The sequence below is a fragment of the Oryza sativa genome, chromosome 7 (assembly GCF_034140825.1).
Source record: "Oryza sativa Japonica Group chromosome 7, ASM3414082v1".
Lineage (NCBI taxonomy): Eukaryota > Viridiplantae > Streptophyta > Magnoliopsida > Poales > Poaceae > Oryza > Oryza sativa.
In genome coordinates, this window is record NC_089041.1 from 776,158 (window position 1) to 919,300 (window position 143,143).

A 143,143-nucleotide genomic window follows, 5' to 3' on the forward strand; every position below is an offset into this window, starting at 1 on the left:
CAGAAGTCCCCACCCATTAAATGGTGACTGACAGGGGCACCCCCCGTGTCAGGCGGCAAGATTTGACAGGCCTCGTCATCAAGATGACGTGCGCTTGCTTCCCAAGTCAAGAGATAAGACATGCATTTAATGCAAAGATTGTAATCCTTCTCCACTAAGTTGTGTTTTTTGGCCCATGTGGTAACCCCTTAAGATATAAAAGGAGGTCCAGGCCTAGTAGGAGGGGAGGCTGGAGCCCCTGATGATCAACACCTTCTACCCCAACAAGAAGATCTTGTAATTTCTCACAAGATCAGCTAAGCACAGGAGTAGGGTATTACGCTTCTCAGCGGCCCGAACCTGTATAAACTCTTTTTGTCTCATCATCTTGGAGGGGGATAACTCCCTCAAGATGACACAGCTTCACTCACCAAGCCCTCGAATCTCACCCGCTGCCCCCAGCCGAACTCACAAAGGGGGGCCTCACGGTTCCCTGGTGGAGGAGTTCATTCTCCGACATCTGGCGCGCCAGGTAGGGGGCGCGTTCGTGATTTTTGAGGTTGTTTCGAGCGCCGGCGTGACGAGCGTCACGGCGCCAATGCAGGGGAAGGCGCAGCCTCCTCAGGAGTGTCGCGCCACCCTAGGCAGGGGGCTAGGCCCCCCACATCCTCATCGGAAAAGGCCAGCGGCCAGGCTTTTATGGCGAGTCTTCGGAATGTCCGATAGCCCCCAAAGTTCTGGCCTAGCCTCACTGAGAAGTACAACGGCGGTGTCAACCCCTCCGAGTCCCTCTAGATCTGCACGATGATCAGGTCATGGCGAGCTTCTTTCCCATGGCCCTTAGGGGCCAAGCGCGGGGTTGGCTCATGAACCTGCTGCTTGCCTCGGTCTACTCCTAGGAGGACTCTTGCAGTTGAGCTCCGGGTGCCGTCGAAGCCCGGGACCCCCTGTGCTGGCTCTTCCGCAGCGGCTAGCTTTGGTCCCGCCGGCTGGCTACGGTGCCCGGCCTAGCTCAACTAATCATCCTGTCAAGTTTCAAGTATTTTCAATTTTTCAATTCATCAGCTTGAAATCTTATATTTGATTTCCCCCCATTCTACTCTCATGGCCCTGCGACGCTCGCGTGTTGCGCATTTGTTTGCTCCCTCGGTGGTAAGAGCCCAACCCCTCTCCCATCTACATGAACGATTCATCACTAAGTGTAGGGGCTAAGTTTTCTAGCCTTATCCTAGCCTTAAGTTGAGCCCTGGGTGCCGTCGAAGCCAGGGACCCCCTGTGCTGGCTCTTTCGTAGCAGCTGGCTTTGGTCCCACCGGCTGGCCACGGTGCCTGGCCCGGCTCAACTGTGGACGGGGATTGCTGGCTCTGGAGTTTTTCGGCTCTCACACTCGTGCGGAAGTAATCGTCCATGTGGGAGGAAAAGAGATTGGAAGGAGGCCACCGAAAGGAAAGAGCGAACAGAATGTGTAGCGTGGGGACGTAGGCTCATGGGAACCTGACCTCGTTTGCTAAGTGGTCGCAGCGTTTGCTAAGTGGTCGCAAGCTTCCCAAATGGTTAGGAACCCATGGTGGGAGGCCCTCTTCGAGCTAACGGTTTGAAAGGTCACGACATGCAAGCAAGGTTTGTGTTTGCTTCATTCGTACAAGCGATTCTTTGCTATAAGTGTGGGGGGCTACGATTCCTAGCTCCATCCTAGCCCTGCGACGAGCTCTGGGCGCCGTCCACGTCTAGGGCCCCCTATGCTGGCTCTTCCGTAGCGACTGGCTTTGGCCCCGCCGGCTGGCTACAGCGCCTAGCTTGGCTTGATCGTGGGTGAAGATTGTTGGCTATGGAAAATTTAGTCCTCGCACTCGTGCGAAGATAATCATTTGCATAGAATTATTATTGCTTATATTTATCTCTCATCTCTTCCTCGCGGTCCCGCGGTACCCATGTGTCACGCGCTGGCTTGCCTCCCTTGGTAACAAAAAGTTTGTATTCTCTTTATCCATCCAAACGATTTTTTGCTACAAGTGTGGTGGCTACGATTCCTAGCTCTATCCTAGCCCTGCATCGAGCTTTGGGTACCGTCGACGCCTGGGGCCCCTTGTGCTAACTCTTCCGTAGCGGCTGGCTTTGGCCCCGTCAGCTGGCTACGGTGCCCAGCTTAGCTTGATCGCGGGTGAAGATTGCTAGCTATGGAAAGTTCAGTCCTCACACTCACGCTAAAATAATCGGTTGAATAGATGAAGTAGAACACGAACAGAGGTTAACAAGAGGCAGGGGCAAGCGAGGTACGCGACATGAGGTCGCGGGCCCGAGAGAATCTAACAACGTTTGCTGAATATATACAGAAAATAAGTTCACAGCCTAAGGTACGAGCTGGCGAGTCGCCCTCAGGCTGGGGCGAAAAAGGTGCATGGGTCCTAGTGCCAGCAAAGAAAGAAGAAGAGACCGGGCCAACATATCATCACACTAGGAGAGTGGCGTCAACCTTGACCACCTGGGAAAAGTTTTGGTCAGGGCTAACGCCGGGGGCTACTATCGGTGATATGGGCCCGGGGGTATCAGTTCTAGAGGGAGGAGGCCGCCCCTCGATGCCACGTGGCCCTCCCTGGAGGGGAGTCAGGCCCGAGGTGGGGTGGTGGCCACTCCTTCCCAAAGACTAGTCGGAGGAGGCTGCCCCCGGATGCCACGTGGCCCTTCCCGGAGGGGAGTTAGGCCCGAGGTGGGGTGGCGGCCACTCCTTCCCAAAGACTAGTCGGAGAAGGCTGCCCTCCGAGGCCACGTGGCCCTCCCCCGAGGGGGCGAATCAAGCCCGAGGTGGGGTGGCGGCCACTCCTTCCTAGAGACTGGATGGAGGAGGCTGCCCCCCGATGCCACGCGGCCCTCCCCCGAGGGGAGTCAGGCCCGAGGTGGGGCGGCGGCCACTCCCTGGCCGAGACTAGAGGGAGAAGGCTGCCCCAGGCGCCACGTGGCCCTTCCCCGAGGGGGGATCGGGCCCGAGGTCGGGCGGCGGCCGCCCCCTCCCATGACTAGGGGTCGGGCTCCCCCGACATCCTCTCTAGGTCACCATGTACGGTGGGTTAAGTGTCCGCCTCCAGGTGCCCACCTACCCGCATTTATGGCGGCCCGAGTAATCGCGCCACGCCGCATTTAATGCGGTGTGCAATGCACTCAACCGGTCTGTGACCGGTCGAATGACCGATGGGACTGGGGTAGTGCGCCTGTGCACTGCTCGTGTGTCAGGCGACGTGCAGCCTGACATGTCCCATCAAATAATGATGGTGAGAGGTTCTCATCCTCTTATCCTAGCTAAAGTCGGTTCTCCCGCTCTGGTCAAAGAAAGGCTCCCGTTTCCCGGTGTAATAGGAGCCCAGAAGTCCCCACCCATTAAATGGTGACTGACAGGGGCACCCCCCGTGTCAGGCGGCAAGATTTGACAGGCCTCGTCATCAAGATGACGTGCACTTGCTTCCCAAGTCAAGAGACAAGACATGCATTTAATGCAAAGATTGTAATACTTCTCCACTAAGTTATGTTTCTTGGCCCATGTGGTAACCCCTTAAGATATAAAAGGAGGTCCAAACCTAGTAGGAGGGGAGGCTGGAGCCCCTGATGATCAACACCTTCTACCCTAACAAGAAGATCTTGTAATTTCTCACAAGATCAGCTAAGCGCAGGAGTAGGGTATTACGCTCCTCAGCGGCCCGAACCTGTATAAACTCCTTTTGTCTCATCATCTTGGAGGGGGATAACTCCTTCAAGATGACACAGCTTCGCTCACCAAGCCCTCGAATCTCACCCGCTGCCCTCGGCCGAACTCACAAAGGGGGGGCCTCACGGTTCCCTGGTGGAGGAGTTTATTCTCCGACAAATAAGAATAATAGCGTAATATTTCAATAAGCCGAATAATAAAACACGTGTTAAAAAGTTAGCATTGTTACCTACTGAAAACCGGAGGTAGTAATATGCTCCGTCTAGCAGCAGCTTTGTGACTTTGTAGAGTTTAAACGTTAACTAGTGGTAGGTTAATTATTTGGTTAGTTTCCAGAGCTCTGAGACTAATTTACATTTTTACAGAAGTAGATAGGGAAAATAAAGGTGCCATCGTCATATATTTTCATCTGGTGTCCAACTGTCTGCTGTCTAGCCGTACCACACTTTGGCTTTCAGCTAGTGGGGGTAGGTTGCACTCATCCAACTAATCTATTGACTTTTGGTACGATGAAGTAATTAACACAAAGGTTAAAACACACATGGCAGCTAAACACGGAGTCAGTGTCAGTCTCATCTCTTTGTCATCGAGCAACAAACAGTAATATGTAAACCGCTAATTAAGTTGCTTTTGCTGCATCTATTACCAATCAGATGGCAGAGCTCCTTCCCGTTACCTCAAAAAAAAATTACAAGCAGTAGAGCTAGAATTAACCCATGATAACTTTGGAGATTAGTGTACTCCCTCCTTTCGTCTTAAATTAGTTTATGTTTTTAGTTAAACATTTCTAACTTTAATAATCAAATTTTAAAAATTTAATAACATGTGAACTATATATCATAAAAGAATTTCTAATGATGGATGTATAAGCATAATCAGTTAAAAATATATAGATTTTTAGAACATGATGGTTAAGTTAGAATTGTTTAACTTACAAAGGAGTAGTTTGTTGTGTCTCCGAAGTATCGGTTTCAGCCAGATCATTCACTGCAACTGTAATCGTCGCAGCCGTACATGTGTGATGTATATGATCTCGATCATCCGTCTTATATCTGGAGGTTGTATGATTGATGGCCTCCTTAATTAATTAATTAATTAATTACATTCTGCATGCATGCTTGATGTGCTTTCTTTCATGGAGAAAAGAAACTAAGAAAGACAGTTTCGTTGCCATCAAGGCAAGAATAATCCCATCCTTTCGATCAGCTTTGATTCGTGAATATTAGGGAAGAATCTAATATCAAATAATATCAAATGATTAAAAGAGGTGAGGCTTCGAACCCGGATCGTCTAGCCCACCATCTTGTGGAGCTAGCCGAAAACCCCCGGTGTTTTTCTCAATCAGCTTTGAAGAAGGGCATTTCTTTGTCTGAAACATTATCCAGCCTTATTTCACCATAGGCCATAGAGCTAGTTGCATGCAACTTCGTCCATGCATCAACATATGTGCTGCTTTCATAAAGAGCACGATCGATCGATCGATCGACTTTTAGTTTTCATCCGTGATCGAATCGAGAAACGTAATTAACTTACTAATAATAATGCCAAACGAATGATGTGTTCACTGTTCACATGCACATATACACACATGGTCGCTTTCTGGCTTTGAGTTTCACATGCATGAACAATTAATTAATTATTAGTTGGAGAGATTAATATAATTAAGAGAAACATGGATGGAATCGTGCGTATTGCGTGAGCTGCAAGGATCGGTCGATGCATGGCCCGACAAGGTTGCCCGGCAATGCAAGCGAGACTAACACCTTGTAGTGGAAAAGAGAACAGTGACAGAAATTTTGCAAGAAATTCTACAGGCTCAATTATGGTGCATGATGTTTTTTCTCTTAGAAACTATGATAACCCATGTAGACGCTCACAACACGTACACACATACCCCTATAAACACACATACACACTTTATTCTTATAACCACATTCGAAAAATTAGACTGGTATATTTTGAGATTAATAAAATCAACATAGATATCTCGTCATCGACAGATATGATACTTGTGTATGAATATGTTCGAAATAACTAGTTGTGACAGCATTGCACAATCAGCAGAACCTAGCAAGCGAATTCCTACTAGAACAGCTGCAGCACTACGACTGTACAGCCACAATCTAGCTGAACCAAACATGAGAGGCAAAGTAAATTGTGCCCATCCCCCACAAAAAAAATAAAAGAAGAGAAATTCTACGGTCAAAAGAGGCAGGGTGCCAGGGTGGGCCGCAACTGTCCTTAAGATAGAATTTCAAAAGGGCCAATCATCGGCCCACCGATCAATCCGGCCCAATTCTATCCCTACACAAAAGAACCGATCTCCCGTGTGGCCGTGTGTCGTCGCGATCGAGTCGACGTCAAACCCAGCCCAATTCCACCAAAAGGGAAAATCACAAAAGAAACCGATCGATCTCCCGTGTCCCGTCGCGATCGACTCGACGCCGACGCGGCGCTGCCGCGCCCAAAGCTTTGCCGTCGGCGGCCGGCGGAGCAGCCAACTGCCTGTCCCCAACGGTGGCTCCACCGACGCAGGTAGGTTATCCTCGCAAGTCTCTTGGGATAGAGTTTGAATTTTAACTTGAATGTTCGTGGAGTCACATATTAATTTATCTTATTATTTTTTTGAATTTTTTATAACTATTTAATTCACATGCAAGAAATGGATGGAGTGTTTAAAAGAGTTTCCCTAGTCTCCTGTTGGATTTCGGTATCCCTCAGTTGCATATATGATTTGCTTGCCTGATGAATTCGGCGTGGTCGTGTCGTTAACCAAACTCGGTCTCTAAATCAATCTCATCTTCCATTGATCAGTCAGAGGGGAGAAGCAATGCCACTTCAATTGCTCAGCTCATTCGCCATGAAGATCCTGCGTGAAGGAGTAAGCCGCCTTCTCCTATAGTGTCATGTCACCCCCAAATTCCCAATGCAAAGGCACTGATTGATTTTATTGTGCGATTGAAATTTTCATCAGGGCCTTGCTAATCATGATGGAACATCCATCACCAGTTCACCACTAGGCTTCTGAGGTACTCAATCCGTTCCAAAAAATAAAAAAATCTATGTGCTGCAATTTACACTTTGTTTTATAGTAATAGGCTAGGCTTGCTCATTCCAGTTGAGGAGAGAAATCGAAAAACCTGCCTTCCCACGGCACCTAACGATGGTCACCGTCTTTCTTCCCACCCTCATCTCCTCTCAATCTCCCTCTTGCCACCCAAACATCGCCGCCTCCTGCCTTTCGAGGTGCTCCAACACGACAGCGAGGGGGTCGATCCGTTGGAGCAGAGCTCAATGGCCAATCCAATGTACAACTCTTCGATCTGGTGGCGTGCTACCAGAGATCAGAGTTGAGACTTAATCTGGTGCCATGGAGTTCTATCTTCGCTGCGAGGTTCTCGTGGCGGTAGTTGGTCGCTTCTGCCTGGCTAATGGCAGCGAGGGTCGACGGGTTGACTTTGCTAAGGTTATCAGTACCCACCACGTTACTGCTTCCTCCACCTAACGAGGAATGTTCTTTACCTCTCTCTGCATATTTTCTTCGTGTCCCCTCATTCTTTGTGTTCTGCTCTGTATCGTTGATATGCTTTTGCTGTCCGATAGAGCCATACGATGATTTTAAGGAATAGGGATATGGAGCAAGCTTTTTTTTTTGAAGATTCATTCTCATTGAAGGGAAGACGAGTTAGAACATGATTGCTGCTAGATTGACTGGCTAATATTTGTTGTCCAACAAATTTTCTTGTCAACTTCTCTCTCCTTTGTCCCCTGCAATGCCCCCTATTTTGCTATGCACGGTGCATACCATGTGACAACTATTGCTGCTGTGCAGCTTCTTTGTTCACTATTGTTCCTATTATTTTACTTTTGCTGCTTTATTGCCATATTAGTTAATTAACCTTGAGTATTTGGGTGTTGTTTTATAGCTTCAGTTATGGGAGGAAACTGAATGCTTGCCAACCAGATTTATCTTATGTAGAGGATTGCAAACTCATAATGCATATACTCTAGGTTTGTCATGGCCTGTCTTGAGTTTCCAATATTTTTTCTTACATTTTTTTCTTTTGTTGTCTTAACTGATCTCACACCATTTCTTTCCATTGTCTTTATCTAGATCGCCGTTTACATGGTTTTCGTCGTTACCACCTAATTCTATCAGAGGTTGGGTCGATTTGGAAAAGCAGTTTCACAAGTACCCCCCCTCGGGGGGTTAATTTTTTATCATCATATTTGGTTGTGACTGCATTAAATGCTTAAACAAAATTTCTATCAATGAAGCAGCAAGGCACACATGCGATGCATCGTACGAAGCATTTCTGCCATAGCCCCACCTAATATGACGATCAAATATGATTTTTTTTGAAAATATGATGATCAAAAGTGAATAGGGGGAGTATTTCTTTGCTGGAGTCCAGGAGATGAAGCTATCATATTTGACTTCGATCAAGCAAAGATCTGATGAATCAGTGCCAGATTTTATTCATAGATTCAGAGATATAAGGAGTAGATGTTATACTCCGAGTTTAATTGATTCACAGTTGGCTAATTTGAGGAATTGTTGGGGGCCGATTAAAGACAAATTTTCTTCATTTGCTTTTGAAAGCTTGGCTCATTTAGTACAAAAAGTATCGGCTCTTAAACAACGCTTCCAGAAGTCTTTGACAGAAAAATTTACTAAAAAGGCCAACAATGTTAACAATGTATGGAATTAGGCTTCTGACTCAGATCAAGATGAAGATCCAGATATTAGCTTGATAGAATGGGCGAGGATAAAAATGACAGTTGTTGGTCAATGGGTTAAAGATATTGGAAATGAGGAAATATTTGATTTTGACATCAACAAAGCCAATAGGATATTTGATCTTCTATTGCAAGAGAAACAGATCGTGTTGCCTCAGAATCACATGAATCCATCAGTCGAGGAGTTGAAAAGGAGAAAATATTGCAAGTGGCACAATACAGGATCTCATCATACTAATGAGCGCAAAGTCTTCAGACAACAGATACAATCAGCTATAGAACAAAGGAAAGTCAAATTTGATGATAGTAAAAAGTCGATGAAGATCGATGGACATCTTTTTCCATTAAATATGGTTCATCCCTGAAGATCTGAAGGAAAAAATAACAGGGTAATTCATCGGACCAAGGTTAGCTCAACAAGTTTGATCAACAAATATCAGAAGAGGCAAGAAAAGAACTACTATGAAGATGATAGATATTGTTTTGACCCACATTGGGACTGTGAGTTCTTCAGGTTTTGTTGGAATAAGGGGATGAGGTTACCGAAGATTTTTCGGGTTGCAGTGGTGGAGAGATAGCTTATGACCAGGAGAATTCTTCTCGCCGATATGAGATGAAAAGTTCACATCAACTGATTCAAAAGAAGCTTCCAGTTCATTAGCAATTGGATCCGATCCATGAAGATTATTTTGAATATGAAGAGGAAGAACATGAAGAGAAAGGGCAGTAACCTCAATGGTGTCCTAGTGAAACTTCTACTAAAAATCAAAAAAGAAGAGTTCAAAGATTGAGGAATAGGTAGCAGATGCAAGAAGTGGAGGAAGAAATTAGTCATCAACTGAATAGTCCAAGGAAGGAGTGGCGTGTGAAGATTACAATTGTCAAGATTGATAATGCAGGAACTTCGTCCTCTATAAACATGGTTTTTATTTTGCCTGCAGAATATAAAGTTTCCACATCCGATGAGGAGGTTGTTGAAGTATCAATGGCGTAGTTAGTGTTGTCACCTCAACAAGCAATATTTGAGAAGCCTGAAGAAACTAAGCATCAACATCTTAGGCCTTTGTATATTAAGGGCTTTGTCAATGGGAAGCCGTTGTCAAAGATGTTGGTTGATGGAAGAGTTCCAGTAAATTTGATGCCATATACCACTTATCGGAAGCTTGAGAAGACACCAGAAGATTTGAGCAAGACCAACATAGTACTCAAGGATTTTGGTGGGAATTGATCAGATGCCAAGGGAGTATTAAATGTGGAGTTAACAGTGGGGAGCAAGACTATTCCTACAATTTTCTATCATTGATGGAAAGTGATCATATAGCTTGTTGCTTGGAAGGTATTGGATTCATGCTAATTGTTGCATTCCATCAACAATGCATCAAAGTTTGATTCAATGGCAGGGAGACCAAGTAGAAATCGTGCAAGCAAACAGGTCAGTTAATATTACTATTGCCGATTTGTCTATTTGGGAGATGGATGAAGTTGATTGTTTATCATAAAAAACAGTTCCCTCCTGTGATGCAAGAATCACATATTAGCTATATTGCATATAGTAGTACAAGTTCATATAAATGCCCATTTGCATCTGTCTATTGGATTGTCTAGTAGCAAAGGGCATTGAGTTATGCTTGAGTAAATGTTGCATGCATTTTAGATATTATTATTAGTTAAGCTACTAAAGGGTAATACATTAAGGCCGATGGGCCAATTAAGAGGGCTAAAGAAAAAAATATCTCTGTAAATATCTCATCAAAGGTAAAAAAAAAAAGGTAAAAGGCCACCAATCCTAGGGTTGGAAACTCGGATTGTAAACCTATAAATAACCCCCAAGGGGTGCTTTATAGGGGTTCATATTTTTTGGGAAATTAATATATATAATTACCATTTTCATGTTCCACTCACTAAGAGGGTGCTTTCTAGGGGATCATATTTTTTTGAGAAATTAGTATATAATTACCATTTACATGTTCCACTCACTAAGAGAAGTTTGTTGTTCAACAACACAAGATATCAGCATCTCCATAGGAGATATAGATTAGTTAAAAACATACAACATGTTTGATCCACAAATAACTAAGGTCGCAATACTTCTATAAGAATTATAATTTCATTTCATGAAAATCAAGATTAGTTGAAAACTTTACAACATTGAAGTTGTCCATAGAAAAACATGCCATATCACTGTTTGTTTTAGTGTGTTTGTGGATTAATGTGCATAGAAATATGAGAGTTCACTTAGAGTTAAAAATGAAAGTGAGTTCACTTAGAGTTAAAAATGAAAAGTGGAAAGAATTTTGCTTTGCTTCTTTATAAACTAGGCATATATCATTGTGAACAAACCATACATACTACTACTTCTTAATTTAATACTCGTTTTAATATGACAATATTATGTGCACTAAATAACAGTCTTGCCACTAACTTTCTGAATTTGCAGCTACTTGCGGTCTGTTTGCTGTTGTCGGTAGTGTTGAGTCTGTGCACTTCATGTAAACTAGAACATTACAATCTTTGTCTGAATAACAAATATTGGATTGCAATCATTGGGATGGAAATTGTGTATGTGGTGGCAGTGCATGCCAGGTGCTCATGTATATACAGATGAATGGCCTCACTACAACTTTGCGCTATCCATACCGTGCAAAAAATGCTGGTGCAAGTACAAGGCAAAAGTTGCCCGCATATCTGATTTTACTCGCGCAGAGGTAGGGGAGAAGGGGCTAATGTAGTCAATCTTCAACCGGTTGTAGTGTATATTGATGCTAGTGGCTTGGACTTCGTGAGAAATTATGGAGACATAATCAGATATTCCAAAGAACAATTGACAATATTGTGCTACTTATTGGAACGATACAGCTGGAGAGGGAACCAAGTACTGGAGCATTAAGAACTCCTGAGATAAGGGGAGATGGGGGAACTCCTGGATAAGATGAGCAAGATGAGGGATATGAGGATTTGGTTATTTGGAGAGAGGTATCGATGACCCAAAGGGACATGTGGTATTATATAGTGTTCGGCTTATATTCTTGCATGAGTGACCTGCCTGCATCCTAAAGGTAAGCTTTGCTCAGTTTTGAAGTTGGGTTGGATTCCTCATACTATTTTTCTATTTTAATATCATTCAATATTTGAGTAACAGTTATCATATATATAGTAACAATAGAACAATGTATAGGGTTATGGATAACACATACCCAATAATCGACTAAGCTCGGTAGGACCCACTGTATAACAAGTCTTATACGGAATCATACCTCGTATATAAAAAGAGTTCAGGATCCATATTTGTTTTCCAAGTTCTATTTGGACAAGGACAAGAGGATATCTATGGGTATAAATACAAAACCTCCTAGGGGGAGAGAAAAAGACAAGCCAACACAAATTAACACGCTCAGTCAGAATAGGCACCAATACATGCCACCAGACACCGACATCAGAGATAAGCCTAGACAGATCCAATCTGGTGCCATTAGAGGCCAACAAGAGGGATCTAGCGCTATATCTGATCTCGCCGAGTACATATTTGAGGAAGAAGACTACCCCGTCGTCAACTAGGTGTTGGTGTTCCATGCCGCCAAGTTGACGATGACTAGAAAGGTTATCTCAAATATTGTACTTGTGTGATTCTGATGAATAAGAGCAACACCGGCTTCGGCCAATAGGAGTAGGGTTATTACCTTCTGGTGAAGGGGTCCGAACCTGTATAAAAATCCTTGTCTTCGTCTCTTTTATCTCAATCTCGCATATACCCTGGTACCAATGATCTCCATACTATGCAAACACCATAGTCGTGATCTAAAACATCGACAATGGTGCGCCTAGTAGGGGATTTTGATGCTTCAAGGTTTCGACGAGATGGGTTCAAGAAGACGGATTGTCCGACAACAAACAATTTGGCTATAGGGGGATCCGACCCAACCGAAGTGCGTTCTCCGATGGATCGGGATCCTCGTCATCTTAAGCTTCGTCGCCGAGGATTTTTTTCGACGAGGATACTTAAACGACTTTGGCCCTGGGAGATCTGACCCGACCAGAGTACGTCCCTTGACTAGATCAAATCATCGTCGCTAACAATTTGATCTATCGAGATCACCCAAGCTTTAGGGCACGTGGCATACCAGAAGATTTCAAATATATATGATTTCAAACGAGTACGCATCAAGGTAATTGGTAGATAGGTTTTTTAATTAATCTACTAGTTCTGTAGATATATCCGGCATGTATCTACAAGGTACGCAATATTTTGTATGCAATTTACCGTACCTATTTTTTAGTTCTATACGATATTGTCAGATCCATAATTTGTTATGTTTACCTAAAGCATGTTTTTTATACGATGTGTATTGCACGAGTGTTTCCTGTATTAGACTAACTACGGTCTAATACCGGGGGCTCGCTATGTTTCTGTTATATAAGTCATGCTTATTTATGGTTTACATAATACCCGATATTTAATCTGAATCTGCTCGTTATACCTGATAATACTAGAAGACTCATACAGTTTTTTAAGCTCATTAGCGAGGAGACCATGAAAATGAGCTACGATGAGAGGCTCAAGAGCTCTAAGCAGACTGACGAGGAGGCTATAAAGTAAGTGGCCATGAAGGTGAGCCACGAACAGTGGATGGAGTGGAGCAAACATACATAGAAAATTGAAGTGGAGAAGGCTCATCGCTTTGAGATATTCAAGGCCAATGTCGAGTTGATTGAAAAGTACAATGCTGGAGGAATGCTTACCCCTGCTTATTATGATTGAGGATGTTGACATGATTTAGTTTGGTGTATTATCAGTGGTACGAACTTAAGTTAGTTTGAGAGTAATATGATGATCAGTGTGCACTTACTATTTGTTGCACTTTTAAGTTAGTTTCTGTATAAAATTAAGGAATAAACCGGAATCTAGAGGAACCTTTGTAATGTTATGTATGTTGTGTTATGACTTCTGAGTAGCACAAATTAACACTATCAACTGCACTATATGGTAGAAAGTGGAAAACCATCTTCTTATGAATAATAGGTTCAGTTATATATATTTGATCGCTTGCGGAGTGGTTTATCAGATCAATGCATGCTGCAAGTCATAACCTGTTGGCGTTGATGTTTATAACTCGGTCTTTGTATATTTGACTTTCTTTTGCTGAGAAATACACGTGTAATTTGTTGAACTGGTATTTTCAGCATTTCAAGTGATGAACCTGAACTGAAAATACTGAAAGTCTGAAGCTTGTCTGAATTTTCGCCGGGTCGAATATATCTGAATTTCAAAAACAAGCAGCTACAACCAAGATTCAGATTGGAGAGTAGTAGTAGTAGTTCTTTTAATTGTGTCTCAAGTATCTGAGAATAACGCTAGCTGATACCTGATCATGCTCGATCCGCAAAATGTACAGCCATACGTGCATGATGTGTATATATAGAGAGATCGATCTGTATCTGGAGATAACAATAATGATGGATGCATCATATGCATGATGAACTGAACTGTAATTACGTTGTTTATGCTAACTTCAGCTGCATCATCAATCCCTTGGTCCTCCTATGCCTGTTTACTGCATGTTGAGGATTGAGTTCAGTGTTGGTGAAAAGAAAGACACTTGGATTTAAACCTAATGGTTCAGGTTTTTTTTTACACATTGGGTTTTCCTGCTTGAACTGAAGAAATGTAATAATATCCTTTGAGTAACAAATGTGAAATCCCCGCTTGCATCCTGTACTAGCGCGTATACACCTCTTATCTAATCATTTGGGAGCTGCAATGTGTAATCATTTGGGAGTAATAATTGTAGGGTCAAAAGGGCCGTGGTGGGCCGTAAATGTGTTTATCAACCCAGCCCAACCCCCCCCCCCCCCCCCCCCCCCAAAATCCCACAAAAAAAATCACAAAAAGACTCGCGATCGACTCAACGCCGCCGCCACACCCAAAGCTTCGGCGACCGGCGGAGGCGGAAGAGCCAACTGCCTGTTCGTTCTCAGCGCAGAGGATCCTTGCTAGTTTCCTGTTCGATTTTAGCTTGCCTGATGAATTCGACGTGAGAGCCGTGTTGTTAAGGGTATGTTTGGTAGAGCTTAAACTCTTAAATTTAGCTTTAGGAGTTAAGTTTGAAGTAAAGTTGTGAAGCTGCTTCAATGCAGCTCCACTTCTCTAGTTCATTTTATAAGAACGCTCAACCCAGTTCTACTCTCATTTTAGGTATACCTAAAACTGTTAGTCTGAACTCCAACTTCAAAAAAGATAGAGTTAAACTATGACAAACAGATCCTAAGTGTTAACCTAACTCGACATCCTATTTGTAAAAATGTTTAAAAAAAATGTAGTTGTAAGCAACATGACATGGGAAATCCCAAATATTAAATATATTGTTGTTCAAGCGGTGGAGTTGTACAAGCTGTAGACGTCGAGCGGCGTGTTGCTGCAGCTGCTGCTGCTGGAGTCGACGACCCTGCCACGGCGGCGCGCGCGGCGGCCGCCGTCGTCGTCGAGGTCGAGGAAGACGACGACGGCGGTGATGTCGTCGTGGAAGTGGCGCCTCACCCCTCGCTCGATCCGCCGCAGGTCGCCGCGCCTCACCTCCCGCTTCCTCGCCGCCTCCCCGAGCGCTGCCTGCACCAGCCTCGCCGCCACGCCTCTCCTCGTCGAGCTCTTGGACACCAGCTGCACCGCCGCCTCGTCGGAGAGGTGCTCCCATAGGCCGTCGGAGGCGAACACGACGAACAGGTCGACGCCCGCCTTGAGCTTCCGGGCGTGGATGGACGGCTCGGCGGTGACCACCGGCCGCGCCAGCTCGACGGCGGCGGCGGCGCTGCATAGCCGCTGCACCGCCGGGTCGCGCTTGAACTCCGGCGTCTTGAGGTACACGTCGCCGATGGCGCGCGCCACCTGGATGATCCCCTTCACCCTCCACGCGCCGCGGGCGTGGACCACGACCTCGCCGTCGTCGGGGTGGAGCGCGGCGAGCTCCCTCCGGACCTCCTCCGAGGCCACGTTGTGCTCGGTGGAGAGCCGCTCGGCGACGGTCTGGCCGGCCGCCGCGCGGCGGCCGAGGACAGCGCGGGAGTCGCCGGCGTTGGCGACGTAGAGCGTGTCGCCGGAGATGGCGCCCAGGAGGCAGCAGGAGCCCGAGGCGGCCGCGCGGGACATGTTCGGCAGCGACCACCGCAGCAGCTGGAGGTACTCCTCGTCGGCCGCCAGGAACGCCTTCCGGATCACGTCGGCGTCCACCGCGCCGCCGCGCTCCGCCGCGAACTCTGCTCATCAATTTTTGGCGCCAACAAAATCAGCTAAAGATTCTTGCCAACGTATTCAAATCAAACCACAAGATCGAGCTCCGCCGCGCGCCGGCGAGCGCACGCACCATGGATGAGAGGGAATAGGCGGGAGCGGAGGAAGCGGGAGGCGTCGGGGCCGCCATGGCCATCATAGACGCCGACGAGCGTGGCGCCGGGCGACGCCATGACCTGCGCCTGGTCCTCCATCACCGCGTTGGCCTGCGCCGCCGCCATGGAGAACTCCCCCGCCGCGTGCGCCGTCAGCTCCGCCTGCCACGTCAGCTCATCCCGACCACCCCTCGCCGCCGCCGGCCACCCCACGCACCACCTCGCCATCATCCACTCCAAGAAACCAACCAACCAAACAAACCAAGCTCGATTCAAACCAGGAATGGATCGCTCTTGTGCTCGTCGATGGGCAGGTGATCTGATCTGAGTCTAGGTAGGGAGGGGGGGTATATGTTGGCGATGTCTTCTTCTCCGGCGAGGCGACGTGAAGCCCGTGACTGACCTGCTTGGCTTCATATATGTGGCAAAGACTGCAACAGCATGGGGAGGATGAGCTTTGACTTTTGACTTTGTGGACTTGTTGCCAATAATTCCAACACGGTGTTCCTCGGTCTTATCTTAATGGTATCGTTTTTTTTTTCTTTTTGGCCGGATCTATATATATTTTGCTGCATAGCTAGCTCTCGGCTGTTTGCCTTTTTCATCTATTTTATAATATATCATGCTGTAGATTTTTTAAATATAACGTTTGAAGACAGTTTTTATTAATAAATATTTAGCGCAAATATAACAAAATTATAAGTCATGTTTTGAAAATAAAACTTTAATACTAAAATAAGTCATAACAAAGTAAATGATACTTGTATAGTTTTTCAGTAAGTTTGATGTTGAAAATCATGTCTAGAAATCAACAACATAGTTTTTTTTTCTTTATAAAAAATGTAGGTAGTAATTTGGTTATTTTTTTCACACGGAAAAATGTCCAAATCTCTCTGACCATTCTGCTCCAGCTATATGTAGTAGTGACTACTACTAGTAGGGTGAGAAGTCGTCGCTTGTTGGTCTGGTCTGAAGCGAAGAAAAATACCCAAGATTAATTGTTCGTGTTGGCTATACTTGTTTTGGATTCACGGGTTCGGTGGTGATCGTGATTACTTGATGCAATTACGTCAAAAAGCTCTGGACTGCGATTAACGAAGAAAAATCAAGACTTTTGCTACAAGTCCCGATCGATTAATGTTTTTCTTAAGGTGGGCTAGTCCATTTTAGACTGAATATTTGGAGCAATTAATCAATAGCAACTCATAAGCATGATTGTTTCCATGAAGCAGACAGGACTTGTCAAACCATGACATCTAAACAAAGTGAGAAATAAATTAATTTTAACCCCCTCAATCGAGAGCATATGCGCCTGTCCCCTCAATCGAGAGTACCAGTTTATTGTTTATAAGTTATGACAAAATTATGGAGTAATACGAGATTATGGAATATTATATTTTTTTACACAAATTTGAAATATCAAGTTTGATTTACATAAGGGAAAAAATGGAACAAAATTAGACTATAAACAGACACTCATTCGGCTAGATTCGTTTATTTCCAGCTGGCTGTTAAATCGGTTTGACTAAGTATTCATTCGACAGTGTTGTATGAGCTTGACTTATTCTAACACGGGAACAAGACGAGTCCTTAGGGGATGAATCCAGAATAAAAATTATCGGATGTTCTCTACCTACAAATCAATTAGTATTTTATTTGTGAATCTAGAAAAAAATTACTCCGGTAATTTCTGCCTACAAATTTGCTTTATTTACATATGCTAACATGATCTAATTGTAATAAAAAAAATAAAGATTCTCCCGTGTCCATTAACTATTGAAACACATGGAAATTAGATTTATTTAGTTTTTTTTAAAAAAAACCTTCAACATTGATTTTTCTTTTATACACCAAAGATACCGTTCGGCAATTTGGAAAACGTGCTCATAGCAAACTACCGCTTAAGCTGGATTTCACAACATATATACGCACACACCATATAAATCTCAAGCAACACAACGTACTTTCGAGTGTTTAATCACTTTTCGACGAAAAGTGTGTTCGAGTTTCTGACTACTGTTAGTTGTTCGAGGTTAGGTAGTGACTACTGTTAGTTGTTGCTGGTACAATTCGTCGTTTGTAAATCCAGTTCGAAGCAAAGAAAATTGATGTTTTTTGGTTCACTGGATTTGTGATCTTATGTCCAAATTAAAGCTCCGGATATGACGGCGACTCTTGATGCAAGTCTTGATTTATTATGGACCTTTTTTGTGCAGGCTGGGTTAGTTCGTTTCAGACTGATCAAGATTTGGAGCAATACCATCTCATAACTAAGCAAGGTTTCTCCACGAAGTAGACAACATAACTTATCACAAGGTAAAGGCTTGTTCGATTAATCCTCATTAGATAGGGATTAGAAAAGATTAAGAAGGATTAATTTTATACTTTAATAGATGTGTAATTATTTTTATTCAAATCTCCACCAATGCTCTTGCGAGTGGGTTTCCTAGATGATGAGATATATATTATATATGTGTGTAATAACCGGATCCGGATCATCTGCAGTACAACATAGAGTTCCCCTGTGATAACAGTGACCTCCGTATGCTACAGTAACCACCGCACGGTACTGTGCCGAAAATCCTGTAGTAACATTGACTGGGTTTACTGTATCGCTTAGCAGTATGATCTACTCCCTCTGTTTAATATTATAAGACTTTCTAGCATTTCCCATATTTATATAGATGTTAATGAATCTAGACACATAGATATGCCTAGATTCATTAACATTTATATAAATGTGAGGAACGCTAAAAAGTCTTACATTGTAAAACGTAAAACGGATGAAGTAGACTATTAGACCGTGACCGTGTAGTTTGGAATCCCTTCTAAGCAAGGGATCCAAATTCTAATGTGCCCAGCTGTTCATCCTCTTCGTCAGTACCTCGATCCAAATTCATAATAACCCCTAACAATATTCACAAATCACAACGGGGAGAAATAAAACAATTTACACCTTCGAGAACATATATCTCCCTGTTTTTTCTTGTATAAATTATTTAGAAAATCTTTTGAAAATAAGATTACAAATTTATATACACGATACAAATATTCTAAATTTCTGACCGTCCTGCTCCACACTACTAGAAAAAGCATTTTCCTCAACATTGGGGTCTTATTTTCGCAGTCGGACATGACTTTTGGAGCCAAATGACCGCCTACAAAAATATAAATTGGGGTGATGTTTGCTGTTTCGCAGGCAGACTACTTAAGCGGTGCCTGCGAAAAAATGAGGAGCAATATAAATAGACCCATTCTGAGCAGATTTTTTTCTAAGTCACATTCTCTCCCTCACTTATCCTCTCCCTCACCTCTCTCTCTCTCCCTTAGATCCCTCTCCCTCACTGACTCTCCTCTCCTCTCCGGCGGTGCGGTGGGAACGGCGGCGCGGCAGGGACGGCGACTCCATGCAGCGGCGCGGCGGGGACGGCGGCGGCGGCTCCCCTCGCCCCCTCCCTCCCAGATCTGGCCGGAGGAGCGAGGGGGAGGCCAGCGGGGCGACGGCGGCGACGACGGCGCGGGATGGCGGCGGCGGCGGCGACGACGACGCGCGCGGGGCAGCCGGCGGCGGCGACGACGCGCGCGGGGCGGCTGGCGGCGGCTCCCCTCGCCCCCTCCCTCCCATATCTGGCCGGAGGAGGGAGGGGGGAGGCCGGCGGGGGCAACGGCGGTGCGGGGCGGCGCGGGGCGGCCGGCGGTGTCTCCCCTCCCCCTCCCTCCCAGATCTGGCCGGAGGAGGGAGGGGGAGGCCGGTGGCGGGGACGACGGCGTGGAGTGGCGGCGGCGCGACGACGACGACGGCGGCGACGACGACGACGGCAGCGGCGGTGACGACGACGACGACGGCTCCCCTCCCCTCCCCTCTCAGATCTGGCCGGGGAGGGGGGCGACGGCGTGGCGGCGGCATGCGGCGATTTTTTTTTATTCGTTTTTTTGCATTTTCGCAGGCGAGGCTGTTGCCCCGACTGATTTTCACAGTCGTTGTGGCGCAGGCGGACCTCCCTCCCGCCTGTGAAAATTAGGTTTGGCCGCTTGGGAAAATTAGTTTTCTAGTAGTGCCAGCTAGCTGCCTAACCGGCGACCGCTGGTGGCAGGGGCGGATCTACAGTGTAATGGCTGGTGTTAGACGACACCAACAACTTTTGGTAAAACCTAGCTATAGCGAAATTGCTTATCCATATATTATAACATCATGATTTTAGCATAATTAGCATATTATGACATCAATAAATACGTTATAGCACCAACAAATCGATTTTCTGGATCACTGCTAGATGGCGGTGACTTTTACTAGTGCCTGCTTGTTAGTCTGGAGCGAAGAGAAAGATTGTTCATGTTGGCCACGGTGCTATCGTGATTACTGGATGGAATTATGTCAAAAATTAAGCTCTGGAGCTGACGGCGGCTCTTGACTAATTAACTCAATATTAACTACTTGTTTGGTGTCCATGACAGGTCTTGACTATAGGGCATGCAATATCTTGAGCTAATATATATAATGGCGACGACTTTGACAATACTTTGCATTGGAGATCTCTACGACTTATGCTTTTTGTGGTGGTTTATATACATTTTTCGTGAAGAAAAATGACACGAGCTACCATCTAGTTGTCAAATTAGTTGGACTAAGGCTCCCACTGATTGCCCCATATATATAGAATTATCGCTGCCAGAATTTAAATTTTAGAACTTTATTTTTAAAAAAAAATTCAACATAGTTTATTGTTTTATTATTGGTTTTTGAATTACTAAAGAACATATATATAAACATTTCACCTTTCTTTTCTAATATGTCATACGTGTATTATCAGCATGCATATGGAAGAAAAAATAGGGGCTAAAGCCGCCTTCTTTCTACTAGTTAATAGTGGAGTGAATTATTCACATTAACTATTTATATCATGCTTCAAAAGTAGATTTATAATTATTCACATTAATTATAAAAAACTTTCTCCGTCAATATTGCTAATAACATTAAGATATTAGTACTAACATTTTTATGTATAATATATATTTAATTAATCCATGTGTTAATTAAGCATAACTGATTAAACATATCCGTGTTTTGACTAGTTGTGTGGGACTCACGAGTGAGATGTTGACTTGGTTCTTGAGTAGTGCCATGCTATATATGGCGACGACTTTGACAACGCTTAATTGGACATTTATTAAAAAAACACTATTAATTCTTTGGACTGAAGATTTCAGCTCTACGGTTTCCATGAAACCGACAACCGAACTTTAATTTCTTCGAACACGTGCACAATAACACAAAACTACAGTGGTGTATCTAGCATTAGTGTATGGGTGGTCCGACTAAAAAATATGTTTGAGCACCGAAAAACAATAATGCGAATATGTACAATACTAATATAGATAATACAATTGGCCAAAAGTGCAACGATATATTAATAAGTCATCTTATAACCATTTTAAAATTATCAACGAAGTAATAATTTATCTTAAAAGACACATATATGGCTAGATTGCTATAGTATTTCTTGTTGGGTCTAGGCTTTCTAATGCCAATAAAATGTGTCCATTAATCATTATCTATCTTCATATTTCAACCATCTATATTAATACAACAGTCAACAGTACAGTAAGATGTGAGGGATCGAAACTGAAAAATATATAATCAACATTAATTCACCTGCTCTTGCCTTGATTCGTTGCGCGCAGCTTGGATGCTGTTGTTGCCAGTACTGCACATGCACCCCGACGCCGGCCACGCCTACACGCCGCCTGCTGCTACACCCACATGCATCGCCTTTCCTGACGACGATGGCGAGAGGAGTCGTCCAGACATGAGCCGTCCAGGGGTCGCCGCCGCCATCACTATCTCGCGGAGACGCTGCTCGCTGCCTGCCGCTTGCTGGCCTGCGTCCGCGATCTGCGTGAAATCAAATCGGCAACAGCGAGATGGAATTGCCGAATCAAATCGGCTTCCAAGTCTAACGCGCGCGCTGCGGTGCGAGTCAGCCGCGATTTCCTAAACCCTATGCTATGGCTCCGGTGCGTCGCATCGATTTCTTTTTTCCTTTTTTATTTCTCTGAAATTCTATATGCTAGAGGGATCGGTAGCGATTTTTTTTTGTCCGGGGACCGCCGGTGCAAAACTATCTACTCCCTCCGTCTCATCATATAATGGATTTTGACTTTTTCTTACACTGTAATTTATCCATTCATCTTATTAAAATTTTTTTGAAATTATTATTTATTTTATTTGTGACTTACTTTATTATCCAATGTACTTTAAGCATAACTTTTCATTTTTTATATTTACACAATTTTTTTTAATAAAACGAATGGTCAAATAGTGCAAGTAATAAGTCAAAATCTCTTATATTAAGGGATGGAGGGAGTAATGAAGTCTGCAAGTCTTTGTGACACACATACATTGCATGTTGGTACGTGATGGAGTCCTGAAATGAATGGGATGGAAGAGGGGAACAGGGAGCAGCGGCCCGTGGATGGAAGGGATTTAGATCCTCTGTCTTCAAAGACACCATATCTTTGTCACCGACAGGTAGATCTATCTGTTAGTGACAAAGGCACGTATTTTTGAAGAACACTTCTCTATTTCCCATGTTTACAGCGCTATTCCCTAAAACCGAGATTGTCACTACTTCGCATTGTATTTCTCTAAAACACGAGAGCTTTTCCAGATAAAAAAAAACAACCGGGATGTTAGTCGGTTTAAAGACCTATGCGATATATCGTACAAAAATGAGGAGCTTTCTGCAAAACAGCCCAACACGTGTAAATCTCTTAAAGGAACAAAAACAATTGCGAAAACGGAGGCAAGTAGGGGATGGGCTGTTATCAGCTTGCTATGTGCTTTATCACATAGGGCCATCGTCCTGCCAAAGATAAATATATGTTCTGATGAACCAATATACACGTACATATATGAAGCAGGAGCCTATGCACTAGTTGTGTACGTATGGGATTCACGTGTTATATATGAATATACATCTTGACTAGTGAAAGCTAGCTAATGGCTATGACTTTGACAAGGCTTGCACTTGCACACACTGTTGGAGCTTAATTACAGCTACTAGCCTACTATACTACTCCCCCCCTCCCATATTAGAGGGCGTAAATTTTTTCTGCCGTTCTGTGTTAGGCATAAATCACTGCTGGAGAAGTGATCTTTATCGGGTAGGGGAAAAACCACAATTGTCCCGGTTCATCAAAAAACCGGGACTAAAAACAATTTTTAGTCCCAGTTTATAAGTTCAACGGGAAGATTTGATCTTTAGTCCCGGTTGGTACTAAAGATTTAGTCCCGTCTTTAGTCCCGGTTCGCTGGTTGTTAGGGTGTGTCAGGCAACACAAACTGGGACTAAAAGTCCATCCATATAAAGTCTTCTTCTTCCTCCAGCTAGCCCGAGAAGGCTTCATAAATTTGTTGAGTTTAAGGGGAGGTGCTGCCAAAATTTTTGGTGATTTTGTTTTGGTGAAAATATACAATTTGAAGGAGTCTAAAGGTTAGCAACTCCATCCTCCTCTACTTTTCTGCCTCTGGAAATTTGGGAATGGGAGATGATGAGAGAGAAAGTTTGTGTAGGGATGAAATAATATAGAAATTTTGTTTAGGTAGCATTTGGGAAAAAAAACTTGTGATAAAAGAGATGAGAAAGAAAAAGATAGAAAATTATATGAAAAAGATTAGAAAACTTAGTTAATTTAAATTAAATTAAGTAAAACAAATTAAATATTTGTTTACAACTTTAAAATGACGGGGAATGAAAACATGAATAATTTGTGGTATTATTTTATAATCAAATTTGATTATTTAGAATTTGGAAAAAAAACTTGTGATAAAAGAGATGAGAAAGAAAAAGATAGAAAATTATATGAAAAAGATTAGAAAACTTAGTTAATTTAAATTAAATTAAGTAAAACAAATTTAATATTTGTTTACAACTTTAAAATGATGGGGAATGAAAACATGAATAATTTGTGGGGACTAAAGATGGCGGTGGACGACACGTGGCTGCGTCATCTTTAGGGACTAAAGATCACTAGTACAGATCCTTCTATCTGTGATGGGCTCTAATATGTTTAGAAATAGCGGGCTGTCACAAAAAAAGTCATCTCAATCGGGCCGAAAAGTGCCCGATTGAGATATGGTCGCACAGACATGTTAGATGGGCATAAAACTTAAGCCCGTCACGGATGACACCTATCAGTGACGGGCCACAACTTTAGGTCCGATTGAGATAACATTCCATATCTCAAACGGGCCTAAAGTTGTGGCCCATCACAGTTGTGGCCCATCACAGATGACCATCATCTGTGGTCATCTGTGATGGGCCACAACTTTAGGCCCGTTTGAGATAACATTCCATATCTCAAACGGGCCTCAAGTTGTGGCCCGTCACAAATGACCATCATCTGTGACGTGTACCAACTTGAGGCCCATTTGAGATAACAACTAGACCCGTCATAGATGACTCATCAGTGACGGGCTATATACTTAATCTCTATTGGGCATTAACTAAAGCCCATCACCGATGACTATTTTTCCATTTTTCATATGAAATGTTTATATTTGTAAGTTGACTATAGCAAAATAATTTAGTGCAGTATAATAATTCATTTTATGAGTCAAAATAATTTTACGGGTAGTAAATGATTTCAAATAGAAAAATTTCAACAACAAAGTTGTATAACTTATCAATATTTACAACTTTTAGTTTGGTCATTTTTCAATATAACATTTTTTTGAACAGTTTGAATTTGAATTTAAAAATATGACAACTTCAAACAACATTTTCAAATACTAAATGATTTCAATTGAAAAAGTCATCAACAACAAAATTGAATAACTCATCAAGATCTAAAACTTTTATTTTTGTTATTTCTTCATCCGACGAAATGTTAGTAATATTATTCACAAATTTTACATATATGTGTTATAGTTTATAAAACCAGATAAGAGATATGTCACTTTTGTGAACAATGTTACTATCACTTTGTCGTATAAAGAAATGACCAAAATAAAAGTTTTATATCCTGATGAGTTATTCAACTTTGTTGTTGATGACTTTTTCAGTTGATATCATTTAGTATTTGAAAATGATGTTTGAAGTTGTCATATTTTCAAATTCAAATTCAAACGGTTCAAAAAATATTATATAGAAAAATGACCAAAATAAAAGTTATAGATTTTGATGAGTTATACAACTTTGTTGTTGATGACTTTTTCAGTTGAAGTCGTTCACTGATCTAAAATTCTATTTGAACTTTTCAAACTTTGAATTTCAAATTTCGAATTGTTTAAATAGAGTCAGATGGAGAAATGACCAAAATAAAAATTTTGCACCTCGATGAGTTCTACAACTTTGGTTTTGGTGACTTTTCCATTTGAAATCATTTAATAAACCTAATTTGACATCCTGGCCTAGTGCATAATATGATTAATAGAATACTCATACCAACATGTTACAACTACTTTTCCGGAAGCCAATCTCCAAAGAACTTTGACGTTAAGTGTGCTTGGTCTGGAGCAATTTTGGGATAGGTGACCGACCAGGAAGTTTGAACTTTCTGCGTGGGTGCACACGAGTGAGGGCTAACCAAAAATAAAATTTATTTATTTTTGGATGAGTAAATTTCGGGATGGGTGACCGACCGAGAAGTTTGAACTTCCCGCGTGGGTGCACACGAGTGAGGGCTAGCCAAAAAATAAAATTTATTTATTTTTGGATTATACTCATCTGTGACGGGCTATAATTAATGCCCTCATCTGTGACGGGCTATAGTTAATGCCCGTCACAGATAAGGGTCATCTGTGACGGGTGCTAGTTGTGGCCCGATTGAGATAGGTCATCTTTGACGGGCTATAGTTTGACTGGTCGTCTGGGTCAAAACTATTGGTGACGGGCTTTACTTAGGGCCCGATTGAGATAGAATCATCCGTGACGGCCGTTTGACCGATTGAAATAGCTCTTCACATCAGTGACTTCTAGCCTGTGACAGACGCCATGCCCGATTGAGATGAGGGTATCCGTTCTAGAGGATGTTTCTTTTGTCCCGGTTATTTTAACCGGGACTATCTTTAGTCCCGGATTCACCGTCCCGGTTACATAACCGGGACAACAGAGGGTTCCCAACCGACATTAAAGATGGGTTTCCCTGCAGTGATTCTTCCAAATGTGCCCTTCTATGTTAGGTCTTCATACATGCGTGTAACGCTTTGGTATACAGATCCACCCAATTACAGTAATACTTGAGCATGCACATGCAGTCAAAGAAACCACCACCACCACCTACACCCACCCCTTGGTCTTATCATTAAAAAAAAATATACGCCCTCTAATAAGGCCCTGGTTAGTTCCTTAAAAATAGCAAAAGTTTACTGTTTGAAAACACTTTTTGCTAAAATGGATCTAAACACTAGTAGCAAAAGTTAGCAATTTGGCATTTGTCATTTGGGAGTTTAGAGTAGCAAATTTTATCAAAAAGTGTGTTGGGAGTTGTGCTCTCTCTGTCTTTACTAGTAAAATGGCAAAACTTTACCATGCATGTAAACACCAACTGACAAAATTTGGATGCTAAATCTTTTGCCACCGAAACTTTTGTAAAAAAAATTTGCACAGCAAATTAATCTAAACAGGCCTAAGGTACGGAGCGAGTAGTTCATTGTTGTACTACTTAAACGCTATTAATTGTTTGGACTAATATAAGCAGAACGCAACTGAACAGGAAAACACATGCACAATAGACACAAAAGTAAGTGTACGTGGTACTATGAATCTGCAAGTCTTGTGAACTTTTCACAAGTACGTGTTGGCCATGGAGGCTTGAAATGGATAATGAATGCGCTTATCATCACAAATTAAGGGTTGCCATCATGCTAATTATATTAAGTAGGGACTAATTGCTCATCGTTTCGTCTATATATAACTTATTGTAGGGAGTACATGTTATTAATTACAAAAAATAATTTATTGATAAAAAAACTTTTATATACATCTTCTTAGTTACTTGTAAAATCCAATGCTGAAAAAACCATGATGAAGAAACTATAAAATCATCTCTAAAATTAAGTTTTAAGAGTAAATTTTAGCTTGGACTAATAAGCTGAAGAACAAAAGTGGAGCTGCAAGAAAGCAAGCAAGCACATATATACAACTAGCTAGGAAGAAATAGCTACTACTGCCTCCTTTCGCAAATGTTAATTTGACGACCAAGATATAGGGAGTATTCTTTTTTTTTTCATAATTGATGATTAATTATTGCTCTTGTTTTCGTTCGTTCATGGCTACTACCATGGTGCGTTTCTCATTCTCTGAGATGCTATGCTAGCCGAAGGTGGCATCATATTTGACAAAGCCTACTGTATTCATAAAAACTATTCGACAAAGTCCTGTCAAAGTAAAAAAAAATGTTGCATGTAGCCATATCTTGGATTGGTGAGTGCAGATGCAAGAGTAATATATTAATACGTACGTAAATTTTTTTTTAGAATTACACAGTACAATGCAGATACTCACAACGTATACGCACTCACCCTTATGAACACACGTACGTAAACCCTATCCCTATGAGCATTTTCGAAGACTGGGCCGGCAAATTCTAGAGAGATTGACGAAGTCATCACAGGCGTCTCGCTGTTGACGGGTACGTCGCAATACGTACGTAAATTTATTTATTAAACTGTTCCAAGCATTGAGCAATACAACTTCATCGAGTAAAACGGCATCAATAATCAATCATGAGGTTTATTGTTTGGAAGAGGTTACTGTTGTTTAAATTAGCTGACTTCTGATCACGAGCCCAACGGCTATGCAAATTCCTATTTTGGCTGCTGAAAATTTGTTTCACTTGGAGCTCGCAATATGATGATGGATCATTTGTTATATATGCTGTCAAACATGTATGCTATATAGCATAATAGCAATCAAATGGCGTGACAGTTTTGAGCTCAGTGTTTGTTGTGACTTGTGAGGATTGCCAAGAACCGAGTAAGCCAAGATTCTGAGAAGCTAGATAGTGAGAAACTGGAGAAGCTAGGTTTCCCAGCTTCTAACTTCTAGCTTATTTTCTAGATTCTACAACTATAGATTCTCAGAATCTAGTAAAAAGCTGGACAGTTTGGAGGAGCTTCTGGCAGCTGGAGATTCTAGGAGAAACTGCAGTTGCTAGAAGCTTCCTCAAACAAGCCCTAGCAACAGTGCTACACCTTCTAATGGGCCTGAAGGCCCACCCCAGACAAAATTCGTGGCCCACGACAGATTCAGTTTTCTCCATCATGGGCCTAGGCCCAGCTATCAGGGAGAGAGACCTATACTGAATAGGGGGCCTGTTGAAACAATTTGATCCTGGAAAATACACTACTTCCCCATTTAGGAGCAGTAAGTTAGCGGCATATGTGGAAATACTTTTCTTTTTGACGAAAATCATCCCTTCTTTATTAGGATATTTTCTCATTTGTTTTTCTACTTTAACTTGTTTTCTTTATTTTCATTCAAACACTGAAATATCTTAATAACCACGCTTTTCTGGAAATCCTGCTCCATCCGGTTATAAATCGGTGGTGTTTAGGACAACGTCTAGTCAAAATTTTAAAATTCTGACCAAATTTACTGAATCCATCAAAAAATGTAAAACATATTTCTCTTTTTTCCTCGGTTTTTAACTTTTCTGTATGCTTTCTGTTTGCCATTATACGAAAACCGACATTTTAGAAAACCGATAAAACCGAACCGATTTAACAGAAAAAACCGAATGCCCACACCTAGGTTTGACGAGGTATAGTTTCTCCTGGTTGATGGAGTACAGGTGTGTACAGCTAGGTTCGGACAAGATCCAGAAGCTTCTTCTCTCAGCCTAATTTACCATTGGTGGGGTCCATCTGGTAGTAATAAGTGCGCTGATGATTCTGTCAACGTCAACGCCGTTCCGCGTCGGTGCACGCGCTCGATCTGCCTTTAAATGATTCCATGACATTTAAATGATTCCATGAATTTTCGTGATGTTTTAAATGACGATATACTATATTTTAAAATATATCTTTAACTATATTTTCTATAATGATATTTATTTATTTATTAGCACATTTAAACTTAATATTTTTAGAATTATTGATACAGAGTTCTAAATTAAAAAATTTGACCATAGCATTAGTCAAAACATAATAATTATAAGAATCGGAGGAAGTACGGTGCTACACTCCCTCTAATGCCCAAATTCTTAATAATTACTTCTTATTTAAACGTAGTAGTGTGTTCCGTAAAAAGTAAAAAAAAACAATTATAAATTAATAAAATAAAATACTCTTTAGATAATGATGATCACATATGGGTGGTGGGGCCCACCCGGTGGCTGCGTGGGCCATGCCAGCGCATCGTCGTCAATCTCCAGCCACAAGCTGAGATTGCCTCTCTTCACTCCACTTGTGTCAAAGCCGCCTCTCATCTCACCTCACCTCGTCTGCCAACGAACCGTCCTACTACTACATAAGATTATTTTTTGTCCAAAAAGTACGTTAACTATTAAATGTGACTCATATAATACTAGATTATTATATTGTCAATAAAAAAATACATGTATAATCTTAAGGGCATAAACAATATATATTACTCAACTAATTATTATAGGTGGGACGATGAGCATTGGTCCTTAAACTATTTCATTTCTCACAATGGCTAAGGGCACCCGTAATGGTTATCTATAGGCTCTCTACAAGATATCCATGTCAGCATATTTTCCTACTTAGAAGAGATTAAATGAAGAGAGAGAGCAAAGCTATCTACTAACATGGAGATAGTCTATAGAGAAAAACGAGGCAATGCATTAGAGAGCTATAGATACCCATATAGACATACTATTGAGGTGGTTTACTATTAATCTAATCTATTGCTGAGATGTACATGTTTTATAGAGAGCACCTTACTTTACCATTGCAGGTGCTCTAAGTTTAGCTATTTCATTTCATTGGTCCCAAGCACCATATTCTTGTTCAGTTGAAAAGAAATGAATTATTTTTGTACTACAACTAGAATCTTTTTTTTCTTTCGGCAAAGAAAATAAAGACGCCTCAATTCTTCTGTAGCTATAGCTAAGGCTAAAATTTAGTTAGCAATCCCAAGACACCTGTTAATTTAGGGGTTGTTTAGATTGATGTCATATTAAACCGTACCAAATTTTTTTTAGATAAAGTTGTCAAATATATGTATCCATTTAGTTTTTTACCAAACTCTAGTAAAACACATAAGAAATCCTGCTAAATTTTTGTAATATTGTCAAATTATCAAAATTTGATAAGATTTATTTTAGCTACAATCTAAATATACCCTTAATTACTCTTCGCTCCTCCAGCTAAGCTAGAGGCTAGTCAAAGATGGGGGGCACTCGACTCGATCACAATCTTGGCGTTGACATTTTTCTCCGCTGCTGGCCACTCTCCCTGGTTCACTGCCACGGTAACAGAACGTGGATTGTTCCAACGGTTTACCTGATGTGGGTCCCACGTCCCAGTGAGAAAATAAAGAGGGAAGGGTAGTGCTACTTTACACTGTTAATCCTAGGTTAAATATATCCTCTGTATTATACTTAGGGAGTGGAAGCTGGTGGTAGTGACCATTTGAACAATATAAATGAGCAAATTAGCGGCAACGTAGAACGGGATAGCTATAAAAATTAAAAAAATATATTTATTTGAGTTTTTAAGAAATTTCTTCATAGTTTCTTTTTTTTTTGCACGAATCATACAATTGAACTGTTTGAAAAGCATGCTAACGAAAAATGAGCAAGTTGTAATTTGGAGCTGTGGAAAAGAACATAGCCTAGTCAACTTCATTTTTATACTATGCCCGATGATAAGATTATAGGTGCCATAAATGTTAAAGGAGTCATACCTATAAAACCCTATATATAACCATCATATGCGGTGTCGGACCATATAATTACTTTTAACAGTAGATTTCAGCTTAATAAGGCCTTATTTAGTTGGGGAAAATTTTTAGGTTTAGTTGTCACATCGGATATATGGATACGTTTAAAGTATTAAACGTAGTCTAATAACAAAATAAATTACAGATTCCGCCAGAAAACTGCGAGACGAATTTATTAAGCCTAATTAATCCACCATTAGCAAATTTTTACTATAGCACCATATTGTCAAATCATAGCGTAATTAGGTTTAACAGATCCATCTTGCAATTTACACGCAATCCGTGTAATTGGTTTTTCCCCTACATTTAGTACTCTATGCATGTGTCCAAATATTCGATGTGACAGCGTGAAAATTTTTGTTTTGGGAATTAAACATGGCTTAAGTTTTACACGACATTGTAGGATGATTTTTTTTTTACTTTGGTAGGACTAATAATTATCAGGTAAAATTGGTTATATAGCATCGAAAGTTCACTTTTTTTTACAGCACCGAAAGATACATCATTGTGGCGGCATTATTTTATTATTATTATTGGGTTTGCTGGTTTATGACCAATATGGCAAATCCATCAACAACAAACAAAACGTTAGCTTAGCCATGCCCATTACTCCTGTAGTCGAGGGGTTTGCTATTCTGGCTCTCTATTAAGCTCATAAAAAATACTAGTCCACACATAAGCATTATTATCTTTTGTTAAATATGATGGTAGTTTTTACCTGGTAATAATCATGGGATTGGGTATATTGTATTTTTATTTTTGGTATCATTACTTGGTTTTTTTTTGACCAATTTGGCAGTCAACAAAGCAAAGAGTAGTAGGTTAGGCACGCCCATTACTCCTCGTTACAGTAGACGGTTGGCTGGATCGGACCGGCTCTCCCGTGAGGCCCACGGGACGCCCAAAACGGACGGCCCAGATCAGCCCGTGTGGGCCCCACACGCTCGCCGACCTCCTCCTATTAAAACCCGATGATTCCGTGCCTTTGCCTTCGCTTCCCTTCATCACTTCCAAAAAAGAAAAAAAAAACTCGTTTTCTTTTCTTCTCTTCTCTTCTCTTGTTGCGGCGAAGGGGGAGAGGAAGGTCGAGGTCGACGAGATGGGCGGCGGCAATGGGCAGAAGTCGAAGATGGCGAGGGAGAGGAACATGGAGAAGAACAAGGGCGCCAAGGGTATACTAACCTACCCCCTTCTCCTCCCAATCGTCTCGTGCCTCGATTTGGTCTTGATTTGGTCCTTGTTCATGTGTTTCTTGCTTCTTGATCTCATCATCCTCGTGTGTTGTGTGTGCTGTTGATTTTTCGCAGGGAGCCAGCTTGAGGCCAACAAGAAGGCCATGAACATCCAGGTGAGCACCCGATCCATCTCCTCCCCCCTCCCGATTCGCTCCCTCCACCTAACCCTATTCTATTATTCCTCATCTTCTTCTTTCCCCCAATTGCTTGTGTTTTGGGACCACGATTTATGGTGGGATTTAGGGAGGATTTTTTGATTACGCGCGTGTAGACACGCAGGAAATCAATCGGGTTCAATTCCTTCGGCTCTGTTCAGACATATATCGACAGCCTATGTTCTCAAAGTTCTGTTAATTTTGAGCTTTTATAAAGGAAAAAAGAACTGCTGATGTAAAACAATCGTTTATTTTTCACAAGATAGGCTGCTGTTAATGATTCCAGGTTAGCTTTATGCTTGCCTGGATCTAATTCCAGGTTTTGTTAGTTGAGATCCATGTACTCTTATAGTTCTGTATATGTCAGTGTGATGATTTATCTGAACCTTCGGGTAGCAATAGCATCGACAATCCTTGTGAGGTATTATCCTGTTGTGTAATCGTTAGAATATATGTGATGGAAGTTATGTCCTCAACAAATTAATGAACTGATTGTTAAGTATCTTTCATCAGTCCACTAGTTATGTATTAAGCCGAAGTTTGCCGATGGCTTCACTGGTTAAGATATGTAAAGCATGAATTTGTGCTCCTAGCGTTGTTGTTTCTCGAATCTGTAGTCGTATTGATATCTAGTGCATTCTCTTGGTGAATTTTTCCATTGTAGCCATCACGATGTACGATTTTGTGGTAATCTTTTTTCTTAATCTGGTGTACTCAACAACGGTTCCATCTCAATGCAGTGCAAGATATGCATGCAGACTTTCATCTGCACCACCTCTGAGACCAAGTGCAAAGAGCATGCTGAGGCGAAGCATCCGAAGAGCGACCTCACCGCGTGCTTCCCTCACCTCAAGAAATAATGGCGGTGGCATCTCTCTGCTCAATCAGAAGAGAAAAAGAGAAGCTGCCATAATCCACTAGTATCATCTTGTATGCAATGACTGGTTGCCCTATGTATGGGTCTAAACTTTGGTCAGCTGCTGCTGCTTCTTTGGTTGTGTGCCTCATCTAAATATGTAATGCTCTATCAACCTCTTGTGCAACGATATTAATCTTGTGTGGATTTGCTGCCTGTGTTCAGTCAATATGTTATGTTGCAACATCACTCTTCACTAATTTCCGGTGTCTCCTGTGGTACAAGTCATTGCTTCAACCCAGAGTTTCTTTAACAGTTATGCCATCGTGTTTTTTTTTCCATGGAGCACCTTGTTTATACGTAGTAGTAGATATAGTTCTGTGCTTGATCTTCTATGAGCTCCTACTACTGTATATTTGTATGCATCTAACATAAAGAGTATTGGGGGCTCAAGTACATTTGTATGCATCTGAAATACAGGATTGGCCCACAACTTTTACAGTATAGACCCCATTTATCATTTATAAGCCAGGATCGACCTGTAACCTCTGATTTATAGGTGAGAGCAAGCGTAATTTTCTTCAGATTTACTAGGCTAATCATGTTTGAACTTCTGGAATAGGTTAGTTCTGGAATACTTCGCTAGAAACTGTAAACCTAACTTGGGTCAGTTTAGAGGAAAAAGAATCGAATTTGTTCATCAGAATTCAGAACGCCCATTCTAAAGAGGAATTCAGTTCGCATAAATAGCGTTTCAGTTAGCATGGATAGCTGACAACTTTAATATAGGGAATTGAAATGGTTCAGCGATGATGTCCGAAGTCAAGGTGCATAAAACCATTAAGGTACAGCTAATTGATCATTACAATCAGTCTTAAAACGGACCAACTCGCAAATTAAAAAAAAACATTTATACTCAACGAGAACAATGTGTTTCAATCAATCGTCAGAAACAAAGATACAAACAGCACGAGTAAATCACAATCCACGTTTGCGGTTAAGCACACATGAGCTGTTACATGCTCTCCCAGAATCCTCTTGCCAGGTGATTCAACCATTACCGAATCTCAAACTCCCAATACAAGTGACTGGACTAAGTCACTAATACGGTGCAGCTCCATGACTGCTGCTAATCGACAGTCAGCAATAGTCCCGTTCTTTTGTCTATTGTGCACGAGGCCTACTGTTCTCCGCAGCCCTCACTTGGAGAAAGTATGGGTGTGCCTGCAATCATCCAATGTTATATAAGTGCATGGCAATGGTACACCAAATCAAAGGTCAGAGACCAATAATGCCCAGGAACAATCGCAAAAAAAATATCATGATGTTGTACACTAGTAAAACGCATATTTTGCATAGAAAAAAGGAAATCAAAGGAAGTGCAGAACAAGTTACTTACCATAGCTTCACGTGCAGTAAGTCTATCCTGGTGATCATAGCGAAGAAGCTTGTCAAGGAAATCGATGGCCTAACATAGAAAAGAAATCATGTTGAAAACCATTAATACTTTAATGACAGTAGGTACATTTGTGATAACCTCTGAAGAAGGGGCACTGGAAATACCTCTGGGGATACTAGATGTTGGTTGTCAGCATTAATAAACTTTGACCAAGGTTTCCTGCTGTGCCTGCATATGAAAAAAAAATGTCAAAATTTTAATTCATATTAAAACTAGAGGTCTTGCATTGCATCACATATAATTGTAATTCATATACCTTCCAACGAGGGCTTCAAGCTGTGGGTCAAGCTCAATACGGTACTTGTTCAAGTATGAATTCAGGCTGTCTGTCCCAAGTACCTGTGAATGCAGGGAGTCAGGGAAACAACACAAATAACTAAAGATGATTTATCACATATCTAGCTCAAGTTCAATAAGACTTTTACTGAAGCAGTACTCAACAGAAAGGAAGGGTGTCCATAGTTAACGTGCAAGTTTGAATAAAATGTTAGTGACTAAGTTTGACCAGAATAAAGTTCAGCGGAGAAAAATAGTTGTAACTGTTACTTTTTTTTCTCGAACACGCAGGAGAGCGTTACAACTGTTGCTCCTGATTACTATCAGAACTAATCGCATCATAACAACAAATGAAACAATTCCTAACATCAAACATGGATAACTTGAGCTGCAAATGAAATAAGATAAACCATAGTGTACAGTATGAATGATAAGCTAAACATGAAATGCATTTCATTCTTGTATGAACATCATCTTTTAACATAAACAAGCTGAGAAATCACCTTTGCGATCTTAACAAGTTGATCATGGTTGTCATGACCATAGAAAAATGGCTCCTTGCGGAAGATCTGCACTCAACAACACATTATTAGCGAATCAGCACCAGTTAATTCTTTTATAGAAAAAGGCAGTTGCATTACAAAATTGATGAAATGAGAAAAAGTAATGTATAAATGTCATGGTAATACCATTCCAGCAAACATGCAACCAAGACTCCACATGTCCAAAGAGTAGTCATAATCTTGCAAGTCAACAAGAAGCTCAGGTCCCTTGAAGTACCTGAATTCCAGTGAAACAGAACATGTCAACCAAAAAAAAAAAAAGAAAGGGATGCAACAGGGAAAATATGGAATGAGAGTAGTACAGGCACAGCAAACATAGTAGCTACAGAAAACATTCTTTAAACGTGATTATATGCTCATGCTGCTGGCATTTTTCTGTTCTTCATAGTACTTTAAACATCATTAACGCAAACAATCCAATATCCGCAAGAATTAGATTTGCCTATTGCCTCAGTAAATCATCAAAACAATCATCAAATAAACTGCACGCCAGTTTATTCTAACTTAAATAGTTCACCAAACATACTAAGATTAATACATGTTGTTAATTACTCTATAAGAAAATCAAATGATAAACCCATTAACAGAGCAGTATGTGCCCCTACCTTGAAGCAACACGGACATTATATTCCTTGCCAGGGTGGTAGAATTCAGCAAGGCCCCAGTCTATTAATCGGAGTTTTCGAAGCTCGTGATCTATCATAACATTGTGAGGCTTCACATCGCGGTGCATGATGCCTTGTGAATGGCAGTAATCTAAAGCCTGCACCCATCAACAGAAAAGGGTGTTATATCATAATTGGATCAGCCAAAAATTGCTCAAACCAAACGATGTATGACTTGGATTCTCCTATAGAAGAAAAAGAACATGATATCATTGCTTTTATCATGGGCAAAGATTTCTTCATCTCGTTACTAGCATAGAAAAAGCCTTCATGCACACAGAGAAGCCCTCAGGGAAGAAAAATAGTATTAAGCATAAGTTGGAACTAGAAGTTAGATATTATGCATATAGTTGCAAATTTCAAAGATTTCATTTCAACAAGAACGATACTCTGGAAAAGTGCTGAATAAGTAGTTTCTTGTTGGCAATGTTACAGTAACAAAAAATTGAGAAAGAATAAAACCTTCAGTAGCTCGTAGATATAATAACGGATGTCATAATCTGTCAGGGTTGGGTATAGCACTTTGAAATCTGTGTTGTTGACATATTCAAATATCAAGCTTGGTGTTTTTGAGTGCTGATCTCTAACAATATCAAGCAGTTTCACGATATTTGGACCTCCACAAAGATTCTGAAGTATTTTTATCTCTCTTTTGATCTGCATACAAAAGAAAACTATGGTTAAAATAATAAACACTAATGCCATTGACACAAAGCTAGGTGTAAGATGGAAACAGTACCATGTTACCAGTAAAAGAGCATGTTCAGGGGAAAAGGAAAAAAAGGATGGACAACAGGATTCATGAATCATGAACTACCTTCTTTTTCTTCACAGGCTTGAGAATTTTGATAATGCATTTTTCATTGTTGTTGACATTAATACCCTCAAAGACCTCGCTGTATTTTCCTCTCCCAACTTTCCTGACAACTTCATAATCATCCTGCTCACTGCTCAAAGAGATCATAAATTCAGATACTGTTAACAGGATAGGCTGGGAAAATATAAGTGCCCAGTTGGACATTTTTTGTGAGCTCACTCACAGCATGAATTCCTAATTGACTGGAGATATAAGTACACTATTCAAAACAGTAAGTGATGAACACTGGTATATTTGTGGGGAGAAGACATGCGTCATGCTAAAGTAATCATATACAACCAAAGTTATTTTGGGTTGCTTTTAGAGTACATGATCTTCCTGTTCTGTCTTTAGAAAATGAAGAACAAGCAGAAAACACCAGTGCCAGACCAGGCACTTGAGGGTAATGTGCTGTTGAGCTATAACCTCTAGGCATAATGCACTACAATCAATCCTGATATCTATTTTTCAAGCTATACAAAGGCCAAAGAACCAAAGTACTATCAGGTTATTACACTTAATTCATACCATCTTTAATCCATACAAGAATACAGTAGCAATAAAAACACTTCAAGCTAATCACATGATTGCCTTCATTCAGTGATAAAATACATATTGACAAAGGTCCATTGTCATGGTTAATTAAGTAAAATAAGTTTATTATAACATATATAGTCATTTCAATGGACTTGATTAAGAATATTTACTAAAAAAAATAACATGGTTACTCTAATCCTTAGGTTGAACTGTTGAAGAACAATCCTTCAGCACAAGCCTTAATGCTGCACATGGTTGCTGCCCAAAATAGCTGTTTTAAGACCACAGGATCAGTATGACCCGTGGACTCTAAACTTATAGAGCAATTGATGCATGCCTTGGATTCCTATTACAAAGTAAATTAAATTGTAACACCAAATGATGAGCCCAATTCTATCTAAACTAAATCATTCGACAGATTGAAACTAACTAAAAAACATGCCCTCTGCGCAACATCGCTAATCTAACATGCAATCTGAAACAATGGGAATTCAATGAGAACGACAGCAGTTTATGTGTTATTGTTGCCTCCATGTACGTGGTTTAGAGAAATGTATTTACGATGCAAACTTGTAGATGACACCGTAATCGCAAGTCAAAAAATGGGTAATTTAAGTAGCCACTAGTGAACAGAAATTATTAGTAAGTAATCAATTGTCCCAATGATTTCAGGGAGTATATCCATTTTCCCAATATAATATATGCGAATAAAAAAAATCGCACGACTCAATCAAGCTCGCACCCAACAATACCTTCCCTGGATCACCGACGTCTAGAATTCCAACAGCACACACTCCAGATGCAGCATCCAACCCTGAATCTAACTGAATGGATGAATTCACCGCATGCAGATACACAGGCAGCAACAAATGCGGGAGGGCCTGCTGCCCACATGGGTGGGTGGGTGGGCGCGAAGCAATTGCGACGTAGGACACACTCACCCCCATCGGATGGTGAGGGCCTCGTAGTCCCAGGACCTTGTTTGGCCGCTTTTACAGAACATGATCTTCCTGTCGTTTCTTAGGAAGATGAAGAACAAGCAGTAAACACTAGTACCATAACAAACACTTGAGAGGGTAATATACTGTTGCACTCTAGACATACAGCATATTGCATCACAATCAATCAGGATAGCTGTTAGTCATATACTAGACAAAGGCCATGGAGCCCAGCTCATATCAGGTTGTTACACTTAATTATATCATCTTTCACCAATACAAGAATACAGTACCAATAAAACCATTCCAAGCTAATCAGGCGGTTTCCTTGATCCAGTGATAGAATACATATTAGCATAGATCCAATTTATGATTATTTGATGTAGGAGAAGTTTATTATAATCTACACGGTCATTTCATTGACATGGTTTACCAGTGTACACTAAGTCGTATTCTTCAATTTAGCTCTGTATATTGCATAATCCTTGGCTTGTATTGTTGGAGTATAACAAATAATTAATTGAAATCGACTGTAACAATAAATAAGACCGAGTTCTATCTAAACTAAACAATTTGACAGCTCTCCGCACAAGATCACTAATCTAACATGCAACCTGAAACAATGGAACTCCAATAACAACAAGAGCAGCAGTTGATTCACAAACAATTCTATTTACAATCCTAATAACTTGATGATAACACCGGCGATTGCAAAGTCATGAAACGGGTAACTAAAAAGCTTTATCATACGTATCAGCACGCAACATCCGACACTGAATCTAAACTGACCCACGCAGATGCAGAGGCGACAACACAGGGTGGAAGCAAGAGCGAGGTAGCGAGGTAGGAGTGGGAGGCACTCACCCCCATTGGACGGTGAGGGCCTCGTAGTCCCAGTACTCCTTGGGGCGCAGCACGTTGACGTCGGTGTAGACCCTGGCCTTGGACATGGCGCCGATCTGGGACTGGATCCCGCCCGCTGCCCAGGTGGGGGTGGGCGGGCACAGCGGTGAGGCAACGACGACCCGGGAGAGCGAGGCGGAGCGGTCAGGTGGGGGAGCGCATCGGCGAGGCGGGCGTCGCCGGCGGCGAGCCTAGCTAGGGTTTCGACGAGGGAAGGGGACAAGACGAGGAGGAAGAGATGAATCTTTTTTCCTTTTTCTTTCTTTTTTCTGAGAGGGAAAGGGGAAAGAAAAAAAAGAAGAAAAGTTGGGGATATTGGCCAGTGCTAATGACAGGTGGGGCCCTGGATCCGAGCGAGTGGCGTGGCCCACCTGACGGTGACTGTACAAGTAGCAAGGTTGTTGATCTTTTTAGGGGACTCCCCGTCATTTGCCCTCCAGCTTACAAATGGCGGTTATAATTTAAATGAAAGCCCGCACGTTGCTGCAGAATTTATTTTGCATGATAATGGTAGGATTTGTTTTGTACTCTCTCCGGTTTTATAATAATTGACATTTTGGACAAGATTAGGGACAAATTTTTATAACTTTGACCATTAATAACTTTAAAAATATTTAGTTTAAAGAAACTAGAACAATATATATATAGATTTGTCTTTCAAAGCACTATAACAAAAGTAAACATGTATTTATTTAATATATATATTATGATAGAAAAATAAGGTTAAAGATATATTTTGTAGTCCGTGCCATTGTCCAAAACATCAATTAAAATTAAACCGGAGGGAGTAGCTAGACAACATAATTTTATATACTTTATAAAATTTGCATCTTTGATTGATAGTTGAAAAAAGCTATAAGCAATTTAGATGATACGGTTTATGACAATTTAAATTATAGATTGATCAACTAAAAGCAAAACTAAGCAAAACTAAGGTGATGTAACTTTATGAGAGAGGAAAAGGAAGGGAAACAATATAGATGAATCATCTGAAGACAAATTTATGTTGTTTTGGTTTCGTAAGAGAAGAAGAAAGAGGCAGGCAATTTGGACACTAAACGTTGGCACAGGAATTAGAGCGGATTTGATTGAAGCCAAATTTTCTCTTGATTAAACTAAAGAAGTATATTTGTAAAAATAAAAAATAATAATAATAAAGAGAAAGCAATAAGATATCAATAAGATATGACACAAAGAACTTGAAGTTGTATTTGCATGTTGATCCATTAGAGTAAGTCATCAAGATAGCCAAATTACCTGTGAGAGATGGGGAGGATGTATAGAACATTCGTTCACAAAATGCATATATAATTATTGCATTGTGTTGGCAGGCCAAAGTGCATGCAATCCCAGACATGCACGAAGACATCTTTTTTTCTTTTGTTAGGTCAGTTTATTGCACATCACAAACATTATACTGTAGACCCTGTGAACTTATGAATGAAACTATAAAAGCAAGTTTCTTTCAATTGAATCATTTTAAGGAAAAAAAGAAAAAAAATGGCTATTCGGATTATTGAATCAGTGTATGAGCACACAAAACAACTGTAGTGATGAGGTAGATTAGTGTAGTGCCATGCATTTGAACGGACTTAATTAGCGAGGCCATTGATTTGAGAGAAGACAATGCGTCGTCGCTCTAGGCTGCAGCCACAGGCACCTCGAACAAAGAGATGAAGGTTCTCTTGCGCTCTGAGCTCGCAATCAATTGGGCCTAAACTGAGAAATGGGCCTCCAAAGTGCATCTGAAGAGAGATCATGGTGCTTAATATTACGCTTGGCAGTAGCTGATATGAATTGATCCAACGGATTCAATTAGCTGGTGACGTGGAGGCAGGAGATAGCAGTTTTGGGTCTTAACTTTATATAGAAAGAAGGGATTTGAAAACTTAATTTTAAAAGTTAAAGTACGTTTTCCAAATTGTGCTACGTATCTTTATAGTAACACCATGCGGTTTAAATAAAGAAGTTTCACAAACTCTCGTTCCTACGATATGGCTGCACCTCTGCACGTACACGCAGCCACCGGTGGTACATGTATAGTACTCGTAGTTTCAACCAAACAAAACGACGATAAAAGGAAACACCGATACAATTCAGGCGTTGATCGATTGTCCCCTTCTCGAATTTTTGACAATCTAATCATTTTATACAACTTATTTCAAAAATAAATATCAAAAACTGATTATTTTTTTTAAAAAAAATGACATCAAAGTGGGCACTGAGATACAACGTCCGCAATGAAATTGTCACATCACGAGAGCTCGTCCAAAATATTTTATGCAGGCTCCTAAAGTAAACAAAGTGGTGCTAGCAGCCTAGCACGATGGTTCAATGCTTTTTCTATTTTTTTTTTATTTTTAGGTGTTTTCTATTTATCCTCCCTCGACTCTACTCGTTCTATTATTCTTTTTCCAAAATATCACATGGTCTGTTTAAATTTATTTTAGTTTGATCAAACTGGGAACTTAAATTATAAATAATAATAATAATAATAATAATAATAATAATAATAATAATAATAATAATAATAATAATAATAATAAACTATTTAGCCCAGTAACTATAAATTTGTATTTGGTTTTCAACATGGAAGGAACAAATTTGACTACTTAAATTATATAGTAATTGTCTTAATAAAATATGTAGCTATGATATTTGTATTAATAAAATATTTAGCTTAATCTGTCGACGGGGATATACATAGATCATATTCTGAGAGTATTGGGGTACATCGATATAAGTATATAAATGATACGATATTAAATACACCAGAAGACAAACATTAAATTCAGACGACTCGAAACTTCACTGCCTTCGCTCGCACCTTTTTGCGTCGCCACTAGCAGGGCATGAGCTCCAACGCCGCCGTCGCCGGGTGATGGAGCTGTATGCCTGTTATAGTAGGTCCAAACAAAGCCAACCAAACATCCAAGTCACTAGCTATTTCCAACAGTCGAATCGAGTTTAGTTTATCAATGGAGGTGCCGATCCTTTTCATCTACAAGGAAATCAAGTAGAGGTGGAGCCATACAGAGACATATCCCTAGAGCAGCTCCGACATGCTGGTGTGCAGGTTCGGGAGGGACATGGATGTGGAGACGAAGGACTTCTGAGCAGCAGAAGCTTTAGGAAAACCGGAAGGAGGGAGCGTTGTACGGCGCTCGAATTATTATTCCGCACGCAGCGCGTGGATTAGCGCTACCGGGTATTTGAACTTTTTTTTCCTTTTTCATATGTGTTGGAATTGGAATCTCTGGACCGAATTTTTTTTTATCATGCCAGCGACACATCAAGACTAGTTTTGTATTTGGGCCAGCCAGTCCATCTCTCCTTCACTCTTATTAAAAATTGTAGTAAGTCCACTTTGATTCTCTTAACTAGTGGCCAAATCTAATTCGAATCCTGAATTATAATAACGGATATCTTGACCCCCCCAACTATTACAATCAATGCAATTTGATTCCTCGACGGTTTTGGAGGACAGTTTCGCTAACGTGGCCTTTGACTTGGTCAACCTTTTTTTACTGATGTGGCAAGCTAGTCATAAAATACAAGTGAGGCCCATATGTAAGCCAACTCCAAGGAGGCCCTCGCCAATGACGTGCTCCCGAACGACAGGCTTGTTTGCTTCTCCACTTCTTCCTCCAAGCCGTCTTCTCCACCGCCGCCTCACATCCCGGCTCTCAATTGGCCACTCCGTCACCATCGTCGGCCCGAAAGGGCCAGGGTGAGAAAGAGAAGAGAGCCCCGCCGCCGCCGCTCCCCACCGATAAGAAGAAAGGTGGAGAGAGGGTGAGATATGATAGTAAGGGGGACAGAAGGTGGCCCCCACTTGACATGCAAGTGATTAGATTTTTTTTAAAAAGGGGCCCACTTGTCAGCCTCTTTCTCCCCTCTATATTTTTCCCCAAACACTCCACGCTTAGCGGTGTGCTGCGGTGTCGACGGGACTTCTCACCATCCCTCGCGGCGGCGAGCGCAAGGGATGAGAGACCGCAGGAAGGAGAGCCGGAAGCAGGGGGCGACATCCTCCTTACCCGCCGCTCCGTCCCTCTTCGGTCAACGGGAAAAGAGCAGGAGGTGGTGGCAAAGGCATGCGGAGAAGACGTAGGTGGCAGCAGAGCAACATCCCACTCGACGAGGGCTCGCAGCACGTGTCCGGTGCCGCATAATCCTCCGGTGATTGAGATTCTCTACCTTAAGTTAGGTGACTTTTAGAGTCACTGACATGTGGGTTCATAGCAAAGAAAACCCATATGTCAGTGACTCAAAGTCATGTGACTTAAGTTAGAGGATCTCAATCCCATCCTACGGTGGTCGGCACCATCTCTCTCGCTACCTGCCATGTGTGCATCCGTGGCATCCAACGGTAGAGGAAGAATGGTTGAGGGTTGAGGTGGAAGGGTAGAGATGAGATTTCACATGCGCCTCCAGGCCTCATTATTAGGCTGCGTTCGGTTGCAGGGGTTCTCATCCCCTCTCCCTCATTTTCCACACGCACGCTTTTCAAACTGCTAAACAGTGTGTTTTTTTGCAAAAGGTTTCTATACGAAAGTTGCTTAAAATTCATATTGATCTATTTTTTAAAAAAATTAGTTAAAACTTAATTAATTACGTGTTAAGTGCTGCTTTGTTTTACGTGCCGGGAAGCGAGGGTTCCGAACACAGCCTTGAGAGAGAGAGAGGCAGCCGAACGGAACGGAGAACGGGAGCAACACAACGGAACGGAGATGGATGGCGAGAGAGATACTCCCCCACCTCCGCTTCGGCTTCTCCTCCCAAATCCATCACCATCACCAGAGAAAGAGAGAGGCGAGGAAGAAGGAAGGCTAGGGCAAGATGGCTCTCGGGGCTCTCCTCCGCCGCGCCCGCGCCCTTCCCCTCCTGCCCCAAGGCACCGCCGCGCGCTCCTTCTCCGCCCCCAACGTCGGCCACTTCTCCGCCTCCAACACCAAACACGCCATTCAGGTGAGACAACACTTGTGCACCTCTTCCATCTGGAGTAGTTCTTTTTTTTTTTTTGTGGTCAAAGCATCAACAACGTTTACTTGTCAGGTCTTTGATTGTTTCATTTGTTTGAGAAGATGGCAACAAGAACAGCTTGCATTTTGTAGCAAGAGTAATGATTGATGACTTCCCATTTCACTTCTTCTACCCTTTTTTTTTTTCATCCAAGCACGTGCAACACAAATAATTCCAAATGTGAGCACCTACCCAGTGTCCTGAATTCTGTTTCTAGTCAAACTAGTAGGTATACAATAGTACAAAGCAAATGATCCACTAACAGATATCGCTAGTATTACAATTACATCACCCTGACCCTGTTATTTTTTTTCCTCTCCTTGCTGATGCCGCTTTTATGTGAAACAAATCAAGATTGCTACTCCATATTATGATCTTGACGATCCAAGCAGATGGTATACATTTCAACTGGTCGCCGCACTTCCCATTTCTCTAAGTCAAACAATACTTTTTGGTGGATTAGGACAGAGAAAAGGCCGATTTTTTTTCATCTAAACGCATGCAACACTCTAATTCTAGATGTGAGCACACAAATCCAGAAGTTAAATCTGTAGGCATGATGCTCACGTGTGCACTGATTGTTCCATCGAACTCTTAATCCAACAAACTAATATGCACCGGTAAATCGATGTATAGCCCAACTGCCACTGTTAGTCAAACTACCTAGTGATCAAGGATGATAGATGAACCATTACGAGAGTGAGTAAAATAGGTCAACTTGCTGACTGCCATCTTGCTATCAGCCTTGAATTTTCTTCGACCTCCGTTGCTTCTCCCTCTGCTAATTCAGCAAACTATTTTGCTTGAGTTCAGATATTGCTTTTCATTTTGGTATTTGGAACTGCATAGGACATTTAATTAAATAGATAGCCTAGTTATTTTGTTGGGCATCAGGCCATCAGTTCAACCGAAGTACCTGTTCACATGTGCATGCTGCTTAGAAATAGAACTCCTAACCTTACATGCTCACATCTAGAATTAGGGAACTGCATGTGTGATGAAAAAAAAAAAACTCAGGAGAAAAAGCGAATAAAGCTCGAGGCTGACGGCATGACAGCCATGGGCGGACCCTCCCTTGTGGCAAGGTGTGGCAGCTGCCATACCTAGCTTCTGGTGTGAACAGCCCCTGCTAAACAACGATGCTGAATGTTTCGTAGGTTGTCACGGTGGCGAGTGATGACAGAGGCAAGGAGCAAGCGATCGATCAAGCTCTGCTGTAAAATTGTCATTTGACGTAGCTGGCACAGAGCAGTTGCTAGTTCGGGGATCTCCGGATAGCGGGCACGCGGCTAAGATGGTCTGACGATAGATTAGCAGAGCACCAGCGTACAACCAATCAGTTTCTTCATTTTTCTTGGGTTCCTAACTTTATGGTTAAAGTACTAATTTATGTGTACAAGCTAACACCGATTAAGTGACAATTCTATTGATTACGGGTATCTGCTGGATTGTTGTTACTTGTTAAAGGAATTGAGTAGAAATATCATAACTGGTTTCGAGACAGCAAGAAGCGTTTAGAGAATATATTCGAACATTGGATGGTCAAGGTGCTCACTTCAAGCTTAACCTATTATGATTTATCCCAATAATAGCGCTTCTCTAGTTCTGCTAATAAGAAATCATTCATTTCTGCAGTGATAGAGTAACTAACTTTTCTTCTTCATTACATTCAGCGATGTCGGGAAGCACTGCTTGAAGAATTGATCTGGAATGAGGTGTATGCCAAGCACAATGAAGCTAGAGTAAGGCGCCTTATCAATTCGCTTGTGAGGTCGCTCGGTGATGTTCCAAAACAAAAGGGTTTCACTAAGACATTTTCTCAAGAATTTGGGATGGTTGTGAAGGAACTAGAAAAGGATATGAATATGAGTTTTAAATCATTCAAAGTGCCACTACGAAGGCTCATCCTCAGGACTTTGGACAAGGTAGTTCTATTGCCACCTTTGTTTTTTCACTGCAAGAATAAGGATAAATAGATGTAATTTCTCCATCTCCTCATCATCTTATTACATTTGGTCTTCAAGTTTCCTATCAATTGTAACCAATCTAATCTATCTGCTTTGTGCTGCTTATTTATGCCTTCCTGCTCTGCTTGATTCCCTAATTCAACTATGCAGTATCAGCAGCAGGGAAGTGATGCTTTACTGAAGAATTCTCTGGAATCCAAAGTGCACAGCAGCCACTGGGGAGATGCACATGCCAATCCTAATTTCTGGTACTAACTAATTACTATTTACTCCCTGATTCTAATCCCTTCTTCTTCTATCTAGCTGCTGCTAAGTCTTCTAATTAATTTAATTTGGTCACTACTTATTTCAGGACTAGAGCATTCGGACTAAGCCTCCTCCTCAGCTTCTTCAGCTTCGAAGTTGGACAACAATATGAGATTCTCAATGGAGAGGGAGAGCTTCCAAAGTGATGATGTCAATTTAATGCATGCATGTAGGGATCAGACCAGTTGGTGTTTTGTAATACTAATCTATACCTAGAGGCATTGTCACCTTGGTGTCAATGATTTGCCCCCCTTTCATATGAACAATTAGTTAATGATTTAACGTGTCTGACAACTTCCGACAACTATGAATATCCCATCTTTTGTTCTGTGGCTGAGCCGTGCTATATTAGGATAACTGTTCGCATTATGATAATCCGCTCTATATTTGTTTGGGAATGAGTCGATCAGTATGCTATGACTTCTTTTGGTCCTGTCTATGAAAACAGGGAGCAATCTTGGCTGATCAAGTTCATTTTAAGCAAAAGATAGTTTACATCAATTACTTGTTAATTAGTTTTGACATTTTTGTGATCTAGCCTGAATTGTGTGTATCAGTTGCACCTTATATGCTTGACCAAGTCCACTTGGAATTGATATGTTGAATATGGATATGCTTTTCTTTTTCACTGGAACTGCCTATGATGCTTCATGAAAATCTTATTATTCATTATGTTTTATACCAACCTACAGAAATATGCCATGTCTGCCTACTTGACAGCCACAGAATTTTAGCTTTCTGAGCTAATCATGTTTTTCCAACCTTTTTACCGATGTACTTCGTGGGTGAATTTTACTTATAATGCAGAAATTGTCTTAGTTTACAAATTCTCACATATTGCTCCTTTCTGCCGTAGATGGTATTCAGCAGGTATGCAATAGATTTTAGCACCTGTAGACTGATAATCTTTTCTGGCCATATATAGCTGCCAATTCTTTTTTTTCTTTCAATGAGAAAATTCTCTTTCAGATCAAATAAGATTTTTAGAGATACATAAGATTCCTATTAAACAAATAACTAGGATTTTCTTTATGAGCTTTGCTACGGTCCAACAGGTACATGGATTTGAATTTTCTTTATGAGCTTTGCTATGGTCCAACAGGTGGTACCTCTGGCAACTGGTACTTCCAGGTACCAAGTAAAATCCAACCGTCCAATCTAAAAGGTCTAAAAGGGTACGATGGGAACAACGGTTGAGAGGTCCTCCCCCTCCCCGCGAGGCAGAAACCGTGCATCCTCTGCTCATCCACCATGCTCGTCCGGTCGGACCGTCGGAAGAGGGGGTCGCTGGCGAGCTTGGGGTAAGTGCCGCACAGGAGTAAATGCCAATCCAGGCTGGGAATCTCCTTCGCCATGGACATGGACGAGCTCCTAAACTCCTCCGTGAACTAATCTACACCGGATCTCCATCACCATGAACTAGATAGCATCAGCTCCTCCGTTGCCATGGACCATCGTGTAAGAAAAAAATTGGACACAGGAACATCATTGGGTGAGGAAAAGAAAAGCCAAAATTCAGGTGGATCGATCTCCAGCACCATGTATGATGGACCAAAGCTGATGCTCCTCCCTCACCATGGACAAATCAGGCGTCCACCATGTGAATGGGATGGGGGAGTTGAACTAGTGGCCTCTGGATCTAGGACTAGGACGAGAAGGGTGGAGGGGGAGGAGAAGGAGAAGAAGGGGGCGGTGGCAGCGATAGGTGGTAGTGAGGGAGGCTGAGGTCGTTGACTTCTTGGATCCGGCCGGCGATCTTGGAGGAAAGGGATGCGCCGTTCCAAGGAGGGGATCGGGAAAGGAGCGACTCAGCGCAACCGAAAACGATGCGAAAATCCACTTTTGCCCTTTCACTTGCTAACCGCATGCGGGCGGACGGGAGGTACCACCGCATGGATACTCCAGTACCTCACGGTACTGAGGATCATCAGCTGTCAGATCTAGTTACATTGACGTACAGGATTTGGTACCTCCTCTCGTGATGACTATAAAAATCCACTTTTTTTATAGTACATTCGGATAAACATGGGCCGTTCATGGTACTATAAATACAACGGACGACGTGTACTCATGGTTGATTATAGGGATCTCATGGTTGATTGGTATCAATTGCTCGATGTTTCTGTTCGATCCACTTTTTTTTATACCTCAAATGTGTTAAACGTGTCGGTTCCTAAACTGACACCTTTAATTTCTCTCATAAGTGTCACCTGTTGGGTGCTGGTTGGGAAAACTGATATCTATGCGGGGTTCCCAAACGACTCTAATTTGTATTTCTGTAGTAGTGATAATTTGTTATAGGTTGTCCATCGTCATATGTTTGTGTGTTCAATCAACTACTAGTCTTGTTGATGTCCGTCTTGGTGGACGTAGAGGCCTAATACCGTCCACTCCGAGTCGGATTAGAACACATCGCAGATTGATCCTATATATTTTTGGTCAGAAACCCGTTGCGACTCTGATCACCAAACGAGACGAAACCGACGTCGTCGATCGCTCGCTCGCTCGCCGCCATGGCCACTGTTCTCCGATCCCTGACGACCCTGAGTAGTCGCTCGTCGGCAACCACCGCCGGCATCGTCAGCCGCCGCCTCATTTGCAACGCGGCGTCAGATCATCATCAGGTCCGCCTCACTGGATCGATCGATTATTGTAACCAATTAATCTACCTGCTTATATGGTGTATTTATATGTTTATGCCTGATTATATTTCTTCCATTAGAAGCTCGCAAAGAACAGCGGCGGCACGAAGACGGAGGTGGTATCGGCGACTGTGAATTCCGAAGTGCAAATCGTCAGCTGGTGAGATATATATGCTCGTAATCCTACTGCCTATATACTAGCTCTACAACCACCAGTAATTGCTGTTACTGCTACATTAGGGCAAGACGACAAGTTTTACAGCGGATGTGATTACCACATCTAATTTTAGCTATGTCATCTATAAATTTATTAAGATGTAACATGCATATTATGTTACTTTTAGTACACAAATCCTAACATTTTCTTGAATTGGTCCACTCTCACACTATTCCACTTTCTTTTTGCCTCTTGCATGAGAGTTGGGTTATGTTCTCTTTTCACTTCCCTTCGATCTCCACCTCATCATCTAATTTAATGTGACACTTTTAGGGGTAACACATAAGTCCTTACCCTTAAAGTCCCCTATCTAACTACTTTGCTCTTTATTTATTTATTTGTTTGTTTATTTGTTTCAGGGGTAGATTATTCGGTTTAGCCGTTATCACCTTCTTCAGCTGCAAACTTGGAGGAAGATATGCCAACTACCAATACGAGAGGTCCCTTTTCGAGGGCTTCCAAAAATCTAAGCAGGAGATGTCAACACCACAGCTGTAAAGGTGTGCCTAGCTATTAGGTATTTTTACAGTACCTACCATTGGTGGATGTAGTAGTAGTGTAAGGCTGTATGTTTAGTTCAGCGCAAAGTTTGGATTTTGGTTAAAATTAAAAATGATGTGACTGAAAAACTGTGTGTGTATGATATATTGATGTGATGAAAAAAGACTGAAGTTTGGATCTAAACTTTGGATCTAAACACAGCCTAACTAAGAATAAATCCCATCGTTGATTTTGATGGTCATTTAAGTCATTTACTTAATTAAGGTGGAAGGATAATCCAGTAATTATGTTGCAATGATTAGACCAAACAGGCACCGCCAAGCCCAATATCGTTTAATCCTTTGTAGACCAAGAGCACTGTTCACAAGAAAACACGGCGGTCTGTGAGATCTACTTAGCTCCAGTGCAGGTCCAAGGCTTGCCTCGAGGTGCTAAGGGCATGCTAGCTGGTTTGATCCTGTAACCAGCAAGGAAACAAAAGATAGGGTTAGTCAGCCGATAGCCGATAGGCCGATAGCGTATCGTTGGTGGTTCTAGCCAATTGGATAATACCAAACCGGTTACAGACTTGGTAGATAAAAACCCCTAAACATGCCCTACCGGCTCCAATATTGTCTATGGAGATTAACAGAAGGAGCTTAAGACAATACTAAGGAAGATAGCCGATATGATGATATTTGGAGCGATAAAGATAACGTGTTAGCTAATACTCTAGCACAAACCTATAAATGATATTTGGAGCGATAAAGATAACGTGCCAGCTAATACTCTAGCACAAACCTATATAGGCAGACCAATCTATAGCAAGGTATCAAGAATAAGCCGATAAGATGATATTTGGAGCGATAAAGATAACGTGTCAGCTAATACTCTAGCACAAACCTATATAGGCAGACCAATCTATAGCAAGGTATCAAGAATAAGCCGATAATCAATTTTGGTGTCCCAGCCGATACGACATAGGCTTGATGCAATGCTATAAAAAGATCGGTCTATATAAGTGGCAAATTTACATAAAACATATTAAGAAACATGCATATAAGATAAGATCGGCTGAAACTCTGATGCAACCCTTAGTACCAGCCAAAGATAGGCTAGCCTTTACGATTCTAAGCACGATTTTGGATGCAAATGCGGATTCGGATTTATATGTTTTATAAGAATTTTGCTTGATTAAAAGTACATATATAGTTTATATGTATAAAATTTTAATGTATGAATATGTATAAACTTTATACACACGAATATTTCTAGCTAAGCAGCATCATTTTGCTTCTATTAGTAATTTTTTTTCTTCTCTTAATTTTTTCTTTAAAAAAACCATCTATGGGAGCATAACGGAAAAAAAGGGAGTGCCGCCACGACATGGCTTGACCGCGTGTTCGAGCCCACGTACAGTCACTCATGCGGTAGACCTCCCCGCAGCAGCATAACATCAAGGATTCATCGAAAAAATAAGAGGCAATTGTATTCTTACCCGTACTTTGAAGTTTAATTGTGGTTTTACCCTTAGTTTTTAGGGTTTGCGTTTTTACCCCTGTGTTTTTGAAATGAAGAAGAGTTTTGCCCCTAGTCGATGATTAGTTTGACGGTGTTAGTTTGAGCACAAAAGTACATTTATACCCTTACTTGCCATTGCATATATATTTGCCCCTACTTTCGGACATTAGTTGTGTTTTTGCTCCTATTCTGCTTTGAACTGAAAATTTGTGAAATAATTTATATATGATCGAACTATTGCAAAGCTTCACAGATCAAATAATACATCAAGTTGTTGCAAATTAAGCTTCATGTTGCTCGATAACCCAGTGCTTGCTAAGCGGTAAGCGTTAGTGATAACCTAGCTAGAGCGAGGCATGGAGAGCCTGAAAGACATGGCAAATGTCCTTCATCCCCTACTTGGCCACATCCCTGCAGAAGAAATTAATCAAGGTTGTACCAGCACAGCTAGCAGAGCACTGCAGCCGGGTCACACGTGGTGGCTGTTCATGGTGGACAAACGGAGGCATATACTACCTCCGTTTTTTAACAGATGACACTGTTGACTTTTTCTCACGTGTTTGACCATTTGTCTTATTCAAAAAATTTACGTAATTATAATTTATTTTGTTATGAGTTGTTTTATTACTCATAGTACTTTAAGTGTGATTTATATCTTATACATTTACATAAAATTTTTGCTCAATGGGAGTTGAATACCTCGGAGTATATCAATCCGAGCTCGCATTCTCGCTCAATGCGCCAGGACGCTGGATGAGCCCTCACGCCGCGTCAGCTGGCAGGAATGTATCTCATCGGTTTGACGATGGGGAATGGTGGGGAATGGTGAGTGTACTGAAGCCAGATGAAGATTGGTTACTATATAATCCTGGGGGTAGAAAGGTACCATATTTTTGAAATATTTTTTTCTTCTTCATTTCTATTTATTCAACTCAGTTTTATGGGACCTACTTAACTGCCATCCATAATAGGGGCAAACGGTGGCTTCGTTTGAAAAAAGCAGAGGCAAATTCGCAAACCCTAAAAAAGAAGAGTAAAATCACAATTGAGATCGAAAGTGGGGTACAAACGCAATTGTCCTAAAAAAATAATGGCAATATAACGACTAGAGTCGGCGACTAGGCGAGCAGAGTGGTGGCAGCTTAGATCCGGGCTAGGATCCTCGTTGAGTACCTATTCCCTCTACCTCCACATTTCCTAGTTTCTACAACTTTCTAAGCCCCTTGTATTCCTCCATCTTTAACCTCTAAAATATCCCATGTTCACTTGATATTTGTTCCTTTTGAAATTGTTGACATTTACATATTTGCTTCGTTAATAATTTGGCATCTGAGCCCCTTCCTTCCTAGAGAAAATCGTCACCAAATCCTCCACCAAATTCACCATAAGTAGCCACGATAAGAAGATAGACAAGGAGGGAATACATGTAGAGGAGATTAACCGTCTTCATGTAGGACCCAACCTCCTCATCATCACCAAGGTCCTCCCCAAGGTCACGTCCGAGGGAATACATGTAGAGGAGATTAACCGCTTTCATGTAGGACCCAACCTCCTCATCATCACCAAGGTCCTCCCCAAGGTCACGTCCTTTATGTGTTTGATAAAATGCTTAGACCTCGATGACTCCATATGGAAGAAACTCATAATGGATTAATTCCATGTGGTTTTCTTTAACTTGGTGCGCGCGCGCCTACTACCATGGGAGTTGACCATGGTGCCTCTAGTGATCATCATAAATAGGATTTGATTATTTTCTCGAGGTTATTTTTTATCATGTTTTATCATGATAAAACAGGATTTGATTAAAATATACTATTCCGCAGAGAATCGATCGATGATCAAAACAGATAGTAGCATGCATGCCGACATGCACGTACGCATGTCCAGTCAACAGGAGCATATATATATATATATACATATATATATATATACATATATATATATATATATACATATATATATATATATACATATATATAGCATCAACAAATTTAATCCATACATATATGATGGCACGATCGAGCAGGCTAATAATTAATTAAGTATGAAAACTGAATATATATATATATATATATATATATATATATATATATATATATATATATATATATATATATATATATATATATATATATATATATATATATATATATATATATATATATATATATATATATATATATATATATATGCTGTTATGCGTATTCAATCAAGTCGATCAATCTCGTCTGCAAGGGCTAATCATCGTCGTCGTCGTCTGTAAGGGCAATCGAGGATGCCCATAATCCACTGACTAGTCCAACAAAAGGGCACAAAACGGAGAGCGCGGTCATGCCGAACATTGCACGCCTGAAACAAATTAATAAGACCAAATTTAGACATGACGAATTTGATTTTAAGGCATGCAGCAGCTACCACATGTCGAATTACATCACAAGAGATATCGATAGATCCAGGTACTAGCTAGTAGCTAGTAGACAGGAATAAGTGAGAAACAGGGATCAATATATAATATAATCAACTAATCCTATCTTCCTATGTAATTGGTACCCACTAAGATGTATTTACTCCTATAAAGTAAGACATGCAAGAAGTCACATCATCAACAATTTTAAGCCATTAGATCATATTAGTACAAAGATAATACCCGTTGGATCAAGAAGCTACTTATTCATCCAATCCAATCATTCATTAGTTATCCATTCACATCCCTTTGCTCCACCTCACATTCACACAAAACACTGTTATATATTTTGTGCATAACACCATATTTTCCTAATACAACTCAAATTATTTTTTTAATATGTGATTATTGTTTAATATATTTGTTATGTATTATTATACATGATAAGATATCATATAATTATTAGGTACCTTTACCTAAATCTATTTCCAGAAAAAAAAACTTGAGCAAAGTAGAGACATGCAAATTGTCTAACTATAACGATACACATATTGCGCATGAAAATAATATTCATATATTATAACAATATACAATGACGCTTGAAAAAAATAAAGTATGAATTGTATTGTAATAACATAAGGCATATATAAATCCATATTATCATATGTTTTGTATATACATAGAGTTGCACCTAACCATTTAAAACTATAATTTTGTTTGACGATAAAACTACATAACCCACGGCAAAGACGCAGGGTGCCAACTAGTCCTATCTTTCTATAAAGTTCAGGCCCACTACATACTAAAGCTTAACATGCAAAGATGCCACATCATCCACTAACATTTACTACATCTCAAATCTCATACAAGCATGCTAATTTATTAAGTTTTAGAGCTTTAAAATGCAAGCATGTTAATTAAATTATCATCCCACATAATTCACATAATATTTCAATGTATTTCTCCATCACTTTTTATAATATCCTATATGCCTATATAGTTCATTCTTACTTAAATTTTAGAGCTTTAAAAAAATCCAAGCATGTTAAATCATCATTCCACATAATTCTCAAAATATTTTAATATATCTTTCCATCATTTTATATAATATCTATATACCTATACAATTCATTCTCACTTAGTTAATGCTATTTCTTTCTTCTCTCATTAAGCCATATCACCTCAATTGTTTCTAGCCCTCAAATAATTAATCAATGGTTGGAATTATCTCTCTCATTTTCTTCTCTCATAAAACCACATCATATTACTTTTAAATTTGGGTCATCATTCTATATACTATTTAAATTATGATAAACCATATCAACTTATGCAAGCTTCTATCGTCTAGCTATCTTACACATTATTTCTATTTCTTATTATCATACTAAACTCCCGCGGCAACACGCGGTGTTTCACCTAGTTATAATTATGATCTAGAATAATGCCAGATGTACCTTAGACTGCCGTTAAATTCATCAGCATATTCCATAGTCGCCTTGTAGCTGTGCAATTTGGATTCCACGCAACACCTCAGTAGCGCATCCCTTTCCTGCTGCTGCATCAGATTATTTTATAATAGCGAAAATAGATTCGAATCCCTCGAGAAAAATGACCCATTTTAGAGAAGATTCAAAAAAGTTTGACAATATAGAATTATGTGATACAGCAATACACAAACAAGAAAGTTCAGTTTTGATCTCCACAAGTTATAACAAAAATAATAAATTTAATTCTAACCAGTATATGTGTATTGTTCACAATAATTTTTTTTAACTTGTAGAAGTCAAAATAATTTAAGCATGCACTACTTATCATTTTTTTTCTAATTTTTATAACTACTAGAAAAGGTGCTCATGTGTTGCAACGGAAAATATATTAAAATCACGTTAAACTTTAGGTAATTAGGATTTTATATTCATGATTTGAACATTATTCATGCAGATGATTTCTTATCGATCAATAGCACGTATACAAGTATGTACAACAACAACGCCAGTGATAATGTAGCCTAATTTTATCTTAGCTCCTTGGCTGGAGTATAACCGATGGAGCTAATTTTAAAGCAAGGGAGAGACGCAAGGAACATGTGTGGATGCAATGACCTGTGACACGAACGACAGCGGGGGCACCAACGGTAAAAACGGGCACATTTGTAAAGTAATAGGTGTTGGTTGTAGAGAAAAACCGATAAAAAAACAACACCTTTAATTTGGTATAGGTGTAAACCCAAAAAAACCGTGGTATAGGTGCAAACCGACAAAAAACCGACACCTTTAATTTTTTTAATTTGGTACATGTGCCATTAAATGAAAAAACTGATATATGAAACATCAAAAGCCACCGGATTGCAGGAGGAGGAAGGATGAGACGACTCGCGTCTGAACTTGCGGCCTGGGATTTTCATGTGTAGTTCTTTTATTTTGTTTGCGCGTGGACTGAGCTGAAAGCCCATATTTTGTATATATTTTCATATCTTGGGACGGCTGCAGCTCATATGACGCACGGATGAAAAATATTTGTAACGAACGGAAAATTACTAATCTTTAAATTACTTGTCAAGATATATAGTTAAAATAAGATTTGAATGGTACGTAGGTAGCTAGTAAAGGAGCAGTAGATGGACTAGGAGATGGAGAGACTGTGGAATTGGTGGGGGTGAACCTGAGCTGAATACCTGATCGCCTGAGGCGCGGCGGCAGAGGAATCGGCGGCCGGGCGACGCAGCGGCTGCCAAGCGACACCGGAGAGCAGCTGCGGCCATGGCTTTTATGATCGATCGAGTTATTATTAGTTAGTATTCTCGATCTCTCTGGTCTCTAGCTATCTAGGGTTTATTTTGATCGATCGTTCAGGACCAGATCTTTATACTAGGAGAATTGAAGTGTGATTTTTGGTTTAATTTGGGCCGAGCCACGTACGTACGTACCATGGGCCGTACGTATCCCATACGATAAGATATGATATGAAATCAATCAATCAGAAAGAAATTAATTAACCTGCCTGCCTGCCTGCCCTAGCTAACTTAACAGAAATTAAATTAATACCTCCGTCCTAGCTAGCTAGCTCGATCCTTGATCCGATCGATCGGCGCCATGGCTTGGTCGTATTATCTTTGTCTTCTCCGATCCATCCCAGGGAAGATGATGCTAGGGCGGCAATGGAAGCCCGGCTGTTCTTGCTGGTCAGCCATGAGGAAGCTGCAGGGGGCGGAGAAGGAGGAGATGCTCCGGACGATGCGGGAGATGGAGGCCAAACTCGACGACGAGATCGCGGCCAACCTCCACGCCATCAACGCTCACACCTCCTCTCATCAACACGGCTTCTTCAACTGGTATGTCGTACATACTACTCCGTCCTAAAATATAACGGATTTTTAATTCCCATCTCATATGGAGGTAGTACTCTCTCTCCCGATCGACGTCCTTACTTTTCGTCATTATTAAGTATCAAACTAACTATATATCTATGATAAACTATATACTTGTATAGTTCATCCTCACTAAGTTTAGTTAATGTTATTTCTCTCTTCTCTTATTAAGCCACATCACCCTAGCTAATTATTTCTATCCTTTGAATGATAGATCTATAGTTTAAATTGTCTCTTCTATCTTCTCTCATAACGCTATGTGATCTCAATTTTTAGGATCAAAATTTATAAATATTAATTATTTTTATTTTTAATAATCATATTGCATCTTGTTTGTACATACTATGCAACTTAATTTTCCTTTCCGCAGCAACGTGGCGGCGGAGTATTCATCTGGTTTTAATGTCACCCATGTGGTACCACTAATATAATCGTATCTAAAAATATTTTTCATATAACATTAATTTCGTATATGTTAATTATATTTATTATGAAAGTAATTAATTAGATAAATTTTAAATAGATATCAATAGATACCAAAATTTTTATGTGCAAATTTCATAAGAATAGTAAATCACTCAATTAATTAAATTGGAGACGTACTACGTGTCAATAACATATAGACGCATGCCTTGCATTTTTTTATACAGATCGAGGGATATAGTAATTAGCTCATGCATATATGCATCATTGCAATACATAATTAATCCATCACATTCTTCAAATCTACATGTCAATACATGTATGCATATATGCAGTAAGCTGACAGCTATGGGGGTGCCCAAGGGGAAGTTCAGAGAGGAGGTAGTAGGGGAAATCAACATTGCCGCCATGTTCTGTGTCGGCTTCTTGCTTGCCTCCTCCTCTACTGAACGAATCATGGACAAGTACATCACTCCTCAACGCCAATCACCTGCTCAGGAGACCAAGAATTAAGACGAGTCCAGATCGATCGATCGAAAAGCTTCTGAATTTCTCTCTTTAATTAATCTGTGCTATAGATTCACTAAGTCGTCGTTTAATTGGTCTCTCTCCTTCAGTACTGATTGATTATAATATATTGTCATGTAATTCTTTATTACTAACAATGCTGATCAAGATAATAATAACTGTAACTTGACAAATTAAATGGTTATGTGCAGAACTTGTTATATTTTAGGATTGAGGTTTTTTTTTCATAAGACAGTAAACGACAACATTTAAAAAGACGTTGGATATAAAAGAAAGGGCTTTCATATCGATATATATTAAGAGAGTAGTGAGTGCATTCGTTGGGATTTGAACAGAGGCTGTAGGGTGCACCACCGCAGACCCTGCCTAATGCGCTAGGCGCAGTTCTCCAACGACAACATTTTAATATAGGCCTATTATATTATTGGCTATAATTTAAATGCGATCGAACCGATGGACTGGTAGTCCAAGGTTAAATTCGAACGTGTGCTATGTTTCCAAGAGAAATTCATTTAATTTGGAGATTGGTTTTATGTGTGTTGGCAACAACTTCAATTTGAGTGTACAAAATCGATGTATAGTTGCAGGAACTTTCGGGTCAAACTAATCCATATGTAGGATCCCATGGATGAGGACGACGACGGTGCTTCAAGCACTACAACCTCCCTAAAGTAGGTGTCATTATTACATTTTCTGCATTTAATACCGATCCACCGCTCATTCTCGACCACGCGGCAGCGCCCAGTCTGACGCCTGCAGCCGCCTCACACGATCATCCCTCTAAGCTTAGCGATCTCCCCTCTCTCCCCAACCCCCCTTCCCATCATCACTCCAACCCGGGACCCTGAATCGTAACTCGCCGGATCATCACCGGTTGGTGAAGCTGGAGGAGAAAGACCAGGGATCGTCAGAGCATGAATCACGAAGCAAATCCTAATGTTAGAAATTTGCAATATTTTGACCTAATTTTCTGCCAATAGACATTTAAAAATTCTCTTTTTTACCATCATTTAAATTATTTAACATCATCCCGTACGATATAATTTGCAGTTGGTATACCATTGCAACTCATGGGTACATAATAACTAGTTAAAAAAAAAAGCACACGAGTACGAGTTGATCATATGTACGACTGGGCCCCCACTTGCAGGCGTGACAGGGGGGATTTACTATCAATAAATCAATATCCAAACTACACCCTAGACAAATTTAATTATATAGCAAAAATATATGCAGATAGTTAATCCGAGCCGTCGATCCGCGTGTGGAGGGCAGATCGAGAAGAGACGTACGAGAGAGATGATACAGTATATAATTAGCTTCAATATTCTTTTAGCTAGCTAATTAAGCTTTTTGTGCCCTAAATCTAATTCATCTGATCGATCTGATGGCTAATTGCCTGCGGCGATCTCTCGCCTGCGCCCTAATTCGTCGTCGCACCGCGTCAGCGTCGGCGACTCATCCCCTTGCCCTCCGGCAGCACTTCCCCGCCGGCCACCGCGCCTTCTCTTCGTCGTGGGATCCGGTCTCTAAGGTGAGATCGACGCAGCATATACGTACACCCCTTCTATATCTAGCTAGGGCATATATATGTTGCAGAGAAAATCGTTTTTTCTAGTAGTGGATCTTTCCCCCAGAAAAGAGGAAAATGTTTCAAATGTAATTATAGTACAATTAATATATTATAGTGTAACTATGTTGTAACCATATTAGTATAATTATAATATAATTACATTATAGCATTGTTACTTCTATGTAAAATTTCCTTTGTAAGAGTTATAGAAAGTTATGTAAATTATTTACTCTTTTTAATTTATATAGAAAATTATAAAAGTTAAATTTAACTATTGTATAGCTGACAGTGTAATTACACTATAACTCTACTCTACTAGAATTATATTTCAAAGTTTTCCACCTAAAATACTTACATCAGTTTGTTGATAGCCCTTTAATTAATTTTCTCCTTGTTTTTCATAAGTTTAACGGGGGATATTATGGCTGATGACACTGGTGGAGAAACCATCTTTGGTCGGTCGGCCGAAATCCACAATAGTCGCAGTTCCACTACAAACCGGGACTAAAGATCATCTTTAGTCCCGGTTGGTGACTACAGCGGGCATATTTGATCTTTAGTCCCGGTTGGTGTTACCTACCGGGACTAAAGATGCGGTTCTAAATCTGTCAGACCTTGTCAGGCCCTCTGAGATCTTTAGTCCCGGTTGGTAACATCAACCGGGAAGAAAGCGCATGCACCAGTCCACCAGCCCACGCACAAGCGCATGTGCAGCCCCCCTCTCTCTCCATCTCCCATCCTTATCTCTTTTTCTTCTCCTTCCTTATCTCCATCCTTTCCATCCTTCTCCTTCCATCCTCTCCCCTTGCTCTTCTCTCACCCCCTCTCCTCCTCCCCTCCCCCTCTTCCCCTTGCAGAGGCAGCCGGCGGCGGCGCGATGGAGGCCGGGCGCGGGATGGTGGCAGCCGGCCAGCGGCGGCGGGGGGATGGGGGCCGGGCGCGGGCTGGCGGTGGCTTGTCGGCGGCGGCAGGATGGTGGCCGAGCGCGGGCCAGCGGGATGGAGGACGGCCGGCGGCGGCCCGGCGCGGGCCGGCGGGATGGAGGCCGGTCGCCGGCGGCCTCGCCTTCCCCTCCTCCAGATCCAGCCGGAGGGGAGGCGGCGGGATGGAGGACAACCGGCGGTGGCCTGGCATGGGACGGCGGGATGGAGGCCGGTTGCCGGCGGCCTCGCCCTCCCCTCCCCCAGATCCGGTCGGAGGGGAAGCGGCGGGATGGGTGGCCGGCCGGCGGCGGGATGGGAGGCCGGCCGGTGAGTCGATTTTTTTTTTGATTTTTTTTAATTTGTGGTTTGGATGTTTTGATTTGTGAATGAATCTATGAATCGGATTGTGAATGAATCTGTGATGTTGTGAATGAGGGTGTGACTCGATATTGTCAATGAACCTGTGAATCAATATTGTGGATATATTTGTGATGTTGTGAATGAATATGTGAATGGATATTGTGAATGAATTTGTGGTGAATCTGTGAATCGTGCTGTGGAGTTGTGATGTGGATTTGGGGTTTGATTTGACGATATGCATACCACTCGATTCGGGAGAAAATAAAAAAGAAAAAAAAGGATCAGCTGATAGACTGCCGCTACCCTCTCTTTAGTCCCGGTTGATAGGGATCTTTAGTCTCAGTTGGTGTTATCAACCGGGACTAAAGATCGATCTTTAGTCCCGGTTTTTTCACCCAGGACTAAAGATAGCGATCTTTAGTCCCGGATTGGTAGTCCCGGTTTGAAAACCGGGACTACAGGGGGGTTACGAACCGGGACTAAAAAGCACTTCTCCACCAGTGTGACGACTAATATGGCATGACCAACTTTATTCTCTTGGTTGTTTGGCTAAAGTAGGAGAACACTCTCTATAGAGATTTAATTTACCATACGATACTCCAGTACTAGGTACTAAGAGATACTAGTACTATAGTCTCCTACCGTAAAATTCGGTATATATCCTTGTGCGTACTACACCTAAGCTGAGGAAATACTATTTTTTAATTAAAAAAATACCTATCAAGTACCATAAAATCACTCATTTATATTTTATATGAATTTGGATATTTTTCTTTGTAGGTTGATAAGTGTCTCAATGATCTAAAAAGAATAGATGTCGGAAGGCTGGAGGAACATCTTAAGAGGTATCATGTGTGTGTGTATATGCATCCATGAGTACTTGAAACTTTACATATTGTTGCTTTATGTCCTGTAATGTATGTCTTATCTTTTGTATTATTAAATGTCATATATACTAATATTATTTATTTCCATTTGCTCCTAATTGTTCGAATTCGTAGCATCTATGACGCACGTGTGGAGATAGGGCTTGATGGTTTTCGGTGGTCTCGCGACATGTTTTTAGCCATTTCATCGAGCATCTTTATTGGTGCCATGTGGGGTGCATATGGACCGTACCGGAAAGCGTTCTTTCGTTTGGTTGGTATTGGCAACCGCCCAGATGAACAGAGCCCCGGTTCTTCGTCCAAACCAAGATGATCGAACTGATGAGCCCTGACAACGACCAAGACTTCTAGCTAGACAAATTTGAATTTGTTGTATAGGACAGTTTTAATTAATTTACTCCTTTGTTTAGTAGTATATGGAAATTTATAGATCTCTCGCGAGCAATTTTCTGTACTGATTTTGCACAAGCTATTAGTACCTCCGTGTTTGCATTTTTTTTGTGTCATTCTAACTATGTCAAGGGGGAGAAAAGAGAAATATGGTTATCTTTTTGAATGACCAACACCAGACAATACCTACAATACCTACACACATAAAAACTAGAGTAAAAACTAGAAGGCAATTGCCAGAAAAGCAAAAAGAGCCTCATCACGCACCGATAATACTTACACACATAACCCGTAAGGAGGCTAGCAACAAAGAAGCTACAACCAACAAATATGAATTTGAATCACTTCCGATCGTACCCATTCTAATCAAGGATGTTATAATTCCTACAGTATATTAGTTAATTTTGAGCTGTGACCTCTGACTCAATGGTGCTAATTTGTTTTAGGGAACAGTATGACTGATGGATATATAAATATTCATTCATGCATACATTTGTCGATTCGAAAGAAATCAGGACATACACCGGAACCATTCACAAACAATGCAACAGATAATTAATCATAATGTGAACACTATATTATGAGAATTTTTACACTCTAGCAGAGGAGGGCGGTACCAAATATGGGCTAATGAAATAGGATGATCGGACGGCCGTCACATATCAAGTAACTAGCGGTAACGACGCTCACCTCACCCGGTACAAACCCTTCAAAGGGTAAAATCGTAATTTCATATTTATCCTTATCCTTGTCGGAAATGCTTGTGCTCGATCGGCTGAGGCTCCCAGCGCTCGACGCCCCATGCACCCGTGCCCCTTCATCTTCTCTTCTCATAGCTCCATCGCACATTGTATGAGCAAGAATGTCACCACCGGCAGTGAGAAGGAAGGGCTAGCTGGCCATGAGGCAGTGTTGGAGCTAGGGATTGTATCCAGCTGCCCCAAACCTAAGGGGCGCTAGATCTGGTGTCGCCACCCCCAAGGGTGCTAGCTCCAGCGTTCCCCACCTTCCCAACGTTCCTCCACCCACAGCCACCAGGGTTCTCTTCCTCTAGCCAAAGGGAAACTTGGTGCGCATGGAGATCCACGAGGTCGTCCACCAAGCCACGGCCCCCAAACATTTCCTATGGCAGGAGATCGACCTGCCGATGGCATCCTCGCCACAGCCATGCCATCGGCAGTGGTGGTCTGCCACGATTGAAAAGTTCAACTCATCGAAAATGGCAAGTCCTCTTACTTTCTAACACCTGCGTTTTTTTCCTTATTGTCAAGGTCAGTGTGTCATGGTTATGGATACCACATGCCTAATAGTAGTTGACTAAGCTCGGCAGGGCCCACCATATACCAAGTTTTATACGGAATCAGACCTCTTATATAGAAGCAGTTCCAGATAAGGAAGGACAAAAGGAGTTCTATATAGAAACTACAAAGACTACTCGGATTGTATCCATATTGGTCTCCCTAGTTCTACTTGGACAAGGGGACATCTATGTGTATAAATACAAGACCCCCTAGGAGGGGGGGACACATGAACAATCAAGATAGACACAAACCAATACAAGCTAACACGCGCCAAGACATGCCACCGGATATCGACATCAGATATATGCCTAGATAGACTTAATCCGGTGCCTGCGGAGGCCGACAAGAGGAATCTAGCGCTATCTCTGGTCCCGTCGAGTATGGATTCAAGGAGGAAGACTACCCTATTGTCGACTAAGTGATGGTATGGTATTCTAGGCCGCCAACTCGACAACGGTTAGATAGGTTATCCCAAATATTGTATTGAAGTGATTATGATTAATAAGAGCAACACCGGTTTCAGCCAACAGGAGTAGGGCTATTACCTGTCAGATAAGGGGTCCGAACCTGTACAAAAATATTTGTCTCCATCTCTCTTACTTCAATCTCACATATACCCTAGCACCAACAATCCCCATACTATGCAAAATACCGTAGTCGTAATCTCAAATGTCGACACAATGAACTTATCCTAAATCCACAGCACAATTGGATCACAAGGACGTTTCTGTATAGTCACACTTCAAGCTAAAACACACAGGATTTCAAATTAGATTTCACATACTTGAAGCGATATATGGATTGTAGTTCTATATATCATATATATTTACAACTCAAAAGATTTCAAATTAGAGAGTGTTGTCGAAAGACAACTGCTCACGTCGAAGGACGTGGTTCACACAGTAGAAGAGTGGAATAGTAAAGTAATTTATTGAATAATGGAATTTTTCTTGGGATCCCCCTATTACATACCCCTAGGGGGCTATTTATAGTCTTAGTACAAGCTCATGCACCCTAGAGTTAATATATGTACAGGGGAATTTACGTGGCCGGATACTCTTAAGATGGGACATTTATGAGGGTAAATAGTGCCCATTTGGCTCGGGGCCCCCTAAGTGGGCCTCCAAGTTGACCCAATTATGTCGAATGGCATTTTTGGGCCGTGTGGCCCTTTGGGCCTATTGGCGAAGATGTCCAACCACCTGGCGAATCCCTCCTGCTTCGCCCTATAGCTTCATCCTAAGCGAAGACTTCACGGCGAGTCCCTTAGGCATGATGGCGAACCGTCCTGGCTTCGCCCTAGGTGAACGCCTTGGTCGTTGACCGGTGCTTCGTCGGTATAGTGGTTTCGGCAGCTTCGGTCGAAGGCCCGCGTGACATGCCTCCAACAGAGGACTGAAAGTTAGTAAGTTTATTTTGCAAGAAATCAAAGATGTTGTGATGCAAACTATCCATTGGCAAAGTTATATTCGTCAAAATCTGATATCTATGAAATGCCATGTTATAACATGAGTTTTATGGGAACACACATATGCTGTTTTGTCTCATGCTCTATGGGTGTTATATCCTTTTGTATATCTAGCACTATGTCTAAAAAAAACTATTTCGGCCCAATGCTACCTTCCACTTAAAACAAAAACAACAATTAAAATCTGCATTTTACATATCACTATCCTGATAGAGCTCTTCAGGAAAGCAATCTTAGATTCCGTGTTCAACTTAACAATGGTTGCTTCTAGCCAGGCTGCTATATTGGACTACTTTGTAATTCGAACCTTACAAGTGTTGATTTTATTTCAGGTTTTGGTGATTTGGACCAAAATATGTTTGAAGGTGCACTCAATCACTTTGCATTTTGTGGGCTCAAGCCAAGGAGTACGTTACGAGGTTTTTGGCCTATGGGTATATATGTAACATGTGATGTGTACTTGGGAGGCTGTAGGTTATGGATATATGTAACCTGTGTTGTATGTGAAGCTATGTGCCTATGTATGTTTTCAAGTTCTTTGGGGGAGGGGGGGGGGGTTAAATGTGATATTATGTGTATGAATGTTTTGTGATCGAAGTTCTTATAACCCGCTTGTTATGAATGTCCATGAATGTAGGGGAGGTTATGCCAAATTTTTTTCATAAATTTGGGACTTGGTATAAATGGGTGCCAAATTCTGGTACTTGAGGTCATGATGCCAAATTTAGGACTTGTTCTATTTCATTGTAGAGGAGAATAGAAACAATAGTGTTGGCCGGCTAGTAGTTATATGAGGCCTCTTATTTGTCAACAAAGAAACTCCTGAATCTCGATTCCATTGTCACGGGTATAGCAGTTCTTCCACTATATCATTCATTAGACATTCATATAATTCCAGAATAAGTTAATTTAACAGATTTATAGGTACTGCAGCAATGATTTACATGAATAACACATGAAGCAGATAGACAAAAACAATTTCGACCACAGTTGATACGTTCAAATATCTCGATACAAATTCTGCCACCGAGAACTAGGTTCTAGCCATGAGAATCTAGGCTGCATAGACTACGTACAACATAACGTAATGCACAACAGAAATCAGATGCGACAGAACAAAGGCAGGGTGATGTGTCCCTGATGCTGCGGAGCAAGATGCAGGTTGCCGAGCGCCCGAGACACATTGGGGGTGGAGACTGTTGCACCTGCGGTGACACAGTCAGGCGCGTCAAGGGAGATGTAATCAGGAAATTAAGATGGAAGGAGCTCTGCATATTTATTTAGGGAGGAGAGAAAAGCGAGAAATTAAACAGTATTACATTCTTAGTTATAGGCTTTAGACAGACGAGATGGACGCGTATATATCATTCATATACAGTTATATCCAGAAAGACACATCAATTAATTAAGTTGTTGTTGGTATGAACTTTGGCCAGGGGATTGAAGCAAACTAATTTAATTTAGAACTGTTCCTAATTAAGGATTCTTAGCTGCTGCTGCATTCTTACAATCCTTCTTAAAGCGCTTCTGATATCCATCCATAATTAACATAATTGCACAAGAAGCAAACGGCCATGACGATGCAATCCCTCTAAAGGTTGGCGCTACAGAAGACGCACGCTTCTCCTTAGCCAATCTGCATGCAGATGTAATTAATTAATATGAGGCTTAATTAAAAAAAGGAAAGACGGTGAACTAAGAGCAAAAGCAAGTACAATAGCAGACTATAAGCTAACTATATATAAGCATATATCGAGAAGATAAAATAGGAAAGAAAAAAGTAGCGAGCTACATATTTATAGACAGCTGCAGAACGTACGGACTTCAACATATAATGTGCGTATGATTGAGGAATCATTTATTAATAGTGTGGTATATATTTATAGGTAACTATTGTATGAATTGGCTATAGTATTAAATCTACTATGATAATAATTAAGATGAAGCTTTGTTGCTTAGACAGATATGTAGAGACAATTAATTCAAGCACGCATGCGTGCGTATATGTATATTACTCCATAATAGTGTACTACGTACCTCTTAGTCAAGTCACGAAGTAATTGCCTTTTTGCCAAATTTTCGACATTCTTCAAGAGCAATGGATCGACCTGCTGCGTGCATAAAAGAAAAATATAATAAACTTTAAACAGGCATTACGTATTAGTAGAAAGAAAAAAAAGATACGATAAGTTTCATTAATTAGGCCAAAATTAGCGAGTACTGATCAGCTATAGGGACATACTACTATGAAAGACGAAGAGATTGGTTGATCGATCGGTCGAGAGAAATTAAGAGGCAGGCAGTGGTGTGACCTAATTAATTAAGGTAGAAGTACACGTACGGGCGCTGGATTACCTGATGATGATGATGATCTGATGCGTGGCAGAGGAGGCGGCGGCCGGTCGCCGCCGCCGATCGGCGGAGAGCAGCTGCGGCCATGGCGCACGCGGTGGTGCTTCCTTCTCTCTCTAATTATTTCTCTATCTAGGGTTTAATATAATTTGGTCGATATGATATTCTAGCTTAATTATTTTGCTATTTAATTAATTAGGGCCTTGGAGCCCGGCCCTATATATCTCGCCCGCTCGAGCCCATCAGTTGGCCCATCCAACCGACGTAAATAACCACCTGGTAAATTGGAATAGTTGATCCCCCAGTTCCCCACACAACACATTCTTTTTTTTCTTTTTCTTTTTCTTTTTTTTTGAGAACTAGTAACACACAATTAACACATTACACACGGGTTTCAGCTTTTCACGAATAGAACGCTCCATTTGTTTCGGTAAAAACCGAAACCCCAGAAAAGCCAAACCGACTTTAGGTATTTTTCCAAAAAAAAAGATCCTATTAATTAGACGTGCCAGTCATGGGCTCGATTGGTTGGACGAGAGCTATTAGTTATTAGGAATTATTCAGGGTGTAGAATAGATTTATTACTAATTATTATAGTAACTAGAAAAATTACAAGTACGTTGCGGTGCAAAGGAAAAAAAATAAAACTAAGATAAATATTAATCATTTAGGTTCAGTTTTTATATTCTAATCTCTTTAAAAAAGAATCAAATTACTTCAATTGATTTTGTTGAACTTAATTATACTCCATTAGTATGTAATTAACCACTTATAGCAAGAGCAATTAATATATCATGAGCATCTATCATTAAAAAATGACGTCGAAAAGAAACCTATACGAAACTTGAATCATAAAAAATGAACTTGGATCGAATAATAATTATATCTGAATGACATGCATCATGCAAGTAAATAAATGCAGAACGGGGAGAGGGAGCAGGACAAATTAGCAGCGTGAGATCGCGCTAGAGACAACGAGATTAAAGCTTAATTAATTAAGGTTGCGGTTCATTGGCAGCAGATTAGCACATGTACAAATAGATATAGATCGAGAAGAGATAGAGATTAATACTCCATTGAGTGAATTTTAGACATGTACGTACAAATTAATTTAGCGACCAAATTATCAACTTGTTGGAGCTTTACATACCTTTTTTTTTTCTAGATTCAACTTTACCTACATAATAATTTCATCCTTAATCCTTGCAGCAATGAACTAGGTGACCAATTAATGTTGTAGTAAATATTGATAATTTAGTTATTAAATTTGCATTTCTCTAAATTTTACTCTAGTTAATTAATAATTAGTTTTTCTCTTACAACAATCAACAGGGAGATCGAGGCGTGACGGTGGATTTTTTTTTTAAACACAAACAACTTTATTAAGTAAGAACAGATATTAGGGGATAAACCCCAGTACACAACAAAGGATAGTAGCTGAAAGCATTAGAGACAACCCTAAAGAAAGAGGATTAACCAAACTATGGAAGCCTTCCAGATGTAACAAAATAGCAGAAAAAGGAGCAAGCCGATAGGGAGCTGCGTTGATGCCGTGACGATTGTAGAGCCACGACGTCTTAAAACCGCGACGACTGCTACCTTGGGCCTCAGTTGAATTGCACACCGCTTGACAAACCGTTGATCCCCTTTGGTTGCCTTCACGGGAACGGCACAAGATCGAGGATAATTGTTGAGCCATAGATTTTGGTGCGAGCATCACCGGATTCAGCGAAGCATCCCCACGGGATTCGTCATTGAATCTGAGGAACTCTAACAACAACCCTGATAATGAAAATTGCACAGGGGTTCCGAGCTCAACCCGAATGACAAACTATACGCGGTTTCTGCTGCTAGGAAACAAAAGAGAGGGCCAAACCATAGACCAGCCAACCATCAACAATGGGGCATTTGAGAGGTTGCCAATTGACTTATGTCTTGCTGTGAGGACGACGATGGCTAAGAAGGAGGTGACCTGCAACTTGGAACCACAAGAATCTAGCCGAAGCAAACACCCAATCACAAAAATCCCAAAGACATTGACTTGGAGGAGATTGTCGTCATCTAACCAACCATGGCTGCTGCCAACAGAGGCAGAGGCTGCAACAGGGGCAGCGCAAGCTGGGGCGCAGCAGACGACAGGAGCACGACGAAGGGAGACGACGACCGCAGCGGCACCGAGCGCCGTGCACACGCTGTCGCCACTGCCAGCGCAAGCACGACGAAGGGAGACGATGACCGCAGCAACGCCAAGGGCGGCGTACACGCCGTCGCCACCTCCAGCACAAGTACAACGGAGGGAGACGACGACCGCCACAACGCCGAGCGCGACGTAGTTGCCACCACCAGCGTGTGCCCACACGCACGCAGGGCACCTCCAGCAACCGCCGCTGGAACCGCCTCCATCACCACCAAGGTAACTCAGATCTGGAATCTTCACCACCCTTTGGGACCAAAGCGGGAGGGTGAATCCCCCACCAGAGCTTCGATTCCCCATCATAGAGGCACAAAGCCACCAGCTCCAACCACCACCGCCATCAAGGACCACCACACCGGCCGCCACCATGGGAGGCAACACCGGCAAACTCTAGGACACGAGACTAGCTACGAACAGGACAAACCTGACTAAATACTACTAGGGGAAGGTGGCCGGACCCCTCCTCCAACCCTCGCCGGCGGCGAACCATCGGAATCGAAGGGGAAGAGGGGCCGGAAGGGAGAGATTTTGGAGAGGTTACTGTAGAGAGGAAGGGGAACGAGAGGAGGCGAAGGGACGAGAGAAGCGACGGTGGATTCATACATGAGAACAATATATCTCCTGTGTGTGGGCTGTGGCCTCCATCTCCTTGCACGTGTACTGTTAGGGGCTGCTTCATTTTGCACGTGTACTCATGCGTGAAGCTATTCTGTAGTCGTGTTGTAGTGTGTGTGCATGTGCCTACATAATAGAGAAAAAATAGTTACTAGGCCATTTACAAGAAAATATGATAACTATATAGTTTATTAATTATCCAATAAAATTATGTCTTATATATAGGTTGCAAATTTACATAATTAAGCATTATATCAAATAATTAGTGAATGAATGATCGAACACTATTATTACAGTTTATATATATGGAACACACAAGAGAGTCATAATTATGAAAGAGTTTGTTACAATATTGTTCTTCATGTTATTGCTTTCTTAGAAAAAAACGAAAACAAAATCATATGCAAAAATAGGAAATCATAAGTGTACAATTAATTGCTTTTAGGTGTTTCCAGAAGCCACCTCCAAATAGTATCGACAAAGATAGGCATATCATCTCGGCCACATCTCGTTTCCGTCCAGCTATCTCTAGGCAAGCCACTAGTTGTGTCATGTGGCCGTTTTTTGGGTGAGCACCATTAGCTAGAGGCATCAAAAGATAATACTAGTAGTATATACTTTTAGCAGTGGAGTCCTAATGTCCTATCCATGGAGTGCAAACAAGCTAGCCATAAAAGCTAGTGCATGCTTCCCTTGAGACCACCTCCACCTTGGTCTAATTATTGCTAATTACTCTTTTTTTACACGTTCTTTAAGGCAGTTCCAACCCTCTATCTAGAATGGTGTCTATGACATTAACTATATTGCCATGTAGGACTTTTAACTTATGTGACACTATATTAATTAAGAGAGAGAGTGAAGAGAGGAAGAAACTGGGTCTCATGCAAGACAGCTTCAACACGAGAACCTATATACTAGACACTATCAAGTTTTGCATTGGGAGAGAATAGTGTCTTTATAATAGATGAAGAATAAATATGATTGATAGAGAAGAGAGATGATGTATTTATTAATGGCCCACTTTAAGAAACCATGGGTTGTAGATTGTAGTTTCTATTGTGATGTCTTATTGACATGGTACCATAGACACTGTTTATGGACACTATGGGTTAGGTCTGCCCTTAATAGCACACTTTCACATTGGTCTAATTATTGCTAATTACTCCTTTTTAACACGTTCTTTAATAACACACTTTGACTATGTTTTTAATAAATATGAAATTAGCATCAAATGAAAATATATCAAAATCTAAAATTACTGATATAACATGTATAATACATGGTATAGATATAGCTAGTACGTATGGTCATTAGTCAAGGGCTATCGAGTTTGATTTTGATAAAAAAGCATGGGACGGAAAGAGTAACTAACATAAATATCCTCATGCACTGCATCATGATTCAGCCTGCATGGCTCACTTGTGACGTGCATCATACTCCCTCGTCTCTAAATATTTAATTTGACACTATTGATTTTTTAAGCTTATATTTGACCATTCGTCTTATTAAAAACTTTTATAAAATATGTAAAGTTATATATATACATAAAAGTTTATTTAACAATGAATCAAATGATAGGAAAAAAAATAATTACTTAATTTTTTTAATAAGACGAACAGTTAAACATGTTTAAAAAAAATCAACGACGTTAAATATTTAGGGACGGGGAGTATATGCCAAGTACTTTTAGATATCATAATCAACTTTTGAACATATATTTAATCATTCTTTTTATTCAAAATAATTACCTTTTATCGATAAACATGACTTGTAAAATTTTCATATTTCCACAAATTATTATGTACTATATAAGATGAATGACCAAGCGTATACATATATCTAAAAATTAACAACATCGTCTAACTATCAAACATCGATGTGAGTATAATCTAGCTAGCCCTTTTCTTTGGATTAACATTTTTGCCGATCAAGCTATCATTGGGCACATTAATTCACAAACGATATACGTATATCCACGCAACGAAAGATTTGTTGGTGCAGTTAGTTGTGCATACCCGTCTCGTTCAGTTTCATATCAACCTCACGTCATGCCCGGATCGGATCGATGATCACAACACCTACATATACACCACTCTGCCCTTTACGCCCGGGGACCATGCATCATATCGACAACGACGACGACGTGGCCTCCATCTGCACCGTCGGTTGCCTCATCCAACGGCCAAGATTAAACCACGTCACCTGCATATGCCCTTCTTCCTCGCCGGCCACACACAGTTCATCCAACCACTTGGCACCAATGCACGATCGATCGATTTATACAAATCCACCACCACCACCATCGCCGCCGTTATCCACTTCATCACCGGCCACTCTGCCTAGAGCATTATCATCGATCGTCGTCTACCTAGCTAGCTTCACTTGTGCTCCACTGCAACCAGTACACCACATTAACTTAATTCACACCTAGCTTAGCTCACTATATAGCTTAGCTTCGCTTAAGCTTAAGCTGATCTCGGAGAAGACGTACATGATGGTGGTGGTGATGAGGCGGCGGATGGCGGCGGCGGCGATGCTGGTGCTGGTCGCTATGGCGGGCGGCGCCACCGTGTGCGCGGCGCAGCTCCGGCGGAACTACTACGCCGGCGTGTGCCCCAACGTGGAGTCCATCGTCCGCGGCGCTGTGGCGAGGAAGGTCCAGGAGACGTTCGCCACCGTCGGCGCCACCGTGCGGCTCTTCTTCCACGACTGCTTCGTCGACGGCTGCGACGCGTCGGTGGTGGTCGCGTCGGCGGGGAACAACACGGCGGAGAAGGACCACCCCAACAACCTCTCCCTCGCCGGCGACGGCTTCGACACCGTCATCAAGGCCAAGGCCGCCGTCGACGCCGTGCCGGGATGCCGCGACCGCGTCTCCTGCGCCGACATCCTCGCCATGGCCACCAGAGACGCCATCGCGCTGGTACGTGTACTCCCGGTTTGACTTTGTTCAAAGTTAAACAACTCTGAGTTTGACTAATTTTATAAAAAAGAGTAGTAGTATTATTTTTAACTCAAGACAAATATATTATGAAATTTTATTTAATTATAGATTTAATGAAACTATACTAGTGTTGTAAATATTACTACTTTTTTCTATAGAATTAGACAAACTTAGAGTAGACTAAAATTAAAACATCTTGTAACCTAGAACAGGAGACACGCCACGTCACCATCAAGATTTATCATCATATATGTCGCATAATTAACCAAAGTTCTAATTAATTTTGCTGAGAGATGTGTGTGTGTGTGTTTGCATGGGTACATATGCAAAGAAAGCGAATCTTCATCTGATCGGAATCAATGGTGTGCAGGCCGGAGGACCGTCGTACGCGGTGGAGCTTGGGCGGCTGGACGGGCTGAGATCGACGGCGAGCAGCGTCAACGGGAGGCTGCCGCCGCCGACGTTCAACCTCGACCAGCTCACGGCGCTCTTCGCCGCCAACGGCCTCTCTCAGGCCGACATGATCGCCCTCTCCGGTCAGCCACACTAGTCTTCATCACTTACTGCAATTAATTAGTTATGAACAGCTCCCATCAATTAAACTTAATCAAAATCTTTCGACGATGGTTTTTCAATTTTTCTCATTCCTCTCGAGGGATGATCATTGAAAAAATTAAGAAAATATATAGATTTATGAGTTATATACTAACAAAGGTTAAATTCGAAAATAAATTAAACTGAATCTAGTATTATGTATCTATTTTTTTTATCTCTTAGAAATCAAATATGTTTGTGGAGTGAATAACTTATGTTAATCTATCTTATTTTTTTAAAAAAAACTACGTACTTAGGTGACATATACCCTAAAAAAATGAAAACACTTTCTCAAAATAATTATATCAATTATTTCTGGTCTTCCAAGTGAAGGCAACTATATTGATAATATATCAGTACATATCTACTCAGTGACTCTGAGAAATAGCCACTACCAATTACTGATTGCTTGTGCTTTAATGATTAGGCAACCAATTAATTGCAAAAGCAACTTGTTCATGTGTACTAAGTATTATCTCCTACTTAAGCATAGTTACTACATCTCCCATGCATGCATATTGCTAGCTTTTGTTGCATCTGAGAGAGAGATAAAGGCAACCAGATCTCTGTAGCTAAGTAAATATTCCCTGGCTTGCACACAATCCAACTCCTACCAACCATGCTTGCCTGTGGTTGGAACCATCTGCTACAACTGTACAAACAACCGTACAAATCCTTCCATCCATCGAGATCACTCGATCCCAAGCCCATCTCTGGAAAACAGCCCAACATGAAGAGACAAAACTATGTGCTTGCCCATGAGCTGTTTTTTTTATAGCAACATGCCCTGTCACGACATTCCGATTTGGACCTACTCTCTCCATCCTTTAAAAAAAGGCAATCTAAAAGAGGACGTGTCACCTGTCCAGATTCGTTGAATTAGGAGGAATCACATCCCCTCTTCCTCTCCTAGGTTGTCCTTTTTTTTTACGAAGGAAGTAGGTAGAATCAATCTGAGCCACTCAGCTGTCACATATCTTTACATACTGTCACTAAAATAAAAAATAAAAAACCGAGATGTCACTTCATCGATTTTCACTAGCCAATATGGTGGACGCTTCGTCCGCTTGCGAAAATAGATTCTACCCCAGTACAAATCCGCTTTGTAGTAGTGTGGTGTTACTCACTGCTACTTCAAAAACCTACTGTATTTTTTTGTATGTATACATTTGACCTCATTGTCATGTTAAACTGTGCAGCGGGGCACACGGTGGGGTTCGCACACTGCAACACATTCTTGGGTCGGATCCGTGGGTCGTCGGTGGATCCAACGATGAGCCCAAGATACGCAGCCCAGCTACAGAGGTCGTGCCCACCCAACGTGGACCCGCGGATCGCCGTGACCATGGACCCGGTGACGCCGCGGGCCTTCGACAACCAGTACTTCAAGAACCTGCAGAACGGGATGGGCCTTCTGGGCTCTGACCAGGTGCTGTACTCGGACCCACGGTCCAGGCCCATCGTGGATTCTTGGGCCCAGAGCAGCGCCGCCTTCAACCAGGCCTTCGTCACGGCTATGACCAAGTTGGGCCGGGTTGGGGTCAAGACCGGGTCGCAAGGCAACATTCGTCGCAATTGTGCAGTGCTCAATTAATTATTAACTGATGATCATCTACATGGTTGTTCTTACACTGAGCTTAATTAATCCAGTTTTCAAATTATTGCTTTCTTTTGCACAAATGTAAAGGGAAAACATAAGCAAAATTCAAGCCATATATAGATGCATGTAAACTACAATCAAAATGGTTGGTCATAAAGTTCTTTAATGCTATGATACCTCGGTGTAGTGATGAACTGATGAACATCATCTCCACTTGGTGGTCGAAGCTAAGTGGCCACTGGCCAACATATATGAATGGCGTGTATTTTTTTTTTCAGCTAGAAAGTGAAACATCACATCGTTGCCAATGTTGCCACGTACCAAGGTCATATGGTTGTACGTGAAAGTGTCATTGATCAGATGGCACTAAAACAAGCGGGACGTGATCTGTATGCGTACATTTTATATTGATGTATTTCCTCCTACATGCGTCTTTATTTAATAAATAGAATTAAGATCACTGGTGACATTTTTTTTGGGAGTAAATGAAATTTTTTTTTTATACTTTTCACCTTCCCCTTTTTCATTGAATATGGCATTTTTATGTGCTAGTAGAACTTTATTAACTGATAATCAGCCGTGATCAAATTGCACGGGACATTATTATATATTTGTTATTGTGAATATTAAAATTTTAATCACATGTTAATTAAATGTGTGGGTTAATTGTTGTTATCAATTTTAGTCTAAAAGGATGCTCATGTTAATTATAATTTGCTAAACAATGTAGTAAACTTCATAATTTACCGCTACTATATAAAATGCAAACCAGTCACTTGTCATCTCAATCTCACAAAACTTGAGATGCTTGATCTATCCTACAATGGGTTGGTTGGAAAATTTCCACAACAACTAGGAAGCATGACATCTCTCCAAGTCCTTGATGTTTCATACAACAATCTGAACAAGGACTAGTGATGGCAGGAGAGCTGAACAATCTATGCAGTTTGGAAATACTAGATCTCACCAACATGGAGATAACTGGAGATATGACAATGTTGATTGACGGTTTGTCGTCACAGTGTGCTGCAAGGAAAAAATTACTGGAGTTGCATTTGAGTTACAACAATTTCACTGGAGCCTTGCCAAATTCGATACGAAGATTCACGAGCTTGCGCATGCTTGACATCTCCTCTAACAACCTTATTGGAAGTATATCACCAGGGATTGGAGACTTGACGTCTTTAGTTAGCCTTGATCTCTCTTATAATGATATTTCTGGACATCTACCAACAGAGGTTATGCATTTGTTAAGCTTAGCCAGCCTTGACCTCTCCAGCAATCGCCTAAGTGGAAGCATACCTGCTGAGATTGGTGTGCTTACTAATCTGACTTCTTTGGTCCTACGCAATAACACTTTCAGTGGTGTTATCAGGGAAGAACACTTTGCAGGTCTGATAAGCTTGAAGAACATAGACCTGTCTTCCAATTATTTGAAGTTTTCAATGGATTCAGATTGGCTTCCACCCTTCAGGCTGGAGTCTGCATGGCTTGCATCTTGTCAAATTGGGCCTCTGTTTCCATCTTGGCTTCAGTGGCAGCACAAAATCATCGAATTTGATATTTCAAGCACAGGTCTAATGGGCAAGATTCCTGATTGGTTTTGGTCAACATTTTCCCAGGCCACATATCTGGACATGTCGCAAAATCAAATAAGTGGTAGCTTACCAGCGCATCTAGGTGACATGGCTTTTGAACAACTTTACCTCAGTTCAAACCAATTCACTGGACCAATACCTCCTTTTCCAAGAAAAATCAATGTGTTAAGACATCTCCAACAATTCATTCTCAGGAACACTGCCGCCACATCTTGAAGCTCCAGAGCTTCAAACATTACTCATGTATTCAAACCGAATTGGTGGCAACATTCCGCAATCTATTTGCGAATTGCAACTGTTGGGAGATATAGATTTGTCAGGCAACCTTCTGGTGGGTGAAATCCCACAATGTTCTGAGATCAGCTACAATTTTCTCCTGCTAAGCAACAATACGTTATCAGGAAAATTCCCGGCTTTTTTGCAGAACTGCACAGGCCTGCAGTTTTTGGATCTTGCATGGAATAAGTTCTTTGGGAGCTTACCTGCGTGGATAGGAGACTTTAGAGATTTACAAATTCTACGACTAAGTCATAATACATTTTCTGGGAGCATTCCAGCTGGAATTACAAATCTTTTGTCTCTCCAGTACTTGGACCTATCAGATAACAACATATCTGGTGCTATACCGTGGCATCTATCTAACCTTACAGGCATGACAATGAAAGGCTTCCAGCCTTTTTCTGGTGCTAGTATGAGTTCTGGTTTGGTCACAGTCGAAGTAAGTGGTCAATTCGGAGAAATATTATTAATATCTACAAAAGGGAAACAACTTCCATATGGCGGGGGACTTCAATATTTTGTGGGCATTGATTTATCAACAAACTCATTGACAGGTGAAATTCCACCAAATATCACTTCTCTTGATGCATTAATAAATTTAAATTTATCTTCAAACCAGTTGAGTGGAGAAATTCCCAACAAGATTGGTACCCTGCAGTCATTGGAATCTCTTGACCTCTCTAAGAACAAACTTTCTGGTGGAATCCCATCGAGCTTATCAAGTTTGGCATTCCTAAGCTACTTGAATTTGTCCTACAACAATTTATCTGGAATGATACCCTCAGGCCGCCAACTTGACACCCTCAGTGCAAATGATCCATCACTAATGTATATTGGAAATGAAGGACTTTGTGGACCTCCTCTTCAAAAGAACTGTTCAAGAAATTATACATTCATCCACAGCAGCAAGCAAGAATTCAAACCGATGACATTTTATTTTGGTTTCGGTATAGGACTTGTGGTGGGGATCTGGGTGGTATTTTGTGTCCTGCTGTTCAACAAGATATGGAGGATTGCTTATTTCCGGCTCTTTGACAAGCTGTATGATAGAGTTTACGTATTCTTGGTTGTAAGTTGGTCAAGCTTGGCAAGAGAAGCAGCTGAAGAATAAGTAAATGGTACTTTGAAGGCGGCAACGTCCAATGCCTTGGCAAAAGAACACAACGGGCATAGTTGTGTATTAACCTAGGTGAGAGGAAGATCTCAACAAGATACTAGTACGTGTTTAGCCGTGAGTGTTGTTTGTTCATCTAAATAAGGAGGAAGATGTTGTCTAATTCTGCTTATACATATTCCCTTTATATGCAATCATGAGGTTCTTTCATGGCATACATAATTCCATCATGTTTTCCTGCTTACTGTTGAGCATTTTGTGCTAGGTTATAAGATACTGGTAGACGATCATGCAAAATTTCCAAGGTATGCTCTTTTAGCTAATAATAATAATAAATTAATAAATGACGATAAACAAAGTAGTTAGCCTAACAGAGGGCACTCGCTGAAATCACTTCAACAATACTATGAATAAAGGAAGAATTCGGCAACACATAGCTTGTGAATGTGCATATAGTGCAGTTTGTGCAAACAGGTGGGTGCCAATGCCAAGTGACCAGTTTTTGGATCCCAGACATTTTATGAGCATACGTAACATACCTGTGTCCATACCGTGCGCTGCCCGCGGCGCGGTGGCCTGGGCATTTCGCCGAGCAGTTGGCGTGCGGCCGCGCGTTGTCCCACTCTCTCTCTCTCTCCATGTACTTACAGTGCAGGGCGGCACCCGAATGAGAAAAGAGGAGGCTTTATCGATCGCGGGACACGCACGCAAGCTGTTGGCGGCGGCGGTGCCGGCGTTCTGCACCGGCGTAATTGGAGCCCGTCGCCGCCGGCGGAGGACCGGAGGTACGGCCATGGTCGGGCAGCGGAGGTGAGGAGTTAGCAGTCGTCGCCCTGGTTGGGTTGGGTTTTGGGGCTTGGGCCGGATGGTCCTTGGGCTCAAGAGGGGAAGGGAGTTGAGCCCAAATTACTTGGGTGGGCCTGTGCTGTGTAAGCAGTAACTGGGCTTTGGGCCCAAGAGAGAAGGCATTGCAAGATTGGAAAATAGGGGGAAAATTCAGTGTTCGTGTTGGTGTCTGCGATCGATTGATAACTGACTAAACTGAGGCGATAATTTCAGTGTAAAAACTGCAAATTCAGTGAACTGAGAGAAGACTGTTTTTGTCGTTTTATTATGCAACAAGAACGCAATCTAACGACGACCAAAGTAAAATAAAATAAAATCAACGCGCTTTTGTTGTCAGCTGTCAAGCTCAAGTGGCTAGTCGTGCAGAGCAAACAGCCTCTGCGATCTGCATGGTCAGAAGACCAAAACTGAATACTACTCCCTCCGTTTCACAATGTAAGTCATTATAGCATTTCTCACGTTTATATTGGTGTTAATGAATCTAGATAATGAGAAATGCTAGAATGACTTACATTATGAAATGGAGGATGTAAAACATAAGAAACGACCCGTATTATTGCAGGAAAAGATCATTGTGGTATGCTGCACAAATGGAATGAATAAATCAAGTACTAATGGTCCCATTATGCTAATAAACCAAAATTTTAATTTCAAAACCTAATTTTGAAGTTGATTTTGTATTTTTTTTAATTGTGGTTTATTTTACAACATTTACTTTTGTATCACTAAGGATAAGTATATAAAAGTTTTACTTATACCTTCTTTTTTCTAATAAGCGGTATGAATAAGCAGAGGATAAACGAAACGATGGGGGTCCTTAGTCCAAGAGAAGCAAATATAGTTGAGTGCACATTTAGGCTTATGTTTCTTTCATGCCACAAAAGTAAAGTTTTATATCCTAACATGACATCCATACACCATCATCAGAATTTAGAAAGGAACCCAAAACAACAAAAGGAATGCCAATCTCCATTCTCTGATAGTTGCATTTGCGCATGCACTGCTTTGCTATTCTTTGGATGATAATCTGAAAAAAAAAATCTCCTTTTGTTGTTTCTCTTTTTTTTTTTTGTTCTAGTGGCCACCCCAACAATTGCAAGCTTTGGTTGGGCAAAAGATGAAGATCATCATCAATAATCTACACCGAATCTGAAAGAGGAGCCACTCGTTTGCTCCAAGTGTCAATCTCTAAGCAGGCCCCCCAAAACTGGCCTAATGTGCTTTTCCTTGGCACTTAAAGTGCCAAGATTAGTGGATCATAAGAGCTCTTGGAACTTTCTTATTTATATATATATGGTGAAAAAGTTCAGGCTTCAGAATTCAGAGTGGGGTGTGAGTGTGTCAGTGTAATCATCCATTGGCCCATCAAAGAGCCTAATTTAGAGAGTTGGATGTGATGATCCAGTGACTTAGTATTGGAGCATCACACACATTGAGTAAACTTTCTGTAGTAAACTTAAATGCAAAAAGAAGATTGAAAATTGACACAGCTAACTCTGAAAATTTCAGTTTCAGACTTTCAGTGTGGGTGCGAGTGACTGAAATATTTTTCAGGCAATGAATGAGATCAGGTCTAGCTAATGAAGCACGACTGTTTCTCAAGCCAACACAAATAGAAACACAACTTAATCTCGTGTTATCCTTCAAATTAAATAAAAAAATTTAACTTGATTATGCTTTCCTTCCTTTCCTCTGAGATGGATCCAACTGTGTAACCTGGTGATGTCAATGCCAATCAAACCATGTCGCAGTGCATGCACGTATGTATCAGATTAGCAACAGACAAAACTAAAGTTGGCATATTGGTACATTCTTTTTTGCAAAATAAATAATAAAAAATAACTTGGCTTGTACACACTGGTGACTGCGACCCTGAAAGAGAAAGAGATGTGATGGCCAAATCGAATTCCACTAATTAACGGTGCACACGCACTCACGCCTGAAAATTCATTCCATTCCAAGAAATTGGAATAGAGAATTGTTCTTGTCTGACAAAGCTGCAACTGCAATTGGGCGTCTCAGGATTCTGACTGTTACGTCTGAACCTTCATGTCCTGTTAGTTTCCGCATCAATTCCTGAACGAATGAATGACAGTGCTATCCACAACTCTGTAAATTGCAGTTACTACCAAGTAAATGTCTGAACTCTGAATTTACAGTTACATATAAAGGCTGGTATGCTGATTTCTGAAAATATCAGATGACCATATTTTTGCAGTTATATGAACATGATTATGGATGGAGAAAAATGAGCATGTGTTACACGAGAGGAAGAGGAAAATACCATGTAGTAGTATTTCATTTGAGCACATGTTGCCCAAGTTCTCCGTGTATGGTCATGCAGATTGTGATCAATCATCAAGATTTTGGCCCACAATAATGCTCTTGCAAGATGACAAGGAAGATCATCAACCAATCTAATTTAATATAGGAATCTTTACAAGGGAAGAAATGGAAATGTGAAATGTGCTGCCTCGTGTTAGGAGCTCAGGAATAGATAAGCTTAATCAGGCACTAATCCTGCTGCTAAGGCGGCTGTTAGCTGAATATTTTAGCTGATTAATTAAAATGGCTCAATACTACTCACTGTTACTACTACTTCGTCAGATGTGTATGACAGCAGGAGACAGAAGAAGAGATGGACTGTTAATTCTAACACGGATTTGACACCAACTGATCATGAACAAGTTGGCAATTCTATATATGCAAGGGAAACCTGATGGTAACTTTTTTAGATGATGACCTGATGGTAACTGGTAAATATCTTATCATTTGGGCCAGGCCAATAGGATATTTATTTATTAATTTTGGTTTTCATCTCTAGGATGAATTAATTTGTGACAGTAATATATGCGAGAGCTACTGCTAAAAGATTTTACTCCAGCCGTCTCTTTTTTTTCAAGAAACATTTTTTATTCGGTATAAGAAAGTCGACGTCGCGTTGTGCTTTGTTTTTATTCTTTATATTAAGAGGTCCACATCGGGAGTGTTTATTTAATTTGGCATAACAACTGGGATTTGAGAGTTTAGACAGATACTTGTACGAACACATTTTTTTTGTTTGTCACAAAAAACGACATTTCAAATTATCTGGCTCCATCACCCATTTTTCCATCGTCCATGTCTATTTCGCATTTCGAACATTGCTAAACGTATAATTTTAGAGTAGTGTTCTATTTTAAGCCACTGCCTATTAAGATTATAGAATACAAAACAAAATTGGTTTTGAATTTATGATTTCAAACAATTTTTTTCTGACAAAAATATATTTCCTTCTTGGTAGTGTTATTTTGGGAAGGTTGGGAACCCTTCTTCCTCGACACGTAAAACAGAGCCGGAGATTATTGCATAATTAATTAAGTATTTGTTAAAAAGAACTTAAAATTGAATTAATATGATTTTTTTTAAAAAAACAACTTGCCAATAGAAAATATTTGAAAAAACAATATGCCGTTGAGAAGTCCAGAAAAGCTTACGCGGGAAGACGAGAGAATAGAAGTTGTGAGTATATTTTCTCATCCAATGAACAACAACGAAAAAACAAACTAAATAAAGAGCACCCCATATGGAAATCAAATAAAGATCAACTGCCCACCATGGGTTTTATTCCCAAACTCAGTAAAGAGCTCCCATTTATAGCTAATTATTAATTTTTTTAGTGATAGACGACGTGCCTACCAGTAATGACTTAATGAATCTCAAAATACGTCCAGACGTGTGTTCGTAAGGGTGGGTGTGTGTGCCGTGTGTATGACCATGTTTCAAAAAGAATTTCAAATCAAGGGTGAGAAAATTGTTATGGTATCAGGCGGAAAATATGTAGTAAAAAAAACCAAACACCATCATATTAAAAAAAAATAGACGTCCGAGATTTGTCCACGTCACACTGAATAAAATTTTTACTCCAGTAAAACTTTTACTCTGATTAAATCTGGGAATAAAAAATTTAGTCAGGATAACGTGAACAAATCTCTTCGATCCGACGGTGTAGTTTTCAAGTTGGCACTAAATATTTTCGCCGGTATGAGTGCACGAATAACCCTGGCCGTCGGAGGTGACCGTGCGCGGCGGGAAGGAAGTGAAGGCGCGAGGTAGAAGACAACGCGACGTCGACGGATCGAGACCTCCTTCCATCCACGTGCGCGCTCCTCTTCCTCCGCCGCGTCCACATCCTCTCCCACCCCCACTTCGCCTATAAATCAAGCTAAGCTTCACGAGCTCCAAGAGAGAAAGAGAACGAGAGACGAGAGACATCGCCGGCGAAAGGAGAGGAGAGCAGAGAGTGGAGTGCAATCGAAGCTACGTACGGCCGACGATCATGTCGTGCCTGCTTGGCCGGGCGGCGGTGCCGGTGAAGCGTGTCTGGCTCGGCCTCTCCGCCCGCCTCGGCCTCCGGCGAACCACCGGTAAGTAGCTAGTCAAAGTCCACCGCCGCCGCCGTGCTTCTTGGATTGATTTGGTCGCCGCCGCCGCCGCCGCCGACGACGACGAGACTGATCGGTATCGTGTGCGTGATTGCAGGCCTGGGGAAGCTGCGGAATGAGGTGCGGACGTGCGAGTACAGCGACGTGCACGTCATGTGGGAGATGCTCAGCTCCATGGACGCCGCCGCGCCGCCGCGCCACGCCGCCGCCGCCGCCGCCGGCAGGAAGAGGCGTCGCCCCGCCGCCACCGCCGCGTGGAGCCGCCTTGTCTCCTGCTGCTGCTGCGCCTTCTGAGAAATGTTCATCCGATTCAGAGTCGAAAGGAGCCCTTTGATTCCTTTTGCCTTCTTGGATTATAACATTCGAGAGGCAGCCTTCAAAACGGAGGAATTTGGATGATTTTCATGGAAAATCAGTTCAATTCACTTGGAAAAAGGATAAAATTCTCGTGTTCAAAACGGGGAAGTAGGTAGTAGAGCAAAGATGTGCTATTTGCGTTTGCGTGTATGTATTCATGAGTTGTATGTACACATAAGCTGCTCTGCTTCTGATTCATGTACATTACTACTAGGATTATGCTCAATGTACAAAACCAATTTTGTTCCTATCCTAATTTTGTCGTGTATTGTTCTCTTTGTGTTTCTCCAAATTACATGGGATGATTACAAGCAAATTACTTCTTTTTTGAAGAATAGAAAATTGGGAAAATAATATATTAATTCGACGTCTGATTTGGACGAATTTTATTATTTATATCTCTGATAACGCAGGATAAGAGAGATGTGCAAACTGGCAGGCTTGCTAACAACCACCGTTATTTGATATTCATGGAATACTCTAGAGCACATTCATTTTGGTTTTTCTTAATTTGTAGAAAATTCATCAACGTCACATCACACATTCAAATATACTGGTAGTTGAATGCCGACCATACAGAATTCAACAGGGAAGAAGGCAAGATAGAGACACACGATAATCTGTGTATACTTGGTTTGTGTTTGTAATATTCTCATGATTTTTAGTCCTGTACAGTGATCTGATTCTGATTATCAGAGTTGATCAATTTGACGTGTGATCACTGATAACCTGCAGCTCTGACAAACACACACAGAAATACTAGTACACCCAGATTGTTTAAGGTGTTAATTTTGCAGTTTATATACTATGATTATTTTGCACTAGAGAACAGCACATCTGCCAAAGATCAAATACGACCAAATTGCTTGCCGACACAAACGAACATATTAAGCAAACAGAAAAATTAAAGGAATATCAGCCTGCATATAACAGAGTAACAGACAGACAGCAAAACAGAGAAACAAAAAGAGTGTGATGCTATCTTTGATGTGATCATCTGTGTTAAATACTACAATGCATTAATGTCAACGGGAACGAATATAAGCACATACTAGCATGAAAAAGACGGCATGAAAACCAGACTGAATGGATGATATTTCCTGGATTAATTGAGGTTAACATTAAGAGATTAGGAGAAGCATGGAGAAGCAATTCTGAACTGATGGTTTCAGCTACAAGTTTGATGCGTGTGTCACGGAGAGGCGCCGTGTGCCGTAGGCAGCGAGGCAGGCATACATGTGACTGATGGATCATTTCATATAGATGATGCCATTAGCCATTAGGATTAGGAACTCCTTTTGATTCCACCATGATCAATCTGTCAAGAAACAACACAAGTAATCCGTGCTTAAGAACCCTGAAATATCTTTTCTTTCTGGCAAAATTGCATAGACCACTCCAATTGTTAATCTAGTTTCGATATTTTACCTTATAACCTATTTTGTTACAAAAGCACATCCATCTAAGGCTGCTAGGCTGAAATTGTTACCTCCGTACACATAAATAGTTGATTCGGTCCATTTCTTTAAATGTGGATTCACTACCGATCACCACAGATGATCGCCTCCATGCTTACCCCTCTCATCGTTCACAGTTACCTTGCCACTTCAAACTAACCTGGGAACAAGCTCGAGTCAGACTCACCTCATAGCCACGTTGGATAAACCATGATAATGACCCTCTGTGAATCCACGTTGAAAGAAATGAGCCGAATCTAGTACTCACATGTGTTTGGTAGATGGGATTTTCCAACAAATCGGGACATAGGATGAAATCTTAAAATTAGGGTGGTTTGCAATTTTGCATGAAGATTAAGGAATAGTATACCGTTGGACAATAGAGGACGGGATCACCTATACATTTGTCGACAAATTTTCTCCTAAAAATTTAACAGATATAATTATAGTACAATTGTTATGTAATTATACTGTAACTTACATGTAACTTGTATTTAACTTTCAAAAATCTCTCCGTAACATGCTATTTCGGTGAAACGGCAGTCGTGGGAACAAATCCTCTCATATATGTGCACTCGGTGACGTTTTTCCTTCTTTACTTACACAAATCTTAAAACATATCTAACAGTTCAAAATTATGTGAAAGTTACATTGTAGTTGCATGCAAGTTATAGTATAGTTACACTACGATCGTACAGTAATTACATCTGTCAAATTTTTAGGAGAAAATTTTTCGACAGATATATAGCAAAATTGTTTCAATGGTATATATCGCCCTCTAGTATTTCAGTTTCTTTCAACAAGGCCTCCTAAAGTGTAAAATTTTAACAAGGCCCAATACAATGGTCGAACACGTCAGGCCCATTAAGCAAGAGGACTTGTAGTAGACTAGTAGTACATGATTTCCTTCTAGCAATAAATCAGAAAAGCATAGAATCCAAGATACTCCTATACCAGGAATGTACAAATAATCTCAGATCAAGAATGCAATCTAAAATATCACAGTACGAGATCATGTAAATAACAATCGATTGATCGAGTACCATATACTGTATACGTTGATCGTACGTAATCACGGCAAAATCGAATCAACCAAAAAAAAAGATACAAAAATTCAGTACCAAAATCTAACGCTCGCAAGTACGTACGGCACACACCACATGTTGGAGAATATGAACGTACACCCACAGATCACAACCCTGCACGTACTACTATTAATCATCGATCCATAATAACTAGCAGCAGCACTAGCGATTGATCGATCGATCGGTTGATGATGCAGTAGCTGCTACTGTTCTTCTGTTCGATCCATAAACCACTATCTTTTTTTTTGTGTTCTTGGAATCAAGAATTCAAGATCAATGGTGGTCGATGGCGGCGCCGCCGTGGCGTCTCGGCCGAGCACGTCGCGCCGCCGCGCCGCCGCCACGGCGAAGCCCAGGGCAGTCGTCGCCTCGCGCTACCTCCTCCCGTCCTCCAGGCCCGCTTCGCCGGCGGCGGCGACACGGCCGGCTGCCACGAGGCGGCCGGCGACGATGGCGGCTGACGCCGCGGCGAGAGCCGTGTCGGTCGCGTTCCAGGACGCGAGCTACTGCTTGGATGGCGGCAAGGCCAAGCAAGTGCCGCATGCGCCGTCGCCGGAGAAGAAGAGGGCCAGTTTCGCAGCTGGCGCGGCGGCGGTGCGGGCCAAGGTGTGCGACGCCCGGTGGCCGGCGTCGGCGGCGGCGGCGAACTCGGCGCCCTACGGTTTCCGCGGCGGCGTCGCCACGCGGTCCGTGGCGTTCGACGAGATGACGCCGCGGCGCGCGTCGGTGGACGTCCCGAATCCCCTCCGCGCCGCGCTGTCATCGGACGACACCGAGAGCGCGACGTCGTCCGCCGGGTCACCGGACGGCGACGCCGACGCCGACGCCAAGCTCGCCGCCAGAGCGCGTCCGTCTCCCAGAAGCATCATGGCCTCGCCCGCGCGGTTCTCGCGCGACGCCATGGGGAGCCGCTCGGAGCGCTTCGCGGACCACTCGACGCCGTTCATGTCGCGCACTCCGAGGTTCCTGGCCTCACCGTCACCCAAGACGACGCCGACGGCGCCGCCGCCGCCGACAACGACGAAGAAGAAGTCGGTCAAGTCGCTGTTCAACGGGCTGCTCTCTTCGCCATTCACCAGGCCGTCGCCTAAACAGCCACCTCCAACTAAGCCGGCGGCCATTTCGCCGGCGAGCCCGTCTCCGGCGAGGTGCTCGGCGACGGCGGCGGCGTCTGCCGTTCCAGGGAGGCTGCAAGCGCAGGGCAAAGCCGAGGAGGAGCACCAGCTGAGGCTGCTTCACAACCGCCATCTGCAATGGCGGCTCGCCAATGCGGTGGCCGGCGCCGCGATTTCTGCGCAGGAACTGAATGCAGAGGTGAGTGTGATCTCTCCTCTGTTCTTGGACAAAATTTATCATTTGAAAAATCACGAAGTGAAGGACCAAATTGTAGGCAAATTTAGATATATGTATGATGGAAACTAGTCAGTTTAGTTTTGTTTGTCAAGATTGTATCTTAGTTGCTGTCTGTCATCATGAATTAGTGCAGTATTTTGTGCACCTTAGCAGTAAACAACTGTTCATGTTTCTTGTTAATTTGTTTCCTTTCTTCATTGCAGAAACAATTGTGTGGTGCATGGGTTAGTATCCTCGGGATGAGCAAATCGATTGCGCTCAAGAAGTTGGAGCTACAGTTACTGAGACAAAATTGTAAAGTCATGAATACTCTGAAGGGCCAAGTAAGAATTCTGCTATTTTGGCAAATTTTTCACCCTCTGTTTTATGTTTCAGTGGAATTCATCTATTTGGCAAAATTTTCACCCTCTGTTTTATGTTTCAGTGGAATTCATCTATTGTGATTCGTCATGTTTTTCTCTAAGAAAATGCATTTTTTGAGATTTGAACAATATCGGTAGTAGTCTGGTAGTCTCAGCAGTCTGCACCAGAACACTTTTCTTTCAGGTAGTTACAGGACTGTGAGTAGTTGCTCCGTGCCATTTACATGCAGATTTACTTGCCTGTCCAAATGGTAAGCACATGGTTTGTGGTTAAGCCTAGTTGTAAAGCTGAAAATAATCATCTCTTTATCACTTGATTTCAACAGTAGTTACACCTAATATATGGACTAATGAAGCTGTACACGTGTACTAGGCAGACTAGTTGAAAGGTCATGATTTGTCCCAGATCATTAGATAGATCAGCCATTATGAATGGTAACTCAAATGAAATTCTGATAATTAAGCATTACACTGACTATACAGATGGCATATCTGGAAGAGTGGTCCTTACTGGAGAACAAGTATGCTAATTCGCTGTCAGGAACAGTGGAAGCTCTGAATGCTACCGTTCTTCGCCTTCCTGTCTCTGATGGAGCAGTGGTTTGAAACCTGACAAAACACTGATCCTATTTCCTCCATGTTTCATACAAGTTTGATTATATCTGATGTTTGGCATTGCAATCTCATACTTTGCAGGCAGATTTTCAGTCTGTCAAAAATGCTGTTGGCTCTGCAGTTGATGTCATGCAGACAATGAGAAACTCAATGAGTTATCTACTGCCTAAGGTGCCGTTCTCTCCGAATCATTCATGTGTTTCCTTTTACCCTTGAAAGCACAAATCAAATCTACATAATGGCATTGAGATCTACTGAAGTGATGATATGTAAAAGTGAACATTATAAACTACTCTACACCTTAATTATGTGAGTTATCCTGAAGTCATCTGCTTCTTTCTGTAGCTAGCCAGGACAAATGTGTTGGTGTCTCAGCTGTCCATAATTACCAGACAAGAACAGGTTCTAATGGCGCAGTGCAGAGAGTTGCTGTCCACACTAGCACTGATGCACGTAAGTAGGACATAATATAGCTTGATTTGATTCAGTTCTGATATGTATATGCTCTGTAGGAAAACTCATTTCTTCCAATAATCTTGTTGAAACAGGTGAAGTACAGTAGCCTACAAGGGCAAATGATTCAGCTGAGCGACCTAAAGAGGGCTAAAAGCGTTTCTAGTTCAGAGTATCCATACTGATCTTTAACTAAATGTAGCTGAGGTTGGATGACAGTTTGCAAGGTGCTTTCAGACTTTAGAGTTATTGGGTTTACAAGGAAGATGACTGATGTACGGCCAACGACCAAAATAACTGATAAGAATATACATGAGTCCAAAGAAAAAAAAAGGAGACATTTTGGCATTAAACTTCTGACAGATATTTTTTTTAGAACATATCAATTGCATTGACCCGGCTTTGGGGAGAAAGCCAAAGTTAAACATACTGAGTATTATACTGAAACGCAAAAACAACAGGCACACATAAGCAAATGCTGGGGCCGACCAGCTTACAAGATCAGGACCAAAAGCTGCTGTAAAGCAATCAGCCAGCAAAACCAGTCTAAGAACTAAGAGACGCCTATCAAAACCAGATGACAGCAAAGCTAGATTGAGTTAGGTAGATTTTGAGCCTTCACTTGCTTTAGCTTGTCCAGCACAGCATCACGCCACTCTGTTAGAATTGTGCGTTCTTCCTCTTTTAGCAACACGCTCCACTTCTGCGAAAAAGACAAAGCTCTGTAAACAACTTGCAAAGGTAATTTCACCAGGACATCATTGAAAACCCAATCATTTCTAGTCATCCATAAAGCCCAACAGAGACAAGCAGAAAGAAAAACCCAAATTATGGAAACTCCCTTTCCCTTGACAAGATTGATACACTCTCAAAGATCTCTAGGTATAGACTGAAGCTGAAAAGCTTTCTTCAAAACACACCAAAAAAACACAGCCAGAGAACACCTGAAGATTATATGATTAGTAGTTTCAGTTTTTTTTACAGAGTTTACATAGATCATCCCCTCCTCTCCACTTCCTTTTCACTAACTGCTCAGCACAAGGCAATCTCCCACGCCCAACTAGATACAAAAAGTGTTTAATCTTCAAGGGTATTTTGCTTTTCCATAACCCCTGTGTTAGAGTATATGGTAGTTAGAGTCATATTAGGATAGGATTGATTTGTATGGACTCCTTTCATATCTGTAATCCTTCTTTATCTCCTTCCAATGCAATCTTATATATACCGGTCCCCTGAGGCTCAATACAATCAATCCACGTTACATTGTATTCCTCTCCTCCTATACTATCCAATACCCTTCATTGCCAGATCCTTAATTCCACCAAAAGTAAGCATTCTGTACATAGACTTTGTGGTGAACAAAGAATCCTTAGTATAAGGCCAGCAACTTTTATCCCTCCCTTCTTCCAACTGAATATCCCCCACCAAACCTTTTAACTCCCCCAAATCATTTTGTCTGTGTTCATCTAAATGCCTTCTAAACTCCATGTCCCAATTGCTCAATTCAACCACTTCCTGGACAGAAAATGTTTTGATTGTAGCTTAACTCAAAAAGCTCAGGAAACTTAACTTTCAAAGCCACATCCCCATACCATACATCATTCCAGAAACTCACATCCCTACCATCATGGATCTTTTTTGTTACCATCCTAGAGAGCCAACTTTTACAAGCCTGCAACCCCTTCCAAAACTGAGACCCCCCATTTCCCTTGTAATTGAAAACGTTGCAGTTCCTCAAGTATTTTTTTCCCTTATCACTTACTTCTGACAGAATTATGTGCATAATTTTCTCTGCGAAGCTCAATGCTTGTTAAAATTTTCTTCTGCAAAACTCAATGAAAAGTTGCAGGCATTCCTCATGACTCTGGGACTGTGGCACATTATATTTCCATTCCAGTTTCACATCACTCCTCTCTGGGATGCCAGCTTGGCAAAGCAAGGTCCACAAACAAATTAGAACTTATATTACAAAGAAAAGCCCTTCTTGTTATGAAACTGCGGCCTAGTTTAGTTCCAAACTTTTTCTTCAAACTTCCAACTTTTCCATCACATCAAAACTTTCCAACTTTTCCGTCACATCATTCCAATTTCAACCAAACTTCCAATTTTGGTGTGAACTAAACACACCTTGCATGCAAAAACAATCCAATGAAGGCATGACACAATATCCAGCACATTATATTACAGGCAAACCAATGGTATACGAAATTAATCCAGGAAACATTCATGGAGTTCACATTTACATACAGAGATATATATAAACATGGACGTGGCGTAAATAAATACTGAATCAAAGACATATATTCATGATATATGATCTATAGATACCAATGATACCAGTATCCTGATATTGACCCTTTTCTTTGATTATTCACACAATATATTATATATGAAACATTGAACGTCATAAGAGGTAAATAAACATTGAAGCACAAACAAATATACCACCGGAACAAGCCAACACAGGTATGCAGAAAATATTCCAGAATGCATGGCGATGGAACATCAGCATATATACATATATGCAATGGTCCAAGCAAGAAGGTGACAAGAGATGCAATTTACTCCCTCCGTTTGATAACCTCTCATATTATAAATCATTTTGACTTTTTTCTTAATCAAATTTCTTTAAGTTTCATCGAATATGTAAAAAAAAATTAGCAACATCCAAAACACCTTTAAGTTTCATCAAATTAGTAAAAAAAAATAGCAATCCAAAACACCAAAATTTTTGATAATATGTTTGTTTTGTGCTGAAAATATTGTTAAAATTGGTCAAATTAACTTAAAAAATTAAGTTTGATTAAGAGAAAAGTCAGAACGATTTATAATACGAAACGGAGGGAGCGATACATATGCAGAGCAGGGAGTGGTAATTATATTACTCGGTCATACGCTGCTTCCGGGGTGATGCTCCTGCTTCGGACGCTCAAGGATGCCGGCGTGCGAGAGCAAAGCCCAGAGATGGGTGATGAACTCGCCTCCCTTGGCGAGCCGCTGGATGTGCTCTTTGACATTGTCTGACGGCGAGATGTAGAGCAACATCTCAGGCCAGAAGTCGGCCAGGACCTTCCAACGCATCTTCTCTGGCATCTCCTCCAGCTGCTTCCCCAGCTTCAAGCCACTCTCGAATATGCCCTTAGTTGGCTCGCCCTCCGGTGGTGGCTCATAGCCTTGCAGGGCCATGGCGTCGAACTCCTTTTTTCCACGTTCACGAAGAAACTGCACGGATTCCTCTCCGACCGCATGCAGCACACACGCTGTGTCATAGTGGTGCCCAGGAAGAAGCTGTGGTACGCACAGTATCTGGACAGCGCAGTGGCGACCTGGAAATTTTTCAGCTCTTCTTCATGCTGGTAGTTGGGCGGTTTCTTCTCGCAGCAGCATGTCGCGATGTGCCATATCAAAATAGAGGGCGTCTGATTCTGCAAGATGCGTGCAGCTGGGTCTGGGTCACAAGCCCATAAGAGGTGATGAGCTCCATTGGACTTCAATGATGACACTCCGTTCGTCAGATTACCATGACCAGCAGCAGCATGTTGCAGCAGGGACTTGGCAACTGCCTCCTTCACTTGTGGGGACAACTTGATAGGTTTGTCTACAGGGTTCTTCTTCTTGAAGGAGGCAATCGCTGGATAAAAATTAAGTGCCCTGTAGTCCAAAAGATTCATACACTTAATAAATCTACTACGTTTTCTCCCCAGCTGCTTAATCGGTTTATTGCGGCTGACTGATGCAAGCAACGAGTATTGCCCAAGCATGTCCTGCCAGTAGCTCCCATTTGACGACACACGCAGACCGATCTTGGTGAGAAGCTCCTTAACTCTCATCATGCAGCAGCTGAAGCCATGCCGCAATGGCTGTTGTTGTCTGATATACTGACAAACAAAAGATACTCTGCCCCAAATGGTGGTCCAGTAAAGCAGTGGCTGAAGCAGCTCTAGCAAAGCAATAGATACAAGCAGGAGCATGGTGATAAAAATGTCAGCTTTGTTGTCGCCCACAACAGTGGGTCCACCCTGAACCACAACAGTGGATCCACCCTGAAGCCAATGGAGTTTGGTTGTGGAATATGCAGTTAAAACTGTGAAGGCAGCTGAAACCAATGACCAAACTGCAGCAGAGGTTGAACTGTAGTAGATGAGAGCATACTTTGTGAAGAAGAAGTCATACATAAAAGCCAACTCAACCTCGATGACCTTGAAAGCTCTGATGTAGTCTACAGTGCCTGTGCTGCCATTCTTCAACTGCAGCAGGCCCTTGAAGACGAAATCACTAGTCTTGGGGTGTGCAGATTCAGCACATGTGAACCCAAAGAAGCGCCTCCGCAACAAATGGAATAGAGAGAAGGAGAGACAGGCATCCTTCAGGTCCGTGCTCAGTGACTTGTCGCTGCGGAGCCATATGTCGTCGATGCAAATGATCTGGGCATCATCATCTGTTGTTGTTACGCGTGCTGCATATGATGTCGCAGCTTCAATCTTGGACGTCTTGTCCAATCGCCAGTAGACTAGGTAACGGTAACCCTTCATGCTGCCTGCGTCGTACTCCCGTATTGGATGATTGGCGTGCTCCTCATGCATGTAATCGGCAACCATCTTGTTCAGGTTCCACGACACGCTTGCCAGCTGAGATGCAATAATCCTGTGGATGAATAAGTAGTCCTGCGCCGGCACCTTGCGTGATGATGGTCGCAGATATCAGGAGGACGTAAGCATGGTAGAGGCAAGCATTGTATGTCTGTCTCTGTATCTGATTGTTGTCTTCGAGGCTATATGCCGTGACTGAATCGGCGCACCCAGAAAGGATAAAGAGTGACAAGGCCCAAATGGGGTACATGCCACTCTTGGCAGCAGAAGACTGCATTGAACCAAGCGTGTATGTTACCAGGGAGGAGGACAGGACATAGGAGCCCATGACAGCCGTCTGGAACAAGGGATTTGTGCATCGCCGTCGGAGAAACCCAAACACGGCGAGGAATATAAGCATACAAGCAGCCAACACCACAAGAACCTCAATACGGATCACCGTTCCCCTCGGGCTCTTCAACAAGCCCATCGCATTTGACCAGGCCGAGGTGAAGAAGTCACTGCTGCCTTCATAACGAATCTCAACCGTTTCATAAGAATATTGAAGCTGCAGTCAGCATGCATGCCATCAATTAATTAATCTTCTCTGAGTCACCATACATACATAGAGAAGTATACTACATTATTATAATACACAACTCCACTTAAAGTAGATGTGTCACATCATCACCCACTTAATTCACTTAAAGTAAGGGGCTGTTCACTTTTGATGTCAAAATAAACCTTATCAAATTTTGTAAATAAATGTTGACAATATTATCAAATTTTGGTAGGATTTCTTTTGGCAACTTTGCCAAAAAAAAACGGTATGGTTGAAAATGGCGTCAAAGTGAACAGCCCCTAAGTGTATTACATCATCACCCACTAGCAATTATTATCTAAAGTATTTTAAATCACATGCAAGTTTATCGCATCATCACCCACTAGCAATATAATTATTATCTATATTATTTTATATATCATGCAAATATGACATATCTTTTGTATTTTTGTTGTATTTTTAGAACTCAACTAGGAAGGTAGCCCGCACACTTATGCGTGCATCTTATTTAATGTGTTTGAAATTTTATTACGAATGTTTATGATTACTCTATTGTAAACATGTTTTTCCAATAATTTTTTGGGTTTCTTTGAGTGCTAGTATTTTTTTTAATTACCAATGTGGCGTATGAATTCTAAACTAAATTACTTAAAACTGTTTTAGTTTTAAATTTATAAGAAAATATTGTGTCACGATGGAGTTGTACACAATGCATTTCTTTTTTAATATTTAGTTCTAAACTGTGAGTAACATTTGTCTTGTATACTATATATGTCTTTCTGGATTTTAGGATATATTAATTGAAAATATTTTCTATTAAAAATATGGCTAATACGACCACATCATCTAATTAAATGACGTGGATATGTTGAACTGTTGATTTATTGATTGTAGTAATATAGTATTGCAGTAGAAAACTAAAGTTTAGAAGTAAATGTTTTTTCTCAAACAGAGAATATATTAGAAAAGGATACTTTTATCGCTCCCAAGTTATAGTTTAGGGTTGCATAATTCGAATTGAAAGTATGTTAGATTTTATTTCCAAATTAATGCCCCCAAAAGTCAATTTTTCTGTTAGATTTCATTAGGATTTTTTTTGTTATTTTCATTATATTAGTACTTCTAAAATGTTTGAACTTTGCTATTTAGAATGTGTTTCAAATTCCCAAAAAAAAGTTAGATTTAGAAAAAATAAATGTTCAGTTTTCAATTTTATTTCATGTTTTTTTAAATTTCTTTTCTAGATTTTCATTCCGTCAAGCATTCTTTAAATGTTTTGATCTCTGCAATTTGGAATGAAAATATAAGTGGGTTAAGGTCATACAACTTGGCATGGGGTAATGGCATCCTTTCAACATTTCTCTCTCCAATTAAGTATGAAATATTAAAATAACAGTCATAATGTTTTTTAACTAAACTACCACTAAACTGGAGTGTTTCTAGATTTACAATGCAGTGTAGCAAGTTTTACCAAATAAATAAATATACAAATATACATGGTCTTTAATTTCTATATATAATTGATTTGATATATATGGCTGTTTCACTGCTATAATTGGCACAACCCATGTGTTTGCTACGATCTTGTATGATGTTCAACGCACGATGTTGGTTATTTTCAATCTGTTATCTATATATATGACAAATAGACCCTACACAGGGTACACGTTACGACTAAAAAATATATAATCAAAAGCTTTTTCTCTAATCTATTAGTGACACCATATATCTTATGTATAATTTATATGCTATGATCATCTTAGGAACATTTATTTATCTCCTAAAAGATAATTTATTCACAAAAGCACATCTAAGATCAAGTATAAGTAAATAGCCCCTATATGCATGTTAAGAGAAATTAATTGCTTCCTCTGTTTCGGAAAAAATATATCATTTTTTACGACACCAAATTAGTTTTCATTAAATTCAGAATTGAATATATTTTTATAATATGTTTGTTTTGCGTTGAAAATGTACTATGTATTTTTATAAACTAAGTTAAGAGTTTGACATTGACCAAATTTAAAATGACTTATAATCTGAAATGGAAAGAGTTGGTAGAAAGTCATTAGATGTCTAGTAGGGTATAAATAATAGGTTGACCAGTTTATTTAAAAAAGGTGGGATATTTTAATTTTTAGTGAGAAATTTTAGTATTTTATTTATTTAGTGGAGGCCTGAAGGTGGATATGTTCCACAATGTAAGTTAATACGCATGTTAAATTATTGATTTAATTAAAATTTACAGTAGTTTATACATGTCATAAATTGTATATATGATTTAAAGAATTATGATTATTTTAAAGTCTAATTTGTGTTGTTTCTACAGTGCAGCTAGAGGAGAAAGAGAAGAAAATCACGTGATAGAGGGAGAGCCGTGCTATAGGTAGAGGAGAAAGAGAGGAAAATCACGTAATAGAGGGAGAGCCCGCTAGATGTGTTAGGTATAGGTCCATTTGTGAGTTTATTTGCCCGTAAAGATAATTTTTATTTTAGTTGTTGTAGAGTGAAAAAAACAAAGAAGAAAGGTCATGGAGAGAGGTTGTTGTGGAGTGAAAAAAACAAAGAAGGAAGGGCAGGGAGAGAGGAACGGGAGGATGGGTGGTACGGGGGAGGGAAGGAGGTTGGTTTGCGATTTTTCTTAAAGATAGATCTAACCATATAAGGTCCATCGATTTAAGTGAAAATCGATGGTTAAATGTTTTATTTTATCACTCATATTTATAGAATTTTTTAATTTATTAGAGTTCATTGTGATGACTTAAGAGCGCTTATAGGTACCATCAGACCTAGACATTTGTAGTTAGAACGGTCGCATGATCTAATTTTTAAATAACAAAATAAATGTAACTTGAGAGTTATGATTATTTACATTTCCGAATTATTTTTTAATATATTGAGTGTTAGTTAGAAAATATGATAAGTTAGCTAAAAATAGGAGAGGAGATGAAAGGAGGATCGGAGGGTGGGAGGGAGCACGGATGTACATACGTACGGCAGTGGAGGTGGGTACCACTTTTTTTCATTTTCCTTTTAGATGGAGATCTAATGGTTAAAACTAATGAATCCACCGATTTAAAGAAAAATCAATGATTAGATATTTATTTGATTTATTTGTGATTTTTACTAATTTATTAGAACGCCATATGGAGCTTTATGAGCGTTTGTAAGAAACCACGTGACAGCTTGAGAGCGTTTATAGGAAGTTTAATGGACTTGTAATAGATATGTAAACAATGTCCAATCATTATCTTCATATCGTTTTCATATTATTTAAATATACACATATATCATTTCTATAATGTATAACATGCATTCATCCACATATCTCGTAACAAAGTGTGGAGTATTGACTAGTTAATAAAATGTCGATGACTTGGAATACTGAGATGTTAGATTCATTATTTTGTAGTTGGGATAAAGAGGCTAGTTTGTAGATTTCTCTGAGTTTTGTCAAACAACAAGATACTCGGGCTTAGTTTCATGAAAGAAATGGAGTTTTTTCAGTGCTCTCTGCTTTATAGAATGTCGGTGCACATAAAAAGGAGTAGAGAGTATTGGCTAAATGATAGACCAGGCAGCTCTAAAGTGGACTTAATGAAGAGAGAATGAAAGACTGCGGAAGTTAAAGGTACCAAAAAAATCAGGGTCTTTGCACGAGGCTTGCTGAAGTCCGAGCTTGACTAAACATGGCAAATTCGAGTATATGCAATACATGTGGGGCGCCTGCTAATGATTTATTTGGATCATGCAATATTTTGATATAATCTTTTAAAGCAACTTTTCTATAAAAACTTTTTAATAAAACGTATCGTTTAACAGTTTAGGAAACATGCGTGTGAAAAACGAGGCAGATATATATAAGTTGGGGACTTAGAATACAACTTTTAAGAGCAAGTCTAATAAGCAAACGATTAGCCCGTATATGTTGTCTCGATCTAACGTGGAAGAGAGAAAGCAGATGTGAGAAGGAAACCGTCATCGCTTTGGCACGAGCGCCTAGATATGGTCCAAGATGAGACACACACCCTTATGTTCATTTGTGTATATAACACATGCTGCATCTTTTTGATGTTAAGCTGGGAACCATTCATGGAAAAACTCTATTCAATATAAATGAAAGAGTATCATGCATGTTGTAAAAGATATAAACTAATTTTTTATTTCTTATGGTTTAGCCTTAAGCAATATTTCTTGCTTTCTCTTCTCACAGTGCATAAAGGTAGAACAAAAATACTACTTCCTCTGTTTCACGATGTAAGTCATTCTAGCATTTCCCACATTCATATTGATGTTAATGAATCTAGATAGATATATATGTCTAGATTCATTAACATCAATATGAATGTGGGAAATGCTAGAATGACTTACATTGTGAAACGGAGGGAGTACTTTATTTCTTAACATTACTTTGCATACAACAATATTGTGGAAGCCCTAACATGCTCATCTTTATCCTTGTGCCGATAGCAGGCTCCTCTATTATCCTTTGCTCTAATATGTGTTTGCGTGTGTGATCCTCGGCCTTTGGTGCTTCTATGTATGCATTTTGCACGGAGACGCAAAATGCTGAATTTCTATGTACGCATTTTGCATCCAAATCAACGTACGTTTGTCTTAGCTCTTCGTGGGAACTAGGGTAGTTTTGGATTGCTACCAAAATTTATATTGATAGCCTAAATACTAAATAGTACCCACTATTTATTTGGATTAATGAAGCCAACTTAATTTTTATGATACCCATATTAAATTTGGTAGCAATCTACAACTTCACTGTAGTATCTCAATTTGATTATATTTTAGTAGCAAACCTTTTTTTTTCGAACTTGCAAAAGGATTGCACGTCAATATATTAGCAGAAAAAGAGTTTTTGTTACACAAAGCAATCAACTAGACTGGCTTATGCCTAAAAGGGGGGGGGGGACTTGAAGCTAGGAACTACTACGACGGTTAAAAACGCAACTCCAAACAGCGGGAGGGGGCAGAGCCACGCTACACTCCCAAGAAATCCCCAAAACAAGTAACACCGGCTAAAGACCACAGCTGGCCCTCCGAGCGGATGGACTCTAGAACCACTACGACCGAAGCGAGCGCAGAGTAAAAACCCTGGAGTTTCGTTCCTTCCACAGCTGCCAGGAGACTAGGAGTACCAAGGAGTCGAAGCCGCTGCGAAGGTGCTCAGGTAAACATACCCTGGAGGATGACCACCAATCCTGGAGCCAGCTGCCACGAGGGGGAGAGAGGGCAGCCCAGCGAGGAGGGGACAACACACGGAGCCAGACCTGCCGAGCGAACACGCAATCGATGAGGATGTGGTTCGCTGTCTCAAGCTCCTGAGCGCAAAAGGGGCAAGCAGAGTGGCTATCGATACCACGCTTTTGGAGAAGATCGGCAGTCCAGCAGCGCTGCTGAAATGCAAACCAAAGGAAGAACTTGCATTTAGCAGGGCCCTTCGCGTGCCAGAGTAAGTCGGCATAGGCAAAAGAGTGCTGGCCAAGGAAGAACGCCTGATACTCCGATCGCGCTGAGTAGCACTGGTCACCCGTCCAACGCCAGACGAGGTGATCCTCAATACCCGGCGAGAGCTGGGTAGGAACCACCGCGTCCCAGACTAACAGGAACTGAGAGATGACCGGGACAGTGAGGGCGCCACGTATGTCACCAACCCAGGAGTTGTTCGCTAACCCAGCAGCAACTGTGCGCGATCCCCGGAAGCGTGGAGGCACGACGTGGAGGAGGTCAGGAGCTATAGAAGCTATTGAGCGACCATCGATCCACCGATCAGTCCAGAAGAGCGTGGACTGACCATCTCCCAGGATAGAGAAGGTGGATGCTGCGAACATGTCGGAGACGCTCCGCTCAACAGGGGCCTTCAGATCAGACCAGTAGGGGTGTCCCGAGCGCTGAAGCCAGAGCCAGCGAACTCTCAAGGCAAAGCCAGCCACCCTGAGATCCGGAATGCCCAGTCCACCGAGATCCCTAGGACGACAAACCCTCATCCAGGACACCCGGCACTGTCCCCCATTGGCCGAGTCCGTACCCGTCCACAAGAAGGCGCGACGCTTCTTGTCAATGGCTTTGATAACCCAGCTTGGCAAGCCGATCGCTATAGAAACATGGACCGGAATGGAAGAGAGAACCGACTGGACTAGAACCGAGCGACCCGCCAGAGTGGTTAGACGGCCCTTCCAGGGGGGGAGCCGATGGGAGACTTTATCCACAAGCGGTTGCAGGGCCGCTTTTGGCAGCTTGCGAACTGACAGTGGAATGCCGAGGTAGGTGCAGGGAAACTCCGAGATCGAGCAAGGAAAAGAGGACTGAACCAGCTCCAGGTCAAGAACCGAGCAGCGGATCGGAGTAATCGAGCACTTGGTGAAGTTGGTCCGAAGCCCGGAAGCGGCACCGAAGACAGAGAGGATGCCTTGGATGAACTCAAGGTCTTGCCGAACGGGGGAAAGGAAGAGAACTAGATCATCGGCGTAGAGGGATGCACGATGTCGAATAGCACGATCATTGAGGGGAAGAAAATCACCCAAGTCAGAGGCTTTGCGGAGCATCGCATTGAGCACATCCATGACTAGAATGAAAAGCATGGGGGAAAGAGGATCTCCTTGGCGAAGACCTCTCTGATGGGGGAACCGTGGACCTGGCACCCCATTAACCAGCACCCGGGAAGAGGAGGCACTGAGAATGAGGGAGATCCAATCACGCCAACGTTCACTGAAGCCAAGCTAGGCTAGCACCTCAAGCAAGAAAGGCCAGCTGACCGTGTCAAAGGCCTTCGCGATATCCACCTTGAGAAGAAGTCGGGGAATGCGTTTGGCGTGCAGCGCCCTTGCCGCAAGCTGGACATAGCGGAAGTTGTCATGGAGAGAGCGGCCCTTGATGAAAGCGCTCTGATTAGGCGCCACAAGCTCGTCCAGGCGAGGGGAGAGACGAGAGGCCAAGATCTTGGAGAACAACTTCCCAAAGCTGTGAATAAGGCTAATCGGTCTGAAATCCTTAACGTCAACAGCCTCGTCCTTCTTCGGCAAGAGGGAGATTAGGGCGTCGTTGAGGGAAGCGAAACCTTGGCCGTTGGTCAGGAACAAGGAGTTAAGAGCCGCCAGAATTTCGACCTTGATCACAGGCCAGCAAGACTTGTAGAAACGGCCCGTAAAACCGTCAGGACCGGGCGCCTTATCAGAGGGCAAGGACTTGATCACCGCCCAGACCTCATCCTCTGTGAAGAGACAGTCCAGCCCCTCAAGCTGCGCAGGGCGGAGGCCAAGAGAGTGGAGGTCTAGGGCTAGTTCACGCTCGACGCTCGTCCCCAAGATGGCGCAAAAGTGAGAGGAGGCAAGCTCTTGCAGCGCATCATGGGAGACGGCAAGCTGGTCACCATCACAAAGGCACGTGATGAAGTTCTTCCGCCTACGAGCTCTGGCGTGCAGGTGGAAGAACTTGGTATTGGTGTCACCCTCCTTAAGCCAGACCAAACGCGAACGCTGACGCGCGATAGTACGCTCAAGCGAGGCAAGACCAATACACTTCAACTTTAAATCTCGCCGCAGCCAGGTCTCCAAGGGGGAAAGAGACCGACTCTCCTGCGCAACATCAAGCCGGAAGACAAGTTCCTTCGCCATCTGAAGCTGCAGACGAACACTGCCAATGTGACGGTCACTCCAGCTCTGTAAGCGCTTGGCCGTGGTAGAGAAGCACCAGGCAAGAGCGGCAAGAGGGGGTAGGTTGGCAGGGGGATGCCAGGCGTCCTGCACGACTTGAAGAAAGCCGTCGAACTTGGGCCAAAAGGCCTCAAAACGAAAACGATGCGCTTTCGGGGAGGTGACGCAGGTATGAAGGAGAAGAGCACAGTGATCAGAGGCGATAGAAGAGGCCGCTTGGAGGAGGCAAGAGGGGAAAAGCTCCTCCCAATCCGCAGAGAAGAGGACGCGGTCGAGCTTAACAAGCGTGGGCGACTCACGCTCATTGCTCCAAGTGAAGCGACGTCCGTGAAGCGGCAGCTCCCGGAGTTCCAACTCGTCGACGAGCCGACGAAAACGACCCATCATACGACGATTGAGATTAAGGTTGTTTTTATCCTGATCTTCGAGAATGAGGTTGAAATCGCCTACGATGGCCCACGGCCCCGTGCGAGAGGAGCGCAGCGAACGAAGCTCATCTAAGAAACGAAGCTTGTCCGGCTCCTCCTGTGGCCCATAGACGACGGAGAGCCACCAGGGGGCGACATCAGAAGAGTGTCGAACCAACGAGGCAAGAGAGAAATCCGCAAGGTGAACATCTGAGACAGACCAGACGGTCGTCCGCGAGGCAAGCAACACCCCCCCACTCCGACCGACCGCAGGCAAGAAAGAATAATCAAAGTCGAGGCCTAGCATTTCCAGAATAGTACGAGAGGGGATTACATCCATAATAGTCTCCTGAAGACAGAGAAGAGAGACATGCTCATCACGGACTACATCACGCACAGCATCCCGGCGGGCGCGCGAGTTCAGACCTCGCACGTTCCACACCAAAATGTTCTCGTTGCATGATCCCATTGAGGAGGACCACACCGAGAGCAGAAGAGAAGAAACCGATCAGCCGCACACGACCAACTCCTCCGCAGCCTTGGCCGGGGGCAAGGAGCTGGAGAAGAGCGAGGAGAGCGCGATGATGTGCTCCTGGGAAAGTGGCTTGGAGAAGAGGGCGTTGTAAGCCGCGACCGCCTCGGCCGTGACCGGGCCCCTCTCCGGAACTAGGCCGAGCTTCCGCATCAGGTTGCGCTGGGCGCGCGACACTGCGTGGATCGGCCCCTCAAGCGCCTCAAGTGCCATCTTAGCAGCGATACACTCACTGCGCTTCGGCACAACCTCCACCGCCTTGGCGGCGAGAGGCGGCAGCGGCAAAGGCGGCGGGAGGAGCGCAGGAGGGAGAGGCCTGGAGCAGCTGGTGAGGAAGGCGTGAAGAGCGGCGTTGTCTGCCACAGAAGATGGAAGCGAGTGCGCCAGTGGGCGGCCATCGAGGTCAAGGACAACCATCGGCACATCGTAGAGGACGCCGTCGGGCACATCAACCACCAAAGTTGGAGCCTGCTGAGAAAGCGGCGACTCAGGCCTCAGCCACTCCCCACCAGTAGGCGGTGTGCAGGCAGTCCTCGGCAGAGAAGTGCCTGCACCGGAGGCGGACGGCGGCACAGGCGATACCCTGGGCGGCAAAGGCACAGCCGGACCAAACTCCGCGGCCAGGGCGTCGAGCTCGTCGAAGAAGAGACCAGTCGGCTCGGCGTAGGAGGCCGCGATCCCATCGGCCAACAACGGCGAACGTCGCGAGCACAGCGGCGAGGCAGGGAACGCCGGGCCGCCACCCGAAGGGCCAGACAGCAAGGAAGATGCGGTCGGCGGGTGGCAGGCAGCAACCGGTGAAGTGGCGCAGACCGGAGAGACGACGGCGGCTAGTGAACCCGCAACCAGTGAGTTGGAGGCAACCACGACAGTCGGCGAGCCGAAGGCGGCCACGGCGGCAGCCGGCGAAGAAGAGGCGGCCACGATGTCAACCGGCGAAGCAGCTGGCGAGCTGGAGGCAGCCACTACAGTTGGCGAGCTGAAGACAGCCACGGCAGCAACTGGCGAGTCCGGGGCGACCACAGCAGGAGCCGTCGAGCCAGCAGCGGCCACGGCGGCGGCCGGCATGCCAGCGGCTACCGGAGAGCACGTGGTGGCCACATCGGCAGCTGGCGAGCCCGCGTCGACCGGCGGGACGACGTCGACCGGAGAGGCCGTGATGGCGTCTGCAGCAGCTGGCGAATTCGTGGCGTCCGGCAACGCCAGCAGCAAGCCCCGTCCGTCGTCGGCCAACGGAGAAAATGAGGTGGCCGCATGGGCTGCATGGGCCAGCGCAGGCGGCGACCCAAGCGGCACAAGAGGTGGCGACTCCTCCAAGTCACACGTCGGCCCAGCTGAGTCCACCAGCCTAAGGGGAGGGGACGGCCCACCCAGCGGCCCAGCTGGCGAAGAAGAGACTGGGCCAGGACTGAGCAGCCCAGCTGGCGAGGCCGCGCGCGGAGAGAGAGCCACCGCTGCCACGTGCGGAGGGGGAGCCGCGCTCTCCGCACCCGCCGCGCTCTCTGCGCCTGCCATCACCGCGTCCAAAGAGCCAGCGAGCGACGTGGAAAGCGATGGGGGAATCAACATGGGATCCAACGCCCAAGCATCGCGAGAGGAGACAAAAGAAGAAGCAAAAAGAGAGTGGTCAAAAGGAGAAACGGCCTCAAAAGGAGAGATGGCCACAGCCGCAGACGCCAGGGGGGCACCAAGTCAGGTGAAGCCGTTTGAATGGTGGGCCCCACAGCTGGACACGCTGGCAGCACTGGGAACCGCACCGCCGCGTCGGCAGACCCCGCCGGGCACGCCGCCAACGCCGGGGAGCGCGCCTCCGCGCCAGCGACCTCCGCAAGGCGCACATCACTGAGAACGCCTGACGAGCGCCGCTGCGGAGCACCGTCGCGCCGGCTGCCATCGCGCCGACTACCCCCGTCCAAACCTCGCGAAGAACGAGCGCCGAGGTCGCCACCACCATCGTTCGCAGCGCCACCACCATCGTTCGCAGCGCCACCACCCTCACCGCTAGCACCACCGCCACCGGCCGGGTCGACATCGCCAGACGCCGAGGGGGCCGAGAGGCAGACCACCGAGAGCACGTGGAGAAGGACCCGATACCGGAGAAGGCACTGGGAGCCCAACGTCGGCTCGGGAATGAGAAGAAGACGAGCCTTGGGAATGGCGGCCGGGTTGTGCGACGAGATGGTGACTCGAAGAAACCGGTACTCGTCGGGGCGCGCCGGGGTGTCCACAGAGATGAGACGACCGGGAGCGACGAGGGCCGCCGCCGTGGACGCGTTCCAGGCGTGTGCCGGTACACCCTCGAGGTCCAGCGACACCCTGAACGGCATGGAGAAGGAGGTAGCCATCACAAGCCGGGTCCATGGTCGTAGAATCAGCTGGTAGGGGGGAGCCGGGATCGGGGAACGCGAGAGCGCGAGGTCCATGTCACCGGAGTTAGCGAAGACGATGAGGAAGTGATCGGGCTGCGCGCAGTGGACGGAGAAGCGGCCTGCGGGGAGGTGAAGAGCAGCCGACAGCGCCGCGGCGGCATCGCCGGCCGACAGCGCCATGTCCAGGCCGCTCACCCGGGCGAAGAGAGCACGCCGGAGCCGGCCCTCCTCCTCTATGAGCTGCGGCGAGCGCTCGACCACACAAAGCGACTCGTCCTCTGAGCGAATCGGCGACGCACTGAAGCAGAGAGGAGGCGGAGAAGGGGCAAGAGCCGCCACCGGCGAACCCACAGGCGTGGAGGCCTGCGAGGCCGAGGGCGTGGCGTCAGAGGGCGACGCCGCACGGCGCGGAAGGACGCGGCGGCCGCCCTGCCGCTCCGATGGCGAGCTCGGGCTGCGAGGACGCTTGCAGTCGCGAGCGAGGTGGTTGAGACCCAAGCAACGACGGCAACGCACCGGGAGACGGCAGGTCGCAATCTGGTGCGCCGACGACAAGCAGTTGAGGCACCGGTCCTACAGCTCCGGCGGAATACCGGTGCGCGTCTCCGTGGAGGAAGGCTTGACGGAGGCCCCAGGACGGCGCTGCCGAGGCCAGCGGCGGCGCCGACGACGGCCCGGCTTCCAGTCCCCATCCTGCGCAGGCTGCCGAGCAGCCACTGGCGGTGGCACGGCCGCCGCGGCAGCAGGCGCTGCAGGCGCCGCAGGCGGCGGTGTTGGGGCAGCCCCCAAGACGCCCTTGAAGATGGAGGCTGGAGGAGGCGCCTTGGCGCGTCGGCGCGGCGCCCTAGAACGCTGGCGGGTCGGAGACGAGGGAGGGCGCGCAGCCGAGGCGCCGCACAGCGAGGCCTGCGAGGCCGAGGGCGACGCCGAGGGCGGGCGCGCAGCTGGGGCGCCGCACCGCCCGGCCGAGGGCGGGGCAGGCCGTCCCGACGGTGCAGCAGGGGAGGCGGGCCGTCCCGCCGTCACCACGACCACAGCCGGGGAGGCCGGCCGCGTCAGAGGAGGCCGCCGCGCGACATCGAGGTAGGAAGGGAGGAAGAAGGGAGGGAAGAGGAAGAAGAGAGGGAGAGAGAGACTTCCTTGAACAGGGACGGAGTCGGGGAGAGGTCGACCCGCGAGGCCGGGCTCTCCGGCCGCCCCGCGTCACCAGAGGACGTCGGAACGACGACGAGGGAGCGGAGCGTCATCGGTTTGGAATGTTATTTTCAATTGGGACCTTAGGGCTCCTTTGATTCAAAGGATTGGCATAGGACTTTTGTAGGATTTACAATCCTATGGATTTTTTCCTATGTATGTCTTTGATTCATAGGAAATGAAAGGAAACATTCCTTAGGATTGCATTCCTTTAGTTCATTTTCACAGGAAAATAAGAAAGAGGTCTGACCTCTTTGGAAACTTTCCTGGCGCGAAAGAAGGGCGCGCCCACGCGTGCGCACGTCGTCGTTGGCGCCACTTTTGTGTGTTTGGCGGTAAACCGTGGCCCTTCGCGCTTCTTCCAGAAAAAAAGAGAGAGAGAGAAAGATGGGAACGAGAACACCGAGGACCACATATTAGCAGCCAAGAAAGCCAACTGTGATAGAGATAGACAGCAGCTTGAGCCGGCCGCTGGGGGTGCAAGGCGGAGGCGAGGCTCGCCGGCTCAGTCGCGTATGCGGCTTCCGCTGGGGACGCCGGCCCAACAACTAGCAACACGCAGCAACCAAGCATAGCATCCATCTGGCGCGCAGGTTGGGCTCCGCTAGGCGGAGGCGTGCGGCAGGTCCGCCATCGAGGGCAGCAGCCAGGGCCATCGATTTGGTATTTGTCTGCACTTTTGAGCTTTCATACTTGACTTATTATTGACTTATTAGTGCTTCTGTACTTTGGATCTATGGATTAGTGAATTTTTAAGCTGACTACTTGGAACTAGTTTGTTTCATTGGCACTGTAGGTGTAAATCCCTCTCTGATAAGGATTATGTATTTCTTTTTTCTTTCTTTTTTTTTGGGGTTAGGAAAGCAATGCCATCGAAAGGCTCTTCTCAGATGACCATGACAAATCAACGCAATTTGTCCGATCGACGAGCCCAGCAACCTCTATCACAGGTTTATGTTGATGTTGACAGTGAGCATGGGACTGCAGAGCGTCAAGAAATAGGTAATATTTGCAAATTCAGTTTCACTTGTTGTTTGCATCAAACCTTTTTTGTTTCATATTGCTGCTGAAACTGAAATTGTTAAATGTTTGTCAAATTTAGGGACGACAAAGAGAGCCAGATGGAGTCACCAGATGAAGATGTTCCTTATTGAGCTCCTAACAGATCATGACGTGCCAGGTTTTCGAACACAAAATGCTTGGAGTAAGGAAGCATGGACAAATATTGTTTGCCGCCTGAATACAAAATTCGGTACATCATTTACGACCAACCAAGTCAAGCAAAAGGAGCAGGATTTGAAGAAAGATTATCGCAGTGTTAAAGATTTGTTGGATCAAAGTGGTTTTGGGTGGGATAGTGACAGAATGATGGTGAGTGCACCACAAAGTGTTTGGGACACTTTTGCTGATCGCAAGAACAAAGATGCAATTCATTGGCGAGATAAGTCGTTCCCATATTTTGATGATTTAGCTCCACTTTATGATGGTGAGCTTTATATTTTTTTTATCAGTGGTTTGTTTGTTTTGTTGAAATGTTTTAGGCAAGTTATGCTGATCGTGAGGAGAATATAATTGTGCAGGTCGTTATGCTGAAGGGAGAACTCGCCATGGTATGGACCATTATGCAAGGAAGACAAAGAATGCACCAGCTCATTCAACACAAGAAGCAAATGCGGTTGATACATATCAGTCACCATCCCCTAATTCAAATGCTCCAGGTGAATCAGGTTTGCAATTTCCTTTTGGTGAAGAGGTTGAGACAGCCAATTTGGACTTTTCACAGCATTCACCTACCCCTGTCCATCTCACAAAAGTCCCACCTAGCTCGGCACAAACACCTTCAGAGGTTCCTGAATCTCGACCTGGGAAGAAACAAAAGATCAAATCTGTTAGTCCTGATGATGGATTTCATGAGAGATACCTAAAACTTAAAAAAGAAGAAATAGATCGATTTGCTGCAATTGAGGAGAAGAAATTGGAGGATCCTTACAGCATCAACAAGTGTATCACAGTGCTTGAAGGTTTACATGGTCTACAAATAGGAGATATATTGGTGGCAGCTGATATCTTCAAAGGTAAGGATAATAGGGAAGTTTTCTTGTCCTTTTCAAGTGATGCATTACGCCTGGCTTGGATTAGAAAGGAAATCGCAGCATTAGAGTGAGTACTTTTGTGAAACATATGGCATGCAAGTAGTAGGATAGTACTTTTGTGAAATAGATGGCATGCAAATAGAAGGATAGTACTTTTGTGAAACAAAGGGGGTACTTTTGTGAAGCAGATAGTAGTAGGATATACTTTTGCTTAGAGGGAGTGCATGCAAGTAGTTACTTCATTAAGTAGAATGTGACAAACTTGGAGTACAAGACTAGTAATTGACCTTGAATGCCATGGTGGTCAAATGCAATATATTATTTCCTTCGTGCTACGTAATGGTTCCACATCCGTTGTGCCATGTCATCTCGTTTTCTATTCCCAGCTTCTCTAGAGTTGTTAAATTCTTGTACATCACCATTATAGTTCTCGTCTCCATTTGGCACATCAACAATATGATCTGGATCAATCTCTAAACGACAATTACTTGGCCACACCAAATCTCCATTATGCAGGCGTATGAAGTTGTGTAGAGCACAACAGGCAACCGAAATATCAACTTGTTTATGAGCTGGGTGGTGTGAGCCGGTCTTTAGTATAGGAAATCTCATTTTTAATACACCAATTGCTCTCTCTATATGGTTTCTGAGTTGTGCATGCCGAAGATTGAATAACTCCTTATAATTTTGTGGCTTTTGATTAGCTCTGCCCTGTTCCTTTAAATGATATCTTGTCCCACGATACGGTGCTAGAAACTGTGTTGTATTTGCATAACCAGCATCTACAAGAAAAAATTTACCAGGAGGTACTTCAAAACCATGGTTTAGTGCATCTTGAAGAACTCTTGCGTCTGAAGCTGATCCCTCCCAGCCGGCATGTACATGTACAAATTTCAGATCGAAGTCGCAAGCTACCATAACATTCTGAGAAATTGTTTGCTTTCTATTCCGGTATGGTTCTTGCTGGTCTAGTGGAAGTATCATTGGTACATGTGTCCCGTCAATAGAGCCAACACAATTCTATACAAATACAAATATAACCTTGATTAAGTCTTTTTATGTACAATGATTGGTTTAACTCAAAGTAAAAAAAAATCAAAACATGAATCTGTTCATACCTCAAAAAAGGGGTGAAATTTTGGTCTTCTCAAGATATGATGGGGGTGTAGGAAAGGTGGCCGTATATATACACATGTAAGTTGCTTAACTGCATCAAGCACAACCCCAAAATACTTGCTTATTGTTTGCCCGCTGTGTTGAAACTGATCTTGCAAGGTCTCATTACTTGCATTTTTTGCTAGTGCATACAAGAATATAGCAACTTGTTCTTCTACTGAGACATCTCTTGCATCAGCAAGTAGTTGTTTCTCACGCAACTTATCGACTAAAGCTCGAAAAACATTAACTTCCATGCGAAAATTCCTTTTGCTTAGGCTCTGATGACCTGTTAAGATTTCATTAACACGACAAGCCCCTGAAAGTTTTGATGTGTGCATCGGTTTCCTACTAGATGATGGTTGTGACGAATCTCCTTCGATGGTAGGGAGAACAAAAAGCATGAACTCATCTTCATTCTGTGACCGTCGTCGATAACTTGGATCCATGACAATCACAGGGGAAATCAACAACAAATAATAAATCTGATGGTTTGGTCTACCAATATATATAGGAGAGCAGAAGCAAGCAAATAAGTTGTTAATCCTTACATACATACCAAAAAGAAAAAAAATCATTTATGACTTACCAAATGAATTGCCACGTTTGAGCTCTTGTCATGCTTGGCCGATACAATCGAAGGTGAGGTGAGCTAGTTTTGTTGATGTCCAGTTGCAGCTACAGCAATATATATAAGGACATGCAACGGCTAGTACTTGCTTTGAACGCCAACGGCTATCTGTTCAAATTCAAACCGGAAGAGAAATCCTGTATTTTTCCTATAGCACTATCAAAGGGCACCTTTCATTTTTTCCTATGTTTTTGATTCCTGCGGGATTGAAGAATCATACTACTTCAATTCCTGTGTTTTTCCTATTCCTGTGTTTTTCCTATCCTGCGAATCAAAGGGGCCCTTAAGGTATGCCGTTTTCTGCTTTTTTTATCTTAGTAGCAAACCAAATAAGATGAATACAAATATTTATCCTATCAAACAATTTGTAGTATCAAAACTTAATTACCTATGCTAATTTTGGCACCACCCTAGAGATATCTGAAAATAAATGAAGCATATATAAGTTTGTTTTAGCCACACGTACCGTGCTTCTCATTTTCTTCCCTTGCTGCAGCCCGATGTATATGGGCTACGTAGTACGTATATGTTTCTTCCTCTTTGATCTGCAGCACTCGCGCCCGCTGGTGACCGGCCCGGTCGATGTACTGAACAACCACCCCTTCTCTCTATGTTTTCAGTGCTATATATACGGCAAATGTTGAGTAGATCGAACGATGTGATTAATACTATATATTAGTGAAGGATGGGATGCTAGTAGACATTAATTAAAGAGTAAAGTTTAGAAAAATCAAAGTTTGCGGAAAACCACATGTATTATAACGTGTGACACATAACTAGAGATAGCAATGGGACCCATAACTCGAGACTCGATGGATTTTTACTCTATTAGAAGCTAATCATGTTCTAACTCTTATAGCTATGGGTCTATTGACGGACGGAAACTCTTACCCATTGGATACGTGGTATGGTTTTATTCTTTACCCACCCGTACCCATAGCCTAAAACTATGAGCAATATAAGTCTCAATGACTACTAAATCAGCATAAAACTCATTTCACATAATCACATCTTAAGAATTGTTCTAGACTAGTTATATATGAAATTGTTATTTGATTCGATCGCCAGCGAGTACATACCTCCTGTTAGAATATATGATTAGATGCTTAAGATCGAATCATACCTACTGCACTATACAATTAACTGTTTGGAAAATCAGAGTATAGTATAGTACAGTAGGTATGATTAGTTGTTGTTTGTGCAATCCCTTCCCTAATTGTGCTGCTATCCCATTTTGCTTGCCTTGCTAGTTTGCTTATAAATCTAAGATTTTCAAAAATATCTGAAAAATATTTGGAAATATCCGAAAAGTTCAGCTTCCATACTTACTTAAAAGTTTTAAACGCCTATTCACCCTCCTCTAAACAACATCAAGATCCTTTCATTGATCCTCCTCCCTTTCACTTCCATGTGTTCAACTTTGTGTGGAAGGTCCTTCAACTACTGGAAAGGGCTTGTGCATGCTCCTCGTCTCACGAGGATGATTAAGAAAGTCACCCAGTTGACTCACAAGTTGCATCTCAAGACTGATGTTTCATCAGGGGCTGGTCCTTCCTCTTCCTCTGCTTATCCGAGTATAGTATAGTACAGTAGGTATGATTCGATCGCCAGCGAGTAATTAACTGTTTGGAAAATTGATGATCCACTAGTGTAGTTTAGTTAGTATAGTACAGTAGTTGGAGTCGCTCTTGACCGACAGAAGAAAGTCTGACCCTTTGACCGATTAACAACATCCACATTGCCATTAATTATATATTACAATCCATTGGAGCTTAATTACTCTCAAAATAACGTGTTCAACTACCGGAATTAGGCAGCATTCATCGCGTATGTAACCATCCGAAAATTTCACAATTTGGCCCTTTTTTAAAACTTATTTCAAATTTGGTCCCTACCGAAAACTATCACCAGATTTAGACCCCGAGCTCAGCGCCAGACCCGATGGCGCTGAGGTAGAACGCCTCAGCGCCAACCGCATCGGCGTTGAGGTCCTAACGGCCATCTAAAAGCGGTGGGGCGAAACGGCCCATGTGGCAAAGGTCAGCGCCAACCGCATCGGCGCTGACCTTCGCGACCTCAGCGCCAAGCCGCCAACAGGCCTGGCGCTGAGGTCCCCACATATCCCTCGGGGCCGAGCCGGCCCCAGGCCATTCCTTCTTCCTCCTCGCACCTCTTGGTTGAGAAGGCGTGGCGCCCTCCTCTCTCTCTCCTCCTCTCCAAAATCGAGCAAATATCCACAAAATCTTCGTATTTTGGAGGGAAAATCATTGGGGGACATAGTGCCAAGGTATTCTCCTCCGAATCTTCTCGTTATTTGTCCATTTTTTGCTTGGATTTGCTCATTGAGGGATGAACCCTAGAAACACGATTTGGGGTTTATTTTCTCTAATTAGTTTGTTCTCTACATTGTGGTTGTAGTAGTTGTTGGCAATGCAATGATTAGATGCGCATAGAACCGTTAAATGTAGGACTATGGTGAGGGTTTAGGCATTTAGGGAAGAACCCTAATTTTTTTCTCCAAATTATAGAAGAACCGTATTTATTTTATTTTAATCATAATGTGAGAGTTCAAATTAGGAATGGATCCTTTGAAATGGAAGTTTGTGTATGCTTAGATATTAATGGACAATTTCATTGGGGGACTTAGTTGTAGGTTAGAAAAGGCCATTGTTTTTACTATTGCAAATTTAGCTTTTAAATAAGGGCAATATGCTGATATGTTGGTTAATGTGGTTGGTGAAGATTCCATATGGCATACGATGGAGATATTGTGTGCGTATGTGATGCGGTGTCGAATTTGGAAGGAGTCTAAATTTGGTATGATTGGAGTTTGTAAATTTTGTTTCTTGTACGCGAAGGTTTCCTAGGTGGATTAGAACTTCTTGTATGAGTTTGGCTCGTGGCTTTAGGCTGCCTACCTCAAGTATAAATAGAGAGGGAGCGTGAGGTTTCCCGGTATCACTTTTGAGAGTATTGAGTTGTGAGTTTAGTTAGGGTTTCGAGTTTAGTCGAGATTTTCGTGAGGAGTGCTGTTATTGCACTTTGTAAACACAGAGAGGAGTGCTGTTCTAGGATTTCACTGTTATGTTGGAGGGCTTCCTCTAGTCGCCCATTCATCCTTCGCCGACATCCAATTCCTCTCCACTTCCTCTATATCTCGGGTTAGTTTATTTTCGAAATGTTCCTCGTTGATGATGTTGAGATTATAGACATATAATGATTTAATCTATTCCATAAATAAATCATGACATTACAGATGAAAACTAGCATGAACGCATCATTAGATCTACACATGTAAACTACACAGTATAACATGAACAGATCAAATATGCGCAACATATTGAACACGTACCGAGGTGACGGAAAGACCGGCTGCTTGGTCGAAACTTTTCGCAAGTGTCTACGAAGGCACGAAACACGCGAGCGAAGAGGAAGGCGAGCCGTCGCGAACGAACAGGGAGCAGTCGCGCGAAGCGCTTCCCAAAAACCTTATTGCCGCCTTCTCCCGGTGCAGAACGTCGAAGGCAGAGGTTCCGGAGACCTGCTCTCCCGATCGCCGGTGCACGCCGGCGAGCGGGATGGAGTAGTCTACGAGCGACGGCGCAGTACAGAGTAGGAAGCAAACCCTAGATTGATTTTGCGTATGTTGCGTGAAGACGGCAGGTCGGTTTATATAGAGAAGGGTCGCTTGATCAGGGTGCCCGCACGATCTCTACTGCGCGTAACCGAACCGGATAAGTCGCGCGTAACTTATCCGGACTCCACGCCGTTTGCACGCACCGGATCTTTTGGAACGTTTCCAAAACAAAAACGAATCCGAATTTGCAACAAAACAAAACTGCAAAAGGAGGCTGCATCTGCGCAAGGGTGAGGAGCCAATTTTTCGGACCATTCGACGTGCACGCGCGCCGCCTGCCCTGCCCTGCCCTGCCCTGCCCTGCCAGGCGAGGCGAGGCGAGCGAGCGCGCGCGTGTGTTTCCCCTCTTCTCTCCACCACACATGCTTCAAGCGACTAGGAGGGCATCCTCCCTTTTAAGGAGGTCCCCCTCTCCTAGAATAAGCAAGGTGGTACTAAACTCCACATGCATGCCATCCCATGAGGTGGGCTTTTGTGATTTTCCAAAGAATTAATCTTCGAGTGGGCTAAGGCCCATTCATTAATTCCAACAATCCCCCACCAAATCTCAAAATCCCACTGAGATTTGCCTTTTCCAATGTACTGTTTATATACCAGCGGTTCGATGGAGACCAATTAAGGTTGAACATCCACCTAGAACTCCAAGCTACACTTACTCACAACTTGAACAATGGACTACGCCTTGAATTGCAAGTCTTGTGCAAGCAAGTTTCACTCAAAGTCTTATCTGGTACTAGACCGTCTGTAGACTACCCCTCGGGTGGAGCGTATAAGTCATACTCCTAGGTCTTTAGTAAGCTTCCTAGAAGATTCACCCAAAATCTTCATAGACTGCGACCAACAGTCAAGCTCACAAAGGTGAGTTCTTTCAAGAATGCTCTGCAGGACAACATCTTTGCTAATTAAAGCCAACAGAACTCATTAAGGCATAGCCAACCTGCCTTGCAGCTCACGAGAGTATATGCATCTTCACTTGGAGAGGGTATATATATTGGTACTCTCCTCTAGTTTATTAATGGTTTGTTCTTCCCAGGATCTAATTCACGGGATCTCCGATCACATAGACTGGGTTACCACCATAGTATAACTCACATGGGTCTCAAACCCATCTCCTTCGATGCATTGTCTATCACATTTCGTGATAGTCCCTTCGTGAAGGGATCTGCCAGGTTTCTCGCTGTTTGGATGTAATCCAACGTTATAACTCCGGAGTTTCTTAATTTCCTGACAGACTTCAATCGTCTTTTCACATGTCTAGACGATTTCATATTATCCTTAGAACTATTCACTTTGACAATTACCGTTTGATTGTCACAGTTCATAAGGATAGCCGGCACCGGTTTTTCAACAACAGGCAGATCCATTAATAGATCACGCAGCCATTCTGCCTCAACAGTAGCAGTATCCAGTGCCGTTAGCTCTGCTTCCATGGTTGACCTCGTCAAAATGGTCTGTTTGCAAGACCTCCATGAAACAGCACCACCACCTAGTGTGAAAACATATCCACTAGTGGCTTTGATCTCATCCACATCAGAGATCCAGTTAGAATCACTATAACCCTCCAGTACCGCAGGACACCCAGTATAGTGAAGCCTCAATTCCACAGTACCTTTCAGATAGCGCATTACTCGCTCAAGCGCACGCCAGTGATCATCTCCCGGATTAGAGGTAAATCGGCTCAACTTGCTCACAGCAAAGGAGATATTAGGCCTAGTTGCACTAGCCAGGTACATCAACGAGCCAATGATTTGGGAGTATTCCAGTTGATTCCTAGCAATTCTCTTGTTCTTGCGAAGCAACAAGCTAGGATCATAAGGTGTTGGAGAAGGCTTACTATCAATGTAGCCAAAGCGATTCAAGATCTTCTCCACATAATGGGACTGCAAGAGTGTAATCCCATTCTCACCTCTAATTAGCTTAATGTTTAAGATAACATCAGCTACTCCCAAATCCCTCATATCAAAATTTTGAGACAAGAATGATTTAACCTCATTTATCACCTCAAGGTTTGTCCCAAATATCAGTATGTCGTCAACATACAAGCACAAAATAACTCCCTCACCCCCACCATGGCGATAGTACACACATTTATCTGCCTCATTGACTGCAAAGCCTGCAGATGTCAATGTTTTGTCAAATTTCTCATGCCATTGCTTAGGAGCTTGTTTCAGACCATACAAAGACTTAAACAATTTGCACACTTTGCCTTCTTGACCTTCAACTACAAACCCATCAGGTTGATCCATATAGATCTCCTCATCCAGCTCTCCATTAAGAAAAGCTGTCTTAACGTCCATTTGATGAACGAGAAGACCATGTGAGGCTGCTAGGGAAAGTAGCACACGAATTGTGGTCAATCTAGCAACAGGTGAGTAAGTGTCAAAGAAATCTTCGCCTTCTTTCTGAGTATAGCCCTTAGCAACAAGCCGAGCCTTGTACTTTTCAATAGTACCGTCAGGCCTAAGCTTCTTCTTGAACACCCACTTGCACCACACAGGTTTACACCCATAGAGTCGCTCTGTCACCTCCCAAGTTCCGTTAGCGATAATGGAATCCATTTCACTACGGACAGCCTCCTTCCAGTAGTCTGCATCAGGAGATGCATATGCTTCTGAAATTGACTTAGGAGTGTCATCCACGAGGTACACAGTGAAATCATCACCAAAAGACTTAGCCGTCCTTTGTCTCTTACTCCTTCGAGGAGCTTCACTGACATCCTCCTCAGAGACAAGTTCATGTGTATGTTCAGTTTGTTCTGGTGGTGTGATTGAACTGGGAATTATTTCAGAGGGTTGGTTCGAACCACTATGTGTATCCTTCATTGGGAAAAAGCTCTCAAAGAAGATAGAATCACGAGACTCCATAATTGTACCAACATGCATGTCCGGTACCTCGGATTTAACTATTAAAAATCTATAGGCAATGCTATGATGAGCATATCCCAGAAAAACACAGTCCACAGTCTTAGGACCAAGTTTGCGCTTCTTCGTTATTGGTACATTGACTTTCGCCAAGCACCCCCATGTGCGCAAATAAGAAAGTGATGGTTTTCTACCAATCCATATCTCATATGGTGTTTTGTCCTTATTTCTGTTAGGAACTCTGTTTAACACATGATTTGAGGTCAACAATGCCTCCCCCCACCATGCCTTAGGCAGTCCCGCGGTGTCCAACATGGCATTCACCAAGTCAGTCAGTGTGCGATTCTTCCTTTCAGCAATCCCATTAGACTCGGGAGAATAGGGAGGCGTCCTCTCATGTATGATGCCATGTTCCTCACAGAATAAGTCAAACTCGTTCGAGAAAAACTCTCCACCACGATCAGACCTAAGCCTTTTTATCTTTCTGTCAAGTTGATTTTCAACTTCTGCCTTATAAATTTTAAAATAGTCTAGAGCATCGTCTTTCGTTTTCAACAAGTACACATAGCAAAATCTAGTAGCATCATCAATCAATGTCATGAAATATCGTTTTCCACCCTTCGTCAACACCCCATTCATTTCACAAAGATCTGAATGTAGGAGTTCTAGTGGTGCCAAGTTTCTCTCCTCGGCAGCCTTGTGAGGCTTGCGAGGTTGCTTCGATTGCACACAACTATGGCACTTAGAACCTTTGACAATGGAAAACTTAGGAATTAAACACATGCTGGAAAGCCGAGACATCAAGCCAAAATTAATATGACATAAACGTGAATGCCAAACATTAGCCTCATCATCCACACTGCCACAAATATGGTTCACAGACTTATTGCAGAAATCAGAAAGGGAAAAGCGGAACAGGTCTCCGCACTCATAACCTTTACCAATAAAATATCCATGTTTAGACATGACTACTTTATTAGACTCAAAAACCAACTTAAATCCGTCTCTAGTCAGACGGGAGCCACTAACAAGATTCCTGTCGATAGAAGGGACATGCTGCACGTTCTTCAGCTGCACGATCTTTCCCGAAGTAAACTTCAGATCTACCGTGCCAACACCATGAACAGAAGCATGTGACCCATTCCCCATTAGGACGGTGGAACCCCGTGCGACCTGATAAGAAGAAAACAATGAGATGTCAGCACAAACATGTACATTGGCCCCAGTATCAACCCACCAATTAGTAGATTGATTAACTGAAAAAACAGTAGGTAAATTACCATACCCGCTTCCATCTCCAGTGTTGCCAATGGTCACATTAGCAGACTTAGAAGTCTGCCCTGCAGGTGCCTTCATCCCCTTGCGCTGTGGACACTTCCTAGCCAGATGACCAACTTGGCCACACACAAAGCAAGTCCTCTCATCCTGATTAGGATTGTTGTTGTTCTTCTTCTGCTTCTTGAAGTTGGTGGTCTGCTGAGCTTTGTATTTCCCCTTGCTCTTGTTCTGGGCCTTGTGCACAACATTGGCACTGGACTGCCCACCATCGCCCTTAGACGCGGCATCTTTTTCCCGAGCTTTCTCCTCAACATCAAGAGACGCAATCAACCCCTCAACGGAGTATTCCTGTCTCTTGTGTTTGAGTGCAGTACCGAAACTCCTCCAAGATGGAGGTAGTTTTGCAATAATGCACCCGGCCACAAATTTGTCGGGTAAGACACACTTAAGGAGTTCGAGTTCCTTAGCCATGGTTTGTATCTCATGAGCCTGTTCGACTACAGAACGGTTGTCAGCCATTTTGTAGTCATGAAACTGCTCCATGATATACAGATCATTGCTAGCATCAGTAGCACCGAATTTAGTATTCAGTGCATCCCACAACTCCTTAGCGTCGGTCATATGCATATACACCTCGACCAGACGATCGCCAAGAACGCTAAGAATGCATCCCACAAAGAGAGTAGTGGCTTCCTCGAATTGCTTCTGCTGTTCAGCAGTAAGAACTCCTTCAGGTTTGCCAGTACTCACCCAGAAGCATTTCATAGCTGTCAGCCACAGAGTGACCCTGATCTGCCATCTCTTAAAATGCACAGCGGTGAATTTATCCGGCCTCAGTGCATCGGCAAAACCAGCCATAGTAAAATCACAGTGCCTATAATAAGGTTTTTGGATTGTTGAGATTATAGACATGTAATGATTTAATCTATTCCATAAATAAATCATGACATTACAGATGAAAACTAGCATGAACGCATCATTAGATCTACACATGTAAACTACACAGTATAACATGAACAGATCAAATATGCGCAACATATTGAACACGTACCGAGGTGACGGAAAGACCGGCTGCTTGGTCGAAACTTTTCGCAAGTGTCTACGAAGGCACGAAACACGCGAGCGAAGAGGAAGGCGAGCCGTCGCGAACGAACAGGGAGCAGTCGCGCGAAGCGCTTCCCAAAAACCTTATTGCCGCCTTCTCCCGGTGCAGAACGTCGAAGGCAGAGGTTCCGGAGACCTGCTCTCCCGATCGCCGGTGCACGCCGGCGAGCGGGATGGAGTAGTCTACGAGCGACGGCGCAGTACAGAGTAGGAAGCAAACCCTAGATTGATTTTGCGTATGTTGCGTGAAGACGGCAGGTCGGTTTATATAGAGAAGGGTCGCTTGATCAGGGCGCCCGCACGATCTCTACTGCGCGTAACCGAACCGGATAAGTCGCGCGTAACTTATCCGGACTCCACGCCGTTTGCACGCACCGGATCTTTCGGAACGTTTCCAAAACAAAAACGAATCCGAATTTGCAACAAAACAAAACTGCAAAAGGAGGCTGTATCTGCGCAAGGGTGAGGAGCCAATTTTTCGGACCATTCGACGCGTACGTCGTGCACGCGCGCCGCCTGCCCGGCCAGGCCAGGCGAGCGAGCGCGCGCATGTTTCCCCTCTTCTCTCCACCACACATGCTTCAAGCGACTAGGAGGGCATCCTCCCTTTTAAGGAGGTCCCCCTCTCCTAGAATAAGCAAAGTGGTACTAAACTCCATATGCATGCCATCCCATGAGGTGGGCTTTTGTGATTTTCCAAAGAATTAATCTTCGAGTGGGCTAAGGCCCATTCATTAATTCCAACAGATGATTTGGATTTGCTAGCTCCCCTTAGCGAGCTAAAGGGATTCGACCTGGGGGCTGAGGGCAACATGCACTGACGCGCATGCTCCGGCAGCGATGGCTACCTCAACTACAACATCCTTATCCTCCAGCTGCACCAGGTTCCTCATCCAGTCATCCACTTCCATGCAACTAGGCTAGCTGAAAGTTGCCTCCATTGCTGTTGTTTGTCTGTTCATTGAGACTGTGCATGTCCTCTGGCCGTCTTATATGAAATCCATCAGCTGGGCAGCTCCCTTCCCTTTCACACACACATAAAAAAAGAATATATATTATTTTGAAGATTTTGCATTTATATACATGATTTTAAAATATTATCGAAAATATTCCCTGGCCACGACTTGGGGATGGCATGGGACCGTTGCTATGTGGTACCGCGGTTTACCCGTGCCGCGACAATGCGCGACCCACTCCCGGTCACTTAAGCGCGGCACCACCGTGGTCCCGCGGCTCGGCCATGCGCCACCAACAAGAGCCGACCGTGTTCCGAAATTTATGTAATTTGGATCCATTTGAATCTTTCATATCTCAATTCAAATTTTAAAACTTCCATATCGAAATTCAAAACATTCAGCTGAATTTTTTTACAAAATTAACTCACAATTCGAATTTTGAGTTGAAAGTTTTTAAATCTTGAGTTAAAATTCTCAAATTTGAGTTGAAAGTTTACAATTCTTGACTTGAAAGTCTTCAAATCTAAGTTGATAGTTTTCACATATGAGTTGAAAGTTTTCAACGAGGGAAGGGGAAAGAGATTGGATAAAGTGTGCGCTACTTTTCTTGTCATCATGTATGCACTAAATAGGATGGGCGAGCAAATCGTGAATAGGAGGTGGGGCTAGGAGGAGAGGTTGTGGTTGCCGTCGTCGTTGTCACTCCGGTGTGACCGGCAACTACCTCTCTCTGGTTTGTATCTAGTGATGTACCAATGTGAGGGAGGGGGAAATTCAATGGTGTATTGTAAATGTAGAAAACCTGGCGTCGGGTAAGTTCATAAAACTTACCGAGTGGATGCTGGGTATACCAAAGGTAAGGTTATACCAGAGTTCACAATCTTCTTTGTTTTCTTGTCGGTCTGACCGCCAAGAAAAAAACTTTTCCTCATGGCTAGCAGCCAAGAAAATTAGATTTCCCTTACTCTCTAGACTTGGTGGTTCGCCAACAAAATATATCGCCTTGGCGGTTTTTTTTTAACGACTCGCACGAGACGGTGCGAAGTTCTATTGATAGAGCAGGAAAAAAAATTACAAGATTGCAACCCTGGAGGGTCGTAACCAGAAAAAAAGAAAAAATATAGGTTTTGATGTTATCCTTGGCGGTTTTAGCTGCCAAGAAAATTCAGGTTTCTTATAGTGTACGTAGGTAAGGTTTAATCGAGATGCATATTTTAGATCCAATGATCCACATGTTTCCAAATTTTCATATAGGTATAGGTCTCAACTACATATTTGTCTCGTTTATTACGATTCGCAACACAAGCAGGCAGGTACTGAGGTACATTTGTGTCTCGCTTGTTAGTGCAAAAATGACAAATTAAGAAAGTGCATTACCACGCTGATCATCACCATCATCATCATATAGTGAAAGAAGAATTGATGTTAACCCACCCTTGGTTTTTTACCTTGTGAATCACCCCTAGCCTTTGGTCGGACGGGCCAATTAATTTGGATCGCTACTATTGATATCAATTAAATTCTTGATGAGCCGTACTAGCTGTAGGCCTAATCTTTTGCATTCTGGAGACATCGTTGTTTAACTTTTTTTTCTTTTTAAAACTTTGGAGAGCATCCTCAGCCGTGCATGTCATTACTTTGCTTATGCTTTGTTGTATTCGAAAACCCTCGCTTGAGCAAAACTCTCTTTATGCCCTTCTTCTGCAGCACAGAATATGAGCGCACGATATATGTACACGCACTGTCCATGCTATCACTGTTCTCAATTTAATTTGAAGCTAGCTACCGTGCCTGCATCTTGTCAATGTGATTTCCCCTGAATAATCCCACAAACCGCAATAGGTGTGAAAAAAAATCCCCTTCAATTCCTCTCTATAGAGATTAACCGAACAAGATCTAATTCAATTTGGAGAGAAAGACTTATCTCAATTATGTCGATTCCCGGAGAGACAAGATTCAAGCATAGAGCTAGTTAGGAGAGATATCAGAAGGCCGCAACTTATCCTTCAGGTATATATATCCGTTCGTATATATATAAATATAGTTGACATAGGATTGTATGCTTACATTTCAATAATTAATTGCCAGTAATGCTTTACTTGCAAATTAAGTATAGCTAATAGTGCATGCATGTATTATGTGCATCCTTATCTCCTAAATAAGTAATTAATTAATTAATACTCTTAAGAAAAATGTCCATTCTCAACATTTAAACCATTTCCATTTTCTTAAGAAAAATGCATATTCATTCTTCTCAAGCTAGAAAAGTGAGAAAGATCAATCTGCCTATTGATCTTGGAAAGGTGGTTTAGATCTAGCAAACTTTTGCAGTACAATATGTTGCCACTATATATTGGTAGTATATATATGGGTAAATTAGGAATTTTATAGAAAATTAGAAAGTTGATGAGTTAATCCGGTTTAATTGGGACTCGTTCATGCATGCCACCGCCACCGCTTGGTCTCATTTGTGCACCTATGAGAGATGATGGCACATGTTGCGACGACATGATTCCTGGCCGATTCTAATCTTAATTGAAAATCTAAAAAGTTTACAAGTGACTAATTACCAGTCAAATAATGTAAGTTATATCATATATAGCATATGTGTGTGGAAGGCCTTACACATTTTAAATCGTGCTAGCTAGCTAGGTTAACACATTCATACAACCTGACGTGAAACCAAATTTTTTTTTATCTAGATTAGCTACTTTCTTTTTAACAAAAATGACCCCGCGGAATAACTGCAAGAAAGACAAATTAACCCTTCAATTTTATACTATGATCTATATAAATGAAATATCAAATTAAATCGTTTATACTAATTGTACCGTAAAAGTTCTCTAGATCTATAACAATGTAGGGATTAATTGTATTGCATATAAGAAATACAACATTGCAAAAAATGTACGGAGGTGCACGTGCGCGATATATAATCAATTGAGTAAAATATACGGTCGGTTCTTAAATTTGGACCGATATATGAATAAGAAGAAATGAAGAGGCCTGTGTCCGTTTGCAGTTTTGTAGTTCAGGTCAAGCACAAGATTTAATTTTGTCACGCACGAGGAATTAATTAATTTCATAAGCTCACCCTTAATTAGCGATCGAATGTTATCACACTGAAAGTCAATTTTTTTTTATTTTAAACTAAAAAAATGCCCGTGCGTTGCAACGAATGAAGGCAATCTTTCTATCATTTATCTTCTTCCATGATATATATATAGGCATTTAAAATTAGAGAGTTTATTTTTTTGCCATCAACAACCACCTGGTTCTACGAATTGTCATCATCAAATGCTAGTATCATCACGAGCTCCGTTAGCCCTTGTCTAAATACCAATTTACCCTTGTAAACTATAGAACCTCCTCTAGTTATGATAGTTTACTCAAACTGTTCCAATTACAATAAACTCTCTTTTATTCATTCATAACCAAAAATAAAATCAGCATCATATTTTTCATCGATTACTGAATCAACCAAAACATATATTATGACATTAAAAAAAAACCAATTTCAATTATTCTACGATCACATCAGGATACAGATTACAAAAAATGGAGGAAAAAAAATAGGACTCTTTTCAAAAAATAAAAGAAGTGGGACAGCAGCGTCCATATGTCCATTCAGATTTCAGACCATTTATAGCTCCATACATGATATATACATATACAAAAACAACGGCTGGTAAGTTGTTCAATCCTTCAACCCTTTGTTGTACGTGCTTCTCTCAGATTGATACTGCTTTGCAAGTCGACATAAAAAAAAACAACTCAGGAGAACTGATAGAACCTTGGTCTGAACAAATTTACCAAAATATATTCCAAGATGTTTCTGATTTACAAGAACAAGTGACTGAAAACCAAAGCATATATAAAAGCACAAAGAAAGCATGGATTAATTCTATAGACCGAGCTAAAATAACGTAAGGCCTTCTATGCATATTCCATAGAACAATAGAAGTAAATAACAAAACCTGGTTGATAAAGGAGAAATAAATCAACGATCACATAGTCAATAATCTAGTTAAGGGGGCAAGGTCATCCTCATCTCATCAGCTCCTACTGGTTGAATCTCCTTAAATTATATCCGTCGTCCCGTCCAATTATTTGATTCCTCAAACCGTTAAAATACAGCAAAGGGTGTGCATGCAGATATGAAGAAAGAATCCAATAAGGGCCTGTTTAGTTCGCGAAAAGAAAATTTTTGGATGTCACATCGGATGTTTGACCGGATGTCGGAAGAGGTTTTCGGACACGAATGAAAAAACTAATTTCATAACTCGTCTGGAAACCACGAGACGAATCTTTTGAGCATAATTAATCTGTCATTAACACGTGTGGGTTACTGTAGCACTTATGGCTAATCATGGACTAATTAGGCTTAAAAAATTCATCTCGCGATTTCCATACAAATTGTGCAATTAGTTTTTTTATCTATATTTAATGCAATTTAAGATTCGAGTTGAAAGTTTCGAATCTGGGTTTAAAATTTTAAAAATTTGACTTTAGATATAAATTTCATTTTCAATTTTTTAATTAAAAATATCCTAACTACTACCATCATTTATATCTAACTGTAATTATACTACTAATAGATTACTAACAGCCTTAGCGCGGAAAAGGAGGGTGGCCGCGTGCGCCCCTGGCGCGCACGTGCCGAGTAGGACTCCCCCGAGACGTGAACACAAAATCGGACGCGCCAATGACGTACCAAACAATACTGCAAAATCTTTAAATCCCGCGTCATACAGGGAGGGAATCGGACAAAAAAAATCAAGCGTTATACGAGGATGACGTACTAAATACCTGGCAATAACATTTTAATCTATTAACTAACTAGAGTAAAATACCCGTGCGTTGCAACATGTAAACTAAAATTATACCAAATATAAAATATTATATTATTAGGGTTGAGTTTTCCATGATATGGGCCTTTAAGAAAATATCTTTCTAGAGAAATAATGAAAGTTCAAAAAAAAAGAAGAAAGAAAATGCCTCTTTAAAGTTTAGACCCGCTGGTATGCTAGGGCATTCGCACGCGCTGCCCAGCAGTGTTGCAGCCCGGGGAGGGAGGCCGGCCCGACGCGGGATCAACCTGAGCCGTTCATTTTCATCGATGGCTCGAATTGATTCTGATTTCATCAAAACCGCCAACCCTAACCCTAATTCACTATCCCCTTTCCTTCCCCACTGCGAGCCGCCTCCCCCCTCTCTCTCTCGGTGCCGCCTCTCCCCCTCCGCCGCTCCTCCTCCCCCTCCCCGGCGGCATCGCTCCCCCTCCACCCACCGACGGTGACGCTCCCCCTCCACCCACTTGCGGCGCCGCTCCATCTCCCTCTCTTCCTCCCGACCGTCCTTCCCCTCGCCCTCTCTCTCGCCTCTCGTGCGATGGATCCGGCAACAGCGACCACGGGTGGATCCAACCGTGGTGGTGGCGGTCGAGGACGGATTCGGTGGCGGTGGCTCTGTCCGACCCCTCTCGCCTCCCTCTCGCGGCAGATCTGACAGCAGTAGCAGCGTGTGGCGACGCGGCCGGGAACGCCGGTGAACTGTAACATCCCGGCCTAGGGCTTAATAGGATTAATAGAATACTCATATCAACAAGTTGCAACTTCTTTTCCGGAAGCCAATCTCCAAAGAACTCCAGGGTTAAGCGTGCTTGGCCTGGAGCAATATGGGATGGGTGACCTATGAAAGCTATCAGATGTAAGTGGGCCCGGCCTGGACCGGGAAATTCTTCCTGGGTGCACAAGAGTGAGGACAAAGTGTGCTGGAGCAATATGGGATGGGTGACCTATGAAAGCTATCAGATGTAAGTGGGCCCGGCCTGGACCGGGAAATTCTTCCCGGGTGCACAAGAGTGAGGACAAAGTGTGCAGAAAAGATATGTGTTGGTCTGTGAGGGCAGTCTATGACCTATGAAAGCTATCAGATGTAAGTGGGCCCGGCCTGGGGGAGGCGGGACGTTACAAAATGGTATCAGAGTCGACTCTCGCGGTTTCACGGGCGCGTGTGTCGCAGTTGCGCAGGCATGGTGCGCATGGCTGGTGTAGACCGGGAGTGGTTACATAGCATGGCACATGCCACTGGACACATGGACGTGGCCAAGAGATGACGTTCCTGGCCTAGGGTTGATCGACGGGGGCGTCGATCTCTCTTAAGGGGGTGAGGGTGTAACATCCCGGCCTAGGGCTTAATAGGATTAATAGAATACTCATATCAACAAGTTGCAACTTCTTTTCCGAAAGCCAATCTCCAAAGAACTCCAGGGTTAAGCGTGCTTGGCCTGGAGCAATATAAGATGGGTGACCGACCGGGAAATTCTTCCCGGGTGCACACGAGTGAGGACAAAGTGTGCAGAAAAGATATGTGTTGGTCTGTGAGGGCAGTCTATGACCTTTGAAAGCTATCAGATGTAAGTGGGCCCGGCCTGGGGGAGGCGGGACGTTACATGAGCTCGGGAGTGACGATGGGCTCGAGAGCCGGTCGCGGCGAAAGGCGGCGATGCGGACAACGTTGAAAGCTATCAGATGTAAGTGGGCCCGGCCTGGGGGAGGCGGGACGTTACATGAACTCGGGAATGACGATGGGCTCGAGAGCCGGTCGCGGCGAAAGGTGGCGATGCGGACAACGGCAACGACGACGACGGTGGCGGCGACCGCGAGGAGGGCGGCTGCGGGGAGGCGGCTAGGGTTAGGGTTAGGCTGAGGAAGACAATTTATAAATAACTTAAATTCAAAATAAAAAAACAAAATATTGAAAACGAATTTAGAGTCCTTATAGAAATACAATTAGAAATAACAGATTGGGAGTTAGAAATGTGGAAATATTAGAAGAGGAGTCTACGGTCCACACACAAAGGAATTTATAGAACTAACTGAAATTTAGAAATAAAAAAAAATAAAAGTAGAGTTTAGAGTCCATATAGAAATACAATTTAGAATTACAAAAAATGAAAATAAAAAGCTATCTATTATCTTATTAAAGTAATAGAAAAAGAAGCCATCACGTTTGCTCTCACGCCCTAAAAATTCCCATATTAATCGGAGAAAAAGAAAAAGTAGAGTCCATATAGCAATACAATTTAAAAATAGCTGAAATTTAGAATTAAAAATAAAAAATATTGAAAGAGTAGACTAGAGTCCATACAAGTATACAATTTAGAATTAATTAAAATTCGGAATTAAAAATAGGAAAACTAAAAGTAGAAGTTAGAGTTCATATAGAAATGCAATTTAAAATTAACTAAAATTAAATATTTTTTAAAAAAGCAAGATTAGGAGAAGAGTATAGAGTCTATATAGGAATATATAGGAATACAGTTTATAAATAACTTAAATTTAAAAAAAAACAACATATCAAAAAATGAATTTAGAGTCCATATATAAATACAATTAGAAATAACATACTGAGAATTAGAAAAGTAGAAATATTGGAGGAGGAGTCTACGGTCCAGACACAGGAATTTAGAAATTACTAAAAGTTAGAAATAAAAAATAAGAAAATTAAAAGTAGAGTTTAGAGTCCATATAAAAATATAATTTAGAATTAAAAAAATCAAAATTAAAACTAAAACATATTGGGAGAAGAGTCTAGCATCCATATAAGAATACTATTTATAAATAACTGAAATTCGAAATTAACAAATAAGGAATATTGGGAAAAAAATTCTAGCGACCATATAGGAATACAATTTAGAAATTACTGAAATTAAAAAAATAAATATTAGAAAAAGAAGTCTAGAGTCAATATAGGAATACAATTTACCAATAATTGAAATTCAAAATTAAAAATTAAGAAATATTGAAAGAAGAGTTTAGAGTCCATATAGAAATACAATTTATAAATAACTAAAATTCAGAATTAATAAAAATGAATATTGAAAGAGTAGTTTAGAATCCATATAGGAATATAATTTATGAACAAAGGAAATTCGAAATTTAAAAAAAAATAAGGGATATTAAAAGATGATTCTTGAGTCCATATAGAAATATAATTTATAAATAACTATCACATATATACAATACAATAAAAATATCACACATTTGTTAGTTCAACCAAGAATTTAAAATTATGTTGTCATTTTAATATATTTTAATAATAAAATGTGAAAATATTTAAGCTATTATATGAGAAAAAAAATCTAATGAGGCAAGCCGCGGGCCACCATGCTAGCTAACTTATTAAAGGAATAGAAAAAAGAGACTCCACGTTCGCTCTCACGGCCTAGAAATTCTCATATTAATCGGAGAAAAAAAAACAGAGTCCATATAGAAATACAATTTAGAAATAATTGAAATTCAGAATCGAAAAATAAGGAATATTGGAGGAGGAGACTAGAGTCATATAGAAATACAATTTATAAATAACTGAAATTCGGAATTAAAAAATAAAGAATATTAGAAGAAGAGTATAGAGTCCATATAGAAATACAATTAGGAAATAATAGAAATTCAGAATTAAAATAAAGAGTATTAGAAGAAGAGTATAGAGTCCATATAGAAATATAATTAAGAAATAATAGAAATTCGGAATTAAAAATAAGGAATATTAGAAGTAGAGTATAGAGTCCACATAGGAATTTAAAACTAACTAAAAATCAGAATAAACATAATAAAATTAAAAGTAGAGTTTAGAGTCCGTATAAAAATACAATTTACAAATAGCTAAAATTCAAAATTAAAAAAAACATGGGAAGAAGAGTCTAAAGTTCATATAGGAATACAAATTAGAAGTAACTGAAATTCGAAATTAAAAATTAAAGAATATTGAAAGATGAGTTTAGTCCACATAGAAATACAATTAGAAATAATAAAAATTTAGAATTAAAAATGAATAATATTGGAAGAAGAGCCTAGAGTCTATATAGAAATACAAATTTACAGATAACAAAAATTCAGAATTAAAAAAAAATATTGAAAGATGATTCTAGAGTCCATATAGGAATATAATTTACAAATAACTAAAATTTGATATTAAAAATAATTAATAACTAACACGTATATAAAATACAACATAAATAATACACATTAGTAGTTTCGTAAAGTTAGTAAAAAGTTTAAAATTATGTTGTCATTTTAATATATTTGTATAATACATTGAGAAAACATATATCCTATTATATAAGAAAAATATAATGATGCTAGCGCGCAATCTACGCGGGTCACCATGCTAGTTTTTATAATAGGCAAAGATAGTCAATCTAGTCTCTCAAGTTTTATCCAAGGCAATTTGATCCTTGAGGTTTTATTAGCATTCTCAAATTAATTAGTTGGATCTCACCTTGCTAAAAAAACTTACGAATGGAAAAGTGTGCACACATACGTACGTACATACAAATTATGTGTGTAAATTCATGATTTGTTTGTGTGAATCAACTCATATGTAATAACTAATTACTGTATGCAAAAAATGGACGATCATATGCAGGGCGGGTGCAGGCTAGCTAGATAGATAGAAGAGATGGAGCAACATGTGGAACGGAATGCATCAAGCGCACACCACCTGAGAGATGTGTGGCTGAGCATTGGAGGGACGGTGGTCCGCATTGAGGTGATGGCAATGGTGGCCATCTTTCTCACCTTCTACGCCGTCACCTTCGGATCCTGCCGCCGCTGGTCTAGCCGATGGATCATCCAAAAGGTTTTCCTGGCTGCGAATGCGCTGTCTGTGTCCCTAGGAACATACAGCATAGGGCTGATGCAGTCATCGCTGGTGAAGAGCAAGATGTACCCTGTGTGGTCGGTGTCATTGCTTGCCCTCTTTGCTAGCATTGACTCCATCAACACATTCGGCCTCGACTATAGTGGCCAATTCCTGAAGCTGTTGTATCAGCTCTTCCTCTACTTTGGGTATGTGCTTGTGATCAGCATCTCCGGCAATACCAATAATGGCATGGTGGCCGCTGCGATTGGCATGCTTTGCAGCGTCACCCTATGTAAGGGATTCCATAGGCTGATGGCCTATGTGCTCCCGACCAGGCTGCGGAGCATGAACAAAGAGATTGCAGATCGTATGGAAGTGGTGAAGGGGGGGCCAAACTTTAACGCGGCCATCATGCAAGGGTATCAATACCTGGTTGATAAGACTTATTATCCATCCATAACCCTGGAAGAATTGTGGAAGCCTGACAATGGCATGGACAAACTAGGAACAGATGCTGATGCCTACAAGGACATATGCCTCTCTTTCTCCCTCTGTCACCTGCTACAGCGACGCTTCTTTGGTTTTAGTTGTGCTGAGTCTGACCGGCCAGAGACCCGTAGCTTTGTGTTGGAAGGCTTGCTTCAACCTGTAGCTTCAAGTAGTTCATCATCACAAGGTACTGGTGGTTCTCGTGGTAACTACGAGAGGGCCTTCAAGGTGATTGAGGTTGAGCTAGCCTTCATGTACGACTACATCTACAGCAGCAACGCCTTCGTCCATTACTATGAAGCTGGAGCTTGCACCGCCTGGGCAATAGCTTCAATCCTGACCACATGTTTTCTATGTGTGGCTGTTGCCCTACAGCAAAAAGAAGCCATTATTGCATCATCTGCGGTCACTATGTTGGACTCGGAGGTAATTAGCACAACGATGACACCAGACATTGTCATCACCCTTGTCATACTGGTGTCCCTTGCTTCCCTCCAAGTGTTGCAGCTGGTGAACTCCTTGTCGTCCAATTGGGCAAGAGTCTCCCTTGTCTGTCATCTTTTCAGGAGAAATGCCAACAACCTGGAGCCATCGATGGGCTTGAAGCTGAGGTTGTTCCTTTCCAGGATCAAACTATTGGACAAATACCAGTGGCAGAACAAGCTTGGGCAGTACGAGAGCTCATCGTGGCTCAAGAAAGCTCTAGGGTTTGTCAGCTTCAAGATAGGACAATGTTGCTATAAGCCAGTGTTTCATTTCATGCTCTACTGCGTGCGGTGCATGATGCGATGGCCAACCATTTGCTGCCCATGCTATGTGGTGTGCTCTCCGCTCTGCAACTGGGTGTTCAAATTGCAGCCTAGTTGGCAGTTGCTCCCAGGCCCTTGTTGGGTGATATACTCCGCCCTCTACAAGTTGTTTGGCCTGCAGTACATTCAACAGGTGCTGACAGACATGTTGGGCATTAGCACTGCAAGCTCCATTCAGCTGCCCATTGAGGTGAAGAGTACCGTGATTGATGCCCTCGTTGGGATCCTCATGCCCAGGCCCAACCATGACAGTGTCGTGTTGTCCAGTGGATCAACATCGCTAGCCAAGAATGGCTTGCAGGACAAGTTCATAAGGCAGTACGCTTCGACAAGTTACCATGGCGGTAGCGCTAGTACCATTATCCCCGAATCAAAGGGCAATCAAGCCAGCATCATCTTGACCTGGCACGCTGCGACAGGTTGCTACGACAAAGACTATGAGCAAAGGAAGAAGATGAAGGCTACTACAGAATCGCCGCTACAGCACAGGCAGTATCGTGTTGTGGCCACCGCTCTATCCAAGTACTGCATGTACTTGGTAGCTTATGTGCCTCAGCTGCTGCCCGGGCAGCAGTCCTACACAACATCTGTCTACAACGATTTTGTGCGCTCGCCGTCCTACATCTTGCAGAGTGGTACCCAGCTGAAAGATGAGCTCTGCGAGGCGGTGGTGGAAGATGAACTGAGGTGGAAGGTGCTAGCTGATTTCTGGGTCGAGATGTTGCTCTACCTCGCGCCTTCTGACAATGTCACGGCTCACATCGAGCAACTCGCACAAGGTGGAGAGTTCATCACCCATCTCTGGGCTCTCCTCTTCCACGCCGGCATCCTGTACCGGCCGTACAAGGAGGAGGAGGAGCCAGCTGCAGCCGGGACAGTGTGACGAATAACCACTTAATTATTAATTATCTTGTGTTTAGCAGTTTGTTTCCATACTTTTTATGTTTGTAGATGCATGCAAGATGCTGATTTGCCTGCGGGAATCCCAAAAATATTGCAAAAAGGAAACGGATAATTAAGCAAGTTTGTAGTCTCTTCTGTCCACTCTAGCACTAGCACTGAACACTGATGAGATGTAGGGATGAATCGTGCTGCGTGTCGCCCGCGGAGAGGGGGTGGCGGACGCTCCGCGCGGGAGACCGACTTTTCCGTTTTTTTTTTCTTTTTCTGTGTTTTCCGTTTCTGTTCGGTTGGCTGTTTTTTTTTTCTGTTCAAATTGGTTTTCCCTTTTTTTTTCTCTTCTGTTTTTTTCGGTTTTTTAGATGTATGAATACAAATTTTGTATTCGTACATATACAAAGTTTGTATACATGATGCAATTTCTTGTTTTTTTTATTTTTTTAATACGTATATATATAAAGTTTGTATATATCGTACACAAAGTTCGTATACATCGTATACAAAGTTTGTATATGTCCTAAATAAACTTTGTATACATCGCATATAAACTTTGTATATATGTATATATTTTTATGCATTAAAAAATATTTATAAATATATATACACACGTGTATATATATATATATATATATATATATATATATATATATATATATATATGTATGTATGTATGTATGTATGTATACGTATGCATATGTAGTATATGCATAAGTATAGTAGATACAGAGAAGAGACTAGAGGGGGGGGGCGAACTGACCGTGCGCGTGCCGGGGCGCGCGGCTGATTGCGTATCAGCGCCACCCATATATGTCTACTCCAATCCATCAAAAATCTCACGGATGGTCGCCTGGTCGGTTTTCTCCCACGATGATCAGTTTGTTGGAGCACACACACACGCCACTGAAATAATTGCATGCCAAAGCAGAGTAACATCAGAGAAGCTCCCGGTTTCAGTTTGCCCCTCCTCCACAGCCACATCATGGGCCTTTTACTGTTACAAGCCCATATGTATGTATTGATTGTTTGCAAACTCGGCCCAACTAGACGGGCCGCACATTCCTCAAATTGCCGTTCCGGCCCAACTAGACCGTGCTGTTGGACAACATATGGCACCGGCAACAAAGCGTTTCCGGGAGTTTTGAATTATACTAGAAAAATTACCCGTGTATTGCTATGGAAAGCTAAAATTATAATAAACAATTGAGTAGAGTTCAATTTTCATGATCCAAGTGCTTTAAGAAAATATTTTTCATGTTGCGTGCGAACACAATCTCGTGTCAATGTCTAGACACCAGGTTTTTTTTTCAAAACAATCTATTTCACATTACAACGGGTAAATTATTTTATTTGTACAAGACCGTGGCACAAAAAAATTGAATACGGACGTACTGTTACATACAGACATGACCTTAGTGGTGCGCAATCATTTCTCGCAAATTGTGTTCTTCACTCGAGCTGATCTTGAAGATGAAAGCATTGTGGATATTAGAGATGGCGGTGTAATCAAACATCGAAACGGTACCTCGGATATAGGAAGGTTGTTGGTTATTGTTGAACTAGATATTCAGAAGGACTAGATAAGAATATTGGTAAGGGTTTATTGCAAAGATTATTATACTTAACTTACAAAGCTCGCATTCCTCGCAACAGTAAAATCATAATCACAAGCCGATCAGACAAGATTGCGAGGTTAGGAACCACACCACCTCTCAGATTACAGCTCCTTCCAAAAGAAGCTTACTGGTACTTCTTCAAGGTGTGCACATTTGGGAGCATGGATGCTTCAGAGCATCCTGAAATTGCATCCGTAGCCATGGAGCTAGCAATGGAGTCTGAAAGGAGCTTCATGGTTGCCAATGTCTTTGGTAGATTACTGAGGTCGAATACCAACACGCTTTACTGGAGATTGGTTCTTGCATCCCTAAGAGAGTTCAAGAAGAAGATTCGAGTTGTTCTGTTAGGAGGTGCTGATCAGCCTCAAGGAAGATTTGATGCACTTGGATGGAAATCCCAGATAGCACCTAACTATAGCTACACGTATAGCTGTGAGATACAGAGGCCAATGTGTATTGTTAGTAGATAAACCTTGTGTGTTTGCATTTTAAATTTCTGTTATGCATGCGCGCGAGCTCCGGTTTGTGGAAGCCGTGCGAATAGCTGTCATGCCGCGAGAATAGCTCGGCGTGGCGCTAGCAACGGGGAGTGCGCGCGTACTGCGGATCCGTGGGGATGGACACGATCAATCCGCGACGTGGGAACGTTTCTGAAGCCCATGTTTCTTTCTGTTGCATACCTATCCCCTGTATTGCTCTGTTCTTCATTTTCGGATCAGCTACAGTGCGTTTGCAAAGTGTTCGTCCAGGTGTTCGCGTGTGTTCCACTCGCCGATTCGTTGGGATTTTCCTGACATGTATGGTCGCCAGGAAGAAGAAAATGCAGAGGAATGGCGGCTGAATGGCTGACCATCTTAGGAATTTATCTGATGCACTCTAGTATTGTTACATGTAGGAATTGTGTCTTTATATGTAACCTCTAATATGTAAAACTTTTTCCGATAACCAAAGAAAATACTCCAGGCCTCTACATCCCAAGTATACATAGTTGTTCTCTTGTGGTGGAGCCTATTCATCCGAGTTAAGGAATTAGGTATGGTGCTCACGTTTAAGGCTATTTTTTTTAAAGTAGTAAGTAAAGTACCCATTGACAGCAATGCGTCTGTGATAACTTTATCAATTGTAATATATGTTGGCCCAATATCTGAAGGTGCTTATATTGATATGGTTTGCGTGTGTACATGCATTTGTAAGCATCGGCATTTGAACTGTACTTTTTATTAAAAAAAAAAGTATAACATATATAGCTAGAGCTAATATTCATTTTGCATCACATTCAAAGTGAGTTTTTTATTATGAATGGTTATTATAATTGTTATTTTCTGGAAAAATAATATTATGGTTGTTTTAATGTATTCTAGTACTTTCTCTTGATGATAAAAGAAACTTGACATAAAATGAGTGTCAAAGAGAAAAAGGCACAAACGGACTACTTCCTGCATCTTAAAATAAATCAATCTAACATAAAATGGGAGTTTACTTAGTACATGAATATAGACAGATGTCTATCTGCATTCATTATTATATAGGTATTTCCATTCTATTTTAGGCTCGCTTATTTTGGGATTGGGACGGAAGGAGTAGTAGAGAAAGATGGGAAGCACACTGTATTGAAGTGCTAGAAGATATGATTGAGGTGAGATCTTGTAGTGGTAAAAAGTAAATTGCAGTATTGGAAGAATACACATAAAGTTTAGAGTCAAAATGTTGAACTTTTAAAAATCTATAGCGTTTCAATTCTGGAACTGAGAATATTTATCTTGTTTTTTTCTGAATGAAACCAGCACAAGATTGTGCTTATTCATTAAATATAGCAGGAGAAAAATACAGCCCCTAAGGAAAAAAGGAAAGCAAGAACCGGGAAAAGCTGTACACTATTCAAAGCGCGGAATAGTTGAGGTTTGAGGTTGCGGCCTCCTTGTGCTCATATATCCACCAGTTTCGCTCCATCCAAATTTCCCAAACAATGAGAATATTTATCTTGTGAATTACACATAGCAAGAAACAAATGTATTTGTTTAAAAGAATCAAGAAACAAACGTACAAAAGATATTTTCAGTAATAAAATTTTTTAAAAATAAAACATGTAGGTATGATGTGACCACTGGCATGACTAGTCTATTTTGGTCAAAAAGCTTGCAAGAGAAACATATAAAGTCAATTGACCGACCTACATTGTTGTTTCTAGAAAGCGCAACAAAAAACTGCACATGAAAATCAAAATTACCCATCCAGTAGTTGACTGATTCCTATACATGGAAATCAACTTTCCATATAACTAACTGCATTCCAAGTCATTCTTCCAAATCTGGCTACATTAAGACGGCTAATTATTTCATTTAATTTGTGGCAGTCATCTGCGCAGGGGTATACAAGACTATTACACTACAGCTTCGTTATTCTTGGATTAAGATAAAAATTTTAACTCGGTTTGAGTTAGTGCTTCCGAAATTACTAAACAATCTAGACATTGCTTGATAATATTAGATAAATTTATTTTCAAATTTAAATTTATTAATACTTAATTAATTATGTGCTAATAGTTTTTTTTCATTTTATGTCTGGAGTTTGAACGGGACAAATTAGGGGCGTGTTCGGTAATCATTCCTTTACGCTGCAGTGCTTGTGTTGTGCGGCTGCAGCTGCAGAAAATACCAGCCGAATAGGTCCTAAGACACCAAAATCCAGCCCTGCCTAATTGGATTGGGCTTATCAACACGCCAGGCCTTACACGGCCCATTACATTGTTTGGAATGCGTGAACTCTACTTTTTTTTAAAAAAAAGAAAGAAAAATGATGACAAACAATTAATTCACTTCTAGCAGGAGCGTACATTTTTTTTAAAAATAAACACAATGCAAACATAGATGCTTAAGTGCATCTCCATTCTAAGCATGATGATCGTACTTCTGAAAATGGTAAAGGAAAAATACAATCATCCATGGTCGTCGTGGTTTTGGCATTCACCATGGACAAGAGCACCCTAAAATATTAAATGTGAGAGGAAACGCTATTAATAATATTGTTGTGTGGTGGAATTATATATGTTGTCCATAAGTGCATTTTTAGTTGGTACTGGTAGAAAGTAGAAGCGGGGCCAGACATGGGTCAACTTAGGCTTGAGCCTCAGGCTTGACTCGAAAAACTCCATATAAATCCTTTAGAAATTATATAGACATTTCAAAAATATATAATCTCTAACTAAAGTTGTCATATTTAGTCTTACAAATATTTTTTGGGCTCCACAAAGACCATAAGTAATACTCCATATTTTTATTTTTTTACAAAAGAGACTTATAGTGAAGAAAATAGAAAAGTAATTAATGGGCCATTCAATCTTTATCATCCATCCAAACATCTAATCCAATACCTAAAAACCCATCAGATCTTTCACCAAAAGATACCCAACGCCCATCTAATCCAACCGCACGTACGAGAGCACTAATTAACAAGTTTTTTTTAGCATGATCAATAATTGGGGTCATCACAACACAATGCACCTAGCCATCAATACATGATGGAACATCTAAAGGTAACACACTCCAATTAGACAAATCACATTAGCCCCATATCATGGAATTAATTAAAAGGCATGGCACTTTGTTTTTACTAGTACTAAACTAGAAGCTACTACTACCAAAAATGGGAGGTATGTTGGTGCCAGGTGGAAGACAGGTGGGCCCCCACCAACCCCTGCAAAGGGCAAGCAGACATGATGGGCCTCGAAAGCGTAGCTCCATGCCAGTTTGTGGGCCAGGCCTCTTCTTCTTCTTCTTCTTCTTCTTCTTCTTCTCCATTCGCCGGCAAAAAGAAGAGAAGGCGACTTGCAATTTCAGCTCCAATCCGAAATGGAGATGGCCAATCAAGAAGGTTGTGGTGGGCCCAGCATGTGGCCCAAAAGGCCTACCAAGATTAAGAAAAGAAGTTGTAAAAGAAAGGAAGGAAAAATGAAAGAGAAAGAGCTTGTTCACTTTGATGAAAAAAAACCTTACCGAATTTTGGTATTAACTTCCTTTCAAAAAAAAATTTTGGTATTAACAAAAAAACCTTACCAACTTGCTAAAATTTTGACATGATTTCTTATATAGTTACCAAAATTTGGCAGCAAACTAAATGTAGCCACTTTTTTGGCAACTTTATCAAAATTTGGTAAGGTTGAAAATGACATCAAAATGAAAAGGCCCGAAATTTACTCAACAGCAAGGCTAATAAAGAAAAGAAGAGATTTGGTTTCTAGAGAGAGAAAGAGAAAGATGTCTCCATGATCTTTGCTCTAGATTTCTGTTGTAATATGATCTCTCTTTTTTAAAAGGGCAAGGGTGTTGGAAAATACTAGTGATTCTTTTATTTCCTTTTTCTTGCACTTATCAAGCAGCCTGCCACGCTGACCTGAGAACTACCGGAAAACAAGTGTTGTCAAAATTGATTGCTTCCTGCACTAAATCCATAGAGACTTTTTAAGGTCCAACAGTACTTTACGGTACTAAATCTTGGTCGTTGGATCTGGTCCGATCCAACGGCTGGTAGTGTTTGGTACCGCGAGGTACCAAATATGTCCCTATTGCGGTACCTCTCGCGTAGAAGAGAGGTGGAAGAGCAAAAATGTAACTTTGTGTGCGATAGATGGGAGGAATAGACGGGCGGAACCAATTTTGTCACATTTTACATCCTCTTCTGCGTTGCCGTCGCGTTTCTCTTCCCCCCGCCGCCGATGTGTTCCTCTTCCGCCCCACCGCCGCCGTGTTCTTCTTCCGCTGCCGCCATGTTCCTCCTCCGGCGCCGCGACTTCGATCTGGGCCCTTGCGCCGAAGCGAGATCGATTGCGGCGTGCAGGGTTGTCCCCTCTCTTCTCTGGGATTCGTGGTCCTCCGCCAGTCACTGCCTGGATTGATGCCATCAACGCCGCCGCCGCTACCGCCGCCTAGACGCCAACTCCGCCGCTGCCGGGATCGACCGCCGCCGCCTCCTCCTGGACGTCAACTCGGCCGCCGCTGGGAACAACGACTTGGACGCCACCACCGCCGGGAACGACAACTTGAACGCCGCATCCACCCTTGCTCATCTTTTTTCTCCCGCTCCTACCCATCCCAGATTCAACGGTTAGATATCGATGTGTTTTGGTACCGAGCAGTACCAGTACCGACCGGTACAACCTGCTGGACTGTAAAGACGCTCAAATCTATAACTTAAACATCGCGATCAGAGTCTACTTAGTGAGTGGACAAACCTGTTGTCGCAGACATATGGCCACATATATAGGTGGCCTTTTTATTTTTCTCTCTTTTTCTCTATTACCTTAAAAGAGGGAGTTTTATATGTATCCGCTACCTTTCCCTATCCACACGACGCACAACAATAATATTAGATTATATTAGATTGTATGGGACATGTTTTGTTGTTTCATAGCAATTCATAGGTAGACTAATTAAATGAAAATTAATATTTATTTTTTATATGGCGCCTGCCACCTGGTGAGGGGGAGAAGGCATGTGTTGCTTTCTTTTTTTTTTTGGTTTTGTCTGAACTGATGAGACTATAATACTCTTCATTTCTATCACTGGAAATGGGGAGCAATGCTCTCCTAGTTTAAAAAATATATTTTTTTAAGATAATGGAAATGAGTTACATATCTAACCTCTGTAAGATAGGGACATAACCATAGTATTCAGTTTTCTAATAACTTGTATAGAAAGTATTTACATGAAAATTGCTGCGCAACTATAACTATGCAGACTATATATGCATGCACTTCCGGAAAAAAGAACAAATATATGATTGATACCCATGTATACATAATGCATATGGTGAAACCGTGAGGAGTCAAAGTACTGTCAAACATCAGTTTCTCAAATTCCTCTGAAACTGTTGAGCCATCTGAATACAGAAAGAGGGAGAGAGAAAGGACACACAGTACTACCACTGATAAGGGAAAACAAAACAGTAGATTAACGAATAAGCACTGCTGATGCAACTTCTGCAATCATCATGTCCAGGGAGCTAAAACGACCTTACTACCCTTGCCACTATTGGCCGCCATATATCAATCAATCCTTTTCTCTCTTTTGTGGAAGAAGAAGAAGAAGATTAAGATGCTGGTGTTGAGTCGTGTGGCTTTTGCTACTGATCAGATTGTTCAGTTCGGAATTCAGATAAGAAACTCATCTCAGGATCAGACAAACAATGGGTGGGTGCCAGTTCAGAAAGAGAGAATATATACGGCAGCAAGTCAGCAACCATATGCAGAAAAGAGCAGCATGCTAATGTCTTTACAGGATGCGCATAAAATCACTCTTTTTCAGTTCTTTTCTAGCCTAGTAAAGATTTTATGCCTTGGGGACAGATGAGATTATTATTGAGATCAGAACATCATGCTAAGGATCTCATCTTCTTCTTTGAGCATCCGAAATATAAGTCTAAATAAGCTAGATTCCATATTTTAGGACTAGCACAAAGCTTAGACTATATATTCCTAGGATTTCACTTCTCCATGCCAAGTAAAAAGCACATAATATATACCTCAATAATACATCTAAAAAAAATATACCTATCCAACATAGTAGGATTTTTCTGGGCATTTTACAATTCTCCCATATCAGTCCAGATGTTAACCATTTTTTCTCTTGAATTCCTTCATTTCAAGCTACATGTGCATATATAGGGGAATTAATCTCCCTGAGTTAATTTTGAAGATAGTATTTTGTAGTAAAATAAATATTAAGTAATAAGATATGACTATGTTCATGGCATGATGCAGAGTTTGAGATATTTTTACTCCATTATTTATTTTTGAATGAACCGATATCGGCATGTCTATTTCATTAAATATAGTAGGAAAAGAAAAAGACATTTACAGGTGTAAATAGAAAAAACATGGTTACACTGTAATATTTGCCAAAGGACTAAGATATATAGAAAGGTGACTTTACCATTCTTTAAAAAAGTATCAAGATGTATCATATTTTCTAGCGTAAAATTTAGTGCTTTTGGATACTAGGTAACTCGAGGTTGTAAAATTTAGGTTTCTCAATAAAGAACCGTAAAATTTATCAAGATAGAAACTAGTCGCTTTGCGCCAGCCATGCATCTTTTTACTCCATTATTTAGGATGTCAATTATTAATAGCTAAGGGAATTTCACTACTTGTGTGATGCATTCGATCTCTCCATTAACAAGATGGATGTGGACCTTTGATGCCTATGCAAACACCATGATTGAGTGTGTCCATCAAGTAGCTAGTCGGTTAGCTAGGTCAATATCTTCAAGTTAAACACGTACAAATCGATCTATCTAGCTTCATCTCTTTCTTTCTCTTCCACAGTGTCAAAGACAATGTGTCGGCATGGCAGACAGCTACCGTCCGACTTGAAAGCCATATATATTACTAATTGCTTTCTTCTTACTTAATTATTCTATCCTAATTAAAGTAAAGATCGAGATAATAAACAGATTAAAACTATTGTCGAGATGGATTATATTCCCTCCTTGGGTAATACTATTAACATGAAAGAGAAAGAGATAATTAACGATGGAGATATATATACATACGGATACACTTGAGCATCAACAATATAATGCAAGTTCATGGGCAACTACTACATATATAGCTGACTAATAAGAGCAAGTTCAATACTATAGCCAACTACTAGCTCCAATTCATCTATAGCCAATCTAATAGCTCATTCATACAATAGTTATATACTACACTATTAATACCTAGTCCCACATGTCATAGACACACTGCGTCTTGGAGTCCGTGCTACAGCTGGCTATAAATCTGTAGCCCGCTGCTCTTTTCTCTCCTGATTTATCTTCTTAAAATATGTTTGCAGCTGGCTTATAGCCTGCTATTGTACCTGCTCTAATAGTTTAAATTATTTGGTTTTGGAGGAGTGTGTGTTTAGCTTTCGTTTTCCCGGGACTTTTGCTGCAACAGATTGCAAGGGCCCCCATGCTTGAGGCTGACACGACGGCTGCAATTGGCCAAATTCGAGTGTCTCTCTCATGGCGCACGCTTATTAGCTTTGCATTGTTGCCCACTAATTAATTAATCTGATCCATTACATGAGTAAAACCAAATTACAACTTGTGTTCAATTTATCCAAGTCGATCGATCATTGATTAATTAACGGCTTGTTCGATCTTCATCGATCCATTTTAAATCCGCTAGTTGCTAATTATTAATAAGTTTCATATGCTTAATATACTTTTACTTAGTGCGTGCTTTTTGTTTATTTGTCTTATATATACGGAGAGAGTTCAAGTCGTTTTCCTCATTGAAGCTATTTTGTATCAACTTAAAGTTTTTTGTACATTCTAAATACAAAGACATGGAATGTAACTGATCATCTTTTAATTTAATTCTTACCTAAAAGTATCTCAATCATCGTAGGATACACACAACCCCCATTTGATGGAGGCACTCAACCTAATTAAAAACAAATCAAGATGTATATATATACTAGAAACTAATCCATCAATCTACCCCCCATCAAGCCCTAATTAACTTGTCACTTAATTGCCGTTACCGATCAATCAATCAATACAAATAAATCCATCGTCCATGCATTGCAATGTATTGCATCCATATATCTCGATTGCGAGTGGCTAGCTCGACGATAAAGTTAATTAACTGGTCGACGCCATGGCATGGCCCAGCAGGTCTCTCGATCAAGATGTTGAAATGGAAGTTGAAGGGCACCATGAACACAATAAATAAAAATCCCCAATTTGAGATGCTGAAAGAGACTTCATAATTAGCGGTAACTATGATAGCGGCACACTATGTCCATCGCCGTAGTTTGTTTTTGACTTTTCAGTGCCCTATTCATTACCGTCACTATATACTAGTACGATTTAATGATATTCCCGGTGATAAGAATAATAAATAAATTGCATATGATTGTTAATATATACTCCCTCTGTCCCATAAAAAAACCAACCTAATACTGGATGTGACATATTTTAATACTACGAATCTAGACATACCTCTGTCCAAATTCGTTGAACTATAATATGTCGCATTCAGTCCTAGATTTTTTTTTGGACAGAGGGAGTATATGTCAATTAACTTATATGGGAAGCTCGTTGTTTTCATGGATTTCCACCAACCAAACTATTTGGTGAGAAAATGATCATTCCTAACCTCTTAACATAAATGTGTAAGGGTTCGTTTTCCTTCCTTCCTACCTTCACCTCTAGTGGAGATGACGTAATGCCAAACATCGGTGCCTTAGGGTTCAAAATGAAGAGCAAGAGTTAGGGATCATACATAGGTGCAGATTGATATATAGTGAGATTGTATGATAATGGCACTATTGAAGCTATCGACGAGGAAGCTAATAGTTGGTAGGCTCTACAAGATCTATAAGAATGAGTGGTTTTGAAGCGACACCTAATGGTGCCAACAGCTAGACATTGCTAAATAAGATGACGAAAGGGAGCTAGTAAATGGAAGATGCATGTTTGTCCGCAATGAGAGGGCCAACACCAATAGTAATTTTGTCGAAA

At 42.0% G+C, this 143,143-nt stretch overlaps 11 protein-coding genes, 1 long non-coding RNA gene and 1 pseudogene across 14 annotated transcripts; 8 read left to right on the forward strand and 5 right to left on the reverse strand.

Annotated features, from left to right (window-relative positions):
- Positions 1–6,071: 6,071 nt before the first annotated feature.
- LOC136357305 (uncharacterized) lies at positions 6,072–13,444 on the forward strand. 2 transcript variants are annotated; one of them, XR_010742529.1, is made up of 7 exons: positions 6,072–6,211; positions 6,491–6,557; positions 6,651–6,705; positions 7,603–7,687; positions 7,791–9,848; positions 10,854–11,472; positions 12,935–13,444. It is a non-coding gene; the product is annotated as an uncharacterized lncRNA (long non-coding RNA). The 2 variants fall into 2 exon arrangements; XR_010742528.1 differs by lacking the exons at positions 7,603–7,687; positions 7,791–9,848; positions 10,854–11,472.
- Positions 13,445–14,610: 1,166 nt separating this feature from the next.
- On the reverse strand, positions 14,611–16,313 carry LOC4342246 (probable protein phosphatase 2C 61). Its single transcript, NM_001421960.1, has 2 exons — positions 15,769–16,313; positions 14,611–15,661 (listed from the first exon to the last, which is right to left on the reverse strand). Exons 1-2 carry the CDS (start codon positions 16,019–16,021, stop codon positions 14,781–14,783), a joined length of 1,134 nt encoding a protein of 377 aa, NP_001408889.1. The 5' UTR covers positions 16,022–16,313; the 3' UTR covers positions 14,611–14,780.
- Positions 16,314–31,731: 15,418 nt separating this feature from the next.
- On the forward strand, positions 31,732–33,205 carry LOC4342247 (uncharacterized protein At2g23090). The gene is made up of 3 exons (XM_015791402.3): positions 31,732–31,871; positions 32,007–32,047; positions 32,830–33,205. The coding sequence occupies exons 1-3, from the start codon at positions 31,799–31,801 to the stop codon at positions 32,947–32,949; spliced, it is 234 nt and encodes a 77-aa protein (XP_015646888.1). The 5' UTR covers positions 31,732–31,798; the 3' UTR covers positions 32,950–33,205.
- Positions 33,206–33,841: 636 nt separating this feature from the next.
- LOC4342248 (casein kinase II subunit alpha-2-like) lies at positions 33,842–39,368 on the reverse strand. The gene is made up of 10 exons (XM_015791401.3): positions 39,104–39,368; positions 36,726–36,855; positions 36,371–36,565; positions 35,849–36,006; positions 35,370–35,460; positions 35,184–35,249; positions 34,661–34,743; positions 34,509–34,572; positions 34,345–34,413; positions 33,842–34,169 (listed from the first exon to the last, which is right to left on the reverse strand). The coding sequence occupies exons 1-10, from the start codon at positions 39,187–39,189 to the stop codon at positions 34,110–34,112; spliced, it is 1,002 nt and encodes a 333-aa protein (XP_015646887.1). The 5' UTR covers positions 39,190–39,368; the 3' UTR covers positions 33,842–34,109.
- Positions 39,369–43,925: 4,557 nt separating this feature from the next.
- On the forward strand, positions 43,926–46,768 carry LOC4342249 (uncharacterized). Its single transcript, XM_015790230.3, has 4 exons — positions 43,926–44,113; positions 45,841–46,092; positions 46,285–46,382; positions 46,487–46,768. Exons 1-4 carry the CDS (start codon positions 43,985–43,987, stop codon positions 46,584–46,586), a joined length of 579 nt encoding a protein of 192 aa, XP_015645716.1. The 5' UTR covers positions 43,926–43,984; the 3' UTR covers positions 46,587–46,768.
- Positions 46,769–65,786: 19,018 nt separating this feature from the next.
- LOC136357306 (uncharacterized) lies at positions 65,787–67,425 on the reverse strand. Its single transcript, XM_066312366.1, has 4 exons — positions 67,280–67,425; positions 66,962–67,032; positions 66,433–66,560; positions 65,787–66,129 (listed from the first exon to the last, which is right to left on the reverse strand). The coding sequence occupies exons 1-4, from the start codon at positions 67,361–67,363 to the stop codon at positions 66,026–66,028; spliced, it is 387 nt and encodes a 128-aa protein (XP_066168463.1). The 5' UTR covers positions 67,364–67,425; the 3' UTR covers positions 65,787–66,025.
- A 1,196-nt stretch (positions 67,426–68,621) lies between these two features.
- On the reverse strand, positions 68,622–70,073 carry LOC4342250 (uncharacterized). Its single transcript, XM_015790762.3, has one exon. The coding sequence runs from the start codon at positions 69,837–69,839 to the stop codon at positions 69,108–69,110; it is 732 nt and encodes a 243-aa protein (XP_015646248.1). The 5' UTR covers positions 69,840–70,073; the 3' UTR covers positions 68,622–69,107.
- Positions 70,074–72,209: 2,136 nt separating this feature from the next.
- On the forward strand, positions 72,210–75,394 carry LOC4342251 (peroxidase 50). The gene is made up of 3 exons (XM_015789854.3): positions 72,210–73,008; positions 73,400–73,565; positions 74,823–75,394. Exons 1-3 carry the CDS (start codon positions 72,577–72,579, stop codon positions 75,215–75,217), a joined length of 993 nt encoding a protein of 330 aa, XP_015645340.1. The 5' UTR covers positions 72,210–72,576; the 3' UTR covers positions 75,218–75,394.
- A 633-nt stretch (positions 75,395–76,027) lies between these two features.
- Positions 76,028–78,320, forward strand: LOC4342252 (receptor-like protein EIX1; annotated as a pseudogene).
- An 8,199-nt stretch (positions 78,321–86,519) lies between these two features.
- On the forward strand, positions 86,520–89,519 carry LOC107275857 (QWRF motif-containing protein 2). Of its 2 annotated transcripts, none has more exons than XR_001547432.3 (6): positions 86,520–87,697; positions 87,940–88,059; positions 88,582–88,698; positions 88,795–88,884; positions 89,063–89,166; positions 89,262–89,519. XR_001547432.3 is itself a non-coding variant. In XM_015790709.3 (6 exons), the coding sequence occupies exons 1-6, from the start codon at positions 86,660–86,662 to the stop codon at positions 89,349–89,351; spliced, it is 1,563 nt and encodes a 520-aa protein (XP_015646195.1). In that variant the 5' UTR covers positions 86,520–86,659; the 3' UTR covers positions 89,352–89,519. The 2 variants fall into 2 exon arrangements, 1 of the variants encoding a protein (XP_015646195.1); XM_015790709.3 differs by having other exon boundaries at positions 89,059–89,166.
- Positions 89,520–106,905: 17,386 nt separating this feature from the next.
- LOC107276094 (L10-interacting MYB domain-containing protein) lies at positions 106,906–108,883 on the forward strand. Its single transcript, XM_015790307.3, has 4 exons — positions 106,906–107,125; positions 107,322–107,464; positions 107,565–107,948; positions 108,043–108,883. The coding sequence occupies exons 2-4, from the start codon at positions 107,329–107,331 to the stop codon at positions 108,624–108,626; spliced, it is 1,104 nt and encodes a 367-aa protein (XP_015645793.1). The 5' UTR covers positions 106,906–107,125; positions 107,322–107,328; the 3' UTR covers positions 108,627–108,883.
- On the reverse strand, positions 108,096–110,600 carry LOC112939541 (protein ALP1-like). Its single transcript, XM_066312146.1, has 4 exons — positions 109,674–110,600; positions 108,843–109,575; positions 108,453–108,587; positions 108,096–108,324 (listed from the first exon to the last, which is right to left on the reverse strand). Exons 1-2 carry the CDS (start codon positions 110,286–110,288, stop codon positions 108,874–108,876), a joined length of 1,317 nt encoding a protein of 438 aa, XP_066168243.1. The 5' UTR covers positions 110,289–110,600; the 3' UTR covers positions 108,096–108,324; positions 108,453–108,587; positions 108,843–108,873.
- A 19,042-nt stretch (positions 110,601–129,642) lies between these two features.
- Positions 129,643–132,006, forward strand: LOC136357277 (uncharacterized). Its single transcript, XM_066312318.1, has one exon. It carries the CDS (start codon positions 129,643–129,645, stop codon positions 132,004–132,006), a length of 2,364 nt encoding a protein of 787 aa, XP_066168415.1.
- The last annotated feature ends 11,137 nt before the right edge of the window (positions 132,007–143,143 follow it).

Coding starts and splice junctions, on each gene's coding strand:
- LOC4342246 (NM_001421960.1), bottom strand. CDS start 16,021: ATGATGGCGAGGTGGTGCGTGGGGTGGCCGGCGGCGGCGAGGGGTGGT. Junction 15,662..15,768: donor CCTATTCCCTCTCATCCATG/GTGCGTGCGCTC, acceptor ATTGATGAGCAG/AGTTCGCGGCGGAGCGCGGC.
- LOC4342247 (XM_015791402.3), top strand. CDS start 31,799: ATGGGCGGCGGCAATGGGCAGAAGTCGAAGATGGCGAGGGAGAGGAAC. Junction 31,872..32,006: donor GAAGAACAAGGGCGCCAAGG/GTATACTAACCT, acceptor GATTTTTCGCAG/GGAGCCAGCTTGAGGCCAAC. Junction 32,048..32,829: donor AGAAGGCCATGAACATCCAG/GTGAGCACCCGA, acceptor ATCTCAATGCAG/TGCAAGATATGCATGCAGAC.
- LOC4342248 (XM_015791401.3), bottom strand. CDS start 39,189: ATGTCCAAGGCCAGGGTCTACACCGACGTCAACGTGCTGCGCCCCAAG. Junction 36,856..39,103: donor GCCCTCACCGTCCAATGGGG/GTGAGTGCCTCC, acceptor CTCTTTGAGCAG/TGAGCAGGATGATTATGAAG. Junction 34,573..34,660: donor CTTGAAGCCCTCGTTGGAAG/GTATATGAATTA, acceptor TTTCATATGCAG/GCACAGCAGGAAACCTTGGT.
- LOC4342249 (XM_015790230.3), top strand. CDS start 43,985: ATGGCTCTCGGGGCTCTCCTCCGCCGCGCCCGCGCCCTTCCCCTCCTG. Junction 46,093..46,284: donor TCCTCAGGACTTTGGACAAG/GTAGTTCTATTG, acceptor TCAACTATGCAG/TATCAGCAGCAGGGAAGTGA. Junction 46,383..46,486: donor CATGCCAATCCTAATTTCTG/GTACTAACTAAT, acceptor TACTTATTTCAG/GACTAGAGCATTCGGACTAA.
- LOC136357306 (XM_066312366.1), bottom strand. CDS start 67,363: ATGGCCGCAGCTGCTCTCCGCCGATCGGCGGCGGCGACCGGCCGCCGC. Junction 67,033..67,279: donor CAGATCATCATCATCATCAG/GTAATCCAGCGC, acceptor TGCACGCAGCAG/GTCGATCCATTGCTCTTGAA. Junction 66,130..66,432: donor GAAGCGCTTTAAGAAGGATT/GTAAGAATGCAG, acceptor GTGTCACCGCAG/GTGCAACAGTCTCCACCCCC.
- LOC4342250 (XM_015790762.3), bottom strand. CDS start 69,839: ATGGTGGCGGCCGGTGTGGTGGTCCTTGATGGCGGTGGTGGTTGGAGC.
- LOC4342251 (XM_015789854.3), top strand. CDS start 72,577: ATGATGGTGGTGGTGATGAGGCGGCGGATGGCGGCGGCGGCGATGCTG. Junction 73,009..73,399: donor CCAGAGACGCCATCGCGCTG/GTACGTGTACTC, acceptor AATGGTGTGCAG/GCCGGAGGACCGTCGTACGC. Junction 73,566..74,822: donor CGACATGATCGCCCTCTCCG/GTCAGCCACACT, acceptor TAAACTGTGCAG/CGGGGCACACGGTGGGGTTC.
- LOC107275857 (XM_015790709.3), top strand. CDS start 86,660: ATGGTGGTCGATGGCGGCGCCGCCGTGGCGTCTCGGCCGAGCACGTCG. Junction 88,060..88,581: donor TGAATACTCTGAAGGGCCAA/GTAAGAATTCTG, acceptor CTGACTATACAG/ATGGCATATCTGGAAGAGTG. Junction 88,885..89,058: donor TGAGTTATCTACTGCCTAAG/GTGCCGTTCTCT, acceptor TTCTTTCTGTAG/CTAGCCAGGACAAATGTGTT.
- LOC107276094 (XM_015790307.3), top strand. CDS start 107,329: ATGCCATCGAAAGGCTCTTCTCAGATGACCATGACAAATCAACGCAAT. Junction 107,465..107,564: donor TGCAGAGCGTCAAGAAATAG/GTAATATTTGCA, acceptor TGTCAAATTTAG/GGACGACAAAGAGAGCCAGA. Junction 107,949..108,042: donor TTTAGCTCCACTTTATGATG/GTGAGCTTTATA, acceptor ATAATTGTGCAG/GTCGTTATGCTGAAGGGAGA.
- LOC112939541 (XM_066312146.1), bottom strand. CDS start 110,288: ATGATTTTTTTTCTTTTTGGTATGTATGTAAGGATTAACAACTTATTT. Junction 109,576..109,673: donor AATTTCACCCCTTTTTTGAG/GTATGAACAGAT, acceptor GTATTTGTATAG/AATTGTGTTGGCTCTATTGA.
- LOC136357277 (XM_066312318.1), top strand. CDS start 129,643: ATGGAGCAACATGTGGAACGGAATGCATCAAGCGCACACCACCTGAGA.